The 114,922-nt window shown below is 36.4% G+C and overlaps 2 protein-coding genes across 7 annotated transcripts; one reads left to right on the top strand and one right to left on the bottom strand.

The window, feature by feature from the left end:
* Positions 1 to 10,645: 10,645 nt before the first annotated feature.
* GLIPR1L1 (GLIPR1 like 1) lies at positions 10,646 to 46,718 on the bottom strand. The gene is made up of 6 exons (XM_042944644.1): positions 46,430 to 46,718; positions 28,774 to 29,019; positions 25,214 to 25,314; positions 15,881 to 15,969; positions 10,889 to 10,915; positions 10,646 to 10,799 (listed from the first exon to the last, which is right to left on the bottom strand). The coding sequence occupies exons 1-6, from the start codon at positions 46,703 to 46,705 to the stop codon at positions 10,708 to 10,710; spliced, it is 831 nt and encodes a 276-aa protein (XP_042800578.1). The 5' UTR covers positions 46,706 to 46,718; the 3' UTR covers positions 10,646 to 10,707.
* Positions 46,719 to 53,709: 6,991 nt separating this feature from the next.
* CAPS2 (calcyphosine 2) lies at positions 53,710 to 109,667 on the top strand. Of its 6 annotated transcripts, none has more exons than XM_042947195.1 (18): positions 53,710 to 54,110; positions 54,380 to 54,474; positions 57,380 to 57,486; positions 63,605 to 63,654; positions 65,308 to 65,353; positions 65,807 to 65,980; positions 70,348 to 70,470; positions 73,542 to 73,609; positions 77,362 to 77,481; positions 82,298 to 82,372; positions 83,511 to 83,606; positions 83,695 to 83,788; positions 87,497 to 87,615; positions 89,050 to 89,123; positions 94,236 to 94,390; positions 96,802 to 96,921; positions 100,066 to 100,162; positions 109,289 to 109,667. In XM_042947195.1, the coding sequence occupies exons 3-18, from the start codon at positions 57,409 to 57,411 to the stop codon at positions 109,375 to 109,377; spliced, it is 1,578 nt and encodes a 525-aa protein (XP_042803129.1). In that variant the 5' UTR covers positions 53,710 to 54,110; positions 54,380 to 54,474; positions 57,380 to 57,408; the 3' UTR covers positions 109,378 to 109,667. The 6 variants fall into 6 exon arrangements, with proteins under 6 accessions (XP_042803129.1, XP_042803128.1, XP_042803126.1 ...); XM_042947194.1 differs by lacking the exon at positions 109,289 to 109,667 and adding an exon at positions 104,734 to 106,782 and having other exon boundaries at positions 65,807 to 65,968; XM_042947192.1 differs by lacking the exon at positions 109,289 to 109,667 and adding an exon at positions 104,734 to 106,782.
* The last annotated feature ends 5,255 nt before the right edge of the window (positions 109,668 to 114,922 follow it).

Here is a 114,922-nt window from a genome sequence, read left to right as displayed (position 1 = left end):
CCATTAAGGCCCATTTAAGAATCACTTAAAATTCCTAAGAAAATGAACAACACCATTGGAAAAATAGATGGAGATGAGTAGGCACTTGACAAAAACAAAACAAAACAAAAAAATGGAAACTCTAGGGGAAATATTCATGTAGCATCTATTATTTTCACATGTAGGTAAGATGTGTAAAACCAGATTCCAGGTTGAGTTTGGGTCTCAGGAATCAAAATACAGTTTGCCTCTATCTAAAAGTCAAAGCCATAAAATTGAGTATAAACCTGGTAATATTTACATTAAATTTTGACTCCTAAATTTATATAACTTTGGTATTCTTGAGGTCAATATTTATTTAGAGTGGTTAAATGTATGCAATAACTCCTAGGAATCCTCGACCAAAGGACAGCATTCCTCATGCTGTCTTAATAACTCTCAAAAAGTATATTTGTAAGTCTGAATGCAGTTAAAAAATATGTTTAAATCTACTAGTAGTTCAAGAAATGAAAACTGGGGCAGCGGGGTAGCTCAGTCAGTTAAGCGTCCGACTCTTGGTTTCAGCTCAGGTCATGGTTTTAAGGTTTGTGGGATGGAGCCCCACATTGGGGTCCACAATGATGAGCCTGCTTGGGATTCTCTTTCTCCCTCTGTCTCTGCCCTTCCCCCTCTCATGCTCTCTCACTTTCTCAAAATAAAGAAACATAAAACAAAGAAATGAAAATAGCATCTACCTCACAGGATTATTGAGAGGATTATGTAATTGTTATATGTGAAGCACTTAATGCTTGGCACATTGTAAACATTACTTACTACTAGGTATTATTATTATTAAATTAATATTATTAATAAATACTATCTCATTTTTATTTACATTGACAAGGACTAAAATTAATTTTTAACAGCATGGTGTCAGACATGTTATGCATTTTTAGTACATATTTATTAAAATATTTTTATAAGGAACAAATCTAATATGTACAACTCCACGTGAGTTCCTGGTGCTTTTTGGACAGGGGGCATTGGCAGAGTGGTGCATGTCTTTCCTAAGGAGAAATGGAAATTCTACAGGGAGTGATGATTATGGGATTTGTTTATTTCTTTTGTTGCAATGTATGAACCTGGGTAGATTTAATTACAGAATATATTACCTGGTTTTAACTAAGCTAGCCATTACAAAATGGTCATATGTTTTGCTGAAAGGAAACTGTAGACTGATTATAGTTGTAAAGATACAAGCAAGCAAACAGTATCAGTTGTTTGATTATTATTATATTCCTGGCGTAATCATCTCTTTAGCATTAATTAAAAATTTTTTTTTAACATTTATTCATTTTTTCCCAATATATGAAGTTTATTGTCAGATTGGTTTCCATACAACACCCAGTGCTCATCCCAAAAGGTGCCCTTCTCAATACCCATCACCCACCCTCTCCTCCCTCCCACCCCCCATCAACCCTCAGTTTGTTCTCAGTTTTTAAGAGTCTCTTATGCATTGGCTCTCTTCCACTCTAACCTCTTTTTTTTTCCTTCCCCTCCCCCATGGGTTTCTGTTAAGTTTCTCAGGATCCACATAAGAGTGAAACCATATGGTATCTGTCTTTCTCTGTATGGCTTATTTCACTTAGCATCACACTCTCCAGTTCCATCCACGTTGCTACAAAGGGCCATATTTCATTCTTTCTCATTGCCACGTAGTACTCCATTGTGTATATAAACCACAATTTCTTTATCCATTCATCAGTTGATGGACATTTAGGCTCTTTCCATAATTTGGCTATTGTTGAGAGTGCTGCTATAAACATTGGGGTACAAGTGCCCCTATGCATCAGTACTCCTGTATCCCTTGGGTAAATTCCTAGCAGTGCTATTGCTGGGTCATAGGGTAGGTCTATTTTTAATTTTCTGAGGAACCTCCACACTGTTTTCCAGAGCGGCTGCACCAATTTGCATTCCCACCAACAGTGCAAGAGGGTTCCTGTTTCTCCACATCCTCTCCAGCATCTATAGTCTCCTGATTTGTTCATTTTGGCCACTCTGACTGGTGTGAGGTGATATCTGAGTGTGGTTTTGATTTGTATTTCCCTGATGAGGAGTGACGTTGAGCATCTTTTCATGTGCCTGTTGGCCATCTGGATGTCTTCTTTAGAGAAGTGTCTATTCATGATTTCTGCCCATTTCTTCACTGGGTTATTTGTTTTTCGGGTGTGGAGTTTGGTGAGCTCTTTATAGATTTTGGATACTAGCCGTTTGTCCAATATGTCATTTGCAAATATCTTTTCCCATTCCGTTGGTTGCCTTTTAGTTTTGTTGGTTGTTTCCTTTGCTGTGCAGAAGCTTTTTATCTTCATAAGGTCCCAGTAGTTCATTTTTGCTTTTAATTCCCTTGCCTTTGGGGATGTGTCAAGTAAGAAATTGCTACGGCTGAGGTCAGAGAGGTCTTTTCCTGCTTTCTCCTCTAGGGTTTTCATGGTTTCCTGTTTCACATTCAGGTCCTTTATCCATTTTGAGTTTATTTTTGTGAATGGTGTGAGAAAGTGGTCTAGTTTCAATCTTCTGCATGTTGCTGTCCAGTTCTGCCAGCACCATTTGTTAAAGAGACTGTCTTTTTTCCATTGGATGTTCTTTCCTGCTTTGTCAAAGATGAGTTGGCCATACGTTTGTGGGTCTAGTTCTGGGGTTTCTATTCTATTCCATTGGTCTATGTGTCTGTTTTTGTGCCAATACCATGCTGTCTTGATGATGACAGCTTTGTAGTAGAGGCTAAAGTCTGGGATTGTGATGCCTCCTGCTTTGGTCTTCTTCTTCAAAATTACTTTGGCTGTTCGGGGCCTTTTGTGGTTCCATATGAATTTTAGGATTGCTTGTTCTAGTTTTGAGAAGAATGCTGGTGCAATTTTGATTGGGATTGCATTGAATGTGTGGATAGCTTTGGGTAGTGTTAACATTTTGACAATATTTATTCTTCCAATCCATGAGCATGGAATGTTTTTCCATTTCTTTATATCTTCTTCAATTTCCTTCATAAGCTTTCTATAGTTTTCAGCATACAGATCTTTTACATCTTTGGTTAGATTTATTCCTAGGTATTTTATGCTTCTTGGTGCAATTGTGAATGGGATCAGTTTCTTTATTTGTCTTTCTGTTGCTTCATTATTAGTGTATAAGAATGCAACCGATTTCTGTACATTGATTTTGTATCCTGCAACTTTGCTAAATTCATGTATCAGTTCTAGCAGACTTCTGGTGGAGTCTATCGGATTTTCCATGCATAATATCATGTCATCTGCAAAAAGCGAAAGCTTGACTTCATCTTTGCCAATTTTGATGCCTTTGATTTCCTTTTGTTGTCTGATTGCTGATGCTAGAACTTCCAACACTATGTTAAACAACAGCGGTGAGAGTGGACATCCCTGTCGTGTTCCTGATCTCAGGGAAAAAAGCTCTCAGTTTTTCCCCATTGAGGATGATGTTAGCTGTGGGCTTTTCATAAATGGCTTTTATGATCTTTAAGTATGTTCCTTCTATCCCGACATTCTCGAGGGTTTTTATTAAGAAAGTTGCTGAATTTTGTCAAAGGCCTTTTCTGCATCGATTGACAGGATCATATGGTTCTTATCTTTTCTTTTATCACATTGATTGATTTGCGAATGTTGAACCAGCCCTGCATCCCAGGAATGAATCCCACTTGATCATGGTGAATAATTCTTTTTATATGCTGTTGAATTCGATTTCCTAGTATCTTATTGAGAATTTTTGCATCCATATTCATCAGGGATATTGGCCTGTAGTTCTCTTTTTTTACTGGGTCTCTGGTTTAGGAATCAAAGTAATACTGACTTCATAGAATGAGTCTGGAAGTTTTCCTTCCCTTTCTATTTTTTGGAATAGCTTGAGAAGGATAGGTATTATCTCTGCTTTAAACGTCTGGTAGAACTCCCCTGGGAAGCCATCTGGTCCTGGACTCTTTATTTGTTGGGATATTTTGATAACTGATTCAATTTCTTCGCTGGTTATGGGTCTGTTCAAGCTTTCTATTTCCTCCTGATTGAGTTTTGGAAGCATGTGGGTGTTTAGGAATTTGTTCATTTCTTCCAGGTTATCCAGTGTGTTGGCATATAATTTTTCATAGTATTCCCTGATAATTGCTTGTATCTCTGAGGGATTGGTTGTAATAATTCCATTTTCATTCATGATTTTATCTATTTGGGTCATCTCCCTTTTCTTTTTGAGAAGCCTGGCTAGAGGTTTATCAATTTTGTTTATTTTTTCAAAAAACCAACTCTTGGTTTCGCTGATCTGCTCTACAGTTTTTTTAGATTCTATATTGTTTATTTCTGCTCTGATCTTTATTATTTCTCTTCTTCTGCTGGATTTAGGCTGTCTTTGCTGTTCTGCTTCTATTTCCTTTAGGTGTGCTGTTAGATTTTGTATTTGGGATTTTTCTTATTTCTTGAGATAGGCCTGGATTTCAATGTATTTTCCTCTCAGGACTGCCTTCGCTGCATCCCAAAGCGTTTGGATTGTTGTATTTTCATTTTCGTTTGTTTCCATATATTTTTAAATTTCTTCTCTAATTGCCTGGTTTACCCATTCATTCTTTAGTAGGGTGTTCTTTAACCTCCATGCTTTTGGAGGTTTTCCAGACTTTTTCCTGTGGTTGCTTTCAAGCTTCATAGCATTGTGGTCTGAAAGTATGCATGGTATGATCTCAATTCTTGTATACTATGAAGGGCTGTTTTATGACCCAGAATGTGATCTATCTTGGAGAATGTTCCATGTGCACTCGAGAAGAAAGTATATTCTGTTGCTTTGGGATGCAGAGTTCTAAATATATCTGTCAAGTCCATCTGATCCAATGTATCATTCAGGGCCCTTGTTTCTTTATTGACTGTGTGTCTAGATGATCTATCCATTTCTGTAAGTGGAGTGTTAAAGTCCCCTGCAATTACCACATTCTTATCAATAAGGTTGCTTATGTTTGTGAGTAATTGTTTTATATATTTGGGGGCTCCTGTACTTGGCGCATAGACATTTATAATTGTTAGCTCTTCCTGATGGATAGACCCTGTGATTATTATATAATGCCCTTCTTCATCTCTTGTTACAGCCTTTAATTGAAAGTCTACTTTGTCTGATATAAATATGGCTACTCCAGCTTTCTTTTGACCTCCAGTGGCATGATAAATAGTTCTCCATGCCCTCACTCTCAATCTAAAGGTGTCCTCAGGTCTAAAATGAGTCTCTTGTAGACAGCAAATAGATGGGTCTTGTTTTTTTATCCGTTCTGATACCCTATGTCTTTTGGTTGGCACATTTAGTCCATTTACATTCAGTGTTATTCTAGAAAGATATGGGTTTAGAGTCATTGTGATGTCCATGGGTTTCATGCTTGTAGCGATGTCTCTGGTACTTTGTCTCACAGGATCCCCCTTAGGATCTATTGTAGGGCTGGTTTAATGGTGACGAATTCCTTCAGTTTTTGTTTGTTTGGGAAGACCTTTATCTCTCCTTCTATTCTAAACGACAGACTTGCTGGATAAAGGATTCTCGGCTGCATATTTTTTTCTGTTCATCACATTAAAGATCTCCTGCCATTCTTTTCTGGCGTGCCAAGTTTCAGTAGAGAGATCGGTCACAAGTCTTATAGGTCTCCCTTTATATGTTACATCACGTTTATCTCTAGTTGCTTTCAGAATTTTCTCTTTATCCTTGTATTTTGCCAGTTTCACTATGATATGTCATGCAGAAGATCGATTCAAGTTACGTCTGAAGGGAGTTCTCTCTGCCTCTTGGATTTCAATGCCTTTTTCCTTCCCCAGATCCAGGAAGTTCTCAGCTATTATTTCTTCAAGTACACCTTCAGCACCTTTCCCTCTCTGTTCCTCCTCTGGAATACCAATTATGCATATATTATTTCTCTTTAGTGCATCACTTAGTTCTCTAATTTTCCCCTCATACTCCTGGGTTTTTTTTATCTCTCTTTTTCTCAACTTCTTCTTTTTCCATAATTTTATCTTCTAGTTCACCTATTCTCTCCTCTGCCTCTTCAATCCGAGCCGTAGTTGTCTCCATTTTATTTTGCAGCTCATTGATAGCATTTTTTAGCTCCTCCTGGCTGTTCCTTAGTCCCTTGATCTCTGTAGCAAGAGATTCTCTGCTGTCCTTTATACTGTTTTCAAGCCCTGTGATTAATTTTATGACTATTATTCTAAATTCACTTTCTGTTATATTGTTTAAATCATTTTTGATCAGTTCATTAGCTGTTGTTATTTCCTGGACGATTCTGAGGGGAATTCTTCCATTTCGTCATTTTGGATAGTCCCTGGTGTGGTGCGGGATTGCAGGGCACTTCCCCTGTGCTGTCTTGAATAACTTGCCTTGGTAGGGGAGGCCGCAGTCAGACCTGATGTCTGCCCCCAGCCCACCACTGGGGCCACAGTCAGACTGGTGTGTGCCTTCTCTTCCCCTCTCCTAGGGGCGGTATTCACTGTGGGGTGGTGTGGCCCATCTGGGCTACTTGCACACTGCCAGGCTTGTGGTGCTGGGGATCTGGCGTATTAGCTGGGGTGAATCGGCAGGGTGCACAGGGGCGGGAGGGGCAGACTCAGCTCGCTTTTCCTTTGGAGATACGCTTAGGGAGGGGCCCTGTGGCACCGGGAGGGAGTCAGACCCGCCGGAGGGATGGATCTGCAGAAGCACAGTGTTGGGTGTTTGCGCGGTGCAAGCAAGTTCCCTGGCAGGAACTGGTTTCCTTTGGGATTTTGGCTGGGGGATGGGCGAGGGAGATGGCGCTGGCGAGCGCCTTTGTTCTCCGCCAAGCTGTGCTCTGTCGTTGGGGGCTCAACAACTCTCCCTCCCGTTGTCCTCCAGCCCTCCCGTTCTCTGAGCAGAGCTGTTAGCTTATAACCTTCCAGATGTCAAGTCCCACTTGCTGTGGGAACACACTCCATCCGGCCCCTCTGCTTTTGCAAGCCAGACTCAGGGGCTCTGCTTGGCCGGCGGGCCGCCCCTCCACCCCAGCTCCCTTCTGCCAGTCAGTGTAGCGCGCACCGCCTCTCCGCCCTTCCTACCCTCTTCCGTGGGCCTCTCGTCTGCGCTTGGCTCTGGAGACTCCGTTCTGCTAATCCTCTGGTGGTTTTCTGGGTTATTTAGGCAGGTGTAGGTGGAATCTAAGTGATCAGCAGGATGCCTGCGGTGAGCCCAGGGTCCTCCTATGCCGCCATCTTCCCAGGATCCAACATTTATTCATTTTTGAGAGACAAGAGAGAGACAGAGCACGAGGAAGAGAGGGAGACACAGAATCTGAAGCAGGCTCCAGCTCCTAGCTGTCAGCACAGAGGCCTACATGGGACTGTAACTCACAAACTGCGAGATCATGAACTGAGCTGAAGTTGGTCGCTCAACCGACTGAGCCACCCTGGCACCCCTCTTTAGCATTAATTTTTAATTCATTATTATGTCATCCTTTTCAGGTTCAATTATTGTGTATTTTAAGATATATATTGCTTTATTATAAAAATACATATGATGCATGTAATTAAATGATACATATATACTTTTTTTTTTAAAGTAGGCTCCATGCCCAATGTGCAGCTTGCACTCATGACCCTGAGATCAAGAGTTGGATGCTCCACAAACTGAGCCACCCAGGCTCCCCAATACATTTTTACTTTGATTCAAGTTTAGGGTTGCCAACTTCCTGGTTTGTTAGGGAATTCCCTGGGTTTAGTGTGTTTTTCTGTCCTGGAGAACTCCTCAGTCTTATGCAAACCAGGACCGTTGGCCACTCCCACTCTACTATATATATATATATATATATATATATATATATATATATATATTTTTTTTTTTTTTTTTTTTCCTCAGAAGGATGCATAATCAAAAAACTATAGAGACTACTGTTTAAACCATTTGTTCATGATTGTTTCCAAGGGGTAAGGATGGAATCAACCTGGCCCAACTAAGACTGATGAGTGTGATCACTTTACCTCTAAGTGATTAGCCAAATTTGTTTAAAATCAAACATAGCCTAGTAGAACAAGAGGATCCCCAGAAAAAAATACACTGTTTAAATCCTAAGTTAACTGCCTTCAGTAATTTGAAAAGGCCAAACCCAGAAGAGTTTGTCTTGTAGTTACAACTGAGTGAAATAGGAGGGTTATTTAAGGTCACAAAATATCCTGCTCAGAGTAAAAGAACTGCTGTGATGTCAGGCCTCCCAAGATACCCTATGAAGAGTCTGTGGTTGTGATCATAAGGAATAGAAGAAACAATTCCTTGACCGAGAATTTTTTCTTCTTGCCAATGAGGGAAAGCCCCACTAAGTAAGACACCGTGTACTCCATTTACCCAGCCTCAATGTAGATAGAGAACTCTGCAAATAGAGACCCCCTTTTCTGAGAAATCACACTACTTACAAGTTCCTATAGCAGAGCCAACTTAATGTTCTGACAAATATTTCTTCAAAATCAGTGAATATGATTCTATAAAAATTCATTTTTTTATGTGTTCTGTAGAATTTAAGTTAATCTGATTTAAGGAAACAAGATTTTGGATGAATAAGGTATCTGCAGAAGTAAGGAGGTGATTATATTAAAAATCAGAGGATAGTTTTAATTATTCATGAGAAAGTTCAATTAAAAAAATCCATGAGGGGGGTGCCTGGGTGGCTCAGTTGGTTAAGCACCTGACTCTTGATAATGGCTTAGGCCATGATCTCATGGTTCGTGGGATCTGTGCTGTCAGCACAGAGCCTGCTTGGGATTCTCTCTCTTCCTCTCTCTCTCTCTGCTCTTCCCCTGCTTACTCTCTCTCTTTCTCAAAATAAATAAACGTTTAAAAAATCCACGAAGGCAACATAATAATAATACAACAGATAGTTAAGTGTATGTGTATGTGTCAGTTTACCTTTAGTGTATTTCAAACTGCAAGTTAATTAATTATGGATTTGAATCTTAACAATGCAATAGTTAAACAAATAGCAATAGTTTACTAAAAGATAATTATTCATTTAATAGTTTACTGAAAAGATAATTCATTTTTTTATTTGATAATTTATTTTCAAACGCATGATGTCAACTAGCAGTGTGATGGATAATTTTATGTGCCAGTGTGGTTAGACTATGGTGGCAAGTGTTTGGTGAAACACTAGTCTAGCTATTTTTATAAAGGTATTTTTTAGATGTGATTAACTTTACAATCAGTTGGCTTTAAGTAAAGCAGATTACCCTCCATAATGCGAGTGGGCTGTATTCAATCAGTTGAAGGCCTTTAGAGCAAAGACTGAGATTTCCAAAAGAATGAATTCTGCTTTTAGATTGCAACATAGAAATCTGCCTAATTTCCCAGACTTCAGGCTCAAGACTGCAACAGCAACTCTTACTTGCCCTGCCAGCTTGTCCTACAGATTTCAGAATTGCTAGCTACCCCAGTTGTGTAAGCCAATTTCTTAAAACCTCCCCTCTCTCTTGGTCTCTGTCCCTGTCTCTGTCTTCCCTGTTGGTTCTGTTTTTCTGGAGAACCCTGACTAATACAAACAGATTTGAAATATAAGATCACTTTTCTTTTCTTTTTTTTTAAAGAATAGCAACAATCATCCAGCTATATGGAGATTCTTAGGTATTTGGCAATATAAACAACTATTAGTCATGTTAAAAATACATTTCAAAATGGTTTTTAATACCTATAGCTGAGGAAAGTCAGTGGTTGCTTTAGCTGAGAAGAAAAAGATCTAGATAGTTTAGTCCACAGGAGTGAACAATTCAACATAACTGATTTTTAAAACCGAATTAATTGAATAATTTTTTTTTGTCTTCAGACAAAAGAAATGCTGCAATTGACTAATTCTTTGGTTTGTAGAAGTGTTGTTAACTGTATATTACAGTTGTATAGATTTAAAAAGGTATATTATTTTATACAGGACACATTTTAAAATAAAATCTTTAAGGGCTTAAAATTTAATCGATTTCCCTTTTAGTTTAATCTGTTCTCATCCATTTCCCTAACTATTGATTATGCCCATAATATGACATTATACACTATCTGATACTTTCCTTAATAACATTTTGTTTCTGAATAATGTTCATGGTATTCTTAAAGAAAACTACTGGTGTATGAGGAAAATATCTAATATCTGAAATGTTCTTTAAGTCTACTGTAACTAAAATGACAATCTAGAAAATTAGAGAATGGAACTTTTTTGGTCCAGTGTAAAATTGTAATTTTTATTTTTTATTTTTATTTTTTGTTTTCTGAATATAATTGTAAAATTGGCTTACATACAACACCCAGTGCTCATCCCAACAAGTGCCCTCCTCAATGCCCATCACCCATTTTCCCTCTTCCCCACCCCCATCCACCCTTAGTTTGTTCTTTGTATTTAATAGTCGCTTGTGGTTTGCCTCCCTCACTCTCTGTTTGTATCTTTTTTTTCCCCTTCGCTTCCCCATAGTCTTCTGTTAAGTTTCTCAAGATCCACATATAAGTGAAGCATATATCTGCCCTTCTCTGAGTGACTTATTTCACTCAGCATAATTTTTTTAAAAAAACCTTTTTTTGTTGTAACCCTTCTATACTACAATACGCTTTTGTTAAAATCAGACATTAAACTCGGATAACAGACAAAAGTGTAGAAATTTTAAGAATTAAACTGATGAGAGTTACATTTAGCCATAAACTATTCATTTATTGTCATGTCTGAGAATTTTTCTTGTATGTAAATGATGATTAAAATAGTCTTAGAAGAACAGAAACTAGGCACAATGAATTACATGATATCTGCTGAGGTGCCTTCCCTTGTGGACTCCAATTTGGATATTCTGTCAATAAAACACAACAGTTAAAAGCTCCATTTAGTTTCAAGGGGAGGAAGTAATTGAATCAATATTGAAATAGTTTGATAACGTACTTTCAGTCTTATCAAGTTCTTTATTACCTAAGATAGAAAAATATTAGAGAATTAAAGACATTCACTTGCTTTTCTGGCCTTTTAAATAAGATAATAAACTTAGGAAACTTAGTTTAGCTTTAAACTTAGTTTAACTTAAGAAAATTAAAGCTTCCTCCCCCAATCCCACAGTGGTTAAAAATCTATATGGTATCCCTGCCAGCAGTCATGTCAACAGATATTTCTAGAGCAGCTCTCATGTTGAAGGCAAAAAAGCCTAAACTCAACAAAACTATATAAAGGAGTTAACTTTACTTGTGGCACTCTGCCATGGCCTTTATTCCCTGAAAAAGAATGTAATTCTTTCATGTTGACTTTTTAGTACCCAGAGCCCTCCATTAAATATTTCATTCCTTTCTGGTGTGGTTCTTGTTCCAAAATTTGCTCTATGTCTTTCCCTCATCATTTTTTCTTTTCCCTGTCTTTAACAAGCTCCTGCATTTTTTAGGAATTCATTTGTTTATTTTTTATTCATTCATTCACTTTTTCAGTGTCTACTATGTATCGAACATAATTATAGGCTTTGGGTATAAATAGTTATCAGGAAAAAATAAAGTTTCCTTACAGAAAAGTAAGGGGAGAAAAATCTATCATCAATTTTAAAATCAATAAATAAAAATGAATAAAGTTTATCATTGCAGAGAGTGATTAGTGCTATGAAAAACACAAACTAGGTCAAATGATAGAAAATAATGAGGCCTTAACTATAATAGTAGCCAAAGTTTATTGAGAACTTCTTTAACTTGGGGACAAATCACTCACCTTCTGAGTTAAGCCATCTGACTCTAAGACCTATACATTTAGCCCTTATGCTATATCTCCTCCCGTCTCTCAAAAAGGAAGTCAGCAAAACTAAAAATTGAGTTTATATAAACACTGATCAACATAAAAGAGAAAAGGCACAAATCAAAAATCATAGGCTTTAAACAAGTGGAAACCAGAGCAAAGATGTTTCTTTCCCAATTTATCTATAGATTCAATGTAATTCCAACCAAAATTTCAAGGTCTTCTGTGGAATTGATAAGCTTATCCTAACATTAATTTGCAAGAGCAGAGGTCCAAGAAGAGCCAAGTAATTTCTGAATAATTTAGAAAAGAAACAAGTTGGGAAAACAGCTCCTACCAGACAGCAAATGTTAACATAGACTTTGAAGCTGTGTGGTGCTCTCTTGGAAACCCATTGTTAATAACTGCTGGAATCTTGGGATGTAGAAACGTATGACAGACAAAAGTCCTCATTAAGCACAACTAGAAAATCCAGATAAAGTACAACAAGAAAGTGTTTAAGAGCCTCAGAGATTTCCTAAAGCAACAAAGACTGGAGGGTCAAGATTTTAGAGCTGTAGATCCACGGAGAGATGGGCTGGTGTTATGAAAGCTGCTTTTTTCTCTGGAGCCATTTGTTCATTTGGGGCACAGGTATAGGGCTAAAAATCTGGGCTTTGCCCAGGCAGAGGTTGATGTTTGGGAAATAGAACCAGCAGAGCTTTTGTTAGTCTTGTAAGACTAGAGAGAGAAAATTGGAGAATTGAGTAGTTCAAGATCTGGGTGAAAGGTAAAGGTGGAGGAGAGGAAATGAGCCAAAGAGATGGCCATTTTGTACTCAAACTATTTGTTTAATTTGGAAGCTATGAGGGGCAGGAGGCTAAAATCCTAGGGTGAAATTCTCTGGAAAGCAAAGCAGATTTTTCAGTAATTTCAGAGTGCTAAAGCAATAAGCATTGGAATTCAGAACCCATTAGGAAAAGGCAACATTGAACACACCAGTGTCTCAGTGGAAAGTCCTAGAAGTCTACCCTTAGAACAGGGTCAAACAGTGGAAAGCCCTAGAAGTCTACACCCGTAGAACAGGGCCAAACCCTTACATGAATTCTAAGCCAGCGTTGACTAAGTTGTGTTTGGATTAAGGTGAACAACCCCGACTCTTTCTGTTCAGCAGAGGAAAAGGAGAACTCTACATTTTTGTTTTACACATGTTGTTAGATGTTTAAAAGAAACTTAATAGGCGTATACCAAGTGTTTTTGTAATGTACTGCTATGAAGCAAACTTCCCGAATTAAAGAGCTTAAAACAATAACAATTTGTTATTATTTCTTACAATTATCTGGATTGGCTGACTCTGGCAGGCAATTATTCTGCTCCATGTAATGTCATCGGGTCTCAAAGACATAGCTGCCTATAGCTGGAGTGCAACCGGGGTTGAAACAGAAAGATGACCTGTCCTCTTCCGAGGCTTTTCTCAGTGTGACCTCTCCAGCAGGAGGGGACGAATTTCTGGAAATGCTGGGAGCTTCCATCAGAACAAAAACCTAAGTTGCCAAGTCTCCTCTAAAGGGTAGGCCCAGAACTGGCACAACATGAAGGCCTTATTCAAGGGGAGGAGAAATAGTCTCCACTTTTTTGGGAGGAGTGGCATATGTATAAGGAGGAGAGGAATCATTATTGGCCATCTTTAAAGACAAGTCACCACACCAACAAACAGAGCATATTACCAAAACCAAAAGAAAACAAAACAATCTTGGAACTAGAAACAGAACCACAGGTGATCCAGATGCTGGAGATTTCAGAAAGAGGATGGAGTATTTGAGGGTGGTGTTCATGGAGCTTAGTGTGTCAAAAGGAGGATAACAAAAAATGGTAGGGGAGAAAAGGAAGAGCCAGAACGATCATGCCTGGGCTTGTTGATCTTGGAAGACAGTCATATTTTTCTCTAATTGGAGTAAGAAGAAATTGAGGAATTTTAAGAAAAGTGATTTGGGGGTGCCTGGGTGGCTCAGTCGGTTAAGCGTCCAACTTTGGCTTGGGTCATGATCTCACGGTTCGTGGGTTCAAGCCCCACATCGGGCTCTGTGCTGACAGCTCAGAGCCCAGAGCCTGTTTCAGATTCTGTGTCTCCCTCTCTCTATGCCCCTCCCCAACTCATGTTCTGTCTCCCTCTGTCTCAAAAATAAATAAACATTAAAAAAAAATTTTTTTTAAGTGATTTGATCTCGATTTTCTGTAAAACAATTTGGAGAAGAGGAGAAGTGGGAAACTACTAGTTCAGGTGAGAAATAACAGTGGCCTACATACTGGACAGGAAGGAGAAGTAAAAAAAAAAAAGAGAGAGAAAGTGCCAAATTATGGAAAGAGTCCAAATGTCCATCTACTGATGAATGGATAAAGAAGATGTGGTATATGTATATACATATATATATGTATATATATATATATACATATATATATGTATATACACATACACACACACATATATGTATACGTATATACATATATATACATATATATATGCATATACACATATATAATGGAATATTACTCAGGGATCAAAAAGAATGAAATCTTGCCATTTGCAACAACATGGATGGAACTGGAATGTATTATGCTAAGTGAAAAAAGTCAGTCACAGAAAGGTAAATATCATATGATTTCATTCATATGTGGAACTTAAGAAACAAAACAGATGCACATAGGGGAAGGGAAGGGAAAATAAGATAAAAACAGAGAGGGAAGCAAACCATAAGAGACTCTTAAATACAGAGAACAAACTGAGGCTTGCTGGCCGGGTGTTGAGTGGGAGGTGGGATAAATGGGTGATGGGCATTGAGGAGCGCACTTTTTGGGAAGAACACTGGGTGTTAAATATGTAACGGATGAATCACTAAATACTACTCCTGAAACCATTATTACACAATACATTAACTAACTTGAATTTAAATGAAATTTGAAAAAGAAGAGCGATACGTATCACTGTTATTTTTATGCCCTTTTAATTAAAAAATATTAATTTTCAAGTAGGAGATATATAATCAATTTATGTTTTAAGCTGCTTTGAATGAAATTTAAAATTAGAGAGGCCATACTTCCGACTCATTGTTTAACTGAAGTATAATATGAATATGGAAGTATGCGTACCTCATAAATGGAAAGATTGATAAATTATTACAAAGTGAACAGATGTAGATCACCATAGCATAGGTGTAGAAAGTCATTCTTGCATCCTCTTCTACTCAACTAATTCCTCTTTCCTCTCTAAAGGTAACCATATCCTGACTCCAAATGCCAAAGGTAGATTAGTTTGGCTGATTTTTGAACTTTATATAAATGAATCATTTAATATGGATTCTTTTTGTGTCTTCTTTTGTGGCACCAAATCTTCTCTTCCTACTCTTCTCCTTCCTAATCCCCCTCCTCCTCACAATTTTCAGGTCATCTCTCTTCCCGTTTCACTCAAAATTCTTTTTCAATACAGAATATAGGCACTTATCCTTAAAAAAAATCCTCTGTTGTGAGAACCAAAAGGCTGATAATGGAAGAGAAACATAGTAGCTTTAAATCGCAATTCATTTGGACATCGGTTAATGCATTACTTCTGAATGAGCCACTATTTTAACAATAACTAATAAAAGGAGGTGATTAGAAGCAAATACAAATATACCTCAACGAATAGTTATTTTGAGTATAGTAGCAAACTGGATCATACTTATATCTTACTCCTTTCTGTCCTTTAGCTTGAAAGGAAAAATAATCAGTGAAGAAAGGAGGGATCATCTGAATTTAAATATGATAATTAGTTCATGGGATGCCTGGGTGGCTCACTAGTTTGAGCTTCTGACTTCAGCTCAGGTCATGATCTCACAGCTAGTGGTTTCAAGTCACGCATCAGGCTCTGTGCTGACAGCTCAGAGCCTGGAGCCTGCTTTGGATTCTGTGTCTCCCTCCCTCTCTGACCCTCCCCCACTCATGCTCTGTCTCTCTCCCACTCTCTGTCTCAAAAATAAACATTAAAAAAATTTAAACATAATTTATGACAAATGATTTATATCATCATATAGCAGCAATCAAATCTTGTCAATAACTCTCTATACACTTGAGGATCCAAATTTTAAAATACAATTAATTCATGGAAACTTTGCTCTCAGAATAAAATGAATTTTTTTTTTCCTTTTTGCTTACGGCAGAGCTTGTTTTCGCAGGTTTCTTCTTTTGCACACAAAGAGCAGGATACTCCTCTAGTGTAAGGGGGCCTATTTGGAAAATTTCCTCTGTAAAAAAAGAGAACCATTGGTTAGCCAAAGGGCTATTAATTTCTCTAAATTTGTGCATGAATTTATGCACGTTGTTTTGGTCACTCACTCATGAATGTTTAAAAGGAAAAATAACAATTTTTGTCCCAAGTTTATGCTCCTTTATTTTGTAAAATGAAACCATTAGAACTGTTCTTTACAGATGTCCCTAATCCACACAACAGTTATATTCTTGAATATTTTATAGAATACAAATTAGGTGTGAATCCAATATAATTATGCATGGGATAGCCACAAAGTTTTTGTAGTAAACACTGTGATTATCTCTTGATTTTATAAATAGAATAAATACAATTTAAATTGCAAGTGGAAACATGCTTTATATACAATACACTAGTTCTTACGTAGTTCGGTTTGATGAGGTACCAAAAAGATTTGCAACTATTATGCCTGCTTTTCAGTAAGGTAAATTGTTACATTTAAGAAACCTCTTCTCCACCCCACACCCATCTCTGTATCTGTGGAAGACTTTGAAAAGTATTACGTACCTAGAGTACACAAAGAAAAACATTAATAACATGAGTAGTAGTATTCCATTAAAGAATATGCTGCAATTTATTTATTCAACTGTTGATGGACATTTGGGTTATTACAGATTTTGACTATTACAAATAAAGTTACTGTGCACACTTTGAACATTATTCTACAAGTCTTTATGTGGACCTACATTTCCTTGGATAAATACCTAGAAGTGAAATGAATAGATCATGTGCTAGGTGCATATTTAACTTTTTATGTAACTACCACACAGGTTTTACAAAGTAGTTGTAACACTATATTTTTGCCAGCAGTCTTGAGAATTCTAATTGCTTTACTTCCTTGTCTGGATTTGGATTGGCCAGTCCTTAGCCATTCTAATTGTGTAGTGGTATTCATTGTAGTTTTAATGTGTGTTTCCCTAATGATTAATGATGTTGAGAATTTTTTCTTGTGCTTATTTGCCATCTGCATTTCTTCCCTGTTAATCTTTTGTCCATTTAAAAAAAATTTAAGGGGCGCCTGGGTGGCTCAGTCGGTTGGGTGGCCGACTTCGGCTCGGGTCATGATCTCGCGGTCCGTGGGTTCAAGCCCCGCGTCGGGCTCTGTGCTGATAGCTTGGAGCCTGTTTCGGATTCTGTGTCTCCCTCTCTCTGACCCTCCCCCATTCATGCTCTGTCTCTCTCTGTCTCAAAAATAAATAAACATTAAAAAATTAAAAAAAAAATAAATAAAAAAAATTTAAATTTTAAGTTTTCCTAATATTGAATTGTGAGAGTTCATTGCATATTCTCAATCTTTATTATAGATGCTTTACAAACATTTTCTCCCTGAGGCATGTTTTTTCATTTTCTTACCAGTGTCTTTGAAAAACATTAATTTTAAATGTTAATTAAACCCAATTTATCAATTTGTTCCTTTATGGATCATGGCTTTGATGTGATAGCTAAAAAAAATTGGGGGCTATCTTAAGGTCACAAAGGCTTCATCTGTGTTTTCTTCCAACAGTTTTGGGTTGGAACATTTAGGTCTATGATCCGTTTTGAGTTCATTATTATAGGTTGTGTGTTGTGTAGATCTAAGTTTATTTTTGTTTTTTATATATGGATGATAAACTGTTCCAGAACCATTTGTTTAAAAATCTTTTTTACATTGCATTGTCTTTGTGCATTTTTGGAAAATTAGTTGAACATATGTGAACAACCATGTATGGGGTTTATTTCTGAACTCTACATTCTGTTCCACTGATCTAATTTAATTTTACATTAATATCACAATGTTGTGATTATTCTAGCTTTAATAATTCTGAAAAACATAATGTTAGCTCTACAATTTTTTTCAGCATTGATTTGGCTATTCTAAGTCCTTTTCGTTTCCATAAGAATTTTATGATCAGTCTGTCAATTTCTACAATAAAAATCTGGAATTTTTATTGGGATTGTACTGAATTTATAGGTCAATTCAGTGAAAATCGCATCTTAACAATATTGAGTCTTTTAATCCATTAATAAGGTATAATCTCTCCCATTGTTTCTTTGTTAATTTCTGTCATGAATATATTTTTTTAAATGTTTATTTATTAATTTTGAGAGAGAGCATGTACACATTGCACAACCAGGGGAGTGGGAAGAGAGAATTACAAGCAGGCTCTGTGCTCTCAGTGCAAAGCCCAGTGGGGGGGCCAATCCCACGAATGGTGAGATCATGACCTGAGCTGAAATCAAGTGGGACACTTAACCAAATGAGTCACCCAGATACCCCTGTCATGAATATTGTGTAGTTTCCAGTATATAGGTCTTTTGTATCTTCTGCCAGATTTATCCCTAGATAATTTATATTTTTGATGCAGTTATAAATGGTAGTTATTTTAATTCAATTTATGATTGTTTATTGCTAGTATATGGACATGTAATTGAGTTTTTGTATATTGATCTTATATCCTGAAAAATTGCTAAATTTACTTAATAGTTTTAGAAGAATTTTCATAGATTCCATTAGATTTTTTTTATATAGACCTATAGACCAGAAGTCAGCAAAGTATGACACATAGGCCAAATCTGGCCTGCTTTTGTGTAGTCTGCAAGCAAAGAATTTTTTTTTTTTTTTAATTCTTAATGGACTTTTTAAAACAAAATAAAAACAAAGATGAAGGTAACAGAATGTATATGGCATGCAAAGCCTAGCATATTTACTCTTTGGTACTTTGCAAAAAGTGTTTTACTATTGGTATAATATTATATATAGGTTTTTCACAGATGCCCTTTATTAGGTTTAGGAAGTTCCCTTCTGTTTCCAGCTTGCTGAGAGCTTTTATCAGGAATGAATGTTTGGCTTTTTCTCAATCTGTTGAGATGATCATGTGATCTTTATTTTTAGGTTGATTTCTATGGTGAATTACAGTGATGGATGTATTTAGAATGCTACATCACCCTTATATTCCTGGAATAAATTCTATTTGGACAAGGTGTATTATGCTTTTACTATATTGTTGGATTCAAATGCTAAATTTTGTTTATAATTTTGTACCTATGTTCATAAGAGATACTGCTCTGTGGTTTTCCTTGATTTCATTTATCCTTTGCAGTTTGTGTTCCTGGAGGAACTTTTCCATTTCATTCAGGTTGCTTCTTGATTAACCCTACTGTCATTTTGAAATGACCTTCTTTATTTCTGGTATTATTCTTTGCTCTATAATCCACATTATCTGTTATTAATATAGATGCTGCTGCTTTCTTTTACCTAATGTTAGCATAGTAAACCTTTTTCCATTCTTGTACTTTTAATCTATTTTTGTTTGTTTTTTGATTTATTTTAATTGTATTTATGTATGTATGTATATATTTATTTATTTATGTAAATTCCAGGTGTAGTCAACATGCAGGGTTATATTAATTTCAGATGTATAATATAGTGATTATACATATATAATGTACATTATATGTATATTATACATATATGTATAATATAGTGATTCAATAATCACTATACATTACTCAGTGTTTATCATGAAAAGTGTACTCTTTTAATTCCTTCCTATTCCCATTCCTCCACCTACTTCCCCTCTAGTAACCATTAGTATGTTCTCTGTTGTTAAGAATCTGTTTTTTTGGTTTGTCCCTTTTTTTCTTTGTTTTGTTTCTTAGATTCCATAAATGTGAAATCATATGATATTTTTCTTTCTCTGGATGACTTATTTCACTTAGCATTATACTGTCTAAATCCATCCATGTTCTTGCAAGTGGCAAGATTTTATTCTTTTTTATGGCTGAGTAATATTCCATTATATATATATGGCTTCTTTATCCATTCATCAATTGATGGACAGCTGGGTTGCTTCCATAATTTCGCTATTGTAAATAATGCTGCAATAAACATAGGGATACATATATATTTTTGAATTACTGTTTACATGTTCTTTGGATAAATACCCCATAGTGGAATTACTGGATCATATGGTAATTCTGTTTTCCACAGTAGCTATAGCAGTTTGCATTCTCACCAACAGTGCATGAGGGTTCCTTTTTCTTCACATCCTCACCAATACTTGTTGTTTCATTAGTTTGTTATATTAGCCATTCTGACAGGTGTGAGGTGATACCTCATTGTGGTTTTGATTTGCATTTCCCTGATGATAAGTGATGTTGAGCATCTTTTCATATGTCTTTTGGACATGTGTATGTCTTCTTTGGAGAAATGTCTATTCATGTCTTTGACCCATTTTTATTTTTGTTAATGTTTATTTATTTTTGGGAATAAAAGAGTGCGTGCAAATGCACACACAAGCAGGGGAGGGGCAGAGGGTAGGGGGACAGTGGATCTGAAGTGGGCTCTGTGCTGACAGCAGAGAGCCTGATATGGGGCTAGAACTCTAGAACTCACAAACTATGAGATTATGACCTGACCTGAAGTTGGATGCTTAACTTACTGAGCCACTCAGGTGCCCCTGTTTGACCCACTTTTAATTGGATTATTTGTTTTTGTGTGTTGACTTGTATAAGTTCTGTATACATTTTGGATACTAATCCTTTATCACATATGTCATTTCCAAATATCTTTCTCCCATTCAGTAAGTTGTCTTTTAGTTTTGTTGATTATTTCCTTAACTGAGCTGAAGCTTTTTATTTTTATATAGTCCCAATAGTTTATTTTTACTTTTGTTTCCCTTGCCTTGGGAGACATATCTAGAAAAATGTTGCTATGACCAATGTCAGAAAAATTACTGCCTATGTTCTCTTACAGGATTTTAATGGTTTCATGTCTCACATTTAGGTCCTTAATCCATTTTAAGTTTATTTTTGTATATGGTGTAAGAAAGTGGTCCAGTGTAATTTTTTTTTCTTTTTTTTTTTTTTTTTTTTTTTTTTTTGCATGTAGCTGTCCAGCTTTCTCAGCACCATTTGTTGAAGGGACTGTCTTTTTTCCATTGCATATTCTTGTCTTCTTTGTCAAAGATTAATCGACCGTATAATCATGGGTTTCTTTTGGGGCTCCCTATTCTCTTCTATTGATCTTTGTGTCTGTTTTTGTGTCAGTACCATGCTGTTTTGATTATTATAGGTTTGTAATAGATCTTGAAATCTAGGATTGTGATACTTCCATTTTTATTCTTTTTCAAGATTGCTTTGACTATTTGATATCTTCTGTGGTTCTGTACAAACTTTAGCATTATTTGTTCTACTTTTGTGAAAAATGCTATTGGTATTTTGATAGGGATTGCATTAAGCCTATAGATGCTTTGGGTAGTATAGACATTTTTAACAATACTTGTTCTTTCAATTCATGAGCATGGAATATCTTTCCATTTATTTCTGTTGTCTTCGATTTCTTTCATCAATGTTTTATAGTCTTTCACCTCCTTGGTTAAATTTATTCCTAGATATTTCATTATTTTTGGTGAAACTGTAAATTGGATTGTTTTCTTAATTTCTCTTTCTGCTACTTTATTATTAGTGTATAGAAATGCAATGAATTTCTCTACATTGATTTTGTATCCTGCAACCTTACTGAATTCATTTATCAGTTCTAGTAGTTTTTTTGGTGGAGTTTAGGGTTTTCTATATATAATATCATGACATATGCAAATAATGAAAGTTTTACTTCTTCCTTACCAATCTGGATTCCTTTTATTTCTTTTTCTTCCTGATTGCTGTGTCTATGTTGAATAAAAGTGGTGAGAGTGGACATTCTTGTCTTGTTTCTGATCTTAGGGGGAAAACTCTCCGTTTTTTACCATTGAGTATGATATTAGCTGTGGGTTTTTCATATATGGCCTTTGTTATGTTGGCGTCTGTTCCCTCTAAACCTACTTTGTTGAGGGTTTTTTATCATGAATGGATGTTGTACTTTGTCAAATGTTTTTTCTGCATCTATTGAAATGATCATATGTTTTTCATCCTTTCTCTTATTGATGTGATATATCATGTTAATTGATTTGTGAATATTGAACCACCTTTGCATCCCAGGAATAAATCTCACTTGATCATGGTGAATGATTTTTAAATGTATTGTTGGGTTTGGTTTGCTAATATTTTGTTGAGAATTTTTGCATCTGTGTTCATCAGAGATATTGTCCTACAGTACTCCTTTTTTTGTGATGTCTTTATCTGGTTTTTCTATCAAGGTAGTAGCCTCATTGAATGAATTTTAAAATTTTCCTTTTTCTATTTTTTGGAATAGTTTGAGAAGACAAAGAATTACTTCTTTAAATGTTTGGGAGAATTCACCTGTGAAGTCATCTGGTTCTGAACTTTTGTTTTTTGGGGAGTTTTTTGATTACTGATTCAATTTCATTTCTGATAATCAATCTGATCAAATTTTCTACTTCTTCCTGATTCAGTTTTTGTAGGTTATATGTTTCTAGGAATTTATTCACTTCTTCTAGGTTGTCCAATTTGTTGGTATATAATTTTTCATAATATTCTCTTAGAATTTTTTATATGTCTATGGTATCATTTGTTATTTATTCTCTTTCATTTATGATTTTATTTGAGTACTGCCACTCTCTTTTTTTTTTTTTTCAGTGAGTCCAACTAAAGGTTTATCAATTTTGGTTATCTTTTCAAAGAACCAGATTCTAGTTTCATAAATTTGTTCTATTGTGTGTCTTTCTTTCTTTCATTCTTTTTTTCTTTCTTTCCTTTTTTTTTTTTAGTTTCTATTTTGTGTATTTCTGCCCTAATCTTTATTATATCTTTCCTTCTGATGTTTTGGGGTTTTTTCTTTTTCTTTTTTAAACGTTTATTTATTTATTTTGAGAGAGAAAGAGAGACTGTGAGTAGGGGAGGGGCAGAGAGAGAGGGAGAGAGTCCCAAGCAGGCTCCAAGCTCAGCACAGAGCCTGATGCGGGGCTTAATCACACAACCCTGGGATCATGACCTGAGCAGAAATCAAGAATCAGATGCTTAACCAACTGAGCTACCCATGTGCCCCTGTTTCTTTTCTTTTTGAGCTCCTTTAAGTAAAGGTTAGGTTATTTATTTGAGATTTTTCTTGCTTCTTGCAGTAGGTTTGTATTATTATAAATGTCCATCTTAGAGCAGCTTTTGCTGCATCCCAAAGGTTTTGGACTGTTGTGTTTTCATTTTCATTTGTCTCCATGTATTTTTTGTATTTCCCCTTTGATTTCTTATTTGACTCATTTGTTGTTTAGTAGGATATTATTTAACCTCTGTATATTTATGTTCTTTACAGACTTTTTCTTGTGGTTGATTTCTTGTTATTTCCGTCTTTATATTTAAAGTGTGCTTTCATAGGGGTGCCTGGCTGTGTCAGTCAGTGGAGCATGTAACTCTAGATCTCAGGGTTCTGAGTTAGAACCCCACATTGGGTGTAAAGATTACTTAAAAATAAAATCTTAAAAGAAATAAAATGTGCTCCTGCAGGCAGAATATAATTGGTTCTTGAGTTCTTATCCAATCTTGCAATCTCCTCCTTTTATTTTGGGTATACCATTTACATTTGATGTGATTATTGATTCAAGTTAGGTTGAGGCTATCATTTTATTTATTCTGTTTGTCTCATCTGTTTGTTGTTCCCTTTTCCTCTTTTTCTGCCTTTCTTTGTATTAATTGAATATTTTGAAATCTAATTTTACATGCTTTGCTGGTGTCTTTGCTATAGCTGTTTGTTTTATTATTTAAGTAGTTACTTTAGGGTTTATAATATGTATCTTCTACTTAACACAGTCAAGTTAAATTATTGCATTTAATGTAGAGTAGAAGAACTTTAATATACTTCCATTTTTCTCTTTTAACCTTTGTGTTACAGTTCTCACATATTTTAATTTTATGTAGTTGTAACTCTCACAATATACTGCTGTTATCTTTAATTAAATAATTATCTTTGAAAGAGAGTTAAATAATAAGAAAAACATCCTATATATTACCCATGTGGTTACCATTTCCAATGGTTTGTTAATTTTGAAAGATTTTCAAAAGATATAAAATTTTCAGTGGACAGTTTTTTTTTTCTTCCAGTATTTAAAGATATTGCTGTTCTGTCTCTGACATTATTTCCACTGAAAAATCTATCATCCTTATCTTTTCCTCTGTATGTAACATGTCTTAGTTGTCTGGTTGCTTTTAAAATTTTCTCTTATTAGTGGTTTTGAAATTTTTTATTTTAAGGTGAGTTGGTGTAGTTTCCTTTCTGCAGATTTGGGATTTGTTAGCCTTCTTGGGTCAGTGAGTTTATAATTTTCCTTAAGCTTGGAAAGTTTTGGGCCATATTTCTTCAAATATTTTTCTGTCCCTGTCTTTCAGGAAACCATTTCTCCCTAAACTTATCTCACAGATAACTGATGCTCTTTTTATCTTTTTTGGATTCTTTTTTCTCTGTGTATTCTATTTTGAATGGTAATAAATAAGCATTCAGTGGTTCTGCAATTTCTCTGGTATTTATAAAAATTGTACTCTGCCCCAAGTTTTAAGGGTGTGTATTTGTCATTCTTGTTTTTATTTTTAACTGAGAGAGAACCATAGAAAATACAGAAAGAGATGTACACATTTTGTACCTCTCCATAGCAATTTTTGCACATATCAGATTGTTTTTGCAAATTATATATATTTATTCTTTACCTGTGTTTTCATTTTTTTGTACATTTTGTTTTTAAAATTTTGTTTGTTAAAAGAGATGAACTACTAACTGATTTTTATCTTCTTTCATGTTTCTATGTATTGGGATAAGAGTTCCAGAATTTCATTGTTTGGGATTCCCCTTAGGCTAATGTTCTATTTCCATTTAGATATAAAGTTATCAGCAAGGCAATTAAAAATTATGATATTCTTTTCCTAGAAAACTATGCTTTTCACTGTCATTCTCAATCATTTACTCTTCCCCAGTATGTTACACTAGATAAGCCTCTGCCACCCTATTTTGTGTTCCAAATATTTAGATATTACTGTGACAATGTATTTTGTTATCTTTTTTTTTTTTTAAACTTTAAAGTTTCCATAATATTCACTCTCAAGTTTAATTATTTCATGACAGGTATAATTTTTTTACATAAGGTAATATTCTCTCACCACCTTCTATTTTAATGTATTTCTTTTGAGTAGTGTTATAGAGAGAGACTTCACTTATCAATTTTAGTATATGTGCTGCCGAAGCGAGCACGAGACTTCACTTATCAAAAATATACTTGTCTCTTTAGTATAAGGTTCTATTTTGGAAACAATTCTTAACATGTATTTTAATTTAAAATATTTTGAATAGCAAAATAACTTACGCAGGTCCATAGTTGCATACATATATGGCAGTTTCATGGTTCCCAAGTGTAGGACACATTGTAATTGCACAACCGACTTTATATGAATTGGCCCAAACTACCTATAAGGAAAGGAATTTTAAAATAAAATATGTAAAACAACTTTATGGAAATAATGCATTATGAGAACAGGTCTAATCTTTATCATGCTATCAAAAATGAATGCATGCTATTTATTGTGTTTTTTTCCTTAATTTTTACTATTAAACAACTATTTTGTTAAGTCTGCTCTCCTGAGTCCTAACTAGTTTTTCCTCACTGTTAATTCTCATAAATCAAAAGGAGAATATAACATAAACAGTTATATTTTTTAGATGACTTATGAAATATCTTTAAATTTTCTCCATGGGCATATCATACAAATGATATTAAAATCATAATATAAGGGAAAGCAATAATGAAATTTTCTTTCTTTTTATCAGAAATATTCTACTTCATTTATGATCACATTTCAAATTTTGTGGTCTTAACCATATTCTTACCTTTGTTAAGTCACAAGAGACAGACAGGGATAGAGATTAAGGACATAATGAGTTTACTGAAGAAAGATGCCTGACACAGATATGGTGAATCTTTATTTTTGTCTAGTTGCAAAGAATAGCAAAGTTATTCAAAAAGAAGAAGACTCCTATGGAAAACCAGACATGGGGAGAGAGAGAAAAAAAGTGAAGCAGATTACTATTTCTTTGTGACAATGATAGAAGGGAATTTTTCTCTATTTCCTCAATGAATTAAGGGAGAATACTGATTTCCTCCATTTGAAAAGCAAAATCCTCCAAGGAAAGTTAAAATAGATTTTGACAACATAAATGAATTTTCTGAATTCATTTATTTTATAATTCGGTTAACAAAATTTATTAACATATTTTATAAACTGATGTGTTAGTCACTATTTCCCATGGCGTAGGTGTAGCCAGAATCAACAGTTTTGCAAAATATATTTTAATGCCTCTTTGGTTGCCTGAGAAAAAGCAAAGGGTAATAAAAAGGACAGTGAACTGAGAATTAAGAAATGAGTTTTGCTTCTAACCATGTCTGTGGCTTTAGAGACTGACAGATAAATTCTGACAGATAAATTCTAGTTTCCTACTTAATAAAATGAAATTAAGCTAGATCCAAAAGAGATCCTTTTCCTTTTGAATGTTTAAAAAAGTTAATAAGCTATACAACTGCAAGCATGTATATATTTTAGGAAACCATGTCTAAAAATTTGGTTCACGAATAAATGACAACTCCATAAAATTCTGTTTGTTTAATGTATCTAAGTTGTGAATCTGTTTTGGCTTTGGGAATGGTAAAAGTAAATATTGACTATGTGTAGGTTTAAAATGTATTGGTTTCATTAAAGGGACTAGATGTGACAATGCAAACACTGCTTGTAACTTCAGTATGAATATCTGCAATGGTAAATGCAAGAAATTTTTGGCTTATTTTGTTTAGAACATAAGCAAGATATAGTTGTTGAACCAATAGGAAGAATGCGCCCATTCCTAATTACCTAAGCATATGTGTAAATTAGCCAGTGAGGAGTGAACTTCCAATTCTGATGCAGCAATGCTAGGGGAGGAGGGTTATTTGGGAAAAGGTTCCTTTTTTCTGGAAACAAAAGAGAGAGAGTCAAAGGATTATATAAAGGTTGTAACTTGGTCTTGATGCCATATTAGGGATATTGCATTCTGCTTGTTATCAGTACACCTGACATTTGGATTCTATTCTTTCAATTTTCCCAGCAGTAGCCAAACTATATTCTTTGCAGACAACATCTATCCTGAGAAGAGTGTCCAGACTTACAGTGTCCTGTTATTGGGCAAAGGGTGAATAGAGGGGGAGCATGGAAGCTGCTAACCTCTTTGTTCAGTGCTTCTCTGATAAAAATGACTTGCTTTGAGTCATTGTATACATCTTATACAGATGAGTAAGTTTGGAGAAGACAGCCCTTTCTGTCACTCAAATGAGGCTTCATAGGAGCTCAGTGCCATTTTCAGGATTGGCTTAGCTTAAAAGTGACCTCTACTTCTCACCAAAAATTCCCATTGAAACAACCAGAATACTTGGAAAAATAACAGGAAATAATGTTTTCAAGGTACTAACATCAGGCAACTAACATCAATGCCCGCTGTGGTTTGAGAGGAAAAGATTCAGGCTGTACAATTGTTCCACATTATTGCTGTGAGTTTCCAGGTCATGGCAGGGGAAGTGGGGGGTTGAGGTGTGGGAAACCAGGAGAAGCTTGATGGATTCACACAGCTGAATTCAGCTGATTCAGAGGCAGAGCTGAAAATGTGGGGAGACCAAGGAGGCAGGAACATAGCACCGGGGTGGTAAAAATCGTATAGTGACACAACTATAGTGATCTACAAGGAGTCCTCACCATCAATTCAGCAGAGCATTAATCAGCATGCATGTGAAGAAACTACCCTAGGTCTGGGAAAGAACTACCTATAAAAACCAGAGGAAAGAATGCTAAGACTTAAACAGGGCTAGGAAGGGAGCCTATTTCTACTAGCCACACTGGAAAATATCAATTTCTGGGGCATTGGGTAGAATCTGCATAAGAGTCTTGCCTTACAGGAACCAATTTTCAGATGATGTAACTATCCCAGAAGACAGTTCAAGAATATTTATAGTTATATAAATAAATGCAGCATCCAAAAAGGCAAAATTTACAAAGTTGAAAATATAATGAAATTTCTCCAGCGGGGTAAGTAGCAGGAAAATTTGACCCATAACGAAGAGGAAAAATCAATCCATTTAAACTAACACAGAACTAACATGGATGGTAAATTAGGAAGGAAAACATTAGAATAGTGAGTATAACTGTATCCCATGTGATTAAAAAGCTAGATGAAAGATTAAACATACTAGATACAGTCATTGATGATATTAAAAGAGGAAAAAATAGTGAACTTAAGGTATAGCAATAGGACTCTTTGAAATTAATCATAGAGGGGAAATAATCAAGAGAGAAGAAAACATCAGTCAACTATGTAAAAACTTCAAGTGGTCTTCTACATGGGTAACAACTCTGAAGGGAGGAACAAGTGAGAATGGTAAATATTTGAAGAAATAATGGCAAACATTTTTCAAAATTTGATTTAAACCATAGACCTACAGTTCCCAGAAGCTTAGTAAATGGCAGCACAAAAAGCATGAAGAAAACTGCAGTGCATTATTATGAAACTGCTGGAGACCTGTAATAATGGGAAACGGTTTAAAGGCAGTCAGAGCAAAAAGACACATTAAATACGAAAGAATAAATAAAAGATTATAGTAGATTTCTAGTTGGAAACAATGCAAGTGAGATGACAGTCTCACTTTTTAAGATTTTTAAACTCAGAAAAACAAAACAAATACACAAAAAAAATCAGTACATAGAATTCTATTCCCAGTATAAATAGCTTTCAAATAAAGGTGTATTTTTTAGATACTCAAAAGACACTTAAAAGAAAATGCTCAAAAAGTTGTCTTTTGATCGAAATGTGCATAAATAAGAACTAATCAATAAAATATCAAATATTTACCTGTGTGTAATGGCCACAAACTTTGGAACATGATAGGGTATTATAATCATAAAATGCAGTTTCATTAAACCAAGCAATAACAGCAAATCTTGGTGAAAATATGCTGAATCCACCTAGCCAGATATTTTCTCCAACATATTGAAAAGTCGGAAGACATCCATAGGATTTTGATAAACAGGAGTTGTGTTTGAACTTGCACTTGTTTGCCCACGCTTTAGCAACCTGCGCTAAACCATCATCCCAAGTCTGAAAGAAAAGAATTTAAATTCAATTGTGCATGTTTGCTTGGATTAAAGTTATTCTAATGATTGTAATCAATTCAACTTTTTAAAAATTTATTTTAATAAAAAATAGATTTTTTTTTGTATTATGTTTGTAGTTAGTCATTATTTTTAGTTCTGCTTCAGAAACATTTAGTACCCATTCTATGACAGTTTATCTTTGTATTTCCAATACCTCGCAGATGGCCTGGTACAGTAGAGGCACTCAGCAAATGCCTCTTTTGAATGTGATTTAAATAAGCCAAGAGTTCTTGGTTTAGTAATTCAGGTCATGAAAATACATCATAAGTGAAAGATGAATACCCATTCATAGTTAAAAAGAGAAAATGCCTCTTAGATTGCTAGGAATAAAATGTTTTTAATTTGATTAAGAATATCTACCAAAACCAAAAACAAACAAAAAACTCTTCCATGGGCATCAAGATATAATGGTAAGATATTGAAAGCTTTCCCCCCAAATTGGGAATGTAACAAGATGTCTCGTTATTTTTATTTAAAATAATACAGGGGACAGGACACCTGGGTGGCTCAGTCGATTGAACAATCAGCTATTGATTTCAGTTCAGGTCATGATTTCGAAGTTCGTGACATCAAGCCCTTCATCAGGCTCTGAACTGACAGTGTGGAGCCTGCTTGGGATTCTCTTTCTCTTTCTCTCTGCCCCTCCCCTGCTCTTTCTCTCTCAAGATAAATAAACATTAAATTAAAAAAAATAATAAAACAAAATAATAAGGGGGTTAGGTGGTATAATAAAATATGTGAGCTATAAATACATAATAAAAAAGATATGAAATGTATCATTATTGGAATCTATTATTATTCATACATAACAAGACTGGGTTACATAGAAAATTCAAGTGAATGCACCAACAATACTGTATGAAAAAGTGAAATTATCAGTTCCAAATGCTAGGAAAATACACAAAATTGTATTTCCATATATACTTTAGAAACAAATAGCTTCAAAGATAACAAATATATAAAAATATATCCAATAAATGACATAAAAAATCTGTACACTGAAAAACTACAAAATATCACTAAGATAAATTTGTAAAGACTTAACTAAATGAATAGATATAAAATGTTTATGAACTGGGACAGTTAATATTAGAGAGGATTGGATATTGAAATTTAAAGCATTTCTAAAGAAAATCCACATAACTTTTTCTTTTTTGGTGGAAATTGATTTCAAAATTCAAAGTAAGTCTTTGAATACAGACAGTATTTTTTTAATTTAATTTTTTATTTTTTAAAATTTACATCCAAATTAGCATATAGTGCAACAATGATTTCAGGAGTAGATTCCTTAGTGTCCCTTACCCATTTAGCCCATCCCTCCTCCCCCAATCCCTCCAGTAACCCTCAGTTTGTTCTCCGTATTTATGAGTCTCTTCTGTTTTGTCCCCCTCCCTGTTTTTATATTATTTTTGTTTCCCTTCCCTTATGTTCATCTGTTTTGTCTCTTGAAGTCCTCATATGAGTGAAGTCATCTGATTTTTGTCTTCCTCTGACTGACTAATTTCACTTAACATAATACCCTCCAGTTCTATCCACGTAATTGCAAATGGCAAGATTTCATTCTTTTTGATTGCTGAGTAATACACCATTGTATAGATATACCACATCTTCTTTATCCATCCATCCATCGATGGACATTTGGGCTCTTTCCATACTTTGACTATTGTTGATAGTGCTGCTATAAACATGGGAGTGCATGTGTCCCTTTGAAACAGCACACATGTATCTTGTGGATAAATGCCTAGTAGTGCAATTGCTGGGTCTCAGGGTAGTTCTATTTTTAGTTTTTTGAGGAACCTCCATACTGTTTTCCAGAGTGGCTTCACCAGCTTGCATTCCCAGCTAAGACAGTCTTTAAAAAGTAGAACAAAGCTAGAGGACTTACTGTACCAGATATCAAGGCGTCATAAATCTACATACATACTCTATATAATTTCAATTGTCCTGAATTTGTTATTTTCATTTTATGGCTCAGAATATGGCCAATTGTGGTTAATGTTCCAAGGCACTTCCTAAGAATGTATATTATTTAGTTGTTAAGTGGAGTGTTCTTCTGTAAATGTCAATTAGATCCTAGTTGGTTAATGGTATTAGGTTCTTCTACATTCTTGCTGATTTTCTGTCTGCCTGTTGAGAGAAGAGTGTTGAGATTTCCAAATATAATTGGGAACTTTTCTATTTTTCAAGTTGTATCAGTTTTCCTTCCTATATTCTAAAGGTCTGTTTTTTAGGGCATATAAAACTTTAATTAAAATTTCTTTAATGAATTGATTGTTGTATCATTATGTAATGTTGTTCTCTGGTAATTTTCTTTGCTCTGAAATCTACTTTATCTGATATTAATAAAGCTACTCCTACTTTCTTTTTTTAAGAAAAATTTTTAATGTTTATTTATTTCTGAGAGAGAGAAAGAGAGAGAGCATGTGCGTGCACAGAGAGAGGGGAGGGGCAGAGAGAAAAAGAGACACAGAATCTGAAGCAGGCTCCAGGCTCTGAGCTGTCAGCACAGAGCCCAAGGCAGGGCTGGAACTCAGGGACCTTGAGATCATGACCTGAACCTAAGTCAGACTCTTAACCAACTAAGCCACCCAGGCACCCCTATAAAGCCACTCATGCTTTCTTTTGATTATTATTTATATGACATGTCTTTCTCTAACCTTTTGCTTTCCACCTATCCAAATTATTATATTTGAAGTGACTTTCTTGGTTATAGCATATTGTTGGCTCACATTTTTAAAAAACCCATTCTGATAATCTGTTTTTTAGTTGATGTATTTGGACTATTTTACATTTAATGTACTTATTGATAAGTTAAAGCATAAGTTTACTATTTTATTGTTTATTTTTTATTTGGTCCCATTGTTTTTCATTCACTTGTTTCACTTTTCCTGCCTTCTTGTGAACTATTTGAACATTTTTTAGAATTCCACTTTGATTTATACATACTTCTTTTTAGTATATATATATATGTAATTTTTAGAGGTTGCTTTAGATATTACATAACTTATGTAACTTGTCACAAACTACTGGTGTCAGCATTTTACCAGTTTGAGTGAAGTATAGAAATATTACTTCCATTTAGGTTCCTTCACCACTCAGTCCACCAATACTATAACTGTCTTAAATATTTTTTCTACATGCCTTAAGAACCATATCAAACAATATTATAATTTTTGCTTCAACTGTCTAACATAATTTAGAAAACATTAAGGAAAAATGGTTTCTTATATTTACCCATACTTTTACTTTTTGCTTTTTTCTTCACTCCTGATGGTCCAAGAGTCTTGTTTCATCATTATCTTAGTGTTTGAAGAATTTCCTTAGCTATTCTTTTAGAGTGGGTCTGCTTATGACAAATTATCTTAGTTCTCCTGAATCTGTGGATTAATTTCACCTTCATTCCTGAAGTATATTCTCCTTCTGGGTAGGATTCTTGGTTGACTATTCTTTGAAATTGAAAATGTTGTGCCACTTCCTTTGGGCCTCCATGGATTTGGATTAGAAGTTTGATGACCTTGAAATTGTTGTTTTCCATTAGGTAATGCATTGCTTTTTTCCCACTGCTTTAAACATTTTTCCTTGTCTTAAATTTTCTAAAATTTGATTATGATGTATCTTGGCATGAACTTCTTTGAGTTCATCACATTTGGGCCTCACTCAGATTTATGTCCATGTTTGTACCCAAATTTTGGAAGTTCTCAGCCATTATTTCTTAAGATGTTTTTTTCTCCCCCTCCCTATCTTTCTCTATTCCTTTTGAGACTCCAATGACACACATAGATATTTTGTTCTTGCTTTATAGATCCCTATCTGTTCACTTTTTCCCTTTGGTCCATTTTCTCTCTGTTGTTCAGATTTTGTAATTTCTATTGTTCTATCTTCAAGTTTACTGATTTTTTTTCTTTTGTCATTTTCATTCAACTGTTGCGCCCATCCAGTAAGTTTTTTTTTAAGTAATCTCTACACCCAACATGGGGTTCAAACTCATGACCCCAAGATCAAGAGTCTCATGCTCTACTGACTAAGCCAGCAGGTACCCATCCAGTGAATTTTTTATTTTGGTTATTATATTTTTCAGTTGTAAAATGTCCATTTAAATCTTCTTTATAATTTCCTTTTCTTTGCTGATACTTTCTATTTTTTCATTTGTTTTAAGCATTTTTATAATTCCTCTTTGAAGCATTTTTATGATGAGCCCTTTAAAATTCTTGTGAGATAATTCTTATGTCTCTGTCATCTGGGTGTTGGTGTCTGTTGTCTTTTCTTATTCATATTGAGATTTTTCTGGTTCTTGGTATGATGAGCGATTTTTCATTGTGTGCTTAACTTTTTGAATTTTATGTTATGAGACTCTAGGTTTTATTAAATCCTCCTGTTTTCGCAGGTCTTCACTAAAACTGCTCCAGTGGGGAAAAAGGGACACCACCTCTTTATCACTTGATTGGTGGGTGAAAGTCCAGACTCCCCACTCTTACTAACCCTGTAGGAGGGATACCTTGTTATTACTGGAAGGAGATGGATATCCAGGTTCCCCTTTTGCTTTTGCTGACATCATCATCCCACTGGGAGAGTAAGGGTTGCCTTTTTATTACCAGGTAGGATGAAAATCTAAGCTCCCTACTCAGCCTCCACTAGCACCATGGGGAGGTGGTTATGAGGGACACTTCATTACTTCTGTGTGGTAGTGAAAGTCCAGGTTCCATAATTGGCCTCTTCAGATACCATCCTGGCTGGGAGGGAAGGGGCACCATATTATTGCCTCATGAGGGCGAGAAGCCTCCTCTGACACAACACTGGTAGAGAGGAGGTGGGAGGGGTCCCTTACTAGCATAGGTCAAGGATGATAGTCTAGGCTCTCCACTTAGCCTTTGCTAAAAAAGATAGGAGGATTGTTGCTTCCCCTCCCCATCCCCATATTTGTCCAAAGTTGGATGGTTATCAAAGAAAAGAAAAAAGAAACATTTCTTCCTGACTAGGTTGCCCTTTTTCTTTGTCAAGAGAGAGCAGACTTTTCTTGAGGCTTTTATTTTCTGTATCCATTGGCATTTCTGGGATTTAGGCTTCTGTCATATCTAGTCCAATATATACAGGAGTCAAAGAGGAAATACACGGAGCTCACTTTGTGTCATTTCTTGAGTCTGGAGTCTCTGGCTACTTTGCTTTTTTATCTCTCCAACTTTAAGAGTCTTCTAGGGGCACCTGGGTGGCTCAGTCGGTTAAGCATCCAACTTCAGCTCAGGTCATGATCTTGTGGTTTGTGGGTTTGAGCCCCACATTGGACTCTGTGCTGAGAGCTCAGAGCCTGGAGCCTGCTTCGGATTCTGTGTCTCCCTCTTCCTCTGCCCTTCCCCCACTCACAGTTTTTCTCTCTCTCCCTCTCTCTCTCAAAAATAAAGATTTAAAAACATTAAAAAATATCTCATATATATGTCATATATATAATATGAGGTTTTTATCTATATTTAATGGGAAGGATAGTGCACATGGATATACTCCATCTTGTCGCTAAGATGATTTCTTAAGTTTTTTGCTCATTGTATGTTCCATTCCTATCTCCATAATTCCAAAAAGGCATTCCAAGTAGGTAGACAGACATTCTGTAATTCTTTGCCTCAAGATTTTTGGAATGCCAGAAAGTTTAAGTAGCTAAAAATAAAGGGGTGCCTTGATGGCTCAGTCAGTTAAGACTCCAACTCTTGATGTGGGCTCAGGACATGACCTCACAGTTCCTGGGACTGAGCCCTGCATCAGCCTCTGCACTGACAGTGTGGAGTCTGCTTGGGGTTCTCTCTCTCCCCCTCCCTCTCTTTCTACCCCTCTCCAGCACTCCTTCCGCTCAAAATAAATAAATAAACTTAAAAACAAAAAAGGAGGTAAAATTAAAGGCTACTGCCAGTATTACAATCACAGCCTTGAGTATACATCAAGATTTCAGACGGTAGCGTGGTGGCCTCTGGAAAGTAGAATATCCAACATGGTTCTCCCAGCCTCCATCAGTATTTCTGTGTCATTGGACTGTGTTGGGTGCATGTCCAAACCCGGAAGGGTAATGATATTGGCATCTCAATGGTGACTAGTTTGGAAGGATAATAATGATTATTGACTTGATTACTTAAGATGATTCACCTATCTTTTGGAACAAAGACCCCAGGTTTTTTGCTTTTTGTTTTTTGTATAACAATAGGGGGAAAGGAGTCCCCAGAATGTTTAAGATCACATTTTTAATCCCCTTGTCAATGTGAGGACTAAACATTACAATTAGGGTAATTTAATGGTAATAAATGAATGACATTTCATTTTCATTTTAAGATTGTAGATTTAAATTCATACTACTAATTTCATTGGTTAACTTTCTACATTTTTTGACACTTTAATCACTCATATTCCTTCAAACTACAAAAATTGTTACATGAAAGTTTGTTTACAGTAGCCAAGAGAGACTTCAGCAGCTCTCAGAGGACAGATCATAATTTACTCTTCTGAAAAAATGACTAGACTGAGTGATGAGTTCTCATATACCACCCTTCACCAAAAATTATACATACTTGAAAGAGGTAAGATACCACAAGGACAGAGCCTCTATTTTTCTCACAGCCACTATAAGACAGATGTAATTACAGAATCAAACAAACAATAAATCGGCAATAGCAAACAAATGTTTTCAAGCCAGGCCTTCTCACTTATATTCCTTGCTAGAAACCAATTCATTCCTTTTCCAAGATATTTCAGTTTAGCTATAAACTCTGGAAAGCTTTATCTCCTCTTATGTGTGTGAAAATCTTTGTCTTTTGCCTGAATCATTGAGAGGTTTCTCTATTTTAAAAGAAAAGGAAAAAAAAAAAAGAAAGAAAAGACCAGCTTAAATCTGGTATATATTTTTAAAGAAAATATATTAGTTAAAACATAGTTCTAATGTAGAATAACTTGTGTCAAGTCATCCCCTACCCAAAGTACGGTACAAGTGAAAATTATTCTATCATTCTAATTAAGACCTAGTCTTAATATACAAATGATTTGGGATGAGGACTGGGTGTTGTATGGAAAATAATTTGACAATAAATTATATTTAAAAAAATACATATATATATATCTATATATATACACACACACACAAATGGTGAACACAACATCTTTGAAAGAACAGGAATTAATATCTGATGGCAAAGGAATTATATCCATTAAAAACATGTATTGCAAGTCAGTTCAAACATGCATAGTATGTGTATAAATTATAATTATCTAGGTATATGTATAACTGCAAAAATCTAGTTGCATTTTGGAATTCTCAGGAACTCTTTGAAGCCCATTTTTTCCCCTGATTGAACAGCATAATTAAAAATCTTTCTTGGGGCGCCTGGGTGGCTCAGTCGGTTAAGCGTCCGACTTCAGCCAGGGTCACAATCCCGCGGTCCTTGAGTTCAAGCCCGGCGTCGGGCTCTGGGCTGATGGCTCGGAGCCTGGAGCCTGCTTCCGATTCTGTGTCTCCCTCTCTCTCTGCCCCTCCCCCGTTCATGCTCTGTCTCTCTCTGTCTCAAAAATAAATAATAAACGTTAAAAAAAATTAAAAAAGAATCTTTCTAAAAAATATTTTAAAAGGGGCGCCTGGGTGGCTCAGTCAGTTAAGCGTCAGACTTCGGTTCAGGTCATGATCTCATGGTCCCTGAGTTCCAGCCCCACATTGGGCTCTGTGCTGACAGCTCGGAACCTGGAGCCTGCTTCAGATTCTGTGTTTCCCTCTCTCTCTGCCCCTCTCCCTTCATGCTCTGTCTCTGTCTCAGAAATAAATAAACATTAAAAAAAATTAAAAAAAATATTTTAATGACACCTTAGATCCGGTAATGCTTTCACCTAAAACTAAATTGCTATTAAGTCTCTAGTTCTATGGGAAAAATTCTATCAATATTCTGCCTTAACTTGTAAATAGAAGACTTTGACATGATTGTAGACATAAATTTTAAAAAGCCCAATCACCTGTTTTCTGCCTAGCCTAAACTCCAGTACACTCTGCAAGCTCTCCTGACCACAAGCTCTCATATTATGAAGTCCATCCATATCACAGAAGCTCCTCTACACAAGGAAGAATAAGAAAACCTACTAAGAGATTCTTCCAAATATAAACTAAAAACAAAGAGAATTATAATAATTTCATATGGAGAGTTCCCACACTATCTTTTTAAAAATATTCTTATATAAACATGATGCTTCTACTAGTGCTATGGCAAGAAACAGTATATTGTGCATAGAGTTGAGGGTGGGAGAATGCCTGGATGTTGCAGTGTGCTACTGAAGAATTTATGCTATATATGGATGATATAAAAAAGAATGATACTGAGTAATACAAATAGTATAACAGTCAATGTTCAAAATTCCTGAAAGGATTATAAGAAATGATGCCCATAACAAAAATAATACTTTATAAAATCAGATTTATTGAGGTATAATTGATATGATAGAACTTTACATATTTCATAAAATATGTACAGTTTGATGAGTTTGGACATATGCAAACACCTATGATAGCATCACCATAATCTGGGTAAAAGACATAACCAACACCTCCCAGAGTTTCCTTGTGTCCTTTTGATGTTGTTTGTTTGTTTTTGTGGTAAGAATATTTAACACGAGAGTTACCTTCTTCACAAATTTTGAAGTGCCCCATACTATATTGCTAACTATAGACACTATGCTATATGGCAGATTTCTAGAACGTATTCAACTAACATAACTGCAACTTTATACCCTTTGAATAACAATTCCCCAATACCTCAAGCACCTCACCCCCAACCCCAGCATTGTCAGCACAGAGCCCAACGTGGGGCTCAAACCCACGAACGATGAGATCATGACTTGAGTCTCAAATCAAGAGTCAGACGCTTAACTGACTAAGCCACCCAGGCACCCCAGGACTTTCCTTTTTTATGGCTGAATAATATCCCATTGCATGTATATACCACATTTTCCTTTTCCATTCATCTATTGATGGACCCTTGGGTTGTTTCTATATCTTGGCTATTGTGAATAGTACCACAGTGATCATGGAAGTGCAGATATCTCTTCAAGATCTTGATTTCAATTTTTTGGACATACACCCAGAAGTGGGATTTCTGGATCTTGGGGTAGCTCTACTATAATTTATTAAGCAATCTTCATACTGTTTTCCAGAACTGCAGCACAATTTTATATGCCCACTAACCATGTACAGTGTTTCCAATTTCTTTACAACCTCACAAACACTTATCTTAAATTTTATTTGTGTTATTACTAGTTGCCTCTAGGATAAAGATCTGCAATTAATAAGAAATGCAATTAATAAGATCTGCAATTAATAAGAACAGTGGTCTGAATATAAATGCCATATTAATTCAACAAAAAAAAAGGGAAGAAATGAGAAAAAAATAACCTCTTACTTTATAATAGCAAGAGAATCAATAGATAGTTATTCTTCACATTGGTAAAGCAATTATCCAATGAATGACTTTGGGATCTCTGGTAATATTGCAGGTCAATGAGCTAACCAGGGTAAGGGTCCCAGCAAGGGACCCAGGGTCTTGTCTCAGCAAGAGAGGTTGAATCCAATTCACCTTCTCTCCAACTTGTGCCACTAAGGAATTAAATTGTTAAGCCACTAAAATTTCAGGGTCTATTTTATAGGACAGCCTAGACTAGCTTCATAAAACTTACTACTCAAAGTAGAGTGAAGCCATAATAAAAATCTAAACTTAAACCACCCTGAGACCTAAGTAGGAAGGATTCCTGCTGTGGGCCCAGATTTTATAGGACATCACATATTACACACACACACACACACACACACACACAGGGTATTATAAAATGAAAGATTCTTCTCATTCTAACCTTAGCACATGTTCAGTGTGACCCACGACACCGACATGTTTTTAAAACAAAAGGCATTTATATGTGAATGGTAAAATAGTTTGTGAATATTGTTGCTGATGATGTAAGAGACAGACACTGCTTCAGAGTCCAGGGAAGATTTTAACTATGTTAACTCTTAGGTAAGAGAAAAGATCAACTTGTCAAATCTTTTAAAGCAACATGAAAGCAGTGGATTCTTACATAATATAATATTGTTTAGCAGAACTACTGAAGATCTATTTCCTTCCTTCTCTCTTCATATTCCCATTTTTGGGGTAAGGAAGACATTTTTCAATAGTAACAATTTCCATCACTGTTAAGTAGGGGTAAATGTAGATCTGTATGTTACCTAAGTGAAGCATGACATCAGTTCTTTACATTGGCCACTAGATGGACATGATCACCAGAATGGTGAATTTTATATTTATACAAATATACAAGACTTAAATTTTCCAAAAAAAATTTCAATACTTAAAATCGTTATTCACCCATTAGACTTTGCCTTTTAATTTTAATAGTTTTGATTATTTCAGAAGTAAAAATTTAGTTACTGATTATATAAATGAAAATGAGCAAAATTATTCTGATTAAATCCAAATCTGAGCAAGGTAGGTGAAATCCCTGAAACCATACATTCTTTACTAAATAAAGATTGAATTACTGAGCAAACAATGAGATTGTATGTAGGTTTCCATTTTTATTCTTCCTTTAGCCCACAAATGTTGGTGTAAGATTGCCTGAACCGTGTGGGGAATTTAACAGTTAGCTGGCAAGCAGTGAGGAAACTTATGTCAGAGGCAGGAATAACAGCAATCCATGTGATTCAGGGCCAAAACATCTGAAAAAATGTGATCTATAACACAGAATCATGAGTCCACTGAGCTTGAAGCTCTAAGCAGAGATTGGAAAACAAAATAGTGGTTGTTGGTTGCGGTATGGGTTCAACACGATATTTTAAGAGTAAAAAACTGGCCAGCTTGGAGAAAGAAATGAAAGCTAGAGTCAAGAAATGTGGGGCTTTTGAGGCATGGAAAAGAACTGCTTCTATATAGCATATAATAAGATATGAGATCTTAAAAAGACTTTGAGAGACTAATGTCATAAAACTTTCGTGCGATTAGGGCAAAGAGGAGATGAAGAATGTGACTCCAAGGATATCTTCTTAAGTGATTAAAAGGTCCTTAGCAAATTAACAGATGAGGATGTACCCATTTCCCCAAAAGTCATATTTCAGGATAACTGGCATTAAGGTGAACAAGAAAAGCACCAAAGTGAGAAAACAAAGAAAGACTTGAAAATTTCTCCAATTGGTACTTTAAGTGTGGGTATTGGTATTTGGAATTGATTGGGGGCATATAGCTGAAAGACCTTCAGATTTTTTGAGACAGATGTATTCCCAAAGATATTGTAAACTTGTTACGAAAAAAGCCTATGAATAACTTGGATCTTAAACTTCCATGGGCAGAAAGCAATCTGAGAAGGTTATTGAAGGGGCGGACCTATGCCAGCCGACCATGTCTCCTCCCCTTGAGTAACAGGACTCCGACCCTTCCCCAGCCAATCAGCCAAGGCCACGACCCTTCCCCAGCCAATCGACTGAGGCCACAGCCATTACCTCACCAACTGCCCCTAGACCCCTATAAAACCTTTGTGCTTTTGAAACTCGCTCTCTCTCCCCGGTATCTCACCGCTGTGTCGGTGCAGTAGGAGATTGAGCTCGAGCTAGCTCGAATAAAGGCTCTTTTGCTTTTGCATCGGACTCGGCTCCCTGGTGGTCTTTGGGGATCACGAATTCTGGGCATAACGGTTATGCCCAGATGGTATATTTCCCAATGCCCAATTCATTTTGGCCAAGGAGGATGGTGAATAAGGAAGAACATTTTAGAGGGAGAAGATAGATACCACAGAAAACAATGGACAAGGGAACTCCTACTTCCTTAATCAAAAAAACTTTTCTGACCTCCAGTATATTAGGTATGAATACTGTCTACTATCTAAAGATTTCATAATCATTCTGAACCAACAATTGCTGTGTGGTTCCTATTCTTCCACTTTCTCAGTAGAAGTGTTTGTTACGGTTATCTTGTCTTGTGTTGCCTTTGAATATTGTTTCTGTGGAGGACAGATAGAGGCACTAGGCCAAGAGTGTTCACAACTGACTTTGTTGGGTTGTTGCATTCTACTCAGAGATATTAGATTCAGATTCAGTAACTAAACAGGATACTGGGCTTATCCTTTGGAGGAGGACTTGAACTTATTCTGTTTATGGGATGGAAGGAATAAGTAAATATCTGATGACCATAAAAGCAGTCTGTGCTAGTGATAGTTAATGCAAGCATGCTAGGGTCATCAGACTAATTCTGGCCAGAGGGACCTGAGTGGGAATGACATATATCACCTCCAGGTCTGATTATAAAAATACATGTACAGCCCTCTAGCTTTCTCAATGGTGACTCTGAAAAACATATGTTGGCATGATGGAACCAAAGTAAAATCAGCCCATGGCACTGCACGAAGAAGTGATGTGGAGAGTGGTCCAACCAGTATTGGACTTTGTGTGAGTGAGATACTAAACCTATATTGTTTAAAGAATTATGCTAAGTGAAACGAGCCAGACAATGAAAAAACAAATACTGTATGATCTTACTTACATGTGGAATCTAAAAAAACAAACTCATACATACAGAGAATAGATTGGTGGTTTATGGATATGGGGGGTTGAAATTGGTGAAGGAGGTCAAAAGGTGAAAACTTCCAGTTTTAAGGTAAATAAGTTCTGGGGGATGTACAGTAAAGCATGATGATGTGACTATATGCAACCATACTGCATTGTATATTTGAAGTGGCTAAGCTATTAGATCCTAAACATTCTCATTACAAGAAAAAGAAATTGTAACTATGTGAGGTGATGGACATTAACTCAATTTGCGGTAATCATTTCACAATATACATATACTGAATCATGTTGTATACTTAAATACAGTGTCATGTCAATAAAAAAATGGGGAAAAAAACGCCTGTGAGCTTTCAGGTTTCATTTGTTAACACAATAGTCTATCATTTCCTGATAAATATAGAAATTGATATGAGAAATGAGGTACTTAGTTTTCCTTGATGATTCAGTAGTGGAAGACTGGAGAAACTCCTATTAAAGTCCCAGCCAATAGTTAGCACTTCTGCTTCTGCCCAAGATGGAATAACAGGACTAGATTTACTTTCCCACTTGAAACAATAAAAATAAAATATATGAAACAACAGGTGTCGGCACACATAACATCAAGCAAAGAAAGACCAGTGCTCCCCGACAGGGAGACCAATAAGCTAAACTTCAGCCTACTGCCTTGAGAGAATTTTCAGGCTATAAAGGAGTACCAGGTAAGAGAGACTTGCATAGAGAGAGAACTCCAAAGATGTTCAGAGGGTCCTGCTTGGATATTTGGCAGAGTAGTGATTAGCACATGCATATAAGGAACTTACCCAAGACCAGGGAATGAATCACTCAAAAAGATAAGGGAAATATTACCTAATGCTCACCCAGTCCTGGGAATAGTGCCTTTTTTCACTAGCCAGACTGGAAAAACCTCATAATCTTGGGAATTATGTAGAGTACTCAGAAGGATCTTGGCTTAATTGTGGGGGATATTTATCCTAGTCTAAACTACGGCTTTTGTGCAGCCCAACAAATCTTAAAAACGAGTCTAAAATGGATCAAAATGCCAAGTAACATGAATGCATGCCAGGAAAAAAATCCAGAATATTTATAGAAATACAAAAATAACCATCACCCAACAAGGTAAAATTAGCAATATCTGGTACCTGATAAGAAATTATCTGCATAGAGAGATGCAAGAAAATATAGGCCAAAATGAGCAGAAAAATCAATCAATGGAAATCCAAACAGAACTGACACAAATGTTAAAGTTAGTAGAAAAAGCAAGAATGAGAAAAAAAAATAATGAAAAGAGCATCAGTGAACTCAGTGGGAAACTTCAAATGGTATAATGTACGTGTAATTGGAGCCTCTAATATTTTAATAGATAATGCATAAAATTTTTCTGTTTTAATTAAAATCTGCGGATACAAAAAGTTCAATGAACCCTAGGAAACATGAACAATGTGACACTAGGGCACATCAAATTGCTCAAAACCAAGGATGAAGAGAAATTCTTAAAATCAGCCAAAGGAAGAATACATATGCTGTATATGGGAACCAAGAGAATGATCCAGCAGATTTCTCATCATAAATAATGTGAAAGAAGATAGAAGACGGTGCAGCAACATCTTTAAAGTTAAGCTTAGAATCCTACACACAATGATAATATCTAGCAAAAATTAAGGAGATCGAAAGTTGTCAAAAGATGCAAACTTCCGGTTATAAGATAAGTAAGTACTATCCATATAATGTACAACATGATTGATGAGGAGAACAAAGGCAAAAGAAATGTAGCTAAATTTAAATTACCTTACAACTTGCAGCCCATCAACAAATACTTGAGACAGAGCAGGACTTTCCTCTAAGAACTCACAATTGTATTAATATTAATGCTTTGCCAGAGGCAAGAAACAATTTTAGCTTGACAATAGCCAGATCTCCAGGATCCCGGAAATCTTTAACATATGAAAATCCTTTTGGAAAGTTCCTTAGTCTTTACCACCGACCCCCCCAACCCTCCCAACTTAGATGTATATAATCAATTGCCTTTACAATCCTAGCCCTGCTCTTTCTGCCCATGGGTCCTGTCCCGTGCTTTAATAGAAACACGTTTTTGCACTGAAAACGTCTCAAGAATTCTTTCTTCACTATTTGCTCCTGGCCCACATCACATCACGATGACTATAGCTAACACTGCTGTATGATACATAGGAAAGTTAAGAGAGTAAATCCTGTGAGTTCTCATCACAAGGAGAAATTTTTATCCTTTCTTCTTCTTTTTTTAAAATTATTTTTAATGTTTATTTATTTTTGAGAGAGAGAGAGGGAGAGACGGAGGAGACAGAGTGCGAGCTGGGGAGGAGCAGAGAGAGAGGGAGACACAGAATCCAAGGCAGGCTCCAGGCTCTGAGCTGTCTGCACCGAGCCCAATGCGGAGCTCCAACCCAAGAACCATGAGATCATGACCTATGTCAAAGTCAGATGCTTAACTGACTGCACCACCCAAGCACCCCTTCTTTTTATAAACTGTATCTGTATGAGAAAATGGACATTAGCTGAACCTATTGTGTCATTCATTTCACAATATATGTAAAGCAAACCCTCATGCTGTATGCCTTAAGTTTATACTGTGATATATGCCAGTTATTTCTCATTCGACTGGAAAAAATATACAGTTAATGCAATCGCCTAATAGAGAAAAATATAAGGAGAAATAAAGCTTTTTTATAACATAAAAAGCTGATACAATTAAAAACCAACAGACTGAAGCATAAGAAATGTTTATGTCCCTTAAGCAGAAGGAAAATGATACCAAGTGGAAATATGGATCTAAACAACGAAATGAGGGGCACCTGGGTGGCTCAGTCGATTGAGCGTCCGACTTCGGCTCAGGTCATGATCTCGAGGTTTGTGAGTTCGAGCCCTGCGTCAGACTCTGTGCTGACAGCTCAGAGCCTTGAGCCTGCTTTGGGTTCTGTATCTCCCTCTCTCTCTCTCCCTCCCCGCCCCTGCTCACACTCTGCTTTCTCTCTCTCTCAAAAATAAATAAACATTAAAAAAAATTTTCTTAAAGAAATAAAGAGTACCAGAAAATGTAAAGGGTTAAATAACAAAAACGTTTACATGTTTACAAACTCAAACATAAAACAAGGTAAATGCAAAGAAGGCTGGTTTCCATTCAGGTCTTCTCCACCCTATTCCTTTCTTCCCTCTTGCCTTCAGCTAGCTATTTAAATTTAAACTAATTTTATGTATATCTTTTTATTATTTCCTTTGGAAACCAAAGCATATATATGTGTGTGTTTATACAGAATGCACATATATGTAAACATATACACACATACATAAATACCATCTTAATGAAATAAGATAGTCCTTAAAAAAATACATTCAAATAAGTGTGGAGGAAATACTGTATAGAAAATCCATGTCATTGACCACCCTAACTTATTAGAGATTAAAGTACATATTACATATTAAAATATTTTAATAGTTCTGTATTAAAGAGATCAGTTTATTGTTGTTTAATCCAGTCCAGTGTTTCCCAAACCTATTTGAAACCTCTTCCCCCTCAAAAAATTCTTTCCCATGTAGCAGAATAGTGCAGTTTTAAATTGTGCTATTTGCTGAATGTGATCTTATAATACTTCCATTTTATGTACTTATTTAAAAATTTTTTTTAAATGTTTATTTACTTTTGAGAGAGAGAGAGAGAGGGAGAGGCATGAGCAAGGGGAGGGGCAGAGAGAGAGGGAGACATAGAATCCACAGCAGGCTCAAGACTCTGAGCTGTCAGCACAGAGCCCAACGTGGGGCTTGTACCCACGGACCGCGAGATCATGACCAGAGAAGTTGGCAGCTTAATCGACTGAGCCACCCAGGTGCCCCATTTCCATTTTATTTTCTGTTGGATAGAAAGGAACAAAGCTGGAATAGATATGTTTTACAACGTAGCTATACCTGCATAGTATATAGGCAAAACTATGCTGTCAACATTTATATTCATAGTTTCATAATGACATCTACATGCAAGAAAATTTATAGTCAGACATTCGTTTAAAAACTGTAAATTCTATGAATTATTTTAATAATCCAATGTTCTTGATGCTCATTCTTCAACAGAGTACTCTTTTTGCCTTAATGTCTATATGATGAAGGTCTACAAAAGACACCATCAGTTCAATGTTTTTGGAATTAAACTTCACATTCTATTTTTCATGGAAATGACAATCTGATATTGCTCAAATGCTGATTTCATTATTCACATCCTTGTAGAACATTTCTTAAAGATGAATACTACACACGTAGTGCTGTTTCATCCTTGAGTTCATAATAAGAGATCAAGAGAATCTCGATCCCTGTGTTCTTTCTTTTATCCGTAGTATCTCAGTTATGCAGTTTGGGGAGTGCTAGCCAAAATAAGGGGACGGGGTGGGGAAACCTGTGCGAAGTTGCGGAAGGAAGTACGTCTGTTAAGCCTTAGCGATGAAGACCAAGCAACTCCCAAACACCATCCTTCCTGACTCCCCACCCTTCATCCTCCACCCCTACCCTCCATTCCCCTATCCTCCCTACCCCCCAATCCTTCCTCACCCCCCCCCCCCCCCCAAAGGGAGCTAAGTCTGGGCAAGATACAGGTTTAAGTTTTCCCTTCTCGTCCACGCCTATCACCCCCCTGAAGGATGATAGCCCGGCCAAGGTGTGATTCTTAAGTGCACGCTGAAAGTCCAGACTGAATTCATACAAATGGCTGCATCATATTTATCTGCCAGTTACCTTAGGATGAACCAGAGAAATAAGATCCCAACCCGGGGTTCTTTCTCACCATGTGTTTCATGTCGGCCGCGGCGGGCCAGACTTTGCCGCGCATGTCGTTGTGCGCCTTGACGCTGCTGTCTTTAAAATTCGTGTCTGTGATGGAGGGAACTTTGGCAGACGATTTACTGGCTACCAGACAGAGACCTAGCGTCCATAAGCAACTCAGTTTCTTCCTCAGAACCATAGCGGAATGCACAAGACGCTCTGACTGCGTGGACCAGTAACGGCTCGGCCAGCCAGTCCTCCGCGGCCCCGTGGGGACCACTCTCCGGGCTGGCTCCATCCTCCTGCACAAGCTCGAGCTCAGCGCGGGGATGCTCAGCTGGTTGGCCCCCCAGAGGGCTGCGCCGGAACCCGAGGCAGGACAGGCAGCAGGTAGCACGCGTCAAAGCGCTGCGCTACAGGAGAAAGCCTTGGGTGGCCCTCTGGTGCGTGGTTTTAACCATCCAGGACGCTGTCTTAACCATCCAGGACGCTGTCTGAGGACCCAATCCAGAATCACTGGGGAGAGCTCCTGAACTGCAATCCAGATTGCAACACGTTGGCGACACGGTGTTATGTAAAAAGACAACCCGTATTAGATGCTGACAGTGGACGAGGCCGGCACAAAACCCTATAGATTAGTTACATAGCCTCGGTTTTCATATGTAGCTTTTTTTATACTGTTTTAAATTAACTGCAGTGTCATTCTGCCCATATCTCCAGAAACTGGTAATAAGTCAAGAATGGGCATTTTGTGTACTCCACATAGTATGATCCTAAATTATTACTTGGTCAAACATTTAATAATTCAATAATTTGCCTTTGTTTTCTCATTTGGAGACTGACCACCTAGAAAGATAAAGATAGAGAGGTGTGGCTAAGTAGTTCCTCTTGACAGAATCTTACATTCTTGATATTTGAGTTTGAAACAGAAGTAAACTTCAGATAAAGGACCACTTTAGTTGGCATGCTAAAGACTAAGACAGAATACATTTGGTTGCTTATTTTACCTATATTGCAATATAAATCAACTTCATTTGGCTTACTATTTTAAATCCATTATATCAGTTGTTATTCAATAATAAACCCAGCATTTTTTGGTGACACTAAGTGACATTTTCAAGTATTTCTGTGTTCAAATAAATATCTTTATTTGATGATTTGAGGTTGTGTACAGTGTCATTTAATTCAAGTAAATACATATTTATATCTACTGACTGTTCTAGTCAATAAATCTTGCCACTAAAAAAATCTTTGATGCAACTAGTTACCATTAAAAAAATTTTTTTTTTTAAATGTTTATTTGAGAGAGGCAGAGCATGAGCAGGGAGGAGCAGAGAGAGAGACAGAGACACAGAATCCAAAGCAGGATGTAGGCTCTGAGCTGTCAGCAAAGGGTCCCACTCGGGGCTCAAACTCAGGAGCTGTGAGTTCATGACCTGAGCCGAAGACGGATGCTTAACTGACTGAGCCACCCAAGTGCCCAGTAACCATTTTTAAAAAGTAAAAAGTAGGGGTGCCTGGGTGGCTCAGTCGGTAGAGTGACTTCGGCTTGGGTCATGGTCTTGCGGTTCGTGGGTTCATATGCCACATTGGGCTCACTGCTGTCAGCACGGAGTTGCTTTGAATCCTCTGTCCCCTTCTCTCTATGCCTCCCTGCTTGCACTCTCTCTCTCTCTCTTTCTCTGAAAAATAAATAAACTTTTTTTTTTAAGTAAAAAGTAAAACATTACGGGGTGCCTGGCTGACTCAGTCAATGGATCTCAGGGTCGTGAGTTCAAGCCCCATATTGGGTGTAGAGATTACTTAAAAATAAAATCTTAAAAAAAGCAGAAAATTAAATTATAAAATGGGGAAAAATACAAGGATCCTAATGGAAATTCTACCTAGCAGGAGAGACAATATTTCTCATCTGTCTCTGCTGATGGAGAATTGCAATATATGTGACTAGCATTACTTACACAGTCCAAACTGAACTTCTTACATCCCACACCCTAAAACGGGTCCTTCCACAATCTTCCCTATCACAGTTAATGATGGTTTTATCCTTCTGACGGCTCAGGCCCCAAACTTTGGAGGTTTGGGTCCCTTGACAAATTCTGTTGTCTTTGTCTGTATATTTTCAGAACTTGACTACCATTCAGCATTTGAAAGGGCACTCCTTGATTTCATGGATAATTGCAATGGCTTCCTGGTGGACCTTCCTGCTCCTGCTTCCTAACCTCCCATGGTTTATTCTCCAGACAGCAGTCAGAGTGATTGTATATAGTCTTGAGCATACTTAAGTACTTTCAGTGTCTACTATGTTCTAAGCACTCTTCCTGGTGTTTGGGCTTACAACACAGGAAACAAAACAAAGCAATCTGTTTTTTTGGCATTCTAGTGAAGGGACACAGGGAATAAATGGTGAGCATAAGAAATTCTATGATTAAGAAAAACACCCTGATGATATGTATAGAAAAAATATAAATCAGGCTAAAGAATTTGGGAGCACTGGGGTGGAGGTGAGGGTGGCACGTTTGATTTCAAATAGAGTGATCAGTGTGGATGTCTTTGAGAAGGTGACTTTTGAGCAAATACTTGAAGGGGATGCAAGAGGGAAGTGTGTGGCTACTGGAGGAAGAGCGTTCAAGGAAGGAATTTAAGTACAGGGTAGAACTATAATACTTGGCAAAAATCATGTGGAAGATGGGAGAGCTCAGTGGTTATAGTTGAATTATTCTAAAGTCCTTGTATTCCTGGAAGAAGGGTAGAAATACGGAGTGATTTTGACTTTATTAAGTGATACATACATGTTAAACATTAAAAAAAAAAAAAAACTATTAAAAAAAAAAAAAGAATACCAGACCTGTAGAGGGAAAACAATTTTCTCAGCATTTCTAGGACTTCATTCTATTGTCTCTATGTATATTTATCTTCCTATTCCAATATTTAAATACTAAGTCTCAACACAGCATCCAAAGTGATCCTACTAATATAAGTCAGATCACTCTGTTCAAAACCTTCCAACTGATGGCTTCCCATAGCACTCAAAGCAAAATCCTCACCAGCTATCCTCACAGATGAGGGAGCATAAGGCAAGCTGACGTCCCACAATCCCACCACCAACTCCCCCCCCCACCTTCCCCAAGTGGGAAATGTGGGACATTCCTCAGGTACTCCTGGATGCCCAAGAACCAAGGAAAGGGAAAAACCAACAGAGCTGATAGAGATCGTGTTCATGTAGCACAGGAGTCCCCATCAGTTTACAAATATCTTAGTAAATTATAAGAAAAAGGCAATCTTATCAATAGCCTAGCCTCCAGAAACCTATAGACTCAGTTTCCTGGAGCCCTAACATCACCCACCGCACCCATCACAACTCCCCTTGATGTGGGGAACAAGGGCAAAAAGGAAATGGTTGAAAAATAAAATTTCTTTATAACCTGCAGCCCATTGACAAATACTTGAGATAGGCAGAGTATAACATTTCTCCAGGAACTCCTTATTATCTTATTGTTCATGGTTTGCTAGAGAAAACAAAACAAAACAAAACACTTAAGCTTGACGATAGCTAGGCTTCCAGTATCTTTTGAGTCCTCTTTAGTGTATGAATGTCCTTTTGGAAACTTCTCCTTGCCTTCACCTCTCCCAAGTCCCAAGTATATAATCAGTCACTCCTCACAACCTCAGTCCAGCTCTTTCTGCTCACTGGTCCTGTCTCGGTGCTTTAATAAAATCAAGATGGGGCGCCTGGGTGGCTCAGTCGGTTGAGTGTCCGACTTCGGCTCAGGTCACGATCTCGCAGTTTGTGAGTTTGAGCCCCGCGTCAGGCTCTGTGCTGACAGCTCAGAGCCTAGAGCCTGCTTCAGATTCTGTGTCTCTCCATCTCTTGGCCCCTCCCCTGCTCATGCTCTGTGTCTCTCTGTCTCTCAATAATAAATAAACGTTAAAAAAAATAATAAATAATAACTTAAAAAAAATAAAATCAAGAATTCCTTCTTGGCTTGGGCTCCAGACCCCACCACTCCAAAACCACATCACTCACTGTAGCCTTCAAGGCCCTAAACAAGGAGACCCTTTTATGATCTCACCTCCAGCTTCTGTTCCCTTCCTTTTCACTCCTCTGATACTTGGGCCCCCTTGTTATTCCTTAAAAGAGCGGAAGGAACTGATGCCTCAGGGCACTTGCTCATTTCTTTTGCCTAGAACCCTTTCCCCCAGAAAGCTACATGACTTGTTTATAACCTCTTTCAAGTATTTTCTCAAATTTCATCTTTTCAAAATACCTCACAGTGGTATTTTACATTACCCATCCTACACCTATCACTTCCTATTGTTTTTTTTCCTGCCTTTATTTCCCCATAACCCTTATCCTCATATCATATGTAACTTACTTATTTACATTATCACTTCTCCCCTCAATTGAATGTAAGCCCCATAAGGCAGGGATTGCTTATTAGTATTATTTTTACTACTGTATCCCCAGCATCTCAACAGAGTTCCATATTCAATGAACAAATTAATAAATGAATCCTTTAAGATTCCAATCATTAGTTCCTTTTATGAACTACTCCAATTAGAAGGAATTGTCTGTCATTAAATTACCTCATGATCCTATATCTTATTACTTTCTCTTTTCCCCTATTAGTCAGGGTTACCAGAGAAACAGAACTAATAGACATATATTCCCACCCACTCCCTTTTACACACACATGTACATCCATAGATTTTAAAGAAATTGGCTCATACAATTGTGGGGGCTGAAAAGCCTAAAATCTTTAAGGCAAGCTGACAAGCTGAAGATTCAGATAAGAGTTGATGTTGGAGTCTTGAGTCTGAAGGTTAGAAACTCAGGCAGAATTTCTACTCAGGCAGAATTTCTATGTTGCACTCTGGAAGCAGAGTGCTCTGGGAACCTTCTTTTAGGTACTTATGGAGGCTTCACCACAGAGGCATGATTGATGAACTCCTTGGACTTGGATGATTAATTCCACTGGTAGCCCCAGTCCCCTCTTAGGAGGCCTGAGGGTGGGACGGAAACTTCCAACTCTAATCACATGGTCGGCTTCATTGGCAACTGCCCTCCATTCTTAGGTGCTTTCCAAGAGTCACGTCATCACCATAACAAAAGAAGTTTCCTTGTACTCACCATTTAAGAAAATTCCAAGGGTTTTAGGAACTCTGCCAGAAACCTGGAGGAAGATCAAATATATATTTCTTACCATAAATCATAGTATCACAGTCTCCCCTCTTTTCAAAACCCTCTAATGACTTCCTGTCACATTTATAAAATCCAAATTCCTAGGTTTGGTTCAAAAGGCACTACATAATCTGACCATGGCTAATCTCTGCCCCCTATTCTACATTCTCCACTGGCTCCCTTGGCTTCAGCCACATCTATCAGCTTGGCAAGGATGCTCTACCCACTAGAATTTTGCACTTGCTGTTACTTTTGTCTGCAAAATTCCCCTCAATGAAGCTATACATGATCCTACAACTTCTATCTATCAGTGTTTATCCCAGTGTTTATCAGTGTTTATATTTTTCTTTATCACATTAATTGCTACCTGCGATGATAGTCTTTATTTAATGTTTATTGCCTCAGATTTTAACCTTCACTGAAACAGTGGTTTTATTTGCTTTATTTCTATATCTATAGCACCTAGAGCAGCTACTGAACCCATATGCCCTCAATAAATGTTAATTGACTGAATTAATGAGGAAATGAGCACTCCTTAACTTTCTAATAATGTATACAATTTTAAGCTAACTATCTTATTCATCATATACATACTAGAGGCTCAATAAGTATTTTAAACTCAATTTAAAAGGCAATACTAGGTTGGCTTATAGACTTTACTTTTTCTAACACTGGATGTATTTGCAAATAGTAGGTGTTCAGTGGTTGTTTGCTGACCTTCAAATGCAGGTTACTTTGGATCTGTCAATAACATAGTATAACATATGGTTAACATAGTATAACATATGGTTAATGTAGTATTGTTTTGTGTATAAGGAAATTAACTGGCTGTGATAGCAACAGAACTTTTGTGAGGAACTGTTTTGAAAATTGGCAAAAAAGTACAATTTATATGTAGGGGCCAAAGGCAGGCCACCCCAAAATGTGCAACTTTGTTATATTGATTATTTTAAATAAAAGTTACTTAAGTAGTCAATGCAAGAGAGCACTCTGACCTGCTCCCTGCTTTGTCTCCACTAAGCAAGAAATAAACCTCCCATGTGAAAGGTACTGTTCCTATACAAGGATGTAAGGTGACATCCTTATCCCCAGAGAAGAAATTAAGAGCCTAGAAGGGTATATAAACAACCCTTGTTACTTTTGATTAATTTACTACCCCAGAGCAATCTGTTTAGAATAATTTACTAAACTCCCCAAATTCAGTTTTCTTTGTTCTTTGTTTTGTCAATTCTTCAGATTTATTGTCTCTTTGCACCCAAAAATATAAAAACTGCCTGCTTTGGTCATTTCTTTAGGTCAGTTTTATTATTGGACCCCTCCGTGGGCATACCTTGCTTGGAACGCGACAAATCTCTCAAACCAGAACTTTCCTTTTATTGATGAAGGGTTAATGCCCATAGACATTGTGTGCAGAGCAAAAAATAAATGAAAATTTCCTGATTCCTAGTTTTGTTCCCTTACTCCATTGCATCGGTATTTTAATTTATATCTCTCTATATCCAAATATCTATGTACCTGTATGTATGTATCTCTCTATAATACTATATTGCGTCTTGTCTTTTTAAATAATTGCAAGTTCTGGGACGCCTGCGAGGCTCAGTCCTTAAGCGCCGACTTTGGCTCAGGTCATGATCTCTCTCGGTTCGTGAGTTCCAACCCCATGTCAGGCTCTGTGCTTGCAAGCTCAGAGCCTGGAGCCTACTTCAGATTCAGTGTCTTCCTCTCTCTCTGCCCCTCCCCTGCTCATGCTCTGTCGCTGTCTCTCTCAAATAAACATTTAAAAAACATTTTTAAATAAAAAAATAAATAATTGCAAGTTCCTTGACAGCGGGCATTATAACATAATTTTTCCCCCTCATAATATCTCTCTAGGATCTAAACTCCTGGCAGAGGCTGTATAAAATTTGTTAAAGAGAACTCACTTAAAAGAATTATATACAACACCCGTGGTGGATCCCGGCTGGGCTTTGGTCCCGTCTCTGCGCCTGAGAAGCCCATATATAAGTGAATCCTCTTCCACTTCCCCGCCGGGATTTAGAGGCACCCTGGAACTAGTCCCCGGATGAGACTCGGAGGCCCCCCCACAGGATTTCAGCAGCTCGCTTCGGCAAGTACCTCCGCGGGGTCGCTTGCTTCGCTGGCCGGGTTGGCCGAGGAAGTACCCCACTCAGTATAGGGCAAGAGGTGGCGTGGAAGGAGCAAGGGATTTGGGCCGATCATCTTTTCCTTGTATTTGAGAAAGGGTCTGGAGGCCCAGCAAGGGGACGCCAGTTGCTAGGCAACCTGCAGACGCGGGCCTGGGCTTGGCGGAGTCTACTGGGGGCTGTGCCTTTCCAGCTTGTCTCAGCTGTCTCAAGGGAGTTCTCGATGGAATCGCCCCATTGATACATACCTTTGCCATCCTTCCCACTCAGGACCTGCTCTTTACCTAGCTTGTTGGGTCAATTCAGGTTGGCTGTCGTTGGCTGGTGTCACACCCCAGTCCTTGAATCTCCGATAGGAAGAGGGCGGAGCATTAGTTCAGGTACTTTGCGTTAATGCATAATCTTAACCTTTGTGTGTGTGTTGGTGGGGGCGGGGAGGGGTGTACCGACAATTACTGTTTGAATTTAAGAATGACGCCAGGTTCATTCAGATACTCGGGTCTCTTATCACCTGGGCTCCAAGATAAACTTGGTCCTCACTTGCATGGAGATTAAATACTAAATCTTTTCATCTTTTTCTTCTCTCCTTGATTATGGGATGGATTTGACCAATTTATTCTTCGCCTTCCATTATGTTCTGATTTGGTAGAAGCAAATTATAGTCACTAATATCACTAACCAAGAGGGAAATGGTGATAATTGCAATTGGAAATAATTATCCTTGAGAAATGAGAAGAGTGGGAGGTGAGTTCTGTTCTTTTTGGTAGCACTAAAGATAATGTGGTAAGACTTGGATCTGTTTGTTAACAACATTCATGACGTGCCAGCTATAATATCTCTTGACTTGGGGCAGTCCGGATGGAGACAGAGCCATTCAGAAGTACTTTTCCCTGCTTCCTGCCACCTCTCCTCCCCAACATACCCCAACTGAGTATTCCCGTCCGACATGGACAGACTTTGGTGTGCATTCCAAAGATCGGCTCACAGGCCATTTATTTGAAATTCTTTTGCCACCAGGTTTAGGTTTCTGGTGTTCTTGAGTCTCTAGCTAATTCTCCTCTCTTTCTTCTGGCCTGTACCACCAGCAAGGGGTAGTGTTAGAAAGAGATCTGAAGCTGGTATAAATTCATGCTCAGTAATAACTGGCAAATAACTTGGCAAAGTAAAATCCCCCTTTTTTGGGTCACTGATTCCTCAGTTTGGAAATCAGAAGATTGAGTTATTTCATCTCTGCAGGCCTGTCCAAATCTTAAGATTCTTTGACAGAGGTGTCAGGAGCCTGACTGTTCCAATTCTGTAGATCCTGGAGTGTTCCCTGTATGATGGCACTGCCCTTTCCTACTCCTGTGATATCTGAATGAACCGTTTGTATGCTGCCAAGGTCTGAAATAACGCACATGTGAACTGACTGAATTCACCTATTCGGCAAATAGTTATTAAGTTCCTACTGTTTTCTAGGCTTTCTGCTAAGTGCTGAGATATAAGGTGAGCAAAACCATAGTCCTTGCCTTTGTGAGGATTACAGTATAGCGTGAAAAATAATTACCATTTGTGCTTTGAATACCATATCTATTGTTTGAAGAACAGTATATGTAGCATGTGATCATGTCATTTGTGTGCCGAGAAGGGAAACTAAGAATATGTTTAAAGTGTGAACAGGTATTTGACTATACATTAATTTATTGACTAAATTAATATTTATTATGTATCTGCTATATTAAGGACATGAAATCCAGCTTCATGGTCTTGACAGTTTATTAGAGACACGAAAAGAGTTAATTACAGTGAAAACTAATGAGTGTTAAGCCTAGGGAAATACAGGGAGTAGGAAGTCCTGGAAAGAAGATTTAAATTTTGTTGTTTTTGTTATTTGCAAATGAATTATGGCGATGTAACGTGACCTGTAGTGATTTGAAATGGCTGTAATGGTTTCTCAGGTATAGGTAATTGTGTGGTTGGTGTGTGGAGAAAATCACTTAGCTGATTGCTCAGCTTCTCTGTTTTAACTTGGGTTTGTTGGTTGCCAATCATCATGGCAAATACAACACCTTTTGTGATGTGGTTAAAAGCAAACAACAGCCTTCTTTCCCCCCACCAAAGCAATAACAACTTTAAGAAAGTTGCTTACTTGTGAAAGATAGCTCAGGAAAAAAAAAGCCAAATTATTATCAAATCCAATATTGTGATCTTTTCCGAATATGTCTGCTGTTGGTTAATAAGTCTTCCTGATTTTACTCTTAACAGTAGAAATCTAGCCTTAGGTCATGGGATCCTAGGGGAGGGGACTATGGAAATGGGGTAAAAGGAACCATATAGCTAAATTAGTGAAGAACTGGGATATCTTAGTAAGAGGATTTCATTGCACTAAAACTACATTTTAATAATAATAATGATGGCTACCACGAATTGAATATGTTCCATATACATAGGAAGATGAGAAATGTGGTAACATTAAACGCATTTTACAAATTAGACATATTGGCTCGGAAAGGTTAAATTCTTACCCAAGCTTACATTATGGGAAAGTATCAAAAAAATGAGGATTTTAATATCAGTCTATATAACTCTATGCTGGCACTATGCCATGCCATCTTTCCTTAAAAATTAAATTACTATTAAAATAAATCCCAGTCTAATAATAGAAAAAGAAAGTATGAATTGTTAAACAACATATCCTCAGTATGATTAAGGTTGAAGTGTGAAATAAAATATTCAAAATTTGGGTGACTGAGGATTTTGGTTTTGTACAACTTTGCAAGTTGAGGATTTTCAATATTTTCTTACATGCGTTTTACCTGTCACCTCATAATTACTAATTGGACCATCCGCTCTGTTTTATTCTTTGTATTGAAGAATACTGTTTGCATAACAAGATTTTTCATTAGCTTACTCTGGCAAAGTCAGAACTCCTAAAGGTTTAGGAAAAGAGTAAAGAAAATAAATTTATACCACTTTGTGGTAGAGAAGTACAAGCATTAGTTTTCTATCACTACGTGAAAAATTCCCACAAACTTAGTGGTTTGAAACAACATAAATTAACTTATTATTTATTATTTATTTTATAGTTCTGGAGATCAGAAGTGCAAAATGAGTCCTACAGGGCTAACATTAAGATGTCAGCAGGGCTGGCTCCTCTTGGAGGCTCCAGGGGAAAATTCGTTCCTTGCCTCTTCTGACTTGTGGAGACTGCTCATGACCTCTCCCTCCACTTTCAAAGCCAGCTATATAGCATCTTCATTCCTCTCTGACCTGTGCTGTCTTTCTTACATCTTCTGTTTCATACTCTGATTATTCTGCTCCCTCTTATAAGGACCCTGATGATTACATTGGGCCCTGCAGATAATCCAGGATAATTTTCACACCTCTAAATCCTTTTACATAATCACATCTGAAAAGTCCTCCTTGTTGTATAGGGTAAACATATTCACAGGGCCCACTGATTAGGGCATGGACATCTTTGGGGGAACACTATTCGGACTAGCATTTGCCCCACATAATGTAATCACCCACAAAAAGTTGATTTGAGTGAAAGAAGTAAGAATGATTAACCACATGACTTCTTTCCATGTAGTAGTAGTATGCAATTTGCATGGCTTGTTTAAAATTAGAGTAAGAATGACCGTTTTGTATGTTTTTACCCTTTTCAAAGTATACTGCAGGATAAATACGTGAACTTGAATGGATTTAGAGGTTAAAGGAGTTGCTTCTTCTCCTACGAGTCAAACTCAGCCATTTTCTGGAAGAAAGCTGCTGCAAGTATGTGTGCTATATAGTTTTCCTCTTGTGGGATGATTCATTAAATAATTGCCCGATTATTCATTAAATGATTTGTTAAATTCATTAAAGGATTTATTAAATCATTGGCCATTTTCTTCATGTTTTTTTTTTTTTTTTTTTTTTTTTTAATTTTTTTTTTTTCAACGTTTTTTTATTTATTTTTAGGACAGAGAGAGACAGAGCATGAACGGGGGAGGGGCAGAGAGAGAGGGAGACACAGAATCGGAAACAGGCTCCAGGCTCCGAGCCATCAGCCCAGAGCCTGACGCGGGGCTCGAACTCACGGACCGCGAGATCGTGACCTGGCTGAAGTCGGACGCTTAACCGACTGCGCCACCCAGGCGCCCCGTCTTCATGTTTTTTAATGACTACTTATACTTACAAACATTTAGGATCCATATTTTCTAGATTTGAAGAAGTGAGTGGCCAGGATTGAAGATAATCAATTAAAAACTTGGTCATTGCTTGAATTAGTTTTATTTGTAAAAATCAAGCTTATTATTATGGTTTTCATATTATTATCTTAAAAATTATCTGTGTGTATCTGTAGAAAATGTAAGAAATAAGAATAGTAGAAAGAAGAAGAGAGTATCAGTATACATTTTGTGTTAGGTAAGAAGAGAATCTGGGCTTCTATTAAGACCTTTATTCTTTGTAAACCTTCATAATATCACCCTTGTGTATATAAATCATTAATTAAGCACAAATTTACAGCTACTTTTCCCTTGTTTCCATCACAGAATTGGGTAAATATAAATTTTAGTTTAGAAATACATACAAGTGATGTATATTTATATTTCTTTATTCTTATTATTCTAAATATTGAATGCCTACTGCTTGTCCAGACACCATGATAAATGTTTCATTAACTTATATCACTTAATTCTTACAACACACCTTTGAGGTAGGTATTATTATTAACCTACTTTTAGAAGTGGAAGGACTGTGGGTCCTCGAGATTAAGTGACTTGCCAAGATTTTGAACTCCAGTTCTGACTTCAAGATCTGTGCTTTTTACTCAGATATCATTACAAACACCAACAGCTGGGAAATATGTGTAGGAGATAAGAATACAAAAACTTGTTCAGCCCCACTGATAATCAGGGGAATGAAAATTAGCATCATGATATACTTTTATGCCTCTATTAAATTAGAGGAAAAATGTAATATTGAAATACTCAGACTTAGAATCGGTGCATTCTTAACTGGTACCATGAGGGAAAGTGGGTGGGGAGATGGCTTAAACAGGTGATGGGGATTGAGGAGAGCACTTTTGATGAGCACATAGTGATGTATAAAAAAAACCTGACCAAAACATCAATGATAATTCACAGTATTAACTGATTATCATTTATATTAATTGATTTCAATTTACATTGTAATAGTGACATTAGAAAAATTAGTGTATAGAGTTTTGAAAATACAAAAGTTTCTTTATTAATATTGACTCATGCTGCTGTCTTTAAATCTGCTTTGTTAACTTTTTGGCTTTTGAAATAATTAGAAAAGCAGGATATTACATAGAAATCATCACCTTGGGGTGCCTGGGTGGCTCAGTCGGTTAAGCGGCCGACTTCGGCTCAGGTCATGATCTCGTGGTCCGTGAGTTCGAGCCCCACGTCAGGCTCTGTGCTGACAGCTCAGAGCCTGGAGCCTGTTTCAGATTCTGTGTCTCCCTCTCTCTGACCCTCCCCCGTTCATGCTCTGTCTCTCTCTGTCTCAAAAATAAGTAAACGTTAAAAAAAAAATTAAAAAAAAAAAAAGAAATCATCACCTCTTTGCAAAGCTTTCAGGAGTTGAATTTCTGGAATGCAGAGGCATTTGATTGTAATGTGTATATTATGTTCTTTAGAAAATGACTAGTCTAAATTGAAATTCTACAGAATCAAATATAAGAAAACCCAAAAAACAAAACAAAAAAAAAACCTGGTACCACATTTCTGGAAACAAGATTGGTGGTGTGTATTGACCTATAAAATTTTTCAAGTGATTTGATGCAAATAAAATCCCTGGAATCGGGGCGACTGGGTGGCTCAGTCGGTTAAGCGTCCAACTTCAGCTCAGGTCACCATCTCGCGGTCCGTGAGTTCGAGCCCCGCGTCGGGCTCTGGGCTGATGGCTCAGAGCCTGGAGCCTGCTTCCGGTTCTGTGTCTCCCTCTCTCTCTCTGCCCCTCCCCTGTTCATGCTCTGTCTCTCTCTGTCTCAAAAATAAATAAACGTTAAAAAAAAACGTTAAAAAAAAACGTTAAAAACGTTAAAAAAGATTCCCTGGAATCTATTCTATGGAAATAATCTGAAATATAGAAAAACTCAGATGAAAACAAAGGTATTTTTTAAAAGTGTGTGTTTTTTTAATAATGAAAAAATACTGGAAAAGTATGTAGCAATTGAGAAATACTAGACGAACATGATTTTAAGGAGTAACATGGAAGTTGCTTAAAATAAAAGGGGAAAAAGACAGTATGCAAGTCATTACAAATTTGTCTAAATCTATAGAGTTCACACTAAGAGTGAGCTCTAATGTAATGGATTTTGAGTGATAATGATTTGTGAATGTTGGTTTATCAATTGTAACAAGTGTACCACTCTGGTGAGGGATATTAATAATGGGGAAGGCTATGCATATGTGTGGTCAGTAGGGTCTTTTGGTGTTATGAGCACCCTGTTTCAATTTCAACACCTTCAACTAGCAATGCTCTGACACAGTTGGGTGACCTACAATTCAACTCAATTTTGACACTATCAACCCAGAGATAGCATCAGGTTCCACAGGTTAAGGGTTCAGTTTTAAAGACTGCACACTTTCTCCAACTTCAAACAAGCCCAGGTTGTTACCTGTGCTTCTGGATACAGGCTGGAGTTGATACTCAGATACTGGTACTTCTGACCAACAAGCTATGTAAGTCAGAGGTTCCCACAGCCTCCTCCTTGAGTTTGATTAATTTGCTAGAGTGGCTCACAGAACTCAGAGAAACATTTTATTTACTAGATTACCAGTTTATTATAAAAATATATAACTCAGGAATAGCCAGAGAGAAGAGATGGGTATGGCAAGGTATGGGAGAAGGGGCAGGAAGCTTCCATACCCTCTCTAGGCATGCCATTCTCTCAACCTCCACGTGTTCATCAACCCAGAAGCTCTCTGAATGCTGTCTTTTTGGGATTTTATGGAGGTTTCATTACATAGGCAAGGTTGATTAAATCATTGGCCATTGGTGATTAATTAAACTTCTAGCCCTCTTCTCCACTCCCTGGAGGTCAGGAGGTGAGAGTGAAAGTCCAACCCTCCAATCACAGGGTAGGCTTTATTGGCAACCAGCCATCAAGTTTAGGAGCTTTCCAAAAGCAACCTCATTAACATAACAAAATACATTTATTTCTCTTAACTTTGAGAAAACTCCAAAGATTTTGGGAGCTGTAACCCAGGAACTGGACAAGACCAAATATATATGAGAAATCTGTTTTGGTCATATGAATGTCCAAATGTATATTTCTTACAAATCATAATATCACAGGGGATATACAGGAAATATCTGTATCTTCCACTCAATTTTGCTATGAACCTAAAACTCCTAAAAAATAAAGTCTATTTAAAAAAAAAGGACAGGATATAGCCAGCTAGGGGTCCCTGGGTGGCTCAGTCAGTTGAGCCTCCAACTTGATTTTGGCTCAGGTCATGATCTTCTGGTTCGTGGCTTCAGGCCCTGTGTCAGGCTGTGCATTGACAGTGCTAAGCCTACTTGAGATTCTTTCTCTCCCTCTCTTTCTCAAAATAAATAAATAAACTTAGAAAAAAGTAAATAAAGGGCCAGCTAGTAATTTTGGCTTTATGGGCTGTTGTCTCTGTTGCAATCACTTAACTCTGCTGATGTAATGAGACAATTCATAAATAAATCAATGTGGTTGTGGTTCAATAGAAGTTTATTTATAGAACAGAGCTGGACCATAGTTTGCCAACTCCTGGCCCAGGGATTTATAAGCTATAATTTACCTTCATTCTGGATTGGCTAGCAAAATTTTGTTGGAATTAGACAAGAAAGGTAACTGCCATTGTAAAATAGGCCTATGACTTTAAAAGACTGTCTTTAAGTCAAAACACTTTCTGGGGTCTATTAAAACACCTTCTGGGGGGGAGGGAGGGAGGAGGGACGGTGGGGAGGCACCTGTGTGCCCCAGTTGGTTAAGTGCCCAAGTCTTAATTTCGGCTCAGGTCATACTCTCAGGTTTCTGAGATCCAACCCTGCATTGGGCTCTGTGCTGACAGTGCAGAGCCTGCTTGGGATTCTCTTTCTCCTCTCTCTGCCCCTCCCCTGCTATTGTGCACTTTTTCTCTTTCTCAAAATAAATAAATAAACATTAAAAAAAAATAAAAGGCTTTCTGGGGGATAATGATGGTGATAATTATGACAACTACAGTTATATTCTGTTTAGATTTTCTTCCTAAGTTTAGATGATATCACGATGTTTTCCAAGTACAATTAAGACAATCTTTGATATGCGATAGAGGTGTGCTGCTACTTTAAGCTATGATGTATGTGTTATAGACAATTGACCTTTAACTCGTTTGAACTGCATGGGTACATTTATATGCAGATTTTTTTCAATAAATACAATGTGTTTTCTATTCTGTATGATTTTCTTAATAACATTTTCTGTAGCTAACTTTATTGTAAGAATGTAGCGTATAGTACATATAATATAAAATATGTGTCAATTGACTTTATATTCCTAGTCAACAGTAGGCTAGTAGTAGTTAACTTTTTGAGGAGTCAAAAGTTTTACATGCATTTTTGACTGTATGGGGGGAGGTGGTTAGTACCTTTAACCCCAGCATTGCTCAAGGGTCAACTATTTTATATATATATATATTTTTTTTTTTTTTCTAATTAACTGATTATTTTGTGATTTTATATTTCTGCATTTTAACTTTTTATTAATATAGTATTTAAAACAATGCAGTATTAATAAAGTTTATACTGAATTGAATTTGTGTTCTCTTTGATCAATTAGAGTGATGAAGCTCAGTCTTACATGTAATTTCTTCTTCTTCTTTTTTTAATTTATTTATTTGGAGAGAGAGAGAAAGAGTGTGAGGGAGGGGCAGAGAGAGGCAGGGATGGAGAAAATCCCAAGCAGGCTCCGTGCTGTCAGTGCAGAACATGATGCGAGGCTCAAACCTGTGAACTGTGAGATCATGACCTGAGCCAAAATCAAAAGCTGGATGCTTAACAGACTGAGCCACCCAGGCGCCCCTTGAATGTAATTTCTATACTTATTGTCAGTATCACAAAAATGACCAGTTAGATAACATTTAAGAAGTAAGCTATAAGTGTTGATGAATTGTTTGCTGCACTTATTAATTTGAATTTCTCTATGGCTCATATGTATTTCTTATTCCATGGTGGCTGAGCTCACCACCATGAGCTCACCACTCAATTTATCATGAGTAAATTTCATGTCTTTGCACAATTTTTTGGAAATAATATTGAACATCTACAAATGTATACATGTATATATTTGTCTCTTTGCTTAAATCCTGCAGTTTTCACATTACCTTTAGGGCAAGGTCCAAGTTCTTTGACTTGTATTATGGAACAGTTCTGGCCACGATCTCCTTGCTCTGGATTTCAACCCTGTCTAGCTGCTAACTCTTGCCTGTGGGCTAGTGCAGGATGAGTTGTTTCCTGACTAAAGCAATATTCTCCCTTCTGCCTTTATCTGGCTAACTGCTACTTATCCTTCAGAGTTCCATTTCAAGATTCCTTTTTTTTGTTTCTGAAAAAACGTCCTCAGTTTCCTAGAGTTGTTGGGTACACATGTTATATGTAGTTGCTCTGTCATAGCACGTGTTTTTCCTCATTATTGTTTGTTTGAATGAATGTCTTCCCCAGTAGACAGGGCGCCATGAGGGTAAAGATTGTGTTGCTTATCATCCTATTTCTGTGTCTCAAGCATAGTAAGGAGAGCCTTAATAAATATTTCTTCTATGAAGTTTACTGAGAAAATAATAATCAGTTTTACTGAATTGACTCATTGCTTATCTTTTAAAGTATAAATAAAGGGTATATACATACTGATTTTTTCTTTTAATTAAAGCAAGGACGGACTTCCAAATCACGGGCAATCCAGAATCCTTGCCTACCTGTGTAAGTCACATTTCTTCACATTTGAGCTATTTAATGGGCGAACATATATAATACGTTAACAAATAAAAAAAAAATAAAGCAAAATTTTATATGTAGCTGTGATTGTGAATTGCAAAAAAAAAATCGATATTCATGTAGATGGCCTGAAAATTGCTATGCCAGAATGGAAGCGGGATGATAGGATTGAGGGTGATACTTGTCTTGTTTTTTATTTTCTTTAATATTCTTACATTTTCCTGAAAAAGTTAAACTATTATTTTATTTAGAAAATTGAGCTAAGTGAATTTATTAAAGAAATGTATGAAATTTTGAATTTTAAAACTAGGATAGTCAAAATGAATTTAATGAAAAGTATCTGTGACCTTAACCTTATCTTGAGAAATATGACAATTTTGTCAATCTTATTTAAATGATTTTAGTTTTGGACGGACTACATTAATTCATGTTTTATATTGTACATTTTTGCCTTTTAAAATTTGGAAGGTTATTATTTTTATATTTTTTCAAGTATTTTAGACTACAGGACTTATTAGATAATAGAAGTTAAAACCCTAGTAATTTGTTAGGCTGAACCGTATGAAATTAATAAGTATCAGCAATTTCATGTGGTTCTATGTAACAGATACCTCTATACTCATCTAGACAAAGAATAGAGGTAGGTGCAAGCCTTAGATAAATATATTCAGTGTGTACTGACAATCAATCCCATTCATGTTAAATGTTTGACAACTGGTTTTCTGAAAGTGTACTATAAGTTTATTTAAAATTTTACTTGTTAATCATACATAAACTTAAGTATTTTTTAAGTTGGTTATACATTTTACTCCTATAGAAGATATATAGTAGGCAATTTACAAATACTAATAAATATATAAACTCTCTTTTGGAAATTCCATGTAGCCAATTGATTCTCACGGAATGCTTTTTGTTTTTTGCTGAATTCTTGTATCTGCAGCTGACAAACCATTAGTTCAATTTATGAACATTGGTTGATATTTTCATTTATTGTAAAGTGATGTGAGTGATTTATTTGTTGACTTAAGTAATAGTTTCAAATTCTGGTACAATATTTCCTCAGTTTTTTGTTATTTGCAATGTGCCAATTACAGATACGATACACTTTTTAAGTTTAATCTGTACCATTAATGTTTTCTTCACTACTGTTTTAAGTCTCAGAAATCAACAAAATAATAAATCAAGTCCTGATTCATAGCATTTGCCAATGTCCGTGTCAATCATCCTGCTGTGGCTGATTTCAAGCTATGTGTAATATTACTGAACCCAGACTTGGAAAGAGATGCACACCGTTATACTACCACACAAATACCATAGGTGTAAATAACTTCTAGAACATAGATAATAGTGAAGCACAGTAAAGTCATTAAGAAGTGATGACTTCAAGTATTTATGACCTTTGTTTTTAATATAGCTTATTTAATTAGAAGTTTATATAATTTTATCTTTAATAATGCTTTGTTAACAACTAGCTCAAAAACTACTGAACCTTTATGTAACACAAGCCTCTCACAGCCGGTAGGTGCAGCACACCATTGGCTTTAGTGTACCTTTTTATATAAGATGCAGCATGTATGACTTGCAACTATTAAAGCCTCATTTTAAAAAGTAATGGGATGCATAGATTATTTCTTTCAGGGTTCCACGACTTGATTTGGGAAGCCTTGTTGACTCTGATGAGGAGGTAATTTTTACTTGGTATCTACTATAAAAAACATTCAAACACAATATTGCATAGAGCTCATAATAAATGTTATTTAATTTTATTTTAGGATGGCTTTTCATATATCCCACTTAGTACTGTGCATATTCATTTTAACCCACCAGTTTCATAGAACCAGGACTGATCTTCAGCTGGGAAACAAAGTATAAGCTTCCTGGTACTTAACGACCACAGTCCATCCTGAGCAGTTCCACTTGCTTTGGTTGCTCAGTGATGCTGTACCAGCGAAATATTTTAAACATGACCTCTGTTTAGCCTGTAGATCATAATGATCTGTTTCTTAAACATAAATGTTAAGGTAAATGATAAACCTGTGTATGTTAATAAGGAAAATTAATAATTATTTTCATTTTTTTCTTTCTTTTTTTTTTTTTTTTTTCTGGTGGATAACATGCTTTTTACTTTTACATCTAGGAGCAAGACATAATACCTGAAAACTTACTAGGACCAACAAGCAAATATAAACTAAAATATCAGCAATATAAAACTGAAATGAAAGAGGGATATAAACAGTACAGTCAGAGAAATGCAGAAAATCCAAAACCAGGTGTCACGCAACAGTCTCCAAGAAACAAGGTAGATGACAAGGTATTGTATGAGACTTCATGAAGTTCTGATGTAATTAAAAAAAAAAAAAAAAAGAAACTCCATGTATCAGAGGAATCTTTTTGTCTTGTATGTCTTGCTGTTAGTCACAGTAAGTATAGTAGCTAGCATTTGTTTTTGTGTTCTAGGGACTATTTGAAGTGCTTTGCTTGCATTAACTAGTTTATTCTTAAGAACTACTCTAAGGGTTTATTATTTATCATTTTCAAATGTGAAAACTCTAGCCAGATGACCTAGTCATCTTTTCTCTGTTAGAAGTTTTCATTATTTTGGGATTGGAAATAAGACCATATCACAAAGCTGTTTTTGATGTAGCTATCCTGAACTCTCTGTCTCACAGTCTAAATTAAAATTGTTTTTAATTATTTATTTTGTGAGAAAGAGAGAGAGAGAGAGAGAGACAGACAGACAGACAGACCACGAGATGGAGAGGGGCAGAGAGAGAGGGAGACACAGAATCTGAAGCAGGCTCCAGGCTCTGAGTTCTCACACAGAGCCTGACGTGGGGCTCGAACTCATGAACTGGGAGGTCATGACCTGAGCTGAAGTTGGATGCTTTAACCGACTGAGCCACCCAGATGCCCCTCACAGTCTAAATTTTAAAGTTGAAAAGTGATTATAGATGTGACAGTGACCCTATTTTATTCTAAAACTGTCATCACTCCGTGATTTTCTTCTGCGTCATGTTGGGAGATGTTTTTTTAACATCATGAATTACTAAAGTTATGCTTTTATTTAATATTAATTAGATGTAAATTCACCATTCATGACTATGAGAGCAAACTAACCATAATATATTTAATGGCTTTTCATAAGCATATTGGAAAGGTCAACCTTGAATTGTGGAAAGAAAGGTTTAGAAACATTGTTTATGACACTACTAGCCATAAAAGAGATAGTAGTTGGATGTAATAGTTAACTTTTTGTAAGAATATTGTATTTTCAGGGAAGTTTGATGGTTGTATCAGCTTAACATTTTTTATAGGTAAAAAGAATTGATTAATTTATAAGTAGGTATGGCATATCATTTATCCATGTAGGAACTATCTTGAACTAACTACTACATCACATGGTGTTTAGTGGAAAGAGTAACAAAAGTTATGGGATTATTTTGTCTCTATTATGTTAAGACACGTATCCCAGATCCAAACAGATGTATACAAATGTAATAATCTAATGTCTATAATCATAGGCAGGATAATTTCACAGCACTGTAGCATCCGGCCATGTATTTATAAGTTTTACCATGTAATATTTAGATCACTGTAATATTGTTGGGGAAATAGATTGAAGATATCTAAAAGCTCATGCTCTATTTGCTGCAGCAAAGTAGTTTAAAATACTTTTAAGCAAAGCTTTGATTTACTTGAATATGTGTTCAGATGAGGGCGTTTGTGTATTTTTGGTTAAGAGAGGAACCAATATTTCTTGCAAAGCTTCCCATATGTTTGGTAAACACTTATAGTATGAATAAAGAATTTTATAGAAGCCAGCATATGCATATTTTCTTTTGGAAAAAAATTCTGTTTTGCTTTGATTTTTAAAATCTACATATAAATGTATATACTTATTATTTCATGTGTTCTTGATAGTCTTGCAAAAAGACCTGGTTTCTGTACATAATAATTTTGTACTTAAGGGTTCGAACAACTTATTCAATATTTTTTTAGATTTTTGCCATTACGAAAATCAAAATTGCTGTATACATGGGCTTTTAGTAAAACTGTTTACAATTACATTAATTAACATTGGAATAGTAATCTCTGGAAATAGAAGTGCTCTCTGATATCAGAAATGTAAGCCTCTTGATAAAGTAGGGAACAACATGTAAATTGATTCTTTTTACTGATTAAAAAAAAAAGTTAAAGTTAGACTTATTTAGGACCTAGAGCAATAACTAAAGGCCATAATCACCCATTAGTCAAACTGCTTTATCAGTCAACAGCTAATTAATTAAACAGTAAGATAAAAGTTCCCCTCTGCTTGTTTAATGGCAGATTTCCTTTGTTGAGTTTCCTTACATTTAGTGTAAAAAGCTGATGAATTGTCCTTATTGTCAAATTATTTCCCAAAATGTGAACTTATATTTTAAATAATAAAATATCTTTAAATAATGCATGAAAATCATTAAACTTCAATTTTATAGAAAACAGTAATTAAGTCAGTAAATAAAACAAATATTTTTGCCCTTACAGAATATATTCTCATAATGGAAGGACTTAGCAAGAAAAAAATATTAGTGAATGAATGAATCAATCAACCCATCTAGCCTGACAGATGGTGATAAATGCTATGGATGGAGGGGAACTGGGAAGACCAGGGTTCAAGGTTGGGATTGCAACTTGTACAGGATCACCAGGGAAGATCTTAACCATAGGTAGCATTTCAGCACACAACTGGTGCACAAGAGGTGATGCACAAGCCACTCAGAATAAACTCTGAGTGTCAGGAAGCAGGAGGGAGCATAGAGTGTTCCAGAAATATCAAGGAGGATGGGGCACCTGGGTGGCTCAGTTGGTTAAGCCTTTGATTCTTGATTTTGGCTCAGGTCATGATCTCCCAGTTTGTGGGTTTGAGCCATGAGTCAGGTTCTGTGCTGACAGCACAGAGCCTGCTTGTGATTCTCTCTCACTCTCTCTCTCTCCTCTCTCTGCCTCTTCCCATGCTGGCTCTCTCTATCAAAATAAATAAATAAACACTAAAAAAAGAAGAAATACCAAGGAGGATGGTGTGGTCAGAGGAGGAGGAGGAAGGGAGAGATGAGGAGAGAGTTAAGGGAGGGTGGGGAGGCAGATCTGTGAGGCCTTGTAGACCACATAAGAACTTTGCCTTTTACTCTGAGGCAGAAAGCGCCTTTGCTGTGTTGAGGATGGGTTTTGTGAAGAATGGGGCAAAGCTGGAAGCGGAAAGATATTTGTGGCGTCTGTCACAATAAGCCATACAAGAGATGAGGACAATGGCAGCAGAGTTGGATAAGAAGTGGTCATGATGAGAAACCAGATTCTGGATAGATTTTGAATAATTGAGAATATTTGCTGAGAATATTTGTTGATGGTTTGGTTGCAGGCTTAGGAGAAAGAGATGATGAAGGATGCCTCTAAAATTTTGGGCCTGAACAATTGGAAGGGGAGGGAAGACCACCAGGAAGTCTGGTCTGGGGAGGTTAAATTTGACATACCAAGGGGGAAATGTCACCCTTTCCCTTTTGTAAAAGGATAAAAAATAAGCTGAAACAAAATAAATAAAAATCTTTTGAAAGTTTCTTTCAATCTAAACTTAGTGCAGACCTTTGCTTATACTTGAACATAATCTGTTAATTTAATCAGCTTAATTTACCTTATATAATGCTAAACATCTTTTTTGATGCCTGTTAAAATAAATCACCATGCAGGAAAAACAAATATATTAGCAGGTAAATAAATAAAATTATAAAGTATCCTCATAAATTGATTTCCCAATAGTTAATACTTATACAAGATGTGTTATTCATTTGTTGAATAAATATCGAGTGTTCACAATGTGTGGTCCTGTTCAGGCATCAGGGATACTGCAATAGAAAAGACAGTTCCACCCTAATGGAATGTCTAGCAGGAGAGGCAGGCAATAATTCACAAACAAATGTATGAGATTTCATGTAGTAGTCAAAGGTCATGAAGACAGAGTAGAGTATGAACATGGAGTGTGACCTTTCGAGAAGGATCTAAAGTGAGAACAAACCCTGCAGGAAAAACTCTTGAAATCTATTATGTTTTTGGCAACTGCTATCCCACTGGGACATTTTTGTTGTTGTTGTTAAGGGAATATAAGTACATCTTATATTCAGAGAAAAATTTAGTGTTTATCTTTAGGATCCCAGAGAATCCTTTACCTTAAAGGATAAACCCCATCTCTTAGTACTTCTGAATTTCATTGTATGAAGGAGTGGACATTGCCCATTTTTACTAACTTTACAAAGACTCAAATGGTCAATAATAGTTATAATAGTTGCTACTTTGTATCTAATGCTGACTCTATATCAGATACTTTTATAGGAGTTGGGCATTTAAACTGTGTGTGTGTGTGTGTGTGTGTGTGTGTGTGTGTGTGTGTGTGTGTGTGAAGTAGATACTGTTATTAATTCCCATTGCCATGAGTAAGCCAAGGCACAGAGAGGTCATCTAGCTAGAAGGTGGAAGAACTGGATTCAAATAGGCAATCTGATTGTCAGAGATTGTACCGTTAACTGCTACACAAATAACTATTGACATGTTCAGAGGTGATTTAATACTCTATTTTGTTAAAAACAAATATGCTAAGTATGTGAGCTGAGTACAAACTCTCATGAGTTTATTTATTGCTTTCACTTGCAGTGTGTACAAGGTGAAGCAGCCATCATCGATGGTCTTACAACTCTGGATAGGAAGGCCCTCTTACAGCAGGGTTATGCAGACATCCCGTACAATGCACCGTGGTGTATGAGGAAGTCTGATGCCGTAAGTTACCGGTATTTTTATTTACTTGTTAACCCATTAAGTTCATTTGCCCTCCAAGATTTTCCAGACTTAAAACTGAATAAGTAATTGCAACAATTGAATTTGGACTGAGGTGGATGTTCACTAATGAGTAAATCGAGTCCTCATTTTTACCAATGGTTGCTGTTTGGTATATTTGCCGTGGAAAAATAGTCTTGAATCTTTAAGAGTTTGTAAAAATTTAGTTCATGCTATTAAAAATGTTAATTGGCTGCTGTTTTTGTCAGTGGGTTTAATTTAGCATCACCCCTACCTCCAAAGTAACCTAGTTTTTTGAAAGTGATAAGCAAATAAGACTAGAGAAATTCCAGCATGTTAAGGACAAGGGCAGGAATCAAGTAATTATTCTTTTTTTTAAGGAAAAGGGAAGCAAAGCTCTAGATTCTCAATATTAACTCTAAATTGCATCTTTTATAAAATCAATTGGATTGTTGGATGAGGATCGCTTAGGGCAGATCTGATACAAATAGATAATGACATTTCTATAGTGTCCTGGGGTAATCAGACCAAGCTGCTTGAAGCTGGAGTCCACTGGCCAGCCCAGACACCCCCAGGTGATTAATATCTTAGACATATTAGTAATGAGTTGATGAAATACCAGTGTGTGGTGGTTCCAAAGTTGGGAAAATTCTGGTTTAAATAACCTAAATATAATAAAACATTACAGCTTTAGCCAGTTACATTATCATTATCATTGAGAGGGAAGTCAATATATATTTTATTGGAATTATAATCATCCGGAATTAGTATGTTCTGAATTGACAACAATGTGTAATCTGTCTCCGAACTATGTACTGATTTTCTGTGGATGACCAAGTTACTACTTTGCTATAGTTCTTTTACTAAAACAACATAAACATTATTTTATATGCCTATTATTATTGAGATATTTATGTTTAATAGAATAAGGAATCTTACCAGGATTATCCTAAAATTAAAAAAAGCTGCTTTATAAGACAAAACTGTATCCCAGATAAGGCTTACTTTGATATGTTCCTGAAGTTACACTTGAAATGAGTATTACTGATACTTAAGGCCTATTGAGTGTTCTTGATTTCATCCAAAGCCATCTGGGTGTTAGTGGATTTCTTTTACTCACAATCATTTTAATTCACTAAATTCAGCATCACGTACATTTTACTTCATTGTGGTAGCAGGCATTTATCATCCCCCCCACACCCGCCCAAGGAAATATTTGTGTGAGTACACTTTGAATGCGTTTGAAATTAGTACTGATTTATTTTTAATTTTTTTTAATGTTTATTTATTTTTGAGACAAAGGGAGACAGAGCGCGCGTGGAGGAGGGGCAGAGAGAGAGGGAGACACAGAATCTGAAACAGGCTCCAGGCTCTAAGCTGGATGGGCTCAGAGCCCGATGCGGGGCTTGAACCCACGAACCGTGAGATCATGAACTGAGCTGAAGTCGGATACTTAACTGACTGAGCTACCCAGGCGCCCCAATACTGATTTATTTTTAAAATGTAGGTGGAAACATTTTAATTTTTAACCACTTAATTCAACAACAGAAGCAGTGAGCCTGTGTGGTTTTTATATCCATCTCTTTTAGTTTGCTAGTCAGTTTTCAACATTATCAGATCCTTTGAATCAGTGTGGCTTCTGCTTCTGATCTCCTTTTTGTTTACACAGACCTCTAAATCAGTGTGCCTGAGGGTGATTCTAACCTTTCCTACAATAAGCCTCCATAAATGTCAACACTCAAGGTGGGCTTTCTTCATGGGCTTTCTACTCATTAATCTCACCTCTTTTGCTTGCTTCTGAGTTTTACACCTCTGTTCTGGCTGACCTTTTCTGTATATAATTTCATGTTTTAGTCAGTGTTCACTTTCTTCCCCCTTAGACATAAAACATGCTTTGCTGTACCTGTAAGTTACCACAAGTTTTCTAACTTTTTAATTGCTGTTTGACATTGATTACTAAACAAGTCATTATAAATTGTCATGAGCTTAGATAACACCAGATGCAGTTATGTTAAATGACATGAACTTTATATGGGGCGTATTTGGATGTGTAAACTGTATCTTAAGTTCTACCAAACCAAAAAAAAAAAAAAAAAAAAAAAAAAGATGAAATTCAACTATAGACTAATATTTAAATAGTTGTGCCCAAATTCCCAGTTTTCTTAGTAGTTTCTATGATATGCCTTTAGTCATCCTTATTTGAATTTGGCCTTAGTTTCAAATGGAACATTCTCCCTAAGGTTACAAAGACTTTATCTAAGGAATGTTATTGTACTTGATTCCATTTACTAGAGTGATCAAGGGAGATGACAGTAATTTACAGTGTAAAAATAGAACAAGCTTTATTTTGACTCCTTAATTTTTTTAACTTCTTTTATTTACTCTTGAAAAGAAACATTTTAGTGAATATAGTCACATTATAATCTAATTGGAATTGAATGATTACTAATCTTTCAATTTCATATAACCTAAAATATAGTAAAAATATTTTCAAATGAGTTGGAAGAGCAAAAAATAGTGTGAAGATAGTTTAATCAAACCAGCAATTGAGTAATGGATTATATGCATAGAAAATATTATTATCCTTTTAATGATGGAAGGCTTTTTAAAAATATTTATTTTTAGATTTTTGATATAAAGTTGAATGATTCCAATTCAGTTTTAGCTTCATATCTACTACTTACAGTTTTAGAACAAACTCTTTTTGTGTCAGGGTTGGTATTCTTGGAGCAGGTTAAAGTGCCTTTTACAGGGCATCTGTCAAGGATAGGGATATAATAATGTCCTCCTCCTTTATTCTAGCTCCATGAAATTCAGAGGCTGTGCATGGAAAACTCTGATGATTTCTACAGAAATTTAAGTGTATCACTTTTTAGGAAATAAATGGTATTTTTAGATTAAATAATTAGGATTCTTTTATTAGTGATGGATATAGTAATCTATATTTAAGAAGGAATTTGGAAATTTAACATATATTTTGGATTCTTGTCTTAACTATAGTATTGTTCTATTTTATGGACAATGAAATTAAAAAAAAAAATTTCTCTTCTTAGGAAATTGTGGCTGCAGAGAAGAAGAAACAGACTGTTGCAGAGCAAGTGATGATAGACCACTTATCTAGGTGGGTGAGAGTTAGTAATGAGTAATATAAATCCATTCAGAAAGTTTTCATTAATTTTTTTATTGTTAGTCAATCAGCAAGTGGCTATCTCAGAGGCTCTCAAACTTTCTCTGTTCACTGCACTCATAGTGTTTTAGTGATTTTGTTTTTCATAGCATTCCTAAGTCAGTAGAAATACCCAACAGTTCTATTTTTAAGTATTTTTATCTAAATAACTTAAGTATTTACTTCATTACAACTTAATGGCCATTTGAAAAAATAATACACATAAATTGAAAGAAAAATATTTTTATTTCATTCTCAAAAAGCCTCAATTACTTGTTTGCACCTTTTGGGACACTGCCCAATCCCTCAAACCGTAGAAATGTGTAGGTTACTGTCACCTTCACTTTTGACTGCACATGGCACTTACTATTTATCACAGCAACTGTAGAAGACCCTGCTTTGCAACGTTTTGACATCATTGTAACATCATCTCTTGTTCAAACTGTGAATTACCTTGAGCTAGTAGTTCAGGTAGCATCCAACAAATATCAAGTATCACTGTTTCCCTCAAAAATTAAAAATATCTCATGTAGTCCCTATGAATTTTCTGTGGCACCCTAGAGTGACTTGGTGCACAGTTTGGAAACTGTGGGACTGTTAGAAATTTTAAACTTAATCTCCAGTTTCATAACTCTTGGAAAACTGTGTAAAGGTTAAATACCTGCTGTTTCAAATTGCAGGATAATACATAAATATGGTAGGATTTCAGAAAAGGCGGAATAATCTAGGATGCCTTCAAGAAAGAACTAAGACTTTTGGTTAGCTTAAAAAAATGTTTTTTTATGTTTATTTATTTTTGAGAGAGAGAGAGAGAGAGAGAGACTTATGATTAGCTTTGAAAAAAAGTATCGCTTGTATAGATGGCAGAGAGAAAGGTATTTTTACGTGCATGTTTTTCAGTAACTTGTTTTGAAATAATTATTCTTTTTTAAATGTTTTTTTTTTTAACGTTTATTTGTTTTTGGGACAGAGAGAGACAGAGCATGAACGGGGGAGGGGCAGAGAGAGAGGGAGATACAGAATCGGAAGCAGGCTCCAGGCTCTGAGCCATCAACCCAGAGCCCGACGCGGGGCTCGAACTCACGGACCGCGAGATCGTGACCTGAGCTGAAGTCGGCCGCTCAACCGACTGAGCCACCCAGGCGCCCCTATTAATTATTCTTATAGGCTTCAATGCACCTCCTTCACTTATCTCTTGAACTCACTTTGTCAGTGTTTTCACCCTCACTGTGCCACCACATCTCCTCATAAGATAACGAGTGGCATCCATGTTGTTCCACTAATGGCGATCTCTCGGTTCTCCTTTATTTGACCCAGCAACGTCTTTCTCCACTGGAAACTTTCTCCTTTTTTGAAATACGTTTCTCTTTCCCATTTGGCTTCCTACACACGACACTTGGCTAGTTTTCCTCCTCCCCTCTGCTCCTTCTCAGTCTTTTCCCCTGGTTCCTTTTCATCACCCCTGCCTTTATATGTGGGAGTACACTGGGCTCCATTCTTGGACTTTTTCTACATGTAGTTCCCAAGTGATCTCATCCAGTATCATGCCTTTAAAAACCGTTTATACGCTGATGCTTCCCTAATCTAAGGCTCCAGTGGAACATTTGCCAGTCTGGGTTCCGGGAAGTTCTTTTCCTTCCCTTTCCCCATGACCAAATCCTCTTTAATTTTCCTCCAAGGCAGCTCCATTCTTCAGGTTATTTAGACCTAAAATCTTGGTGATGCTTTTGATGCCTCTCTTTTTCTCAAATCCTATACTCAGTTTGTCAGCAATCACTCACACTTCCACCCTCACAATAAATTTACTCCTTCTTCTGCCATCATCCCTGCTCACACTGTCATCTTCTTTCTCCTGGATTATTTTAGTCACTTTCTAACTACACTCATCGTGTCTCCATTTGCCCCTTGTTGGTCTATTCTTAATCCAGGAGCCAGAGTAAGTCTATTAAAAAGCAAGCCAGATCAAACCTTCCAGTAATTTTTCACATCAGAGTAATATCTATGTATTGATTACATATCAACACAAAACCTAGTAGCTTGAAACAATAATTAATGTTTGTTTATCTATCTATTTATTTATTTATTTATTGAGAGTGCAAGCAAGTGGGGGAAGGGCAGAGAGAGAGGAGACAGAGGATCCGAAGGGGTCTCTGCCTGACAGCGGAGAGCCTGAAGGGAGGCTCGAACTCACGAACTGTGAGATCATGACCTAAGCCCAAGTCGGACGCTTAACTGACTAAGCCACCCAGGCGCCCCCTAAGACAATAATTAATTAGAGCTCATGTATCTTCAGATTTACTGTCCAAGCTAGGCTTGGCCAAGTGGTTCTTACTTTTTACTTACTTTGGCCAGTTACATATGAATAAAAACATTGGTCTCAGTTCAGAGCTTAGGACTTAGGAAGCCTTATGTGTTCCCACTTGGCCTTTTTGTGCTTTCACTATATTTATGAGAACACAGCTTGGCCCACCCACTGGTCTTAAGAAGAACGTGACTCTGCAAATGCACCTGGGCCACTTAGCCAAGATTATCCTAGACAAGCAAATCCACAAACAACCCACACTTACATAAGTTAGTTTAGTTGAGATCAGCAGAGCCATCCAGCTCTATATAATGGCCAAAGCAAGTCAAATGGCTAAGCCCAAAGCTAAAGGGGAAGAAAGTACAGTACACCTATAATGAGGCCATGGCAAGGATATGGATCAGGTGTGCTAAAAAATTGTCAATAATCTAGTTTACCCAAGCCCTACATGATCTGCCCATCATTAGACCTTGGATCACTTTTCCTGCTTCTCTCCCTCTCTTATCTATTCTGTTCCAGCCACTCAGCTTCCTCCCTGTTCTCAAACATACCATAAGGTTCACTCCTGTCTTAGGTACCTTGCATTTATCTTCCCTTCTGCTTGGAATGCTTTTCCCTCAGAAATCCATATTGTTGCTTACTTACTCTGCTTCACATCTTTATTCAGAAGTCATCAACACAATGTCTATTTGTTGAAAGAATAATAAGAGAGAGACATGGGGGCACCTATGTGGTTCAGTAGGTTAAGCATCTTTTTTTTTAAGGTTTATTTTATTTGTTTTTGAGAGAGCATGAATAGGGAGGGACAGAGAGAGGGGGGGACAGAGGATCTGAAGTGGGATCCATTCTGACAGCAGTAAGCCCAATGTGGGACTTGAACTCATAAACCACGAGATCACGACCTGAGTTGAAGCCATATGTTGGGCCACCCAGGCACCCCAAGCATCTGACTCTTGATTTCAGCTCAGGTCATAATCTCATGGTTTGTGGGCTTGACGCCCAAGTTGGGCTCTGTGCTGGCAGCACAGAACCTGCTTGAGATTCTCTGTCTCCCTCTCTCTCTGCTCCTCCTCCTGCTTGTGCGTTCTCTCTCTCTCTCTCTCTTTCTCTCTCTCTCAAAATAAATAAATAAACATTAAAAAAATTAAAGAGAGACACGAAGCTCTGAGTTTTCTCAAAAATTTCAGTGTATTTTTAGATAATATTTATGGAAAAAGATTGATAGGAGTGATTGTTTTTTATGGCTAGTAGTTTTTAATTATTAAATTTATTCATTCAGTATCTGGCAAATATATAATTGTAAGTTTGCATTGGTAGTTGAGCTTTTCTAGCTGCTTACACATATGTGAATGCTAGAGTCATGCGTTATCACACTGAATTGTCAGACTTTGTATTTTCTGTGTAGGGCTGTGATCAGTGATCCAGAACAAAACTTAACCTCCGAGAGACAAGAAAGCATTCATATCGTTCCAGATTCAAAGATGGCACCTCTTCGATTTAGGAAAAGAACGCTACATGAAACTAAGTAAGAAGACTTCACTGATATTGAATGAGGATATAGTATGTTATAAATGAATTTTTAAAAATATACTTTTGTGTCTAACTGAAAAGACCTTTTTATTGGCTTATTTTTGCTTTTTTCTATATAAAAGGAAGTGGAATTTTTGGAGTTCAGATCTCGGTTCTGCCAATTTAGGGTATTGGGGTATACTTTGCCCTCTAGGTTTTTTATTAGTAACTTAGGAATGACAGCTACAACCTTAGGAGATAATATATGTGACAATATACAATATAGTAACTGAGACATTTGTATGTGCTGAATCTCATTGATATAATGTATTCAAAGTTAGTATTATTTAAATGTTGTTTATTATTATTATTATTATTATTATTATTATTGCCATTTTGCTTTTTACGTTGTAGCTTATGAAATCTTTGGGCTTTCACAGTTTTGGGGTGCAGTCCACTTAAATTTGTCAACAACTTCACTGGCAGGTGATGGCTCGCTTCAGCATCAATAGACACAAAATCCACTAGTTTCTGCAGCAATGCTTTCATATTTTCAGACTGCTGGACATGCCAAGAAGTACTTCTTTAGAACTGTTCTCTTTTGTTTCATTCTTATTTTCTGGAAGGGTGTTTCCATACCTTAAATACTCAAAGGTATTGTGTGTTAATTGCCTATGGCTGCCGTGACAGATTACCACACACAGTATTTTAAAGCAACACAAATTCATCCTCTTACAGTTCTGGAGGTCAGAAGCCTAAAAGCAAGGTGTTGACGGGGCTGCATTCCTTCTGGAGGCTTCAGGGGAGAATCCATTTCCTTGTCTCTCTCAGCTTCTAGAGGCTGCCTTTATTCCTTGGCTAATGGCCCCTTCCTCCATGCTCAAAGCCAGCAATGGCTGCTCGTCTTTCTTGTTTTTTATCACTCTGACACTGCTCTTCTGTAGTCACAGTATCCCTCTGCTTTCCTCTCATGAAGACACTTGTGATTGCATTGAATCCAGCTGGGTAATTTCAGATAATCTCCTCATCTCAGTGTCTGGAGTCACACATGCAAAGTCCCTTTTATCATATCATGTAATTGTAACATATTTACATGTTCTGAGGTACAGGGTGTGAACAACTCTGGAGGGTCATTATTCAGCTAACACATCTAAACTTCTCTTTGTGTTTTTAGAGTTTATTTATTTATTTTGGTGGGGGGGGAGGCACAAGTGGCGGGGTGGAGGAGGGGAGAGAATTCCAAGCAGGCTCCACACTGTGGGACAGAGCCCGACTCCAGGCTTGAACCCACGAACTGTGAGATCATGAGCTAAGCTGAAATCAAGGGTCGGATGCTTAACCAACTGAGCCACCCAGGTGCCCCTAAATGTTTCTTTTTCTGAAGTAAACTTTTATTGAAATAAAGTATATGTCCACAAAATGTACACAGTTTAAGTGTACAGCAAAGGAATTTCCACAAAGTGAACAATACTCAGGTCCCAAGTTCCTACATCAAGAAATAGAACATTACGAACATCCCAGAAACTCCCCTTGCCTGCCTATCCCCTTCCCCTACCATAACAGGGTAACTTCTCTGTCCTGATATCATAGATGGTAACTGCCTTATTATAAACTTACTGAAGTCACAAAATTTAGACACTATGTATCTGGCTTCTTTTTGCTCAACATGTTTATGAGTCAACATGTTATGAGTTGTTATTTGTTTTTGTCTTTTATTCTCACTGTACAGTATTTCATTGTATATAAATGTGCCACGGTTTATTTACTGACGATGTTGATGGACATTTGGCTGTTTCAGAGTGATGCTTCCATGAACTTTGGTGTATGTCTTTTGGTGAACATACGCCCTCGTTTCTGCTCAGTACATACTTAGAAGTGGAATTGCTGGACCATTTAGTATGCATTTGTTCAGCTCTAAAAAATAACGCCGAATAGTTTTTCAGAGTGGTGGCTGCAGTTAGCACTCCCACCTGTAGCAGTAAGAGGATTCTAGTTCACCACATCTTTGCTGGTGTTCAGTATTGTCAATGTCTTTCATCTTAGTTCTTATGGGTGTGTTATCAGTATCCCCTTATATGAAACATATCCTCTTACATGAATCTTCCCTTCGAGTCTGTTGGGTTATCTTCTTTGCATTGTTCTGTGGAACTTAATTTATATATTCTTGGTACAAGTCCTTTTTCAGTTATATTTGTTGGACAGATCTTTTCTTCCTCTATGGTCACCTTTTCATTTTCTTGATCAACTCTTTTGCTGAATAGGAGTTTACTAATTTTGATGTAGACCAGTTTGCCGATCTTTCCATTTATTGTTAGTGCCCTATGTATCTTTAGGAAATCTCTACCTATCACAAACTCATTGTCCCTCTAACTCATAATGCTGCTTATGTCCTAATATATCAAATTATTGTAAATGCATGGTTGGTGTCTAAGCTTTTCCTTTAGTCTCATTTCCCTATTGTGTATTTCTGCACCAATATCATCCTGTCTTAATTGGTATTGCTTTCTTTTAGAGTAATTAGAAAAAAACCTTCAATATTGGCTTGATATACTATGCCCTTTCCTCTTCTATATAAATTTTATTTTACTTATTTTTTAATTTAGTTTGTTAATGTTTATTATTGAAGAGAGAAACAGAGAAAGAGCATGAACAGGTGAGGGACAGAGAGAGGGAGACACAGAATCTGAAGCAGGCTCCAGGCTCCGAGCTGTCAGCACAGAGCCTGACTTGACTTGGGGCTTGACCTCATGAACCATGAGATCGTGACCTGAGCCAAAGTCGGATGCTTACCCAACTGAGCCACCCAGGCACCCCTTGTCAATATAAATTTTAGATTGAGCCTCCTTCAGTGAAAAATACTATAGTGGTATTAGTTAGAATTACTGAATTCATGGATTTCGTCCTCCCGCATTCATTCTTCCTGGAGAAGGAGAAGAGGATTTTGCTTCAGAGTTGGAAGTGGGAATAGCAGGTATAGGGCAGCCCTTCCTCTTCTCTTTTCCTTGGGAGCCAGCTGCCTGCAGAAGCTGCTCAAGGTGTTACGTTTCGCAGGGTCCCTACCCACTGGGAATGAGTGGGTTAGTCATATAATATAGTTAGTAATATAATTAGTAATATAGTTAGTAACATAGTATATAGTATATAGTAATAGTATATAGTAATATAGTATATAGTTAGTAATATAATAAAATACATATTTTAATCTTCATCTGCCTGATTCTTATTTGTATTGGTTAAGAATTGGGTAGAAGTGTTTGGTACTACTTATTGGATACTTAAAACCTTAGCATAGAACTTTCCATTTATAATGTAAATGTTTTATTCTTTTATCTTTTCACGGAGACTCTAGACTCTAAGCTGCTGTTACTTCAACCTATCACTGTTAAATTGAATTCTGTTCATCTTTGAGAAGCAATCTAATATAATGGTTATGAGCAAGGTTGGGCTCTGTCATGCAGTAATTATATGACTCTGTAATATTTATTTGTAAGATGGGATAATAGTACTTCATGAAGTTATTGCAAGCATTGAATGGACCAATGCACATTTAAGTGATTTTAATAGTGACTGATGTCTAGGAAGTTCTCAATGAATAGTAGCTGTTATTGCTGGTTTTTTCTCAGCATTTAGAATTTTTTTAGGCATGTAGTGAGCATTCAATATGCACATTAATATTAATGGATTAAGTTGAATCGAGATGACCAATTTTTCATGGCTCCATCCTGTGTTCACAAACTCCTTTGGTCCATAGGCTCTTGTTGTGTGTATCCTGTTTACCTTTCATAGAGACTTAGATTTTATTGAAGTATTACTTTTCAAGATCCCAATGACTCATATACTCACTTACTATTTACATTATTGCAGTTTCATTATACCTGCAGTTTCATTGGAGTGCCAAAAAATTATTTAGGAAGGAGAGTAAAGACACATGACCAATTTTTCAGATTTCTTAATATAAAGGAGATTACTAGTAACAGGGTTCCAAAGTGTGGATATTTGGGTTTTATTTCATATTATTAAACAAAATTTTAGGACTAGCAATCTTCGTGAGGTCATTTTGTGCTTCATGAAGGCCATAAGATTAAATAAGCAGCCTGGGGTCTTACAGCTAGACCTCTCGCAAGGCTGGAGCCTCTTCCAGCATCCTTTTCCATTATTCTGTTATGTTGGTAAGGAATGTTTTCAGCTGCCCATGACTGAAAACTTGACGGATGGTGACTTAAACAAGTCAGGATTTATTTTTCTTACATAACCAGTTGCCTGGAGGTAGTGGTTGGTTTTAGGCCAGTGGCTCAGTGATGACGCACGCAGCTCTGGGCTGGCTTTCTGGAGATCTTATTGGCCTTTCTGACATGCTTGCCTGATGGCTGGCATCTTTTCCCTGCCACATTCACAGGCAGGAACTGTTCCCATGCCACACTCTGTCACCAGGGTAAAAGAAAGTCTTTCCTGGAAGTTATTGGCAGGACTTTGTCCCTTAGTCACCTCTAATGGAAAAAAACTAAAAAAGCAAATTATATGGTTGGAGGGAGGCATAGAACAGGGTTAGAAATGGCTGCAGGTAAGACCAGTTACAAATGTGCTGTTTACTTGTGTAGCACTTTGATACTATACATTCAAATAGAAGTCATTCATGTGTTATACACTGCATCTCAGGGTTATTTCCTCCGAGTCGGCTTCAGTGAGCACTCAAAACGCGGGGGGGTTATAACTTCATCTTCATTCTGTGCGTTTCAAAATATCAACGTTACTTTTTTTCGTACTTCATCACTTACATCAAGTGTAGTGTAAGTAACTTTAAAATAATTATTGACCAGTGTATTTCTTAACAGGATAAGAACCCATTCTACATTAACTGAAAACATGCTTTCCCACAAAGTACAGTTTGATGGTAGGATCATATCAAGGTAATTGTGATTTTATTAAACTTCTAATTCTATAATTGTAAAAAATAGTCTCTTCAAATAGAAATAAGAATAATGAGATTAGTTAGTTTTGTCACATTTAAATAAAAAATGTGAATGTAGAATGAACATTTTAGGTAATATATATTAGTATGTTGCAAAAATTATAGGAACTAGGAACCTACAAATAAGACATTTTAATTAGAAGTTATTTAAAAAGTGATTTTAAAATGTCTTTCGAAAAGAAACTTAGAAGTGAATTTTTTGATAATATATACTACTAGTAGAAAATGGTAGACCATTTAAAAATTAACCTTTATGTAAGCTGCTTTATTTGATTTTCCTTTCATGGTTTAAATCACTAGTAGATTATTGATAGATACAGGAAAGTGAGAAGAAAGATGATTCTCACATATGTTATCTCTGTCTTATAAACTTCCAATCATACAAAATGCTGATGTTCTTTGTGTATATTAAAGGTGAAGTGTGTTTTTAAAAGTTATCATGTTTGTTTAGTGATTTTAAACTTTCTTTTTTCGTTAAAATTTTTTTTCTAATGTTTATTTTTGGGAGAGAGACAAAGACAGAGACAGAGATAGAGACAGAGCATGAGCAAGGAAGGGAGGGCAGAGAGAGAGAGAGAGAGAGAGAGAGAGACAGAATCCGAAGCAGGCTCCAGACTCTGAGCTGTAAGCACAGAGCCCCAGGTGGGGCTCAAACTCACAAACCGTGAGATCGTGACCTGAGCCAAAGTTGGACGCTTAACTGACTGAGCCACCCAGGAGCCCCTTAAACTTTCTATTAATGGCAAAGATGAAAATGTCTATCCTTGAGTGGCTTCTTGCAAGGTCAACATTTAAAAAAATTTTTTCACTTTATCTTAAAATTCTATGTCAAAATAGTAAATTGTAATATATCTATATTCATATCAGTGTAAGGTAAAGCTTTTTCTCCATCCAAATCTTACTTAAACTGACACTTCAGCAAGCCAGGTCGTTTCCCCTGTAGCTGTCCATAATGCTTGCTCATTGGCACACATTCAAAAGAGTAATGCTATTCTTTGACATACACAATTCTGGTTTATTATTTAATTTGAAAATTAACCTATTTGAAAATCTTTAATATTATTCTATTTTTCTAGAAATGGACGTGATGCTTGCAGAGAGCTGATTGGGTTCTTTTTTACTCATGACCAGTCCCTAACAATTTATGAATATCGGCAATTTGGGAAAAATAGGTATGCCATAAAACATTGTTACAACTCTCAAGATGATGACTTCTGAGAGAATCTGACTAACTTTACACTTTTGTCATTTAACTTCTAGAACAAATGTGCTTCCTTTTATTCAAAAAAACATTTATAGTCATCAGTGTGGACGAAGAAAAGGAAAACAATACCAACTTGGTGATTTTTATATTGTAAGTTAAGTATGTATGTATGCCAGTGTTTTAATACCAGATGTTGAATTTTGTAGGATCCTGTGGGGGTGGAGGAACAGGGTTTCTAGTTTTCAATTTATTACCTCTACTCTTTACAGGGCAGGGGCATTTGTGTGAGTGGCTAACGGTTGCTCTTTCCCCAGGAGGTTCTGCCTCTCAGGTCCAGATCCCGGTGGCCTGAATGTAAGCATAGCATTTATTCCCCATAACACTCTACCGTTCCCACAAATCTGAGATATAAGTTTGGGAGAGCTTGTCTCTTGGTACTTTTAAGGCCTTCAAGGCTGTGCCGCTAGGTATGTGGCTACTTCAGTAGTACCAGGAGTAATGCTTCTCATAATTGCAGGCTTATCTCCTGAAGATGCATGTTTTTCTCCGTATAGAGGGATACTTGGCCTCTGGAGCTGTCATATATCTGATAGTTAGCTTATCCTCCTTGTGATTTCCCCACCTCACACAACTACTGACTTATGGTGTATAACAAGGATTCCCTAGAATGGGTTGGTCTTCGGTAATATTACAATTTGTACAGTGCTCTTAAATTTTGTTTTGTATTTATTTTTGTTTTTAAAGTAAGCTCTACGCTCAACGTGGGGCTTGAACTCATGACCCTGAGATCAAGAGTCACATGCTCTGTGGACTGAGAGAGCCAGGAGCCCCTAGTGCTCTTAAATTTTAAATTACTATGTTTATATTATCTCAAATGTAGCACTATCTACAGTGACCATCCAGGTAACACATATATACTCATAGGATAAACATTGGAGATAGAACAGTGAATAAGTTAAGTCAGTTTCCTACTTTCATGGAGCTTACACTCTAATGGGAAATACAGTCAAAAAGGAGGGCTGGATAGGAGGGGCAATGATTCAGTTTTGTTGGGTCAAAAGAGGCTTCCTGGAAAAAGCGCCATCCAACATTGACCTAGAAAAGGAATTAGCTAGGCTGGGATAAGTAGATAGGAGAGGAAAGGCTTCCAGGTGGAGGAGACAGCTCATGCAAAGAACAAAAGCATGAAAGAACATGGCTTTTTTGGAGAACCGGAAGTAGTTAGCTGGCTGAACTTTAGTTCAAGTTAAGAGTTGGCAAGAGAGGAGTCAGAGCTTATTAACAGTAGACTTATATTAAAGAGTTATCTAAAATGTATTGGGGAGTCATTGAAAGATGATAGGTGGATGGAACAAGGGGAGCTGACATTATCTGGTTTGTGATTTAGAAAGATCTTTCTAGTTACAATATGGGGAATGGATTGAAGACTAGTAGAAAGAACCAGATTGGACTGAATAATATTAATTAGGAAGGAGGTAACAGCAACCTGAATTAGGCAAGTGGCTGTGTCTCTGAAGCTAATTAGAAAAAAATTCTAAAGCCTTCAGGAGGCAGAATCAATAAGATGTTGTGACTAGTTACATGAGGAGTTGGGGTGAGGAAAAACTTTACATCTTAAACTTGGATTAAATAAATACACTAGACATATGTCAGTCTAGCCTGCTTCTTGAGATCTAGAGAACATCAACTCCAAATCCCATTTCACAACCTGCAGACAGAACGTTTCACGTCTATCCCCAAATTAAAGTTACCTCTTGCTTTGAGCTGCTGCTTTAATGATTTAGTGTAGTTTATGATTTATTCTCACTATCCCTGTTCTGTATTACTTGAACCAGATGTGGAACTCTGCTGCCTTTTATGATTTCTAAGAAACAAATGGGGTGGAGAGGAGAAGGAAGAAAGAGAAAAGAAAGCAGGGAGGGAGAGAGAGGAACAGAGGAATGAAGCAAGGAAAGTAGGAAAGAAAAAGGGGAGGGAAAGAACGAAGGGAGCATCTGGGTGGCTCAGTTGGTTGAGCGTCTGACTTCGGCTCAGGTCATGATCTCGGGGTCTGTGAGTTCGAGCCCCGCATTGGGCTCTGTGCTGACAGTTCAGAGCCCGGAGCCTGCTTCGGATTCTGTGTCTCCCTCTCTCTCTCTCTCTCTCTCTGCCCCTCCCCCTCATCTCTCTGTCAGAAATAAACATTAAAAAAATTTATATATACATACACATATACATATGTGTATGTATTACATACATAAATATGTGTGTATGTATATATATACACATATATGTGTACACATATATGTGTACATACATATATATGTATAATATATATGTATGTATATATATATTATATATACATATATATATATAATCCTTAGTGTGGCAGACATTTTGAAGGGCATAATAGAGGGAGGTTTATTTTGCATCAGTGTAAGCAACTTACAATAGACATTTTTATTAAAACTATGTCCCTTAAACATTTCTCATGATAGAAGTCCTCCTGTCCATTTTCTGACTGCTTCCACCTCTTGCTCTTCCCATAGTCTTCCATTTCTGTATGCAGGGATATTAGGCTTAATTTCCTTTTTTGCGAGGGTGGGGGCAGGTCTTGTCTTTTGTGGGGGTGGGGGCAGGGACCTTCCAGGTGTTATCCTGGAACTTACCTTTTCACTTTTGTATGCTCCATCAAGGTCTTTTCCCAGACACTCCCTAAAGGAAATTTTAGTGCCCTGTGGTAAGATAATACTCATATAAACATGTATGTGTGCCCACAGACACGCATGCATAAAAGTGCATCCACATACGTTAACTCACAATCATGCTTTGGATGCTCTGACTTAGAACACGTACAAGTATGTGCACACACATATGTATATATACGTGTGCTTATAGGCATTATTGTGCTACACGTATCATATAGTCTCATTGCTTCACATAATCATTTCAAGAGAATTTATATACATTTTAAAGAATGGAGAAAATACTATAGTTATAAGTTTTTAAAGTAAATACTCCAGGAAAAAGGAAAGAAATCTCTCCCCTTATTTTCAAGAGAGATAATTAAGCCCCTTATTTTAATGTTTGTCCATATTCGACCATATTTATTTGAGCAGCTCAGAGATTAAAATAATAATTTTCTAAGTTTGGATTAGGGATTTTTGATAGGAATTTTTTCACCAAAGCCTTGCTGCTCCAGTTAGGTTACAATTAGTTTTAAATTTATGTGGTGTTTGTTCCAAAAGACCGGGTGAGAGAGGGTGATGGATCCATTGTAGTTCATCAAATTGCAGTACATCTTTCTGTGAATCAATAGTTGTATTTCTAAACTTAAGGATGCCATAATTAAATAACTGTCCTTTCTTCTTCTGACTCTTATAGAAAGTTGGAGTTCTTTTTTCACATCGATTGTTAAATCTAAGATTGTTCTAATTGAGAGATTGAGAAATTATTTCCTTAATTTCCAATATTATTAGCTGGAGCCTGTGTGGTTTCGAAATATTCTCTAAATATACTTTTTTTATAGTATAAAAGTATATCATGTATCATATAATCAGAATTGAATATTTAAAATTAGTATTAGTGTGTTTTACTTCTCATATACTTCCTAGCTTTAAATAATTCATCTGCTGGGGCATGTGAGTGTCAGTTGAGTGTCTGACTTTGGCTCCAGTCATGATCTCATGGCTTGTGAGTTCCAGCCCCATGTCGGGCTCTGTGCTGACAGCTCAGAGCCTGGAGCCTGCTTAGGATTCTGTGTCTCCCTTTCTCAGCCCTTCCCTGGCTTGTGTTCTGTTTCTCTGTCTCTCTCTCAAATATAAATAAACATTAAAAATATTAAAAATTAATAAATAATTCATCTATTAATTTCTTTAGGGAGCAAACTTGACATTTTTGAGTTCTGATCATCCCAGACTTCCAGAAAGCATAAAAGAAAACACATTACTTATACTTCGAATCACTAATATTGATCAGATAGCTTTGGATTCTCTCAAGTAAGTAAAATATGCACTTGTCATTTTGAAAGTAAGTGAAAACACTATTTTTTATGATCTTAAAATGATATTCTGTTCTAAAGCATTTTGACTTTAGTTAAGGTTTGTATTTTCGAAAAACAAAGCATAGATATATTTGACTCCTTTATGTGCTATATTGTACTCAAATACACTTTGTGTGTGGGAATAGTTAAATAAAGATAAAAAATGTCCCATTTTCTGTTAAAGGTATTTTATTAATTTGCCTGTGTTATATCACCTTTATTTTACCAAATGCCACCAAAGTTATCAATTTTAAAAGGTAGGCTACAGTACCATATTATAATGTTTCCCACATTTTTAGTGTAATGCTTTTTTTTTTTTTAGCACTTGCTTATAGTGTTCATGGATTGATGGTATACGTAATGAAAAAAAAGTGGTATGAATCAAAAAGTGCTTTTAAATGAATTTGAGTTTTTTAAATCACAGAATATTTATGATGTAAAACATACATTTTAAACAGATTTTATTTTAGAGAGAGAGAGAGACAGAGAGGATCTTAAGCAGGCCCCACACTCAGCACAGAGCCCAACTTGGGGCTCGATCCCATGATCCTGGGATCATGACCTGAACCGAAATCAAGAGTTGGACACTCAGCCAACAAAGCCACCCAGGGGCCCCCACACATATATTACTTATATATATTTTATAATATATATGTATGAACATGTCAATTGCAATATATATTATTTATATATGCTTTATAATATATATTCTGATTTAAAAGAATTAAAATTCATTTAAAAACATGTTTTGATGCAAAGTATTGTGTATAAATAACATGTTTTATATATATTCATATTTATATATAAGTAATATATATAAATAAAATGTAAAATGTGTATAATCAGAATATATAATAAAATATATATTTTTAAATCACAGAATATACATGTATATACGCTGTTCTTGCTGAGTGTTTCTTCGTGCTATATGCATACCAGAATGACAATAATTGGTGTACTGTGTGTGTGTTAGAGGACACATCCCATAAATTGGCTAAAGGAAGTCTGTTTCTTTGTTATGTGCTGTATTGCTCAAATGCATGCAATTTTTTTCACTTTTTAAAATAACGTTTTTACATTTTGTACTTTGAAAGTTAAAACTGATTTTACATTTTATAGTTTTAATAATTTTAAAAGAACATTGAAATAGCTACAAAATGAATATAATGTTTAAAGGTAGTTCTTGGAAGGTTTAAGGATTTTAGCTCTTGATTTAGCATATTCAGTCTTCTGGGGATTAAAGCAGCAAGCAGAGGTGGGACTTGACTAATCTCTAAGCACTCTTCCAACTCTGAGAGTTTCTTTGAGTCTGGAACAGGAAAGGGCTTAGAGTTTCCATACTCAAAATTGCAAAAGAATACATTTTTCATCGTGAACATGTCAATTGCAGAACTGATTCTGTGGAACATGAGGATATAACCAGTCAAGAAGCCAATGATAGGCTTGTCTTAAAGGCCATTCAAGGTATGTATCATTACCATAGTCTCAAGTCTTCAACCATTCTCTTTGCAAGCAATATTTTCCAGACATTTCTTAGTTTTATAACAAAGGCACTTGATTTATATTTCTTATTTGCTTATTTTGCTTATATTTTATGATATATATATATATATATATTTAAAAATATTTTTAAGATTTCTTCTATTTTAAAGATTCTGTTTAATTGAATAATATTATATGAATTATGATCTTAAGAATTTTATTTTATTTTATTTTTTTATTTTAGAGAGAGAGCACACATGAGCAGGGGAATGGGGCAGTGGTGGGGGGCGGGGGACAGAGATAGAGAGAGAGAGAATCCCAACATGAATCTCATTCCCAGTGTAGCATTTTTTCTTTTATAAGAGGCTATTATAAATCTCTTTAGGTTATCATCTAATGCATAGGACAAGTATTATATTACAAAAATCACTTATATTTTATTCATTTCATGGATAAAACCCATACTATCTAGTACTTTCTATAATTCTTTTGTTGACCATTAGCATGATAGATGGTTCTTCATCCCCTTGTTTTCAATCTGAAGGTGCCTTTAGGTCTCAAGTGGGTCTCTTATAAACAGCATATAGATGGATCTTGTTTTCTTATCCATTCTGTTACCCTATGTCTTTTGATTGGAGCATTGAGTCCATTGACATTTAGAGTGAGTACTGAAAGATATGAGTTTATTGCCATTATGAAGCTTGTAGAGTTGGAGTTTCTGGTGGTGTTCTCTGGTCCTTTCTAATCTTTTGTTGTTTTTGGTATTTATTTATTTATATATATATTTTTTCATCTTTTATCCCCTCAGAGAGCCCCCCTTAAAATTTCTTCCAGGGCTGGTTTAGTGGTCACAAACTCCTTTAATTTTTGTTTGTCTGGGAACCTTTTTATCTCTCCTTCTATTTTGAATGACAGCCTTGCTGGATAAAGAATTGTTGGTTGCATATTTTTCTGGTTCAGCACATTGAATATATCCTGCCACTCCTTTCTGGCTTGCCAAGTTTCTGTGCATAGGTCTGTTGCAAACCTGATTTGCCTTCCCTTATATGTTAGGGACTTTTTTTTCCCTTGCTGCTTTCATGATTCTCTTCTTGCCTGAGTATTTTGTGAATTTGACTATGATAAGCCTTGTTGACGGTCGGTTTTTGTTGAATCTAATGAGGGTCCTCTGTGCTTCCTGGATTTTGATGTCTGTGTCTTTCCCCAGGTTAGGAAAGTTTTCCGTTGTGATTTGCTCACATAACCCTTCTACCCCTATTTCTCTCTCTTCCTCTTCTGGGACCCCTATGATTCTGATGTTCCTTTTAATGAGTCACTGATTTCTCTAATTCTTAAATCATGCTCTTTTACCTTCATCTCCCTCTTTTCTTCTGCTTCATTATTCTCTATAAGTTTGTTCTCTATATCGCTGATTCTCTGTTCTGCCTCATCCATCCTTGCCGCCGCTGCATCCATCCATGATTGAAGCTCAGTTATCGCATTTTTAATTTCCTTCTGGCTATTTTTTACTTCTTTTATCTCTGCAGAAAGGGATTCTAATCTATTTTCGACTCCAGCTAGTATTCTTATTATCGTGATTCTAAATTCTGGTTCAGACATCTTGCTTGTATCTGTGTTGGTTAAATCCCTGGCTGTCGTTTCTTCATGCTCTTTCTTTTGGGGTGAATTCCTTCATTTTGTCATTTTAAAGGGAGAAAAGGAATTAATGAGGTAGAAAAATTGAAATAAAAAAATTAAAATGAGGGGCGCCTGGGTGGCTTGGTCGGTTAAGCGTCTGACTTCGGCTCAGGTCACGATCTCACGGTCCGTGAGTTCGAGTCCCGCGTCGGGCTCTGTGCTGACAGCTCAGAGCCTGGAGCCTGTTTCAGATTCTGTGTCTCCCTCTCTCTCTGCCCCTCCCCCGTTCATGCTCTGTCTGAAAAATAAATAAACGTTAAAAAAAAAATTAAAAATAAATTAAAATGAAAAAGTATTAAAATTAAAAAATTAAAACCACACACACACAAGTAGAATAGATGATGCTAGATCCTAGGTGTGTTTTGGTCTGGGTGTTGAAAGAGGTTTTGACAGGTTAGAGAAAAAAAAGGGGAGGAAAAAAAAAAAGGAAATAGTTTGAGAATTTGAAAAAATGAATACACTGAAGTATACTAAAATGAGATGATGGGGGTAAAATAGAATTTGAAAAAATATACACAAAAGTGAAGAATATAGTAGAAAAAATTAAAGAAAAATATTTTTAATAAAAATTAAAAATGAATGAATTTTTTCATTTTCTGTATTGAAGAAAAAGAAATGAAAAAGACAAAAAAGATAAAAAAAAGAAAAAAGTCATTTGAAAATTTGAAAAAGTGAATACACTATAGTAGACTAAAATAAAATGATGGAAGTAATATAGAATTTGAAAAAATTTACATAAAAGCAAAAAAAAATAGTAATAAAAATTAAATAAAAATATTTTTAAAAGAAATTGAAAGTAAAAATGAAGGTTTTCTCTTTCTGCATTCAAGAAAATGAAAAGAAACAAAAAAGAGAAAAAGGAAAAAGAAAGAAAAAAAGTAAATTGTTAGAAAATTTGAAAAGGTGAATACACTGAAGTAGACTAAAATAAAATGATGGAAGTAAAGTAGAATTTGGAAAAATTTACACAAAAGTAAAAAATATAGTAATAAAAATTAAAGAAAGATATTTTTAATAAAAATTGAAAATAAAAATCATTTTTTTCCTCTTTCTGTATTCAAGAAAAAGAAGTGTAAAAGAGAAAAAGAAAAAAGAAAAAGAAAATTGAATAGATGAGCCTGCTAACAGATTGAAGTAGGACTGAAATTGCTTCATTTTCCCCTAGAAGTCACTCTATGTAGCTCTTTATACTCCATAAATTAAGCTGGTGGTGAGACTTGTGTTCTTGAAGAGTGAAGTTGGCCCAGTTGGGCGGGGCTCAGTGTAACAGCTCTACTCTCCACTAGATGGCGCTGCTAGCCTACTGGGGTGGATTATTGCAGAGCTCGTAGGTGCGTATGCGCATGTGCATGCATGGAACCGGTGAAAATGGTACTACCCAGCTACCCAGTTTGTTCTCCGGGATCAGCAATTGCGCACTCGTCCTCAGTCTTCAGCTTTCATCCACTCCCTGCTTTTTCACTCTCTGTAACCAGGCCCCAGGCAGTACCTCTCTCCCAAGTTTTGTCTCAGATGTGGCTGTTTTCCCCAGCCCCTTACTTCCAAAGGACTGCAACTTTGATGTGTTCCGCCCCTCCGCGGGAGGGTCTCATTGAGCAATGGCCAAATGCCGGCTGCACCAGGAACGCCTGCCAGACCCTGCTGCTGCCGGTGCCCCGAGACTGAGGCTAGGTGCCAGCCCACCCCAGAAAAAGTTTGCGAGATAGTGTTGCAGCAGCTTTTCAGGGATTATGGAAAATCACAACACACGTCTGGCACCAGGCTTCACCGTTAATGACCTTGTTCTAGCAACAGCGAATGTGGCTGTTCTCTGGGGTCTGCTGGGACCAGGTGGCTTCAACAGTCTCTACCAAATGTCCTGGCAACAGTGGAACCGCTTTTCCCCATGTGGCCTGAGATCCTCCTGGACCCCACTCTGCTCCTGGGGATTCGCCCTTCCCACCAGAGCACCGCCAGGTATCGAGCTGTGGAGTTGCAGCCTTTGCGCTCCCCTTGTTTACAGTCTTAATGGAATTTAAACCCTCTCCTTTCTCCTTTCTCCCTTTTTAGTTTAGTCCCTGCGTCTGTTTCCAACTTTCCACTTTCTCTCCAGCTGCTTTGGGGAGGGGTGCTTTTCCCATATTCTTCCCCCGCCCCAGTCTCTATCCTCTCTCTGCCCGCGAAAGTGGTTCTCTACCTTTCATGACTTCTTGCTCCCCAAGTTCAGCTCTCTGTGCTGTGTACCTGCTGAATTCTGTGGTTTAGGTTGTGCAGATTGTTGTGTTAATCCTCCAGTCAGTTTTCTATGTGTGTAGGATGGTTTAGTGTTGGTCTGGCTATATTTCGTGGACACGAGACACACAAAAAGCTCCCATGCTATTCCGCCATCCCGGCTCCTCTCCCCTAGTACTTTCTATAATTCTTATATTTGGTGTGCCTGGGTGACTCGGTTGAGCCCGGTTGGGTGTCCGACTCTTGATTTTGGCTCAGGTCATCATCCCAGGGCTGTGGGTTTGAGCCCTGCTCCAGGCTCTGTGCTGACAGTACGGAGACTGCTTGGGATTCTCTCTTTCCTTTTCTCTCTGCCCCTCCCCTGCTTGCTCGCACTCTCTCTCAAAATAAATAAATAAACATTTAAAAAAGGTGGTCTGGGATTGGTGCTTGAACTGTCCAATGTTCTTCATGTTATTGTTAGTAAATTATTTTCTCTGTTCCGTCACGGTCAGTACAATATTTGTCACTGCTGAATCCAGTGACGTGTGTTCTTTATTGTGTTCAGTAACTGCTCTAGTAACGTTAACTATATTTTCTTAAGTAATGATGGCACAAACTGTGTTAAATGTAATCACTGACCCACAGAGAATTTTAAGAGCTTGAGAATATAACGTAAACATTCCTAGAAGAAAGGGCTACTTTAAATGTGTAAGTATAAGATAACATTCCAAAGCCTTGATGCTATTTAATATGTAAATTATCCTTTGATGATTTCAAACTATTTTAGAAATGTTGAACACGTGGTTTTGGAGCGACTGGCCTGGCATCAATTTTATCATTATAGGAAAGAGGAAAGAGATTAAAGATGTGGGATCATTAGATGAAGAGGAAGCCTGGAAAGTAAAAACTAAGATTTTATTTGTAACACTTGGATTATTTTCATCCTGATAAAGTGACCCATTATTTTTGTATATTTAAAATACAGCACTCCACCACACAGTGGTGCTATAGTTCTAGTATATTTACATGTGATTTTGTATATAACACTCTACTAAAAGCGTTCTATTTTCCAAACTCTTGCCAGTCACACACACCATCTAGTTGCATAAGCACATCCCTTGTATCACTTACATCAGCTTTAATTCTCCTACAAGAGAGACAATTGTAATTTGATACATTTGTACATTGGACCAGTTGGTTTCCATCTCTCTTCTTCCTGAACAGATGCGCTAAAGGAACAGCTACACAAAAGAGGTGTTCGTATTTTGACTGGATTGGGGAAATACCTCCAACAACTGGACAAGGACGGAACTGGACTTTTAGCTAAGGCAGATTTTAAGCAAGCTCTAAAAGCATTTCACTTAGAAGTGTCCGAAAACGTAAGTGCTGCAATGAGTAACATGGTATTCTTAAGTGGTATTATTCATTTTTCTAGTGAGATTTTTAGTAGCTCATGTGTCTCTTTCTTTGTGCCTCATAATCAGTGTTAGCCATCAAGCGACAAGTCCTGTTGATTTTTTAAAATTTCAATATTCATTCCTCCCTCCTACATTTAAGAAGAGCCTAATAAGAAGGCATTGTTCTCAGCTCCGAGAACACATACTCTGTACTCTTAAGGTCTTCATAATCAAAGGAAAAGAAATATAAATAGATTACAAAACACTTTATGTGTTAAGTGGAGAATGCTTTCAGAACACATGGGATATTTTCCAAGCCAGCTTATGGGGAAGGGGAGGGAAGATCATAGGACTCCTGCAGGAGGGTATAGCTGAGCTGTCTTTTGAAGGATGAGGAAGAACTAAACAGACAAGAGGGGAGGAGGAGTGTGGATCAGACAGCGAGACCACAAAAGGAGAAGCACATATAAAGGCATGAAGGGGAAAGGGAGTATAGCCTGTTCTAGGAATGGCAGAAGGTCACCCTCACACCTCCTACCCTGACCAGAGCCATTACATATCCTGTTCTCTATGCTGGGGGCAATCTCCCACTAGACCTTTGCATGGCTGGATTTTCCATCATTCAGGCTTTCTCTACTGGGAGCGCTACGCTGATAGCCCTGCCTAAAGGAGTGCCCCATCCGATCTCCAGTCCTCTCTATACCATTTCCTATTTTATTTTCTTCATATTACTTTACAAGTATTCTCTGGCTTTTCTGGCAAGTAGGGTATAAGTTCCATCTGGGAAGACACCAAGGTGCTTCTGGTTTCCTGCTGTAACACCTCAAGTAGAACCTTGCATCCGCAAGTGCTGAGTAAACAGGCGATGCATTAGTTTACATGGGTAGATATATGAATGGAAGGAAAAGAGAAGAATGGAGAGAAATAAGCCTAGCATGGTTCTATTACATTAAAGCCTTTCATGCCATACTAAGTTTGATTTTATTCTAACAGCGAATTTGAAACACGTCTACCTCAAGGGTTTTGGATAAGGGATTCTCTTGCGTTGCTCTCTTGCTTCAAACGGTCTTGTCACAAGGCGTAGTATATTTTGTGGAGGGAACACTGGAAATTGAACTTATGAGGTATAGATTCAAGTTCTGGCCTTACTACTTCAACTGTGTGATTTTGAATTGGTCTTTTAGCTTTTCTAATTGACAGGCTTTGCCTGGACAATCCACAGATACTACCTCTAGTCAGAGTTGCTTTAAACCTCAGATGAGAAAATTTCATGGGAACATGCTTTATTTTTATTATTTTTTAAGTTTATTTATTTATTTGGAGAGACAGAGAGAGTGATTGGGAGAGGGGTAGAGAGAGAGAGGGTGACAGAGAATCTCAAGCAGGCTCCTCGCTGCCAGCACAGAGCCAGATGTGGGACCTCAACCCACGAAACCGTGAGGTCATGACCTGCGCTGAACCATGAGTCAGATGCTTAACAGACTGAGCCACCCATCAGGTGCTCCGTCAGGCTTATTTTTAAACTTAACAGTACATTTTACAGATACTTAAAGTCAGTCGTGTACTGGGCATTATGACAGACAAATTAGGAGTAGTTGAAAAGTGGTGGGGGGCAGAGCATCTTAAGATGGAGTTTTCTTATTAGAATTTTAGTTGAAAAAATTAGGAGGAAGTGGAAGGGAATTTTTTTTGAGTACCTATTTGTCAATCACCTTGCTAGATACCCTATTTACATTCTCACTTAAAGCTAACAACTTGACTGAAACATTTAAAGTATATTTACCTTAGTTTAAGAAAACCTCATGCTGTAATTTCTTTGTTGTTAGGAATTCTGTGAATAGAATATTCTACTAAGTTGTGCATTTGCAAAGGAATAAGTGGCAATGGTAAAATGAACCAACTGACATAAGGTTTGACTCAAAATAACACCTTTCAGTGTGAGTTATGGAATAATATTGGAGCCATTCGAATCTTCTGTGCTTTGAAACATGAAGACTAGAAATACTGTGAGTGGTCCTGATGCTTTTGAAGCATTGCAGAACCTGAAGTGACTACATTAAACATATTCAGTGTTCAAATTCAAGTAAATGGTAAACATTTTTGTATAGAAAGGAATTGAACTGAAAATATAAATTTGTGACATTGCCACTCCTAAATGGTCCTTAACTTACAGAACTGTTTACCATAGAGTCCCTTTAAATAGCTTTCTTAGTGCCTTTGTAAGCTTTCTTAGTGCTTTTGTTTGGGTTTATATATAACTTTTTCAAAGTTTTAAATGAAGTCTGTTACCTTGTCTGGGGCTAAAGTAGTAACAAAATACTATTGAGATGAGTTTTGTTGTGGTCATATACAATTTCAAGGTGAAACAAAGGTATCTGTGTGAATATTTTTAGGATTTTGAACCTGCATGGCAAATTCTGAATGGCAATGACAGTGGCAAGGTTGATTACGGAGAATTCAAACGTGCCATTATTGGTGAAATGAATGAGTACAGGAAATCATTTGTTCGAAAGGTAACTTTGTTAAGTAATCTTTTAAATAGTTACTTTTAATAAGGTGTTGGTCTCATTTAAAAAAATTAATGTTTATTTATATTTGAGAGAGAGAGAGAGAGAGAGAGAGAGAGAGCGCAAGTGGGGGAGGGGCAGAGAGCAAGGGAGACAGAATCTGAAGCAGGCTCCAAGCTCTGAGCTGTCAGCACAGAGTCCCGATGTGGGGCTCGAACTCATGAGTCATGAGATCATGACCTGAGTCAGACTCTCATTCGACTGAGCCACCCAGGTGCCGCAGGGCTCATTATTTTAAAACGTCATTGAATTACTATTGAACAAATTTGTTTATGTATGTATATATGTATGTATGTATTTATGTATTTACTTATTTAGAGTGCATGCAAGCAGGGGAGGGGCAGAGAGAGAATAAGGGAGAATCCCAAGCAAACTCTGTGCTGACAGCACAGAGCCTGACTCAGGGCTCAATCCTGTGAACCATGAGATCATGACCTGAGCCTAAATCAAGAGTCAACCCTTAACTGACTGAGCTACCCAGAAGCCCCACCATTGAACATGTTTTAAATCCCTTTACCTGTCATTTGTTTTGGGTTTAGTAAAATACAAGCAAATACATACATATACAAATCTACCAGGATAAAGCAAAATAATTTATACATATGTTTTAGGAACAGATTTTGTTTTATTAAAAAAATTTGTTTTAACATTTATTTAGTTTTGAGAGACAGAGAGAAACAGAGTGTGATTGGGGAGAGGCAGAGAGAGAGGGAGACACAGAATCTGAAGCAGGGTCCAGGCCCTGAGCTGTCAGCACAGAGCCCGATGCAGGGCTCGAACTCATGGACCACATCAGATGCTTAACTGACTGAGCCACCCAGGCACCCCAGGAACAGATTTTAAAAGGAAATTAAAATCTGAAATCAAATTTTGGTTCACAGACTACTAGTTCCATAAATTGCTGGCTCCATAAATGACTAGTTATATGACTATCTATTATTAAATATCTTTGAGCCTTAGTTTTGTCTCATAGGGTTGGTATAAGGATTAAACATGTAAAATCTTAGCATTGTGGCTATTCCAGTGTCAAGGCTCAATACATGTTATCTTAGGATGATGACTGGTTTTATAATCTCTGGTTTTATAATATGTTTCTCTGGTTTTATAATATGCATGTTAGCTGTTCAAATGAAGATTAAAATGACTGTGTTAAATTAGAATTAAAAACAGGACCCCTGAGGTGCTTGGGTGGCTCAGTCATTTAAATGTCTGACTCTTGATTTCAGCTCAGGTCATGGTCCCATGATTCGTGGGATCGAGCCCCACATTGGGTTCCCTGCTTCCAGTGTGGAGCCTGCTTGAGATCCTGTCTCTCTCTGCCCCTTCCCTGCTCACACACCCTCCCTTTCAAAATAAATAAATAAATAAATAAATAAATAAATAAATAAATAAATAAAACTTTAAAAAACAAAACAAAACAGAAACTCCGATTTTTATAGGAAACTATGTATTACTTAGGTTCTTGTAGCCATTTTTGGAGCATATTTTGAGCAATGTAGTTTGTTTTTCTTTTGTATATGTACCTATTAGAAAATGTAGATATATCTAATATTGGAAACAAAGCTATTGTGTACAGAAAAGTATAAACAATTACATCAGGCATAAATCTGAAATAGAAAATATCAAAATCTTTATCTTTACTGGCTAAAAGACACAATAAAAACTTTATGTTAAATGAATTCAGCACATAATATTTATAAATGTGCATTTATTTGTACTTTACATGTCCTGGTGAGAGGTTTGAATATCAGGAATAGAAATTGGAGGGTTGTCTCTTTCATAAATCTTGATTCTGGGAATAGAGGACAAAAATAGAGTTATAAAGTACTATACTAATTTGTTATGGGCTACCATAACAAATACCCCAGGCTGTGTGACTTAAATAACAGAAATTTATTATCTTGCTCTTCTGGAGGCTAGGAGTCCAAGATCAAGGTGTCAGCAGGTTTGGTCTCTCCTGAGGCCTCTCTCCTTGACTTGTGATTTGCTGTCTTCTCTTTATGTGCTCAAATCCTCAGTCTGGTTGTCTGTGTCCTAATCTCCTCTTCTTATACTGGACACCAGTTATACTGGATTAGGGCCCACCCTAGTGATTTCATTTTAACTTAATTACTTCTTTAAAGGCCCCATCTCCAAATAGCAGTCACATTCTGAGGTACAGGGTGGGTTAGGGCTTCAACACATGAATTGGGGTAGGACATAGTTCAGCCCATTACAGGTGCCATATTTCTGTGAATAGATTATTATGAATAAACAAACTTGATTCCAGTTTCGACTCTTTTACAAATGTGGGCTGTTGTTTTGAGTTGGTTTTGTGTTTCTATATACCCACTCCTCCATAAAATATTTTTTATTTTATGATGCTAAAAATTGTATTGAGTTAGAGGAGCAATAAAACAACTGGCATATCAAAAGGTAGTGTTAAATTTTAGGAAATAGAGTAACACAGGCCATTTATTTAAAAAAAAATTTTTTTTAAAGTTTATTTATTTTTGAGACAGAGAGAGAGCATGAACGGGGAAGGGACAGAGAGCTTCCCTGAAGCAGGCTCCAGGCTCTGAGCTGTCAGCCCAGAGCTGGACGCGGGGCTCGAACTCATGGACCGCGAGATCGTGTCCTGAGCCGAAGTTGGACGCTTAACCGACTGAGCCACCCAGGCGCCCCAACACAGGCCATTTAAAAAGTATTGCAATTTCTCATTGATTTTAGTGATGAATATTTACATGATCACTTTTTGAATCAAAGTAATTTGTCTTGGCCATTTATCAGTTTCCTGTAAATTCTAGAGCAGGAAGTTACCAGTAAGGTCTTTTACTCAACTCTAAAGTGTGAGAGGAAAGCCAGTGCAACAGAGGTAAGGTTACTTTTTCAAGGTCAGGGTTCCAGGAAGTGGTAGAAATAATACTCCAGCGTAGGTTACCTAACATCTTGTTCTAATATCTTCCTGGATTCATGACGCTTTCGTCATATACCAGTTTAGTACTTTTAAACTGGCTTGTTTAGAGATCATAAATAACCTTCAGAATAGGGAGTTAGATTCTCATGTCTAATGAGTTTATAGAAAAAAAAATAACATCTCTCTGTATTTAGGTCTTTATGAAACTGGATTTCAACAAAACTGGCTGTGTGCCTATTATAGACATAAGAAAATGTTATTGTGCAAAGAAGCATCCTCAAGTAATTTCAGGTAATTATTATGAGTCAAAATGCATTACATTTCTAAAATGTTAGTTAATAAAAGTAATATCTTTAAATCATATTAACTTACAGTGTGGACTTGAGGCTATTAAGGGAGGAAATAAACAATTATTTTTTAAACCAGAAACATAAGAGTCATTTGGCCTTCCTTTAAAAATTCATAGGTCTATTGTCTTCTTATTTTTTTCTCTGATATTCATAAACTGAGATTGAACTTTTATTTCTTACTGAGGAGATGGCAAGGAATCTGAGTTGAAACAGAATAGATTTAGAGGACAGATAATTACATGTGCAAGTTCTCTGAGTTGGTTTTACTGTATGTGCTTACACTTGAAGATTTAAGGCAGAAAGTGAACGTCTTTCTCTAGGAATGGAGGTATACATGTAATGAGCATACATACGTTTGTCAAAATTTGAGCATCTAGAAAATACATGCATACATCCAGGTGGTCCCCAACTTCGGATGGTTCAACTTAACGGTATTCTGACTTCATGATAGTGTGAAAACATTAACTGTTTAGTAGAAACTACTTCAAATTTTGGATTTTGATCTTTTCCCCTGGCTAACGCCGGGCGGTACGGTACTCTCTGCGGCTGTCGTGCGGGGCGACAAGCTGTAGCTCTCAGTCAGCCGTGCGATTGGGAGGGTCAGCAACCCACACGCTTCCAGCCATTCGCTATCAGTACAGTATTCAGTCAATTACATGAGATATTCAACTAGATTATAAAATAGGCATCAGGTGATTTTACCCAGCTGTAGGCTAATGTAAGTGTTCTGAGCACGTGTAAGGTAGGCTAGGCCAAGCTATGGTGTTCAGTAGATTAGGTGAATTAAATGCATTTTCAGCTTAGGACCGTTTCAATTTACAACTGATTGGTTTATCAGACATAACTTTATCATAAGTCAAGGAACATCTGTAATTTTAGAGATGTATTGCCTACTATATTTCTTCAGACTTTAATTTTTACATAATTGATTTATAAATGAATTCTTATTATAATGAAAGCATTTGGCCATAGTAACTCTCCTCTTTTCATTATACTTTCCTCTATAGAGGTAACAGTTATTGTCATTTAATATATATACATTTCAATCCTTACTCCATGAATTTTGTATGAATATGTATATGTACTATAAAGATCTAATACTTCTTGAAGATTTTTCTTTCTTTTTTTTTTTTTAACATGAAAGGTACACTAAACACATTGCTATGTAATTTACTTTTTATGCTCCAAAATACCTTTTGGAGCTCTTTCCATATTAATCCCATTGATCCACCTTATTTTTATTTGTTGTATATTACTCTTTGTAAAAATCAATATGCTACAATTTACCTACCTATCTAGTCTCCTGTTGGTAGACTTTTAATTTCTAAACAATGAAGAAGTGAATAGGCATATTTGTGACTCCATAGGCTCATTTTCTGCTGTTTCCAGGGTGGAGGGGGTAATTTTATGACTTAGGATATCTGCATTTCAAATGTTAATGGATACTTTCAAATTGCATTGTAAGATGGCTATACCATTGCATTGTAAGATGGCTATATTGCCATTAGATGGAGAATTCAGTTACACTCCTACCATGCTAACACCACAAATTTTTGCCTATCTGATAGACTAAAAATAATTTTATTTTCATTTCCCTGGCTACTTGGAAGGCTAAACACATTTTTGTATATTTTTTGACCACTTATAATTTATATTTTATGAATAGTTTCTTTCTAATTTATAATTTTGATCGTCTACTATTAAGTACTATAGAATACTATTATTCTAGAATTTTCCTTTTTCTAATATTAAAAGAATTTCTAATAATCTGTTTCAGGTCAAAATAGTTTAATGTGCTTATCAGTGACTTTAAATGAACTGCAGTTGCCATAAGAAAATTTCTAGCATTATTTAATTGGATTTAGCGTATCTTTTCCTTTAAACCTTTGTCATTCTCTGCTTTTCTCCTTTAATTAGTCTTACTAAATATAAGAACAAGATAGTTTACTTATTTCAGAATTAGGTGATTTCAACACCCTATATTGTGTTTCTCTTTATTTTCTCCCCTCTAATAATCTTAATTAAGTAGCTTTAGTTTTGTTAGATGTCACGGAATTGTTGGTGAGGGTTTTGTCTTTGTTTTTGGGTAAGCCTTTGTTAATTTAAGAAATTCCATACCTCGTCTTTGCATTCTCATTAAGGAAGATCTAGCAAGGCATAAAAAGCCTTAAAAAGAGGAAAACTCATTACTGTTTTTTAAAAAAGAGAAACAAAAAACCTTTATTGTTGTCTATCATTACAAATTATAATATATTTACATACCCATCTCTGGAATATAGATTGTTTACAATTTATAATTCATTTAAATTAACGCTTTTGTAGCACAATCTAACTGTAGAAAATACTTTTTTTTACTTTGCATAAATAATTTATTAGAAAAAGCTATTTTCAGCTTTAATAGAAATAAGATATTTCAAATATATTTCTTGTGAAGATAATAGAACTTAACATTGTTCATTAAAATACTTGATGGTCTCTAAGAGGAGAGAAAGAAGTTAGTCACAAGTGATAAAAGCTATGTATTTCCTAGGTGGGAGTACAGAGGAAGTATAAAATTCTTGAGTATTTGAAACACAAATTTAAATAAAAAATGCTAAGATGCATAGCTGGCTCCATTGGCTAAACATCTGATTCTTGATTTTGGCTCAGGTCGTGATCTCATGGTCTTGTGTTTGAGCTCTGCTTTGGGCTCTGCTGACAGCACAGAGCCTGCTTGGGATTCTTTCTCTCCCCCTCTCTCTCTGCCCCTCCCCTGCTCACACTCTCTCTCTCAAAATAAATAAAAACTTATAAAATAAAAAAAATAATGTTTTTATTTAAAAAAGTGTTAAAACTCATTTATCCTAAAGTACGGATGGTAAACAAAGGAAGAAATCTCTACTGCCAACAGGTATATATGTTTTATATAGATCAGATCTTGATTAATTTTAATTCTTGACTAACATTCAATCACAAATTCAATTTATTGTTTTATATTACCATTTCTGCAGAACATACTTATTCAGTCGTTCATTCAGCCTGTGTTTAAAATAAAATAATCACTAGTTCTGTATTTCTCATGCGTGTTTTTAGTTTTTATTTTTAAATATTTATTTATTTTTATTTCTTTATTTTTGACAGAGGCAGAGAGAGAGAGGGAGAGAGAGAGAGAGAGAGAGGGAGAATGAGGGAGGGGCAGAGAGAAAGGGAGACAGAATCCCAAAGAGGCTGTGTGTTGTCACCAGAGTCTGATGGGAGTCTAAGACTCACTAGCTGTGAGATCATGACCTGAGCCGAAACTGAGTCAGATGCTCTGCCGACAGAGCCACCCAGGCGCCCCTCGCATGCATGTTTTTAAAAGACAGCAAACATTTTATCCAAAGCATTCTTTCAGTTTGAAAGGCACTTTACGATGAATTATTACCGAGTCCATTAGAGACCTCTGGTGTTTGAAAAAGATCTAACTCTTGCCTAATTTTGCCCACCTCATTAGACAAGGTGGTATTCCCATTTAAGTGTGTTATTTTGAAATGCGACATGACTTCAGAATGATTTAGAGAGTCACATAGATTTCTCTGACCCTTTTTTGCCTTTATATATATGGGCGTCTATTTTCTTTGAGTATTACCTGACCGCCTTCTATAGCTTACTTCCATCTTATTATTACTTCCTCTTATTAAAAACTTAATGAATGTCTTTTTTCCTGTTCGGTGCTGGGATCCTGGGAGTAGATCTGCGTGAGGAGGGTAGTGGCTGAGATGGTTCCTTCCCTTTAACTGACCACAATACAATCCGAGCTACTTATTTAAATAGCTTATTGTTCTCTTTATGAATTAAACAAAGCAAATGAATTAAAAGACTGAATCAGATATTTTATGTTCTCTCTTAAAATGACAAACTAAAAATTATAATTTGTTTACATTTTGTCATTCTTAATAGCATCTTCCTATAGAATGAGATTAATCATATTTAACATAACCTAGTGGAAATAACCTACTTAATTGCAGAGTTTAAAATAGGGTGATTTAATCCAGTGAAAGTTCTTCCAGCAAAGATTTTCATAGGCCTCTGAATCCTATGTTCGCAGTAATATTTTCTAGCTGCAATTATGAGTAACTGATTCATAAAATAACTAATGCCTGAATATAAGGATATTTCTCATACGTTGCATTACTGCGTTAACAGCCTATAAATCTTGGAAATTGTTTTCTTCTTTCCTTATTTCTAATGGAAATAAAGCCGAGTCCTCTAAAATATTAAGAAATAGAAGAATGTCTACATTAGTGACTCTTATTTTCCCTATATGTATTACATTGTATCAGAGGCTTAAAAGAGGCCTCAAATGTGTACTAAACTCATCACCATTAAATTCTGATTCATGCAAGAAAATGTTTAAATAAATTGGAGGGAAGTTTGACATAGATTTCAAATTGTGGAAGAGATTTCATAAGGTGATTAAGTATTTCTTTATCATCATCAGTCACTTTACTAGTCTTCTAAGGAGAATGTTTCACAGTCAGTACTATTTTACAGGCCATTCCACAGAGGAAGAAATCAAATTATCTTTTCTAGAAACACTAAAAGATGCCTGCAGCAAGTCTGATGAAGTGTCGTATGGTGAATTTGAAGATTACTATGAAGGTCTAAGTATAGGGATAGTAAATGATGAAGATTTTGTTAATATCTTACGTACCCCATGGGGGATTTAGTTTTTCAAAATGAACGTGTCTTCAGCACGAAGCATTTTAAAGGAGAGAATGAAGTGATTGTAAAATACAGTCAAACACTGGAATATATTTTTCTAGGACTTTTTTTTTTCCTCGAAAAGATTGAGTCTGAAAAGAGAAATCAGAAAGATAGATGAAGTTATATGTATGTTCATGTGCATGTATGAGTGTCTCTAAGTTTGTAAAGTCCTGTCATTTTGATTTATTACTTATCTTGAATAGATTTTAAAGGTCATTTTTAAGTAGGCTTCATAGGAAAGTTATGTCTTCATGAAACTATATGGGAGCATGTATATAGTAACTGCGTTACACATCCATTTTTTTTTTGCTACCTGTTCCCCAAAATATGATTGCCAACACTCTCAATCTGATAGACTGGAATTGGGCCCAAAGCCTATAAGACTTCAAATAGTTCAGCTTGTTTCAAACATGAAAATATTAAAGGAATTAACGGATATGCAAGGGAAATTTTCCCTGTGGGGTGATTGTAGATGTTTTCCATAAGATAAATTATTAGAATGATGGAGGCTTACCCCTAAAATGCTTATGTAAACACTGACCTGTCTTGTGAATTCTTCTAAATTATGTGCTGGTTTTGTTTTGTTTTGTTTTGTTTTGTTTTTTTGGTCCAGTTGAGCACAGTGTAATTATTTGAGTGATCAGCTCTGTTCGTTCTTTTATTCTATTTTTAACTGCAATCCTTCTTACCTACACAGAATTACTAGTTAGCTAGAAACAGTGTAAAATGGGAGGGGGAATGTTTTCTGAGATTTTTAAGTAAAGATCTCAAAAAGTGCATTATCACATGTATGGACTAAGGGATAATTTTCTAATTCTTAACAAAATGTAAAAGGATGTTTGTGTCCTAAAATGAATGTATGTTATTCTAAACCTCCTTTTGTTATACTAAAACAACTGAAACATTTTCTTCTCAATAGATATTATTTAATGATTAAATATGTTGTAATTATCCTTTCTAAATTTTCCTTCACTTCTCCTCACTTCTGCTTGGAAATACAGAGAGAAGAGAAAACTCAGTTGTTTCCAAGTTCATACTTTTAAATGTTATATATTATGATAACATAAATTAGAAAAGAATGGTGTTGAGTAAAATAAGTTGTAGAATATGACTTTTGGCATATAACTTTATTCATCTATGCTATTGGCAACATTATCAGTTGTGTGATATGTGAGAACACAGTACATTCAAAGTAGTACTTTTTCGAGTAGGTACTAAAACTCACCACTAAAATATCAGAACATTTTAGTGCTATTTTCACTAGCTAAATTCTTTATTCCTTTGAATTCACCCCCGCCATTAGGTTATTGTAATTAAAACAATATGCTGGAAGACATTTTAGCAGAAATAAGTCTATAGTAAGTATAGTAACTCAATAGTAACACCATTTCTGAATCACATTCTTATTCTTAGAAAAATGTATCCAACTATAGTCATTTTAAAACCTACAAATTGTTCTCATATTAAAATGACTAATTCTGTGGGTGCTCAATATGCATGTACTGTTTTTCATTGATAATTTTTTATTCATAACAAATCTATTCTTAACATTGTTGGGTCATCTTGTGAATATAATCACAAAATGTATTGTGTAGGCTGTCATATTGGGAAAAAAGGGAAGATTCTTCTGGGATTTAACATGTTAATGTCACATCTTACTCTTAATAAACCATCATGCTCTTAATATAAGTACTGATATGTGTTTGTTTGCAAGAAGTTTGTCTATATAGGAGTTTAGGAATAGTTAATTTCTTATTACTTTCCACTGTTATTTCAATGTAGAGTTAAGGAATACGTATTCAATATGTTATCTGTATATTTTGTTAAATTATAATTCTTGGCCCAATAAATCATTCTGCATTTGCCTTACTGTCTGCATTGTTCTCTGATTTCGGTGTAATAAAATCTATTATTTAGTATTCAGTCTAATAGGAGAGCTTTTAATTACATGGTTATATTTTCAAACATGGACAATATAATAACTGGCTTTTAAAATTCTTAACAGTCTTCAAGAGTCTAAAATATTTCTTGATTAACTTTAAAATATTAAATATGAAATTATATGTTATGGTGATGTTACATACATTTTATATCAAGTGTATTCCATCATTCTCTAGATCTTTAAAAGGTCTTTACTTGTTTGTGGTAAAGAGCTGCTTTCCCAATAGCTATACTGTTTATTGAAGTCTATATATTCATTTTAGTGTCTCTACTCTTATTAATAAAGTTTTACAGAGTTTTTGGGAAAACTTACATTTTTTTAGGAAAAAAAAAGGAGTACTGTATTTTAGTTAGGAAGGAATATACATTAGAATGCTGGAGTAACTAGAGTATAATACAGGTAAAAAAGTGTATGTTCCTGTTTTAAATGTTTTACTATATGAACATATGTTCTTAATGAACCAGTGACTCTGCACAGGTAAATTGACTTAGAACAATCCATAGTGTTGACACATCTATAAGACACATTTTATTAATTACTTGGAATTTCCAGTCAAAGTTGTGAGTTACTTCAGGAGAGAACTGTATACAATAGGCTGTGCTTACCGCCCAGTATTTAGCATGTGTATATATGTGAGATTATGGTTTATAGTCCTTGCATAGATAAAACATGTACTGTGATAAACTGTAGTCGCCACTCAGTTGGCCAGCAAGGACAAAAATCTACAGTGAAAGTGCTTGAAAAAGTAGGAGGAACCGAACCTGTATAACAAGCCACGCAAGAGAAGAGCAAAGAGAATTCAGTGGGTTGACGGGGAAGTGTTGTATCTGATAATGAGGAAAAGCTCCTGTTATAGCCTTCCATTTTTATTTTATGGTTCTACAAACTTCTAAGGAGAACATTTTTTTGGATGTCTTCCTAGGATAAAGAATAAGTGCCTCATCGTGGAGCCACCGTTCATTTGATCATGACCTCATTCTGTCAGTCATGTATAATATGGTTGACCCTTAAACGACAGAGGTTAGGGATGCTGATCCCCTGTGCAGTCGAAAATCCACCTATAACTTTTGACTCCCCCAAAACTTAACTACTAATAACTTACTGTTGACCAGAACCCCTTACCGATAACATAGTCAACTAATACATATTTTGTATATTATATGTATTGTATACTGCATTATTACAGTAAAGTAAGCTAGAGAAAATAAAATGTTATTAAAATCATTTTCAGTACTGGGCCCCCTGGGTGGCTCAGTTGGTTGAGTGTCAGACTTTGGCTCAGGTCATGAGTTCGAACCCTGTGTCTGGCTAGCTGCTGTCAGGGCAGAGCCTGCTTCGGATCCTCTGTCCCCCTCTCTCTGCCCCTTCTCTGCTTGTGCTCTCTCTCTCTCTCAAAAATAAATAAACATTAAAAATATATAAACCATAAGAGACTCTTAAAAACTGAGAATAAACAGGGTTGATGTGGGGTGGGTGATGGGTCTTGAGGAGGGCACCTGTTGGGATGAGCACTGGGTGTTGTATGGAAACCAATTTGACAATAAATTTCATATTAAAAAATATATATATAAAATAAAATTGTTTTCAGTACTGTAACCAAAAAAAAAAAAAAATCTGCGTGTAAGTGGACCTGCACAGAACAAGCCCATATTGTTCAAGGATCAACTATACTTACTGTGTAGCACTATTCTGTTCAATTGCCCAAGGCTCTCAGTGTAGATTTTTCTCACACTTTGTGTATCTACTTGGTCTCAAGTCCTTGGGTTTCTTACTTTTGAATCCATCCCTTTCACTATTCTCAGTGCCTATTCCTTTGCTTAAGCTCTTACCACTTTACATGTGTATTACCCCCACATCAATTCTGCTTCCTCTCCATTCCTACTTTAACCCATCTACACATTGCTTCTAGAATTATCTTTCTCAAATGTACTTTATTTCAACGATTAAAGTTCTTCCATGGTATCCCACACCTTTAAGAGAAGTTCAAACTCCTCACCTTATGACAGACAACCTAAATAATCTAGTCTCCCCAAGCTGATCTCCCTCTCCACAGTTCATTCTCTTTGTTCCCCCAGCCATTCTAAGCTACTTACAGTTTTTAAACAGGATTATGAGGTTTTAATTTTTTTTTAATGTTTATTTTGAGAGGAAGAGAGAGAGAACACAACTGGGGAAGGGCAGAGAGTGGGAGAGAGAAGGAATCCAAGCAGGCTCCATACTGTCAGTAGAGCCCGACATGGGCTCGAACCCACAAACCGTGAGATCATGACCTGAGCTGAAACCAAGAGTCAGATGTTTCACTGACCGAGCCACCCAGGTGCCCCTGGATTATGAGGTTTTAAACCTCTGTGCCTTCAGTACTGCTCTGATACTTTTGTCTAACATTGTTTCCTCCATTAGCGCATCTAAATCAACTGCTACTGTTTTCTAATACTACCTCAAGAACCATCACTTCTGGAAAACTAAAGCCAAGAAACTCTGGAGTCTGATATACTTGCCGTTCTTTGGATCCTATTGGCATTGGATAAATGAAGCATCTATCACTTCATACTATAGTTATTAGTTGGCTTATGTTGTATTGTATTGTATTGTAAGCTTCTTGAGTATAAGAACCATATCTTATTTCACTTTATGACCCTGGTATCTAATGGAAAGTCTCTTGAGGTGTGGTAGATATTAAATCAAAATTTGCTAAGTGAATACATGTGTGATTTAAAGCAACAATTGTTATGGTTCTTACATTTGAACACTTTTGCATTAAAACACTGTAGCATAGGGATGCCTGGGAGGCTCAGTCTGTTGAACGTCCGACTTCAGCTCAGGTCATGATCTCGCGGTTTGTCGGTTCGAGCCCTCCATCTGTGCTGACGGCTCAGAGCCTGGAGCCTGCTTCAGGTTTTGTGTCTCCCTGTCTGTGTCCCTCGCTCTCTCTCTCAAAAAGCAAATAAACATTAAAAAAGTTAAAAAATTAAATGCCCCTAGTTCATGCTTGATATAACACAGGTATAAACTAGACACAGTGGAGCATGGAAGAACTGTGTCCTATCAGGGGAGTAATAATAATAATTCATCCCTCTGAAGTCATGATTTATTAAGGTATTATTGAGATGGCATTTCAGGTGTTCTATAAAAAACTGAAATGGTTAAGATTTTGGAGATTTGATTGAATAAATTATAGAAATGTATTACTGGATACACATTTTAAGATTTCTTCAACCTGTGTAAGCTAATTTGTATAGTTTTTGGATTTCTAAGCAAGGCAAAGTTATTTGTAAGGGTTTGAATAAAATTATTTATCTGGTGATGAATTTTATGCAAGGAGAAAACAACCATGGTTTCTGTTGTGTTTAAGTATTGCTTTTATCAAGTTAGAATGGGATTTCTGAGTATGGCTGAAGTTTAGATACAAATGAAAAGATTCTCACCTTTGCAACTGTATGCTGAGTTTCCTGGGATTTTCAGATGATTAGAAAGCCAATATGGAACAGGTGACTGCCATTCAAGGAAATCATTATGTGTCACTTATGAAAGTTGTACACTTATCCAGTAGTTGAAGAGATTCATATAGAAAAACTTAAAAAATATATGATGTCAAGGAAAAGTAATTTTGATAATGTATTTGGATATGACCATTACATCAAGAAAAAAACATGTACTTTAATAATATTTTAATATAAATGATGTGGAAAGGACACAACCTTTGAAGTCACTGAATATTGATTTCAAAGTTGAGCTCTGATACAAATTAGGTATGACTTTGGGAAGCTACTTAATGTCACTGAGTCTTTACTGAAGGACTCACTATAGGTATAAATATGGATGTACTTAAGAGATGTAGATGTGGCTATATCTCTAGGTATAGTGCTTAATACAATCTAGCAGACACATGTAACTCAGTATACATTTATTTCTTTTGTATTTTTTTGCCTGAAATAAAAAATTAATGAAGAATTTTCTTTATTTTTCTGATTAATCCCAAATGGCAATCATATGAACCATTCTTTTTTTTTATTTTTTAATAAAGCTTATTTATTTGTTTTAAGAGAGAGAAAAAATAAGAGAGAGAGAGAGAGAGTGAGCAGGGGAGGGGCAGAGAGAGAGGGAGAGAGAGAATCCCAAGCAGGCTCTGCACCGTCAGCTCAGAGCCTGGCACAGGGCTCGAACTCACGAACCACAAGATCATGACCTGCAGAAATCAAGAGTCAGACACCTAACCGACTGAGCCACCCTGATGCCCCAGAATTATTCTTTAAAAGAGAGATGAATTCTCTTCTTTCATCAGAGCCCATGAAGGAAAATCAAAATCTTGTATTAAAGCTATCAATTCTTTTCTTACGAAGTATGTAGTAAGGTGACAGTTTGAAAGAGTGATTAGTAACAAAATTTATTGTTACTGAAATTAATTGGAAGATGATACATGTGGAAGATGAATTTTATATCTATAGAGATGTTAGGCAACATTCCTAACATCTTCGGCGTGTACCCTAAGGCAGTCAATTGTCTTTTGCATCCAGTAAGAGATTGTGTTTTCTACAGATGGCTGGGACAGTATCTCATCCCATAAAGTGTTCTTACCTAGTGAGCTTAACCTCACACCCAGAGGTGGGGTGTGTGTCTTCTCTAGTTGGATATGTACTTGTTACTTGATTGTAACAATAGATTGTGGCTGAAGTGATGCTGTGTGACTTCTCAGACTAGGCAAGAAAAAGCCACAAAGTGTCTCACTGCTTGTTGCAAGATTTGACCACCAAGTAAGAAGTCAGACTATATGAGACTGCCAGATTGGAGCCGTTGTATGAGGTGCTCTGGTCTCCCAGCTGATAGTATCAATTGTCTACCATGGGCGTGAGTCATCTTGGGTCGATTGCAGCCCTAACCAACCTCTCACCATATTCACTTGACAGATCCCAAGTGAGAACCACCTAGATGAGCTTTTCTACATTCTGTTTATTTTTAATTTCAGGTTTATTGAAGTATAATTGACCCATAACTCTGTGAGCAAAATAAAATGGTTGCTTTAGGCTGCGAAGTTCTGTGGTTATTTTTTGTACAAAAATAGTAAGCACAACAAATCCTTAATTAGAATTTGAATAAAACAAAGATATTAAAAACATTTTGCTAACTAATCAGGGAATTAATTAATATGGCCCATGGTTTATAAAATTCTTTTGAGACATTAAAGAAGAAAATAGGCATGATACGTCTATATGAATGAGTGATACATAGAATCCAAAGTTATACTTTATTAAAGATAAATGAAATTGAACTATAATATAAAGTCATAGCTTTGCAGAACATATTTTACCTCTGCAACAGTTACTCATTATATTATATTAGTTCTGGCAGTTAGTGAGTTTATCACTGTCTTAGATTAAGCATCATATAATTCTCTTGATGAAAAAAAATTTGTCCATTTCCCGTTTCACCAATGACTCTAATAAATATGGCAAGATAATTTGTAGAGAGAATAATTTATATTTGGTTCTTATTGCTATAAGATGCAGAAAAAATTCAGATCCTGAGTTGAGTTCTTATCATTTCTGCTTCCAACTCTGGGACAGTAAAAACAAAAGCTTGCCTGTTTTCTTAGAATGAGGCTCGAGGGATCATTTATTCTCACTTTGAGTAGTGTGTGTGTGTGTGTGTGTGTGTGTGTGTGTGTGTGTTAAAAGGGAGTTTGTTTAAGTAGACTACAACTGTAATGGATATAGGCCCACCTGAAGTGGAAAAAGGGACTTTTGAGAGCTCCTAGTGAGACAGAGAAGCGAGGGGTATTGCTTAGACCCTGGTAGTCCAAAGTAGAATAAGGTCTGCTTTCTGTCCTCAAGAAGCTTTATAGGTCACAGAAACTGCAGATGAAGAAGCCAGTGACTGCTAAGTGTGATAAGTGATTGGCAGCATGGACAGATACGGACATTATATTCTAGATGAGTGTGTGTGTGTGTGTGTGTGTGTGTGTGTGTGTGTGCATGCAGATATGTATTTGCACATATGCTAGAAAAATAAGGGAAGAGACAGGAAAGAGGACACTTGCATAAGTTGTAATGGAGTTACTTCCCTAAGACAACGAAGGCTGGAAGGCAGATGTAGGGTAAGATTTTGATGCACTTCCTACTTACGTTTCCTTTCGTATTTCAGTGTCATTCAGAAGGTATCATTCTAGTTCTGAAATTTCTTATAAACAATTCAAAACACACTTTCAGGTTTCATCTGTAGTGCCAGAAATTTTAGAACTCCTTTTACTCACCGTAGCACTATTTATCCTCTGTACCACTTTGCCACTCACATTCGTTTATATCAACCATTACCTGCCTTGAGAGGGCAATTGCCACTTTTAATTGTTCGTCACTAAGTTCCCATAGTCTAGTATAGCCTCTGGCTTTGCATCTGATGCATAAATACACGATAAATATCTGTCAGCTGACATAAATCCATAAAATTGTATCTGCCTCAGCAATCCCAGTATGTTTGGATCATTAGTATATCAGATGTTTTATGCTTTTTATGTTTTTCTTTCTCTCCTGTCACATTCTTTAGGACTGCTATATGAAAAACTGATGTTTTTTTAACGTGCAATTTTGTTCCAGAAATTATTGGAGTTATTTACAATCCACGCCAACTTCTTTCCTTCGGGGCGTTTGTATTTTACCCCTTTAAGTGGCCATTCTCTAATCTCCCCATTATTTACACATCACTAAAATAAGTAATTTGTAAGACATCTGAAGATGTTACTTCGAATTTTCCTGCAATCCTCTGTTAGTAGTGTTCTAAGTACCACACTCTATTGTTCTCTGAAGAACGATGTATGAGTGGAAGGGATGTTGGAAATTGGCATCTCTTAGAATAGGAGTGTACCAGTCTCGGATCACACACTTTCTCTTTCAGACTCTGACGGTGTCACCCCACTGTCTGATAGTCTGAAGCACTCTTGACTTTGGTTTCCTGATAGTAAGTTGTTTACTGCTTTTGGAGTTCAGAGAATTCTTTACTTACTTTTTCTTGAAATTTAAGCCTATTTTAGGACATATCACAGTATTCAGCTTGCTCATCTGATACTGGGCATATTTTCTGATTTTTCACTTATCTTTGTATTTTTTTTTTTTAATTTCAGAATTTTTATGTTGAATATTTATATTCAATTTTTATATTTTATATGTTGATTACCAATTTTGCTGTATTATTCAGGTGTTGTTTTCATATATTTTAAAGTTAAATTTCAGTGGTGTAATATCCATGTCTATATTCTCTTATATTAAATTAATGTGATTCCCCATTTTTTTGAATCTCTATCTTCTGTCTTATAAATGGCATATTTATACATCATTATATCCTAAATATCTTTTTTTTTCTTAATGGAGTGAGATTAATGTCTCCCCATTTTCCTCTGTTACCTTCAAGATCCCCCCACCCCCAACCTCCAGGTAGGACCCAGCAATTATATTTCCTGAGACATCTGTTCCTCAGAACTCAGTAAGAAGAAGTTATCTTATAGAAAAACAGAAACAAAGAATATGTGATATGCATGTATGTGTGTTTGCACATACATACACCCCAGAAACAATTATTTTGTACGGTCCCTGTTTCACTATTATTTTCCAATTAGATGATCGAATTCTCATTTCTGCATTAAGAGTCTCACTGGTGTTCCTTATGGTTGGCTAATTCTGAAGCTAGAGATAGACTCTGATCTTAATTGAAAGTATTTAGCCTAATTGCTTTTTATCCTTAAGCAAGTCTGTAGTTCTTCTCCTTTGTTTTTTCCTTCAACAAATACATATTGAGTACTTCCTATATGTCAGGTGCTGAGCCAAGCACTAGAGAATGCAAACGTGAATGACAGACTCATTACGTTCATGTGACTCTTTGTCTAATGTGGGAAACAGTCATATTATAAAAAGGTAAGCTGGGCGCCTGGGTGGCTCAGTCAGTTAAGCGACCAACTTGGGTTGTGATCTTGCAGTCTGGGGGTTCAAGACCCACCTCGGGCTCTGTGTGGACAGCTCAGAGCCCGGAGAATGCTTCAGATTCTGTGTC

The sequence above is a fragment of the Panthera leo genome, chromosome B4, assembly GCF_018350215.1.
Source record: "Panthera leo isolate Ple1 chromosome B4, P.leo_Ple1_pat1.1, whole genome shotgun sequence".
Taxonomy (NCBI): domain Eukaryota; kingdom Metazoa; phylum Chordata; class Mammalia; order Carnivora; family Felidae; genus Panthera; species Panthera leo.
This window is presented reverse-complemented; position numbering and strand designations above follow the sequence as displayed.

Bases quoted from the DNA above. Each gene is read 5' to 3' on its own strand.
- GLIPR1L1 (XM_042944644.1), bottom strand. From the start codon at position 46,705: ATGGAGCCAGCCCGGAGAGTGGTCCCCACGGGGCCGCGGAGGACTGGC. The intron at 25,315-28,773 runs GTAAATATTTGA...CTTTCCTTATAG, and splicing joins TTTGTGGCCATTACACACAG to GTAGTTTGGGCCAATTCATA. The intron at 15,970-25,213 runs GTAAGTTATTTT...CTTTTTTTACAG, and splicing joins GTATGCAACTATGGACCTGC to AGGAAATTTTCCAAATAGGC.
- CAPS2 (XM_042947193.1), top strand. From the start codon at position 57,409: ATGGATTTAGAGGTTAAAGGAGTTGCTTCTTCTCCTACGAGTCAAACT. The intron at 70,471-73,541 runs GTAAGTTACCGG...TTCTCTTCTTAG, and splicing joins GTATGAGGAAGTCTGATGCC to GAAATTGTGGCTGCAGAGAA. The intron at 73,610-77,361 runs GTGGGTGAGAGT...TTTTCTGTGTAG, and splicing joins ATGATAGACCACTTATCTAG to GGCTGTGATCAGTGATCCAG.